The 142436-nt window shown below is 36.5% G+C and overlaps 10 protein-coding genes, 1 non-coding gene and 1 pseudogene across 24 annotated transcripts; 3 read left to right on the top strand and 9 right to left on the bottom strand.

Moving 5' to 3' along the window:
• Positions 1-9034: 9034 nt before the first annotated feature.
• LOC132174760 (protein FAR1-RELATED SEQUENCE 6) lies at positions 9035-16497 on the bottom strand. Of its 2 annotated transcripts, XM_059586832.2 has the most exons (7): positions 16255-16497; positions 14614-14675; positions 14452-14535; positions 12082-12187; positions 9832-11933; positions 9644-9709; positions 9035-9358 (listed from the first exon to the last, which is right to left on the bottom strand). In XM_059586832.2, the coding sequence occupies exons 4-6, from the start codon at positions 12185-12187 to the stop codon at positions 9659-9661; spliced, it is 2259 nt and encodes a 752-aa protein (XP_059442815.2). In that variant the 5' UTR covers positions 14452-14535; positions 14614-14675; positions 16255-16497; the 3' UTR covers positions 9035-9358; positions 9644-9658. The 2 variants fall into 2 exon arrangements, with proteins under 2 accessions (XP_059442815.2, XP_059444327.2); XM_059588344.2 differs by lacking the exon at positions 9035-9358 and having other exon boundaries at positions 9548-9709.
• A 3994-nt stretch (positions 16498-20491) lies between these two features.
• LOC132174772 (uncharacterized) lies at positions 20492-24992 on the bottom strand. 2 transcript variants are annotated; one of them, XR_015911344.1, is made up of 3 exons: positions 22734-24992; positions 22425-22652; positions 20492-21748 (listed from the first exon to the last, which is right to left on the bottom strand). It is a non-coding gene; the product is annotated as an uncharacterized LOC132174772 (transcript). The 2 variants fall into 2 exon arrangements; XR_015911343.1 differs by having other exon boundaries at positions 22425-24992.
• A 1653-nt stretch (positions 24993-26645) lies between these two features.
• On the bottom strand, positions 26646-29293 carry LOC132163888 (Pentatricopeptide repeat (PPR) superfamily protein). 2 transcript variants are annotated; one of them, XM_059574268.2, is made up of 2 exons: positions 29172-29293; positions 26646-28892 (listed from the first exon to the last, which is right to left on the bottom strand). In XM_059574268.2, exons 1-2 carry the CDS (start codon positions 29193-29195, stop codon positions 26976-26978), a joined length of 1941 nt encoding a protein of 646 aa, XP_059430251.2. In that variant the 5' UTR covers positions 29196-29293; the 3' UTR covers positions 26646-26975. The 2 variants fall into 2 exon arrangements, with proteins under 2 accessions (XP_059430251.2, XP_088369875.1); XM_088513749.1 differs by lacking the exon at positions 29172-29293 and having other exon boundaries at positions 26646-28898.
• Positions 29294-29576: 283 nt separating this feature from the next.
• Positions 29577-36981, top strand: LOC132164056 (large ribosomal subunit protein uL30z-like). Its single transcript, XM_088513187.1, has 6 exons — positions 29577-29626; positions 33110-33313; positions 34257-34354; positions 34452-34589; positions 36440-36542; positions 36632-36981. Exons 2-6 carry the CDS (start codon positions 33125-33127, stop codon positions 36845-36847), a joined length of 744 nt encoding a protein of 247 aa, XP_088369313.1. The 5' UTR covers positions 29577-29626; positions 33110-33124; the 3' UTR covers positions 36848-36981.
• LOC148587150 (uncharacterized) lies at positions 30226-31275 on the bottom strand (annotated as a pseudogene).
• Positions 36982-41245: 4264 nt separating the features above from the next.
• MED19A (mediator of RNA polymerase II transcription subunit 19a-like protein) lies at positions 41246-47335 on the bottom strand. Of its 6 annotated transcripts, none has more exons than XM_088513825.1 (8): positions 47121-47332; positions 45530-45596; positions 44141-44430; positions 43701-43946; positions 42952-43011; positions 42659-42804; positions 42047-42108; positions 41246-41385 (listed from the first exon to the last, which is right to left on the bottom strand). In XM_088513825.1, the coding sequence occupies exons 2-6, from the start codon at positions 45558-45560 to the stop codon at positions 42754-42756; spliced, it is 678 nt and encodes a 225-aa protein (XP_088369951.1). In that variant the 5' UTR covers positions 45561-45596; positions 47121-47332; the 3' UTR covers positions 41246-41385; positions 42047-42108; positions 42659-42753. The 6 variants fall into 6 exon arrangements, with proteins under 6 accessions (XP_088369951.1, XP_088369950.1, XP_088369953.1 ...); XM_088513824.1 differs by lacking the exon at positions 41246-41385 and adding an exon at positions 41581-41946; XM_088513827.1 differs by lacking the exon at positions 41246-41385 and adding an exon at positions 41581-41946 and having other exon boundaries at positions 42047-42103.
• A 5563-nt stretch (positions 47336-52898) lies between these two features.
• LOC132190112 (uncharacterized) lies at positions 52899-65005 on the top strand. The gene is made up of 6 exons (XM_059605006.2): positions 52899-53104; positions 53210-53241; positions 56074-56265; positions 62836-62886; positions 64510-64571; positions 64651-65005. Exons 1-6 carry the CDS (start codon positions 53031-53033, stop codon positions 64711-64713), a joined length of 474 nt encoding a protein of 157 aa, XP_059460989.2. The 5' UTR covers positions 52899-53030; the 3' UTR covers positions 64714-65005.
• Positions 65006-66200: 1195 nt separating this feature from the next.
• Positions 66201-67927, bottom strand: LOC132166878 (DUF2996 family protein). Of its 4 annotated transcripts, none has more exons than XM_059577724.2 (5): positions 67566-67927; positions 67285-67366; positions 66962-67164; positions 66628-66700; positions 66201-66531 (listed from the first exon to the last, which is right to left on the bottom strand). In XM_059577724.2, exons 1-5 carry the CDS (start codon positions 67722-67724, stop codon positions 66377-66379), a joined length of 672 nt encoding a protein of 223 aa, XP_059433707.2. In that variant the 5' UTR covers positions 67725-67927; the 3' UTR covers positions 66201-66376. The 4 variants fall into 4 exon arrangements, with proteins under 4 accessions (XP_059433707.2, XP_059433711.2, XP_059433710.2 ...); XM_059577728.2 differs by having other exon boundaries at positions 66962-67140; positions 67566-67926; XM_059577727.2 differs by having other exon boundaries at positions 66962-67143; positions 67566-67924.
• Positions 67928-69626: 1699 nt separating this feature from the next.
• Positions 69627-78220, bottom strand: LOC132167326 (methionine-tRNA ligase, putative / methionyl-tRNA synthetase, putative / MetRS). 2 transcript variants are annotated; one of them, XM_059578267.2, is made up of 18 exons: positions 78108-78220; positions 77842-77989; positions 77551-77695; positions 76556-76709; positions 76197-76352; positions 75320-75550; positions 75057-75200; positions 73905-73995; positions 73628-73734; positions 73410-73524; positions 72836-72966; positions 72662-72727; positions 72384-72512; positions 72131-72268; positions 71915-72035; positions 71260-71516; positions 71048-71149; positions 69627-70046 (listed from the first exon to the last, which is right to left on the bottom strand). In XM_059578267.2, the coding sequence occupies exons 2-18, from the start codon at positions 77975-77977 to the stop codon at positions 69816-69818; spliced, it is 2454 nt and encodes an 817-aa protein (XP_059434250.1). In that variant the 5' UTR covers positions 77978-77989; positions 78108-78220; the 3' UTR covers positions 69627-69815. The 2 variants fall into 2 exon arrangements, with proteins under 2 accessions (XP_059434250.1, XP_059434251.1); XM_059578268.2 differs by having other exon boundaries at positions 71260-71495; positions 78108-78219.
• A 3006-nt stretch (positions 78221-81226) lies between these two features.
• RNS2 (ribonuclease 2) lies at positions 81227-92036 on the top strand. The gene is made up of 9 exons (XM_059578269.2): positions 81227-81508; positions 82485-82513; positions 82841-82914; positions 87376-87477; positions 87594-87597; positions 88402-88493; positions 91117-91278; positions 91673-91772; positions 91895-92036. Exons 1-9 carry the CDS (start codon positions 81300-81302, stop codon positions 91948-91950), a joined length of 828 nt encoding a protein of 275 aa, XP_059434252.2. The 5' UTR covers positions 81227-81299; the 3' UTR covers positions 91951-92036.
• Positions 92037-93451: 1415 nt separating this feature from the next.
• On the bottom strand, positions 93452-111328 carry LOC132181818 (protein transport protein SEC24 C). Of its 2 annotated transcripts, none has more exons than XM_059595052.2 (25): positions 111267-111328; positions 110268-110950; positions 109245-109475; positions 108948-109022; positions 108728-108826; positions 106782-106893; positions 106330-106457; positions 105645-105764; positions 105475-105555; positions 102360-102437; positions 102112-102204; positions 101462-101516; positions 99178-99254; positions 98712-98783; positions 98491-98574; positions 98101-98220; positions 97932-98000; positions 97442-97519; positions 97126-97264; positions 96716-96880; positions 96090-96235; positions 95827-96006; positions 95054-95142; positions 94885-94916; positions 93452-93870 (listed from the first exon to the last, which is right to left on the bottom strand). In XM_059595052.2, exons 2-25 carry the CDS (start codon positions 110868-110870, stop codon positions 93758-93760), a joined length of 3039 nt encoding a protein of 1012 aa, XP_059451035.2. In that variant the 5' UTR covers positions 110871-110950; positions 111267-111328; the 3' UTR covers positions 93452-93757. The 2 variants fall into 2 exon arrangements, with proteins under 2 accessions (XP_059451035.2, XP_059451034.2); XM_059595051.2 differs by lacking the exon at positions 111267-111328 and adding an exon at positions 111039-111125.
• Positions 111329-113126: 1798 nt separating this feature from the next.
• LOC132181811 (protein transport protein SEC24 C) lies at positions 113127-141688 on the bottom strand. Its single transcript, XM_059595044.2, has 25 exons — positions 141452-141688; positions 140309-141272; positions 139025-139255; positions 138729-138803; positions 138506-138604; positions 137217-137328; positions 136795-136922; positions 131904-132023; positions 131703-131783; positions 131248-131325; positions 131027-131119; positions 124223-124277; positions 123469-123545; positions 123072-123143; positions 122851-122934; positions 122458-122577; positions 122289-122357; positions 121787-121864; positions 120160-120298; positions 119695-119859; positions 116021-116166; positions 115759-115938; positions 114746-114834; positions 114577-114608; positions 113127-113662 (listed from the first exon to the last, which is right to left on the bottom strand). The coding sequence occupies exons 2-25, from the start codon at positions 141182-141184 to the stop codon at positions 113553-113555; spliced, it is 3309 nt and encodes a 1102-aa protein (XP_059451027.2). The 5' UTR covers positions 141185-141272; positions 141452-141688; the 3' UTR covers positions 113127-113552.
• Between the last annotated feature and the right edge of the window lie 748 nt (positions 141689-142436).

Genomic DNA, 142436 nt, shown 5'->3' with positions numbered 1-142436 from the left:
TTTTTATTACCGTATATAATAATTGATGAACAATATAGAATCGAAAAGAGAGAAAAATTAAGAGAGAGAATCGAGATACAGATTTAACATGACTCGGCAATGTGCCTATGTCCACAAAGAGGCTGCTATATTTTGCTCTTAATGATTCTGGATTACATCATAACATATATATCGAAAAAACCCTAAACCCTATTTGTACAAACGTATTAAAGAAATCCTCAAAATACCCCCGCACCCCCACAATCTAATCGTTTCTCCCGTAAACTTAATTACACCCATGGGCCAATAGACTTCCGCTCCATGAATGTCACTATCGCGAAGTTCACTCCGCTCCCGTCTACTTGGCCTTTTAGTACCAGTGTTAATATGAGCCACTAATTCTAACAAGTCTCATCATGCCTCTTTCTCAATTGAGTCTTTGTTCTAGTGACTCTAGTTCATACTGGGCATATTATGGACCTAGCTATAAGAAGTACCAAGTCAAAATTAAGACGTTATTATTTATTGTATAGTCATAATTTAAAGTTAATGCATTTTACAATATACATAGTGCTAATGTTAGCACATCTATCAAAAAATTTAAATAATATGACATAATGTACACAGTCAAATCCATCAACTTAAAACTTTAATCATGAAACATATACTATATATTTCAAATGAAATAGAGATGATCCTTATCCGTAAATATGTTCATATGCTATTTAAAGTAGCAACAATGTACATTACCCCTTATCTCCCTTTAATCCCTCCAAAGCCTATATGATATAGTTCTTTATAGTCGGAGAGATTACACCACATAAACTTTGAGAGAATAAAAGGAAAATTGGAGTGATATATAACATTACTCATTTAAAAAAAAAATTAAATGATGAAACAATTAATATATATATACACTAATTATAAGATGGCTAGTCTTCACTTCAAGTGAAATGGTGACTACAAACTTTACGAAATCCATGATGAATGTGTGCGACCTACTTTTTATTTTTTATTTTTATTTTAAAAAAGGTTGGAATAGTGTTTCGTATTGTGAAGACAAAAATCAGAAAAAGATACAAAGCTTAAGCAAGATTCCTTCTTGAAAAGTAGACAAATTTTGCTCAATTATGAAAACATGATGATGTATTTTAATGTGTTTTTGATGGTATGTTTGAACAAACGGAGCTAATAATATAAATTTTGGTGAGCTCGTGGGTCGTTTAGCTCAAAGTTCAAACATAGATGATTTATCTGATTTATTATTAGAAAATCAAGTGAGGATGATTTTGGTCATTTTGACTTTAAAATCAAATTGCATTTTAGAATGGCATCACATAATAACAATCATTCCAAGCCTGTGAACCCTTTAACTTTTTCATCAAATATATAACCCCACCCATGGTTAAAAGGGTGACACTACTCATTATGAATTGGCTGATGGTCATATTGGGTGGTCTTGAACCTTCACACTTATAAAATGATCATCAACTCTTTTTATGACCGATATGGATAACTTCAATAATTTCTTCCTCACACATCAGGCCTTGGGTAGGAACAGAGACTTGTTGGTTGAACTTAAGCTCTGATACTAGTGTTGAGTGGTCTTGGGCATTTCTTAACCCCAAAAGTTAGCTAAAAATGTAAGACTTTCCTTCACACTTATAAAGTGACTACCTGCCCTTTTTATAGCCGATGTAAGATAATCTCAACAAGCCACTCCCTAACAAGAAGAAGGATCCTCTCCATTTCTTTTGAAACAAAGAGGAACCAGTCTCTTATTTTTATAAGAGTAAAATTGTCTCAAAAAAGTGAAATGGCAATTGTATCCTTATTGAAATAAGGGATTAGTTAATTTCCATGTCAAAGGAAATGGAGAGGATCTCATTCCTCCTAAAAGGGGAGTAGCTCAGCTCTCTCTTTTAGGGAGCAACCGTGAGCTATCCTCTCTGTCAATGAGCGATTGCAAGCTAACCAAAAACTTTGAGTGGCTGGGTTGTGCCTTTGACCCGGTTCGACCACTTATTTATTATTTTTATTGTCCTATATAATTATTATTTTTTTATATGAATAGCACAACTGTATTGTTTACCATCATTTAAACTCAAGTCTTAAATCTATTAGTTTAAAAACTAGGTCTTACAGTCAAAATAACCAAAAAGTATAGTGAGATCCCAAGTTGATTGCTTTTAATTATGCATATACATAGATCTGCCCCTTTTCAATTTTATTTTTTTTCAGATAAAAAAAAAAAAGGAAAGAAAAAGAATATGCCCCTCTTGCTTGTTCATCATGAAGACATGAAGTATGATGACTGATAATTATGTATTCATCCAAAAATGATTTGTATTATACAAATGAGATTAGATTATGAAGACGGCACATAATTAGGAAGAAGATTACATAATTAAGGTTGTTTTGCTGGGATGGCAGTGGCAGTACAGAGCAGAGCCGACATCAATTAAAAATTCAAACCATGTGCTTCGATGCAACAACTCCCTCGTGGTCAATTTTTACGGTTTTTTTCTTTCCTTCTTTCTTTGAGCCTGTCGATGTTTACGTTGACTCATTGCACTATCTACCAGACAACGGCTCATTTTTCAAATAAAAATGTTTCTTTTTTCTTTCGGTTAGTCTTCCAGTCATTTAATGGTGAATTTGTAAGAGTTTGACCAGGAGAATTGTGATTTATATAATATTGATGCGCATAAATAATGTGCACGCTGATATTATAATATTATAAAATATAATTAAAATAATATTTAATATATATATATATATATATATATATATATTATAACACTGGCGTGCATACTGTTTATGCACGCCGGTGTTATATAAATCACTACTCTTGTCTAGGATGCTGAATAGTATGTCTCTTTGAAAAATGGCTTGGTTGTATCGACTTCGATTAAGACTTTGTTTGTTTTAGAATAAAATAATTTTTGATTTTTTTTTTTTTTAGTGTGAACAAAAAATATTTTCGATTGTACCAAAAAAGCCTCTTTAATTTCTACAAAATGGTTTACGGTGAAAATGGTTTCCATTTTTGAAAATCGTAAATAATTTTTTCGAGTATGAGCATCTCAATTTCAAATCGACAGACCTAGTAGGGACATCGCAGAGACCTCTCTGAGACCCAGTCAGGATCACACCGGAACCTGACAGGGACCAAACGAAAAACCCGCTGGGACCCGATCAACACTTGGTTGGGACCTGCTAGGATTTGGTCAGAACCCCGCTGAGACTTGGTCAAGCCATCATCAGAACCCGATTGAAACTTGTTGAGACCCAACCAAGCCTCCATTGGAACTTTGCTGGGAGCCGGTCCGGACTCGCTAAAATATAATTATTTGGAAGAAAAAAAAAAAGGAGCAAATATGTTTTAGGGAAAAACATATATAAGGGGTGGCCGGAAGCCACCCATGGCCACCCCAACCATTATGGGGTGGCTGGAAGCCACCCTAGGGGTGGGCAAATGACCCCCAAGGGCCGTAGGGGGTGGCCTACGGGCCACCCCAAACCACCTAGCCCCATGGGTGGTTAGGCCACCCCTTCAATTTTTATTTTTTATTAATTTTTTAAATTAAATTAATAAAAAAAATTATTATACTGACATGACAAAGCGGTGCGTTTCAACCAATCTAACAGCAGTTAAAAAAATTTGATAGTAGATATTTTCTTGGCATTTCGATTGACTCAAAGAGTAAATTGTAAAAAAAAAAAAAAAAATTAGAGAAAAAAAAATTTTGACACGAAAATTTTCAATCTTCCAAAATATTGGGTCAAATTTCCAGCTTCAAACTATAATATATTAAAATATTAATTAAATAGCTTTTTGAATAAATAGTAAATTAACATTACATCATAACAAAAACTTTAAAATCAAATATTATCTTTATAATTTACCTTTTATTTTTAGTTAAATTTTTATGTGTTATGCTTCAATTATTAAAAAGTAGTTTAAAATAAAAGTACTAAAATATTAATTAAATAATTAAATAAATTATATATAAAATTTTAAAATAAATAATAATTTAACAATTTTTTAACAACTATTTCTATATAGGTAAATAAGTGGGTTATACTTTCCCGTGGCAAAAGGAACAGGTGAACTTATTAAATTCTCATGTGAAATGATTTCGATTTGACAACTCACTTTGTGTTCAATCTTTTGTCCAACATGAACATTCACCTGGGGCCATTTTTTTTTTTTTTTTTTTTTTTAAATTGAAAAAATGACATTTATCCATTGGGTTAATTTTTGCTTCTGGTTGGAGAATTTTTTTGTGCTTTTGTTTTTGGGCATGAGGACACATACCCAATCCATTAATCAATCGACTCCAGAATTGTCGTACGATATCTTATAAGATCTCTTTCTTTGGCACGTCAATAATTATTTATATCATCTAAAGAAATATAACAATAGAAGAATCACTACTAAGAATGTACCACGTGGGCGGCAGTTACGGTGAAAAAGAATTTTCATCTCTTTTTCTTTAATGTTATCTTTACTTTCTCTCTTTTTTTTTTTTTTTAACCTCAACACTTGGTGAAATTGTTGGAATATTTGTGATTACTAATTTACCCATTTGTGAAGACTTGGTCTTGTCTCTCCTAGAATAATGGCTCTAAAAATAGTTGAAAAATGGCATTTGATGTTTCTAGAAGCACCATGTGGGGGGGGGAGTAAACAATTTTCAGAAAACAAAAAATAAAAGAAAAATAAAAATTGAAACGTATTTTTCAATCTTTTTTTAAGTGTTTAATTTACAAACAGAAAACTATTATAAACGAAGCCACAGGCAAGGCAATCTAATCAATTGACGACAGAGGTTTTTAATTATTTATCTCTAGTTATGTCGTCTATAAATCCCTTTGAATAGATAAAAAAATAAATAAAATTAATACTTTAATTAATTCCTTCTATAAATAAATAAATAAATAAAAGAAAAAGAGAATATTTTATAGGGAGCAAACGTGGTGGAGTCCAAACAAATGGTAGGTGCTTTGTCATTCCAAGTAGTTTAATAGATTAATAGGGCCAAACCCAAACAAATCACAAATGGTAGCTGCCTTCAAGCTATGTTCTTGCACTTTCTTGCTTTCTAGCATCTTGGATTTTCCGATGCATAGCCTTTAGCTTTTCAAGGGACAACCTTTTTAGGATACCCACGAAAAGATAAAAAGGATATAAGAAAAAAAAAAAAGAAAAAAGAAAAAAGAGAAGTAAAGTGGGATGATCTTTCCATGCCACATAGCATAATCCCTAACATTCATTTGTGAAGGAAATATTTGAAGGAAAGTACAAAGCTCCAGAGAAAGATGGCTTTGTTTTATGTATTTAGAAGGAGTATTGTCTATATATATATATATATATATATATATATATATTTATAGTTTACGAAGGATATTGTCTCAATTTAATGTTACATACGGCATTTCAATTTTATTAGATTGATGGGACAGTATTTATCTATTAGTTTATTTTTTATTAATACTATTTATTATACTACTACATGATTCTTATAGGACTGGAATAATGTGACAATGAAAATCAATTATTAATTTTTTATTTTTCTTTAATAGGTGATATTTACTGTTACATCATGAAAATTATATAACAGTTTATAATAGCTTACTAAATGGCATTACTCTTTTTTTTTTTTTTTTTTTTTAATTTCTTTCATTTTTTTTTTACAACTGATAATCCAAGATGAACATTGCTACATCAACCCAATGAAATAAGGGTGGAATGAGAGCATAATATCTAGCATTACTCTTTAAACAATTAAACATGCTTTTTTTAAGTGTTCGTGTCTTTGAAAACACTAAAAAAATTATTAATTAATTTTCTTTTGTAAAACCCTATTAGACACAATATATATATATATTTTTTTTACATGTCCACACAAGAGGGGGAAGGAAGGAAACTAGTAACCTCCACTTCATGAGACGTGGTCTTTAGCCGATTGAGCTACGGAGACCTATTAGGCACAATACTTTTCAACGGTAAACCTCACAAAAAAAAAAAAAAAAAAAAACTTTTAATTTTAATTTTTGTTTTTTTTTGGCAAATCTATTTTCAAGACAAAACACAAAAAAACACTTACCAAAAAATTTACCAGACAAGCCCCCATTTTCACCACAATGAATACCGTTTTGATAAGGTCTTGCACATCATGATTGTTGCAACTAGATATGATCAAATGCATGGGGTAGAAGAGTCTTCAATTGTACCGTTATACCTCCATAATGATGATTTGTTTGACACATTTTCTTGCTAATCATTAATCAACATCAAATAGTAAATTAATACGAGATTTGTTTTTTAATAATAAATAAAAAAATGATAAGGTTTTTGTCGTTAAATTCTCTCCACATGAAGAACAACCCAACGACTAGGCTCTCCCAAGTGAATCCCATGCTTTGTTTGTCATGACATGCATCATTGGACTTGTATTAGGTGGTCTGCTTCCTATAAAGCAGGCACATCCAAAAGAACTTACCTTCATTCTTGAAAGATGTGGCATATTCCTATTTTTTGTCGGTAGATTTTTTTTTCTATTTTTTTTTTTTAAAAATGAATTTCATTCTTAAAATATTTTAATTTTGAGTAATATTTCCTTTCTTGTCCACTAAAGTACTTGGTGATTTCAGTACAAAAATAATTACATGAAGGGTAAAATTGTCCAAAAATGTGAAAGAACAATTTTGCCCATTGTAAATATAACCTTGCTGGGCAAAGATTGAGACAAAAGATGGAACTAGGGGTCGGGCGAGAACCAGGGTTGTAGCACCCTTGCCCAGAAGTGCTCTCCGATTAGCAGTTATTACCCTAGGCAGTTAGCAATTTTTTTCAATCGCCTACAAAAGCAGTTATTAGTTATTTAGGCTGTTAATAACCACTTGTTTCTACACCTCTGCTAAAAATTACATTTTTATCTCACAATGCTGATGTGATCGTGCTAATCAACCGTAATAGGATATCATGGCTGAAATTTTTTAAAAATGTATATGAAGTCAATATTGACATATCTTTTAAATAAAATAAAATTATGTACATCCCTAGATGTACCAATGTTATATCTTGACAATAAAATGAATACATTTGAAGTGGAGAGGATCCTTATCCCAATCCATCATTTGTTCTTGTTTTGTTTCTTTAACAGCTTGATCGAATGATTTATTGATAATTCAATACTACTACTTTAACAAAGCGGAATAGTAATTAGATAAAAATGTGATTTACATACATTTAGGTCTAAAAATTAGACTTCCCTCCTATTAATATAAAAAGTAATGGGCTAGAATGGAGACGAGCCATACCATCAATTTTATGTGATAATGTAGTCATCAATTTGGATGGAACTACACTATTTCAAATGAAGGAAATTACAGGCCCAAAATATGAAGTTTAGGATCAAATTTGAAGTTATCATGTATTTTTGGAACCAAAACTATATAATATTTCTTAAGGAAAAAAAAAAGAAATCGTTTTGTTTTTGTTATGTTTGGGGTTTTGTTTATAATTTTTTTTTTTTTTTTTTTTTCATAGAGTATATTGTGGTTGGTATTTGCGTCATGGTGTTTACTTCTTGTGTAGTACATCACAAATGAATGGATTCGGCCTTACCGTATTTGACAAAAGTTTGCAATAATTAATCAATTAGTTGATATTTTAATACTTCTCCAGCAATTTTATGGTCAAAATTTTATTTTATTGCATCTAATTTTTAAATAACACAACATATACAACATTAAATTTGTGAAATCTAATATTGGCCATGAAATGATTGAAATAAAGATCTAATTCCCCCTCATGGTACCACTCCAGAACTATGTAAATGTGTGTGTATTTGTACTACTCCGTTGTTAGTACAAAATATTTATATATGAATGTGTATTTGTACCACTCTGTTAATATGTATGTGTATAGTGATGCTCATGAGTAATGCTATACATACTCCCACTTTTCTACACCCTAAGTGGCCTTTAAGATACCATTGGATTAAAGTCTAATAAAAATTCATCACAAATTCAATAATGGTTTTAAATGCTACCTATAGATATGATGAAATAAATACAAGAAAATGAGAGTATGTGTAACATTACTTGTAGCCTAATGACATTTCTTGTCCACCCATGAATGTCATGACCAAAAATCATGGATGTCCAAGATTTCACATCAACTAAAGCCTTCTCTAAGAACCCAGATTTTCTACCGTGCCACTTCTTGCATACTTATTATCTATTATACAACTTATGTAACATCATTTTTAGCAGCTTCATTGAAAATCCTACGACCTAATTCAATATTCTCAGTTTTTGCATACATATCAATCAAAACAAAAGCCGACTTTAATGCAATGCCCATGAAGACCTCCATGTAAATTTCAAAAATCATCAATAGCAAATAAAACGAAAAATAATTGGTGTTAATAATTTACTCATATTTTTTCCACATTCTCCTATAAATTCAATAAATCAACCATTGACTTATGTGAGTGAGACATACATAAGTCCACAAATCTAATGATTGATTTGTATGATGATGAAGAAAAAAAAAATATATATATATATATTGACTTCATTTCTCCAGATAAAACACTCCAAAATGTGGTGACACTGGCTCTCAAACCACTCCTACACATTTGCCAAAACAAATCCAATATCATGGTAGGCTGAGACATATGGAGATAGCCACCCATCAAAGAGTTCCATGAAACCAAATCATGTTGAGGAAATTCATCAAACTTATGGGCATCTCCAATTCTCACACAAGCACAATATAAATCCAAGAGGGTATTGTTTACATCGCTACACATACCCCATGAATTCCTTTTTCTTAGTCTAAACGGCAAGATCACCCAACCAATTTTTTGAATGCCAAAACATCATTCTCAAAGCTGTGGAGAAGATTGCATTTGCTAATGCACCTATACACATTAATAAGGAATGCTGTGTAATAAGGAATGCTAGGTGCTCTCTTGGTCCTATGTAAATATTATTAAAAAAAAAAAAAGAAAGTAACTTTTATTTTTTTTCACTTGGGTTTTATAAAATAATTTACACTCAGGACTAAGGCACTAAAAAAACACTAGAAGAGCACCTAGCATTTCCTATATTAATATTACATTTCTCAGACATCAAATATATAGTATCATTAGCATAACACCAGGAGAGCACCTAGCACTTTATACTTTGAAACTTTTTTTTTTTTTTTTTCCTCGAAAATACTAAACACCACCATAAACAAGTCTACAAATTCAAGCCCATAAAAGTTCAAGGTTCTCAACACCTAACACAGCAGTTACGAAACTAAGGAAAAAAAAAACAAAAGATCAAATTCTCACTGCACTCATTTTCTTCCCAAGTCCTGCACATTCAAACATACAAATGAAACAATAATATGAATTATCAAATGTGATACACAAAAATGACCACAATCAAGAAAATAATGATATGAATTACCATAGCGATAGCTCACATTTTAACATTAGATGACTGCGCATAAGTCCACTTAGACCCAGGCATTCCCCCCCCCTCCCCCCCCCCCCCCCCCCCATTTCCTACATAAATTTTGATTAAGTTTCAGAAAATAGTAGAGAGTAATTACACTATCTTGAGTTCAAATTAAAAAACCATGCTAAATATCATTTACCGAAGGCAATAGAGGCTATAGAGCTTCATTTGTGTTCATTGTGTCTTCTTGCGCTCCTTGGGAAGTCTTCAAGTAAAAAATGATTCAAATGTGTTACAAAAAGCATGGAGAAAATTTAGAAATCTGCCCATGTTTTTAATAGTTTTTAATAAGCATAATTGAACCCAAGGGAAAGAAAAATAAGTAACCTGATTTTGTCTTCTCTTTTGTTTGGGATTTGTGTCACTCGGTTGATTCTTTCTTCCTTGTGACTTCGTCACCACTGCTTTTTTTGCCGGAGACACTTTCCTCTTTGACGATGGCTTCTCATTATCTTGAACCACAAGAGGACTACGCACCTTACTACTTTCCACTGCCACACCATCAATGGATTCATTACATGTAGAAGATGTGCCTGGAAGTGCATGAGAAGGTAGGCTGGGTTCAAAGCTTAAACCCTTTAATTTCTCCAATAACATATATATATGATTTTTCACTTTCGTGTAATGCTCCACGTTTGTTGCTGCGATCGCTGCTAATTTATGCATACTTTTGCACAAGTCGTCGTATCTTTGTGCAATATGGTTGTCACTCAAAGAACCATAACTACTTTTAACAAAAGTATATCTTCGATTCAAGTCTTTCCTCCAACGGTCAAGAATATATTTTTGTGGCAGCTGTGTGACATTATATACACTCAGTACAGAAATGGCATGTCTGCACAAGATTCCTATTGATTCAAAGCAGCCACAAGTGCATTTCACTTCACATTCATTTTCATTGAAGTAAACACAAAATCTTACTTGTTTCATGTAGGCATCGTTAACTCCTACCTGTTCAGTCACTTGATAAGTATAAATTGCACTTGCACTAGTCAAAAGAGAGACAGTACAATACAATTTCATCCTAATCTCCTCCTGGACTTCTTTGAACTTTGCATTGGTATAAACTTGTTGAAATTTCTTTTCAAAAGGAAACAAGCTTATACATGGAATCGTAGAATTAAAAGAACTGAAATCAGCAGCATTCTCATTCTCAACCTTCTTCCTCAAAGCATTATCATATTGGTCAACAAATTCCTTCCATGTTGTTGACGGGTACACATAACCATCAAAAAATGCTTTCATACCATCACTTTGTTGCGTAGCAGTCATTTCGGCCCAAAATACATCTTTCACATATGCTGGTACCCAAAAAGTCCGTTCACGATATAACTCACTCAACCATGCATTATCCTTGAGATTATAACTCTCAAGTAAACTTTGCCAACTTGTCTCGAACTCATCACATGTCTGAGAATCATATACACAACTTCGTAAGGCACTATTAATGGCATCGCATTGAGAATGTGCTCCAAACTTCTCTGGAAGTTTTTTCAAAATGTGCCATAAACAAAATCTATGCCGGGCTTTTGGAAAAACTTTCGCAATTGCATTTTTCATAGCCTTATCTTGATATGTTATAATTGCACTTGGCGCTCGACCGTTCATGCACATCAAAAATGTTTCAAACAACCATACAAAAGTTTCTGTATCTTCACTTGATAGTAATCCTGCCCCAAAAAGCATTGACTGACCATGATGATTCACTCCCAAAAAAAGAGCAAATGGCATTTTGTATCTATTAGTCAAGTACATTGTATCAAACGTAACGACATCCCCAAAATATTCATATGATGCCATACTTCGTGCATCAGCCCAAAACACATTTTTCAACCTAGATTCATCATCAAAATCCATCACATAGTAGAAACCATCATTAATTTCCTGCATTCTACTTAAATAGTCACCAAGTGCTTTAGCACCTCCTTCGCCAAGCCGAAGATGTCTTGCCTTGTTAATAAAATCATTTTCCACAAGCTTTCTTTTCAAGATGGGCTCCGAAATCTTATTGCATTTAAAATATCTAGCTTGGCCAGGGCTTAAATCATGATTGTGGTCAATAGATACACTAGTCACATACCACTTTGTTTCAACCAACTTTGAATTCAACTTGGCCTTACACCCCGTTTTGATTGTTGGATTTGACCTACAAAAAGTATTACTTGACTTGGTTTTTGTGTTGCCTTCACGAGAACATGCAAGAGTGATGCGATTTATACACCCACTTGGATCCTTGCTCGCTTTTTTCCGTACCACCGCAAAACCCTCTTGCTTGGCATATCGCCTATAATATAAGGAAAGTTCTTCTATGGAGCTAAATGTCATACCTCTCTTAGGTTCCTCAACATTTTCATCTCCATCTATGAGCATGTATTCACACTTGTCCTTCTTATCGTTCAACTCTACATCACATACAATTTCATTTCCATCTATGCCAAAAAGAAGAAAACAAGAAATCAACATAGTTGAACAACTATAAATAACAACATTCAACAAATGATGAATAAAATCTACTAATGAGAGAGAAACACAATGATTTGGCGCAAAATTAAAGGAAGAATGAAAGGCCTAACAAACCATTTTGAGGGTCAACTTGAAGGGGTGGAGCATCATCAATTGGAATTTGTGTAAGCAAAGATTCATCTTCGCACTCATTCCCGAAGACCGAGGATGACAAGTCCATCTAGGAGTTATTACAGGAAAAATTCAAATTAGTTATACAAGAGCTAAAAGTAGTACAAAATCTCATGGCAAATTAGTTTATAAAAGACTGTTTCTTTGGAAATATTTTATTCCACGGTATAATAAAACATTTTAACAAGTATGTTGCCCTGATTTTCATACTTATATGCCCCTCAAGACTGTCAATTGTGCTTCAAGTTACACAAACATAATCCATTGGTGAAACTTATTACAGGCATAGGGAAAACAAAAGGATAGATGAAAACACAGAATTGAGATTATTGATGAAAATGAATTTGTTCATATTCTCGCAAGATAACATTTTAACATGTATGTTATGGCCAATTGACAAAAGAGTATAGATATTTAAGCATGAAAAATTCAATGATGAGAAGCTCAGAGAGTTCAACTTCAAAAGCAAATCTTCCAGTCCTCAAGCAAAAGAACCCATGGTATAATCATTCGGCCAAGACAAACACCAAGACAAATGTGCAGAAAACCCCATACAACAACATTCAAATGGCCTCCAAAACATCCAGACAAATGCCCAACAAACAAAAAGGAATGTCAACTAAAACAGATTGATCTACCTAATGTTATGGGGGGAGTGGCGGCGATGGTTGTGAATGGCAGTGCCAGTGGGCAGCGGTTGTAGCTGGTGGGTGTCAGCCAAATGTTATGGGGGGATGGAGGAGCTCTTTGGTGGGAGGGAAAAATTTGGGGGTGAAATAAAAAGGTTTTTGAATGAAAACCTAACTAATGCAGGTTTGATTTTTTTAAAAAAAATATAAAAAGTGGGCTAACATCCAGTTGAAATCCAGATGAAACGACGATACGTGGCATTGCTCTCATTCATAAGGGATCTGTTACTGAATAATTTATGGAAGCTGATAAAGACAATTAAAGCAAACATCTGCCCCATGTACATAGCAAACTGCCTCAAGGGCACGCATGTTTAATCCAATATGTTATTGTACTTAAGCTTAAGCTAATATCCAAGTGCAACACGACTTTCCACGCATTTCTTCGGCTTAGTGTTTGTATGTATTTGAACATAGTGATTGTGTGATTGCCGTATTGTTAGGGCATGTTTAGTATATGAGTATATTTCTCTTTCCATTTAGATACTATAAAAAGAACTGATGGAAAGACTAGGGAACATATTTTTGTTTTGGTTTTTGGTTTTTAAAATCTTTTATGAGTTTGTGTTGTCTTGGTCTTGTGCAAAGTTGTTTGTTGTGTTTGGATTGGGTAAGGATTCTAAAGGTAATATGGTCATTTAGGAAATATGTTGATAGATGGGAGATATTTTGAGCCGTGTCCCCTTCAATTGTAAACTCAATTAACAAAGATCCATCATGAAAAGAGAGATAAATGAAAGAAACGAAAACTTTTGAATGAAGAGTGGAGGACATGTTGCATTACCACCAATGATAGTTACCAGCAGCTAGCTGGTATCTTAAATATGACATACTTCTACTCCTTGCTACGAGGCATAAACATTATCAAAGTAATTATTAATGCAATCAGTATCCCATAAATCAGGTCATTCATGTATTGCTCTCTTCACAAACATATGAAGAACTGGTTTATCCTAGAATGAACCATAAAGAAGGCAAATTTACAAGTTTTAAGTTTCACGCCATAGAAGCAGCCTATGTAATTTACAGAATAGAGCAGTAAACATTAGAAAGGTTAATTTGGCATCCTCAGCACAAGGAAAAACCAAATTTCTCAGTAGTCCTGAAATACTTTGGAATTTCTCAGTCATTTAATTTGGTATCCTAAAACCAAATTTCTTGCTATGGCAAGATGATATACTTTGGGAATTAAAACCATTTTTACAAATTTTGCACTCAGGGATCTCACTGAAACGATTGAGATAGAATTCTCTAGGCTTTCCACATGCTCAAAGCCAACACTATATCTGACCAACTACACTTAGTAGAAGAATATGCAGCAGAGACTGATACAAACTTTTAGGTTAATGCGTAAGACATGGAACTTGTATAAACAGGCAGCAAGCACACAAACAAGAGGCTTCCTTAAAGCACATCTTGTGCAGAAAACAGATTTAACTAAAACACAAATTCTAGTCTCTAAAACATTTGAGCTTCTATAATGGTATTTTTGATTCGTAAGAAAGTGTAGCGTAGGAACTAACTAAAATTTTTTAAGTAATCCAATTGCAGATTTTTTTTGATAAGTTGTTTTATCAAACACAATTGGATCTAATTCATCCCTTAAAACATTGTGCTTCCTTACCTGTCAGCACCAAGAATAAGCTTAGCACTCAATTTCTTGGATTCTGCAAGTACAACAATAGGAAGGCATTCCATCACGTGGGCCCTAGACATCAAACAAATGCAATTCAATCACCACTTGGAACAACGTTAAGATCACAATGATAACCATCTAATAGCTTACCTGTCATTAAGAAGCTGCTGCTCTGCTCGCCTCACTACATTCAGAACAAGAGGCTTTTCTTCCTGTAACGTCATTGACACTACAAGCTTAGTAACATGTTAAATCAGATATAAAAGCAAATGCATTTAACATTTAAACCCAATCAGATGCCTTTGAAACTGTTAATCTACAATCAATTAAGCCGCATTTGCAGTCCATTGCAAATATATAATCTGCCTCTCACCCTCCATGTATGCAAAAACAATAATGCATATCTAACTAATGAAATAAGGTGCATCTTGCTCTAAATACTATTTCAACAACAATACCTCAAATTAGTACAAGGAAGAAAATAAGGCTCACATTCTGCTTATATGGCATACATACCACCAAGCAATGTCCAAGACTGTCACTGTTCAGTCAGCATATGAGAAATACTTTTCATGCTTTTTCAGAAACAAAACTCAAGGCATTCCAGCAATTATAGCACCCCAAGCACAGACATACTTCCGAAATGCTAAACACAACACAAATTGTTTGTTAACATCTGAAAGGAATCTGCACTGAATCTGTAGTTCCCTAAAAGTGCAATACAAATGAAAAATCAAATCATTCCTTTATAATCAAGGCATGTCTTCAGCTAAGGCTAAGGTTGCCTAGGAATTTATTAGTGTTCCAAAAATTGAGGGAGGTTTGGGGTTAAAGAAGCTTGAGGAATGGAATAAGGCTGCCATTTTGAGACACATTTAGGCCCTTTTTACTAGATCCGGGTCTCTTTGGGTGGCTTGGGTAAAAGCTAATTTGATTAAGGGCCAGTGTTTTTGGCTCCTAAAAGTTCCTCATGACTCTACTTGGAGTTGGAGGAAGATTCTTAAGCTCTGGGAAGTAGCTAAGAATTTCTTAAAATTCCAAGTTGGGGATGGTACTAATATTTCGTTGTGGATGAATAATTGGCATCTGGAGGGTGTGCTTTATGATAAATATGGCTTTTCGGGTTATCTATGATGCTAGAAGTCGTATTGATGCCAAGTTATCTAGTGTTATAAGGGGATGGGATTGGCAATGGAATCCGGCAATATCGGATGATTTAGTAGCTATCCAAAGTGGTTTGTCTCTTGTTAAGATTAGTTTGGTTGATAATCCTTTGTGGTTGCCTTCTAGAAAATTTAAATATACTTCAAAGATACTTGGGAGGCCAAAACCCAAAGTTGAGTGGAGGAAGCTTTTTTCTTGTGGCTGGCTATTCGGGATAGTCTTGCTAAGGGAGACCGATTATTGAAATGGGGTTTGGTGGTGAAATGAAGTGCTTTTTTTGTATAAGTATTATTCTTTGATTGTGTCTACATGACTCTTTTCCTACTTCTTGGGAGGATGTGTTAGCTGAAGGTCTGATTGCTTGGGAAGAAAATAATTTATTGGGTGTTATTTGTAAACTTGTTTGGGGCTCCACAGTGTACAAACTTTGGAGACATAGGAATAACTTGAAGTTTGATAATCCGACATGGGTCTGAAGAGCAGATTTTGCATCACATTAGCTGGTAGCTTGGGATCCGGATTACGGGAAAATGCAAAGCAAAATTTATAGCTTCTGATATGAATGTTAGAATCTGCTCAAACTGGGGTATTTCTTCCAGTATTTTGGTGTAAGTGGAGAAAGCTTACATATTTCGGAGAGAGTGCTTTCCTTCTTCAACCGAGCGAGCGAGAGAGAGGAATCGTGGCCTTCGACGGAGCGAAGAAAAGAGGTGCGGAGAGAATTGTTGCGCTGTTCGGATCAGGAATCAAACCAAAAAATCGAAGGTCAGATCGTACTACACAATGCTCGTCGGAGATCGGAACAGTAGCGAAACCCTAGAAATTCGCAGAGCGATAACGAAATTTGGAGAGGCGCGGGTGAATTGTTAATAGGCGCCAAAACGACGGTATGACAATTATTTTGGGTTGGTTTTGCGATTTAAAAAAATGTGATTTAAAAATGTATAGTTTGAAAATGTGATTTTTGAAAATGTAGTTAAACGATCGGTAAAATCGTGGTTTGATATTTAAAATCATATTCTTACCTTTAAAATTGTGCGTTAAAAAACATGACCTTGCCTAAGATTTGGAAATATATATTTTCTACATTTACAAATTACAATTTTTTAAAAATGCAACTTCAAACAATTTATTTTTTGCGATTTAATTCAAAATTGCACTTTTTATGTGTTAGATCCCAATATCACACTCAAACGCATCCTTTGTGATGAGATTTGTTCAGTATTATTTTTCCAACACATTTTTTATTTTTAAAGGGGTAACTTTACTTTAAACTCTTGAATTACCACGCGATTGACAAGCTTCCCTTAAATTTCAAAACCTCTCAGTTTGAACTACTGAACTTTCAATTGTTGTTAATTTACCCCCTCCGTCAATTTTTGCTGTTAAAACTCCTAAAAAGACAAAATTACCCTTCAATTTTTTTTTTTTAATTAAAAAAATTGAAAAAATAAGGGTCACAAAGTGGCCCAACTGTGGGTGACCTTGTAATTTTTTTTTTTATAATATATTTTTAAAAATTTTAATTTGAAATTTTATAAAAAAGTCAGGGGTATAAACGTCATTGTCTCACTTTTAATGTTTAAAATCTGACTAGGAGTTCAAATTAACTACAATATAAAATTTATGGGTTCAAATCAATAGATTTTGAAGTTCGGGGACTTGTCAAATTGTGTGATAATTTAAGGGTTTAAAGTCAAGTTATCCCAGTTTAAAAAAAAAATTACGATTGAATAAGTAAGACCTACAAATGAGTCCAATTAACAATATTGATTATCTTACGTGGAGGTACCGAGGAAGTTAGCATTTGTCAAAATAAACTAAGCATGTCCTCTATATGATTAATTCACAAATTGTGGAGGTGCTATGTTATTTACTGACATTTTGTTATGGTGACATGTTTATGAGAATATAGTGTCAAATTTTATTTTTATTTTTTTCTAATTGATCAGAGAAAAGGCTTATAAGGGAATATTATTGCCGTTCTTCATCCGAAAGAAAGAGAGAATGCGGGATCTTAAGAAAAAACAAACATAAACCAACAAAAAAGGGTAAACTCCTCAACAATAGACCCAAAACGAACAATATAGTGTGAAAATAAGAACAAACAGTCAAAAATTGGACAAACAAGTGCAGTGTCCATTTGGTTCTCCATGACTAAATTTGGATTTGCATGATTTTTCACTCAAGCACATGAACTAATTTGGTGTTGCTGTTAGAGTAGCTTAAGGCCTCAATTTACATAGTAAGGTCTTAGGGTATGTTTGTGATTGCATGCCTAAAAGTGCTTTTAACACTCAAAAAGTATGTTTGGTAAAAAAATTAAAAACACTTTTAACAATCGAAAAAGCCTAAAAATAGTCAAAATACACTTTTGACAAAAGCTTAAAAATAAAACTTTTTAATTGTTTGAGCAAGTAGACCCCATATGAGTCCCTTTATTAATTGGCAGCCAATAGTGGAATGAAGAGAAATGTTATAAAACAAACATATATAGTTGAATGCAACAATTTGATTAATATGCCTTGTGGTTGTGGAGATCATTATTTCATTCAAAGAATATTTTCATGATATATTATAGGTGGTTAAAGGATGAGTTATTTCTCAACTGTTAGCTAAGAATAACATTCTAAAAGAAAAATTTTCTAAGTTAGATAAAATATATATATATACACATCTCTTGTATCAAGATAGACAAGAAATGTACGTGTAGCATAATAAAAATAAACATTATCTTCTGTGATGGCTTTTAAAACTTATTTCCCCATAACCTAATGTCACTTTTAAAATTATTATTGAATTTGTAATCAATTTTTTTGAATTTTAATTTAATTGTAATTTTAAGAGTCACTTATAGGTGCGAAAAAATAAAGTATGAGAAAGCATTACTCTTATTTTACTAGCGTTTTTGTTGACGGCCAAGTAAAAATTGGGGTTTTTTAAATTTTTTTTTTTTTTTTTTTTAAAGTATATATAAAATAAGTAACTGTATTTAGTAAAGTGTATTTTTCTCATCACAATATGTTCGATAATTAAATGGAATAACTTTTTTCTTCTAAAATTCAAATTGACAGAGGTTATAAAGTATCAAAACACCGAAAAAGGAGTGAGCTACCCAATATTAGACTCAAAATGAAAATAACAATGCATAAAACAACCAAATAGTAGGAAATCGGCCTACGACTAACAAGTGACCTGATCCTCTTTGTAGTACTTCATAAAGCGGTTACTAAAATAAAAGAGGACACTAAAAGAAACATGAGCCTCGAGAGGTCCCTCAACCCTATTTGAACCCTCATGTGTGAGATCCACGCACATGCGCATGAGTGACAGAGAGAGGATCATATGATAGTGCCCGGGAGTTGGAAGGCCGAATAGGAGCGGACGTCAATGGTAGAGGGAGGGAAGATATTGTGTTTTTGGGTGGAGAAGAGACCAAAATGTCGAAGAAAAAAAAAAGGGTTGGGAGATGGCGGGAGAAGGGTGGAGGAAGAATCATTGCTCCTCTCCTAACCACCGCACTCATGGCGTCACTAAGGAAGAAGGAAAGGCAACTCAATTGATAGGGTCAAGTATAGGCAACTCGATTGTGAAATGAGTGAAGCCAGAAATGATAGGGTCAAGGGACCCGAAAAGGTTCCGACCTGCAACTCAATTGGTTGAACAGTGAGAGGGAACTTCACTGAATCACTGAGGTGTATTAGAAGAAGAAAATGAGAAGGGCAAAGAGGAGATATGGTATGACAAAAATGGGTTCAATTTCCAAGTTACCATTTTGCAGCCAAAAACTTTTCTCGGAGGAGGTTTATTATTGGTGGCACAGCATACCTCAAATCTTTACGTTGTAAAAGTTTTTTTCCAAAATTAATTTGTAAGCCTAAAAATAGAACACGTGTCATGATTTTATTGGTTTTGATATAGCACATCTAATAAATTTGTCAAGTTTTTTGACGGATTTTGACAATAGAGTGATTTGTTGTTGAGGCCTGTTAAATGATATCATATTATTCTTTCAACCATCTTTCAATTTTTTTTTTTTTTTGCAAATTCAATAATGAAAATGGGTAAAAGATGAGATGGAGAATGATTTTTATCATTACTCCTTTTTATTCATACCTACCAGAATATATGAGACCCATGACGGCGGATGTAAAGAGATATTTTGAGATATTTTAGTTAAGAGAGTTAGTGGGCATTCTGTTACTAGTGTGAGTGGGCTGTTGTAACATATTGGGCTTGAGATTAAATGAAATATAAGTATTAAATACAGCTCCTAAGGGCTAGATATACATATTTATGGTCATCTCATTTGTATTTGCAAAAGGAGACTACTTAGATGAGTCACCTATCCTTTCCTACATTTGTTAGTTTATCTTTTGGCTCTGTCTAAATAATCTAACTATCTGACTGATTGAGGATCATATATAAGCCAATCCTTTGCCCAATTTGTGACATACAATTTGGAAAAGCATCTTTTCCAAATTCTACCTAGGGCTTGTTTTAGTTTATACATAAGAGAGCCACTTGCAATATCCAAACCTTACGGCAGCTTATTGAAAATAACATTCAGTAGAACTATCTACTTGTAATTTCAATTTCCTATATAAAATCTGCTCACCATACCATTTTCAGAGCTTTATTATTATTATTATTATTTAAAAATAAATATATTCGTTACAAATAGGCAACCACAATGAAACTTGAAAGCATTCCCCTTGGACCATTAAAAATAGAGTAACGATAGAAACTACATTTTTATTCTAGAATTATTCATAATGCTGACTTGTCAGTCCCAGCTGACACTTGGACTTTTTTTTTTTAATAAGTACTAATTCAAGAGTAGGTTAGAACTAACACATCAACATAGCGGGATGGTTATGGGATAAAAATGTCTTAAAAATATACACAATCTCAATTTACAATTTCAATTTTCAACCAGCAAGTTGTTTTACATTGGCTGGATCCGGCCAACTATATGCTGCTACTACATCTTGGACCAGTGAAAATACCTTCTGCATCACATAAACTCTCTTCCTGAATTAGAAGCAGTAACTCTTTCTTTTTCCTCTCAAAATGTTTTGTTCAAAGAACTACACCCAAATCTCTTCCACAGTAATTGGACAATGTTCCTAAGCTATCACTAAACATACTTCACAATTACTAAACATAAATAGCCATTACACCCAGAATATTTTACACTTGAATAGATTACCATTAAAGACAACAAATAGTATTCTACACATTTTAACTAAATACTAATTTAATGGACATTAGTATCTTGAAGGTGATTGATGTATTCAAAACAAGGAACATTGTGACTTTGAGAAACCTAGAGGGAGGTCAGTACAACTTTCTCAAGGGAAAAAATGAGACAAGAACATCTCACATACACGGATACATACATATTTAACTAGTTCTTAAACAAATGAGGGACTGCAACGACAATACTTTTGAGTCCAGGCCATATTCTAAATGGTAATTGGAGGTTATCAGCGGATAAGGGCTGGTACTAGAGCTAGCTGCAACAGCGAAGGCTAGGGAGTAAGACCAATCCAAAGTAATTTTGAGTATTGGAAAATTGGGTTTGTGTAGATGTGTTTAGGCCTTAAGGAGGGCAAATAGTTAGGTTGATTACATGGCTAATTATCATCAATGAAACATGAAGTTGAGGTGTAGTCTATACTGTCAGGAAATTAGGTATATATTTGTGACGAATGCTGCTAAATAAGAATTGATCCGAAAAAATATCAAGTACTATGGTAGGGCATTTACCTCAAGCAATTTGACACTGTTAAGCACAAGATCCCTCCAAACTCTCTAACAACAATTTGAGAAGAACTCGAGTATTGTACGCCACCTTTTCAGCCGGCTACTTTTTATCACAACCATTTCATCAATTTTGGAGCTCTTGTGCAGCAACAAATTAGCAGTAATACAGAAAGCTCAAGTATAGATGAAGAAATCATGGGAAAGCTTATGCAATTCATATGAGAAACAACGAGTTAGGATTGAACATAAAACAAAATCATTAAAATTGTTAATGCTTCTTGTTTATGTATTACCTTACTTTTTTGTGTCGGTGAATGTCATTAAGATCTTCATCTCCATCATGCTTCATTTTCTGAAAATATAACAAGTAAAAGACTCATACATGGGTCAATTACAGCTATCCATCCTAACTTTGGGGTTAATTTCACTGCTCCGCCACCCACAAATTTTTGTCATCAACCCCCTAATTCAATATAAATTTACAATGTCCACCTCATCATCCAAATTAGTATCAAAATTTAAATATTAGTAGTAGGCGGGGCACACTAATCTACCAAAAATATTATTAATGTCAACTCCATCCCACCCCATTAACTTGTCAATTTTGATATTGCTTAGATGGTACTGTCGGTGTTGCAAATTAATCTTGAATTATAAAAAATTAATAATTTTAGAGACATTGCAAAGGATCCCATAGTTTAGTAAGGATAGTTGCAATTAACATTAATATACAGAATTATATAAATATAAAATAAAGCATGACAAATTAAATTTGTTACAAGCCAAAAGGGTGTTATCCTTAAACTGGATGGACAATAGCAGTCTATACCTCACCACAGCTGATTGCTTAATTTCCAAGGTTCAAGAAGAAAATGCCATTTGAAAGTTAAAGCAAGCTCAATGACTACGTTTACCACGTAAAAAGGGCAACGAGAATGTTAATCCAGGATTTTCACAAAATTCCCATTTTTTCTCAAAGCTTTCCAAGTGCTCCAGAAGACAAAGTAGTTATAAGAGAGGTTGCCAACCTTATTCATGGTGTTTCTTTGAGTTTTCAGCACTAGAATCATGATGCCCACTTCTATCCTTCTTTTTCTCCTTGTCTTTATCTTTACTTCGCTCTTTATGACAGTGCTTGTGCCTTTTATGCTCTTTATCCTTATCCATATCTCTGTCTTTGTGCTTTTTATGCTTCCTCTCCTTGTCCTTGAACTCACTTTTGATTTCCCTACAACTGTAGGGATACCCTTCTCTGCCTAAAGAGTAAAGAGAGTAAAACAAATAAGATGACCATTAGAGAGAAAGAGAGAAGTAACCCATTACAGGACCATATTTACCTCTGGGAACCAATCCATACAACAGGGATTCTCATCCAAATATAAGGAACTATTGTAAAGCAACAAAAACATTTCAAAGCGCTGGATTTCTTACAAGAGGCAAATCAATGGGAGCAGTTTCCCTTAATTGAAAGGATTCTCTTAGAATATCCCAGTCAAACGGTTGTATTTGTACGTTAGTATCTCTGGAGTAGGATGTGTTCTGAATACGCTGATCCAATTGCATCCCTTCTCCTTTCTGATTTCTGTGTCTCCAACCACATTGTGAAGAAAATATGTGTCTGAAATTGATAAAGGAAGTAATCTCGTGCAGAAAAACTCATGATGTGGCAACAACTTGTAGTGACATATGAGATCTACAGCACCAGTCAGATCCCTTGGTCCTAAAGTACATGTTGGACAGTCATCGACCAAAATAATGGGTGGGGGGTTAAGGGGCACAACGCCAAAACTAAGAAGCACAAAGGGCCAAGGAAGGTTAGAAAGGAAAAAGCAACAGGAAACAGAATTAGATCATATGACTTCAATCAAATGTTCCCATTGATAAGGAAATTAGGATGTATTAAAATAAGAAGTCTGCTCAAAGGCAAGGTACATACAGCTTCAAAGCATGAGGAGATGGTTCAAACCATCTTATATGAAAACTTTCCAGCACTTTGTCATTCAAAACTTTTCCATCCATGTTAAACAGAAGAAAATAAATCCAACCATCCTGAACCATCCCAACTATTTACAGGATTCCCAGGCAGCACCGACTTTTTATCTATTATCTTCTGTTTCAATCCTCTTGCACTTTAAAACCAAATGCACAAAAATATTTGGATATAATTTTCAAATAATAGAACAATTCATCTAGTGTTTGCCATCCTATATACAAAAACATAATTTCCTTAACCTGTACATAAATGATATCAAGCATTGGGATACAGTATCCAATACATAGTGATGTCAGTCCACAACAGTTCACTGACATATCGATTGCCCTCAGATTGGAAAGATTTTATATAGATAATGTATAGAATCTCTATATTGCTGTGTATTGGGAATACTGATGTAGCACAACCAGACTGATATAGTCTGTTGGAGAGTATCACACAGTGTGAAGTTTGAAAAAAGAAATAACATTTAATTCTGTTAATAGCGGCAACTTATATGAGAAACCATTTAAAGCCTAAATTAAATGTATTTTTTAACACTGGGCTCAATGTCACATAAGAGGTAGTGTGTAGGAAAATAATCATAACATATCCACATTGGATGCTCCACCTCCAGAACGTTTTGCTCTATACAAGAAAACATTAACAAACTAGCAAATCCAGATTCAGCCAAACAAGTGCTACGAGGAAAAATAGACACAGAGAGACGCAGCGAAAGAAACATATTGTATAACTTTTTACCGCTTCCAAACTTCTTGCCTTCAGGATCCATGTGTCATTGTTTTAGAAACCATTGTACCATTAGAAGAAGTATGATGAGAGAAGTTACAGAGACGGAGGTGACAAGGATAAGAAGGTGAAGGGGAGAAAGATGCAAGATGCTAAGATAAGACAAAATGCCCTAATCACCATCTTTTAAAAGAACTTATGGAGGGACAAGTAACGGCCAAGTCCAAAATTTTCAAGCATCACGCTTGTGAAATTTTAAAAAGCTGCAAATGAAGAGAGAGGTGAAGATCCCCAGACCGGTGAGTTTATGTCCAATGACGTGCAACTCCACCGGTCAGCACCAATCCAAAGGCTCATTTAGAAAATCCCTTTGTCCAACTTAACACATTGGACAAGAGATTTGGGAGGTAATTGTTGGGTTTACAGGCTAGCAAGCCCACATAACCGAAATACTATGCCCATCTAGCCTAAACGTTGACCAACTAACTTGGGTTCACCAATAATTAAAGCATGAAATCCTCTCATATCACTGCCGCACCACATGGTCATTTTCATGCCACCTAGGCCATAACTTATATTCAAATCATGTGCCCCTGAACCTCAAGAATAGGGCATGTTGTAATGTTAGCAAACGTGGGACGAATCACCCTAGAAAAAAGGATCATGTAGGAACTAACGGAAAACAGTTGAGGGCAGGTCACTATAAAAGGCAACCTACAGCCATGTAAAAGGGACTTTTGGTCTCTTCTCAAAACTATCCTATTCATTCTTGAATTTATTGTCTAAACACTTTATTTACTTAAGCTTCAGAGTCATTCTTTGCCGGCCCACACCGGCAAACTCATTTTCTTACTTTCCTCCTCTTTTGCAAGTAGTTCCGATTGATATTTCAACACAAAAAAAAAAAAAAAAAAAAAAAACTGTTCTGACAGGTTAGATGACAAGGTCCTATTAAGCAAGAATATTAATTAATAGATTGTTAAATCACCAGTTATCCCAAAAACTTAAGCTGATAGGAAGAGATAAATTTAATCATTTGATCATTACTTTAACACTCTCTTTCACGCGTGGGCTTAAACTCCATTTTAATAGATGAGGCCCAACACGTATAATATTTAGTTTAAATAAGGAATGATTTGACGGAGTCAAGATTCAATCACAAGACCTTTGGCTCTGATATCATGTTAAATTACCAGTTATCCTAAAATTTTAAGCTAATAGGAAGAGATAACTTTAATCACTTAATCATTACTTTAACATACATCAAATGAACCAAAAAGAAAAGGAAAAAAATAAGGCAAGAGTATCGATAGTTATTTAGTTATTTAATTATTTTCCATCTACACAACCTTACCATTTACAATACTTCTTATTTACTAATTTTATTACCTTTTAAGAGATTTTGAGTCGACTTAAAAAAAAAAAAAAAAAAAATTGAGTCCTGAGTCGTGCCTAAAAGAGGCCTAATCATATTACATGGTATCAGAAGAGTCTTTACTTTCTCTGCTAAAATCTAGTATACTCACTTTTGATTGAACCAGCTGCAGAAGACCACAATCCATAACCAGGTTCATCCACCACCCACATGGGAACCCCTTATCTTGGGTATAATATCCTCAGTAGATCAGGGAAACGGAAATAACTTTGCAAAGAAATGAGAGATTGTAATTCTTTCTTTTTCCTCTCAAAATGTTTTGTTCATAGAATTACACACAAATCTCTTCCACACTAATTGGTGAATGTTCCTAAGCTATTTCCTTTTTATCTAGGAATCTCATCAACCTCAAAATTAATTAATTAATTAATTTTTTTTTTAAAAAAAAAAAAGACTTGCAAATGTAGTTCTTATATCCCTGCATATAATTCAAAATTAGCAAATAAAAAAATTGTCAGAACCTGTTGAGTTGTTGCAATATGAACAGGAGTATACATATTGTAGATATATACCCAACAAATTATTTGTCTCATACCTCAGATATGGGAGGTTCATGATCTTTAAGGATGATGGATTCTTGATAATGTTGCTATGCCAATTAGACATGTCTATCTTCCCATCTTGGTCCGCATCATCCTCGAAGAGAGTCTGTCCACAAACATCAATAGCTCGATAATAAACCATTGTTATGTAACTCTCGATTCTCACTACCATCTGTAGGCCCTATTTCCAAATCTTTTTCAGGTGGGGCTTTTTTTTCCTTGTTGCAAGAATGACAGGAAGAAGTAGTAGGGAGGACATAATTTCCATTAGAATGCAAGTCCGTATCATCATGTACTCAATATAGTAGGTGTCAAAAATTACAATTTTCTGAATTACAGTCAAAATTCTGCTATTATGTTCTACATGTAGTGCACTGCTAAGAATTTGAAGTATGCAGAAATTTAAAATTATGGAATTGAACCCTAACAAATTATGAAATTTGTATTTTTTGAATACACAGAATCTCAGGGGTGTTAGATTCCTGCAAATTTTTTTTTATTTTTTATTTTTTATTTTTTATTTTTTTATTTTTTTCAAAAGAAAGGGAGATGTATCAACCTGTAAGTTGCAAGCAAATTTATAGAGTTGGAGACATAAGGTCGGGCTACTCTTCCGGTGTGCAATCACCATCCTTTCATGAATTCAGGACCTTTCTTCTGATGCTGTCCAATGAATGATCCTCACTGTAATTATTATAATTCTTTACTCAACTGGATGCACCGCAAATTAGGGCAGCATATTGCTACTTTTTTTGTACACTGACTCAAAAGGGATTATTTCACTCTTCCATACAATTTTAGTATACTTTCTTTCCCACCCATCCAAGAGAAAATGAAAGAAGGCACAATGCCATGGTATACTTTCAGCACAAATCCAATGTTAGAGATCAGGCATATACCCATATTCCTGTAGACGAGCAGTCAATGAATTTAACGCAACATAAATAAGGTTGGCTTCAGGGTGGGTCCTATCACGCGTAATGAAAGTATGCACGCCATTCTTGAGCTCAATCCAGCTACATCCTGGTGTCTTCCTCACATTTTGTTGCCTCATAGCATGTCTAATGTCTAATACCTCTTCATATCGACCAATTACTCCATATATATTTGACATCAATACATAATTTCCACAATGCCCCGACTCAAGTTTAAATACCTGTCGTACAACAATGTCAGCAAGGTCAGCATTACCATGGAGCCGACATGCCGCTAACAAAGCCCTCCATACCACAGGATTGGCCTCAATAGGCATTGTTTGTGCCAATTTATAAGCCTCCTCAAGCTGCCCAGCTCGACCAAGCATGTCAATCACACAAGTATAATGCTCAATAGTTGGATCTACACCATATTTTGATTTCATCAACGTCAAAAACTCACGCCCTTGTTTCACCAAGCCTGCATGGCTGCAGGCAGACAACACCCCAATGAATGTGACCACATCAGGCTTCATTTGTGCCTCACACATACGTGAAAACACATCTAATGCCTCATTACCATAACCTTGCATGCCATAACCCATGATCATGATGTTCCATGATGCTACATCCTTATTGCCCATCTTATAGAAAACTGACTGTGCATCTCTCATGCTCCCACATTTTGCATACATGTCCATAACAGCATTGTTCACTAGCTGATCATCAGTGTTTTTATTATTGCCTTCCATTCCCCACCCATTAACTATCATATACCCATGAATCTGTCGTCCATGCATTAACGCAACTAGATTTGAGCAAGCAGGAAGTACTGCAGTGACAGTGATCAAATCAGGTCGAACTCCAGAACCTAACATCCTATCAAAAAGTCTTAGAGTACCATCATAATCACCACATTGTCCAGAAACAGCAATAATCGAGTTCCATGAAAATATATCTTTCTCATCCATTATCTCAAAAATTTCCAGAGCATGTCCAATACACCTGCATTTCCCATACATATCAATCAATGCATTGGAAACTGCAACACCAGAGACATACCCCATTTTCATAGCAAATCCATGAATTGCTCTCCCATTGTTAAGCTCCTCCATGAAAGCTAAAACCGGCAAAACACCAGTAACCGTAAATCTATTAGGGACAATCCCTTCTTTGCCCATTCTCCTAAAAATCCCTAAAGCCTCATCAAACCTCCCTGTTTGTGCATAACCATTAACCATTGCATTCCAAAGCACAACATCCCTCATCGGCAATTCCTCGAACACCTCTTGTGCCTCTTCCATTAACCCAAATTTCAAACAAGTATGAACCAAAGCACTTCCAACAAATACATCCAACTCCAACCCAAGTTTAAACAATAAACCATGAATCTTCCTAACCTCCAAAACCTCCACAACATCACAACAAGCTTTGATCACACATGGAAAAGTAAACTTGTCCGGCATAATACCCTCCCACCTCATACGCTTATAGAACTCAAACCCATCTTCGGCAAGCCCATTTAAAAGAAACCCAGAAATGATTGCATTATAGGCAAACACATTACAATCATGAGTATAGTTATTGAATACCAAAATAGCATCTTCCATTTGGTTGCACTTTGAGTACATGTTGATCAGGCTAGTGATGGATAGAGGGGAGTTGAGAAAGCCACTGGTGAGCATGTAGGAGTGGAGTTGCATGCCTTTGGCGAGATTTTTATGGTGGGCAGAGTGCTGTAGAGAGGCAATGCAGGTGGGCAAGCCACAGTGAGACTCAGAAAATGATGAGAAGTGTAAAAACAAGCAAGAGACTTTCTGGAGTAGTTTTCTGGTTGAACATGGTCCTTCTAGCTTCCTCCATGTCCATAAGTCTCTTGTGAGCTGCATAAGCCAAAGAACGATATGATTCAAGGTCTTAGATGCAACTCTCAAACACAGTTGTAATCAATTTCTCAATTAAATTAATGCAATTGACTTCAAGCAATATCTATCTGTTTACTTAATCAATATCATCAACGGTAAATATCTTCATAACAACCGATAAAAACACAACCCAATGAGGCTTTGAAATGTTTATAAATTAAAAATAAACTGTAAATTTCTGATATTATCTCCCTTGATTTAAAACTATAAATAAATAAATGAAGTAATGTTTATTACCAACATTTTCCCAAGACTGCTCATTTTGTATAATGCTGTCCAACACTGCAGATAACACAAAGAAGATAACCTTTAGCAAGAAGAAATCAACTTATGAATATTTAGAAAGAGGAAATAAATAAATAAAACCTATCAATCTGCATCAAGATATGGTGAAACATATCATCTGGTGAGGAAATAAATATGTCGGCCATTTCTTCAATTAAATTAAAACACAGTTTCTGCAATTCTGCTCATTCTTCCCGAACCCAACAATTTGAAACAAAATAATCATACCCGAGAGGGGCGGGTCGGGTTTCGGGTAGAAACAATTTTGGGCAGCGGGTACCCGCACCGATCCGCCCCGCCCCGCCCCGCTAATAAGCCCAAAAAGAAAAAAAAAACCCGCCTCCTTCTACAAAAAACCCAGCCTCCCTGTGTCTCTCGCCGCTCCGCCGCTCCGTCTCAACTCTCAGGTATCTCGCTCTTTCATTCTCTCTCTCTCTCTGGGAAGTGTTGATTATGTTGATTATGTTGGGTTGCAGTATCTCTCTCACTAACAGACTTGCATTGTTGATTATGTTGGGTTGGATTTTTGTCACTCTCTTTCTCTCTCTCTCTCTCTCTCTCTCTTTCTCTTACACACACCTAAGCCAGGCATCCCTTCACCACAAAAATTGGAGTATTATAGAAAAGAAATGGGCAATAATTACAACACAAATGATTAAAAACACCCTATAGCGAGAGAGAGAGAGAGAGGGGCTCCTTGCCTAAATTGCACTGAGTAAGATTCTTTCGTCAACAAGACAATCACCATGTCTGAGAGAATGATATGAAAGCTCATTATGAACTACCCCCAAAACTATATAGAGTCAATTAAATGTATATAAGAGTGATCTTCTCAATGTGTTTCACATAATTTAACCAATCTAATTAGGCCTTCAAGTATGATGGAATTTTCATACTTTCACATAAAAAATATGATTAAGCCTCTTGGATGCATATTCAAAATATGATGGAACTTACGCTAAAACCCATGACTACAAATAGTTAAAGAACTAACAAAGAGTGACCCTCAAGGGTGGTGAATTTGACCTTGAAGGATTGCCTTTTTGCGTCGCCGAACGTATTCTTGTGCATCTTCATCCAATAGACTTGTATCCATAAACATAAATTCTTTTCCTTTCTCTCTTCTTTCAACTGAATCATTCTTTCTTTAAGGCGCAATTCCTCTAGCTTAAGGCGCACTTCCTCTTGCTTAAGAAGAAACATCTCTTTGTCCTGCTCACGTGCTTCTTCAAATAGTTTGATTTTCTTCTTATCTTCATTCATGTCATTTAGTATCACAACAACACCTGGATTCTTTTTTTTTTTTTGGTCTTGCGTTTCTCCTTTTCGGCTTACCGACCTATTGGTCGCTCCAAGTCTACAAAAGCTCCTTGTGAGGCCTCATCTTCACCTAAATTTATCACGTGTGATTTGTTCTTCGGTTTTAAGCTTTCCATATGAGCCCACCATTTAGGATGAAACCTCAATAAAATCCAAGAATGTTCAAAGTGAAATGGTGTTTCTTGAAATTTGAGGAACATTACTTTTGCTTGGGCAATCTGAAAAAATTGCCAAATACAACATAATTAAAATCTTTTGGAATAGATATAACATGGTCTAAATAAATTAATGAAAAACCATAATTATAACATGCCTTGTCTATTTCATTCGAATCACTTGGTTGCCTCCTTTCAACTTGGTCTAAGTAACCACAAAACTTATTTACCACAAGTTGAATCACAGACCACCGATTCATTAGAGATGTATTCGTACGGTTAGATTCAAAGGTCTTGTGCTTGTGATAGTGAGCACAAATTCTTTCCCAATATGTCTTGTGTGTTTGCTCATTTCCTGTTACCGCATCCAAGGCAAACATAACTCCATGCTGACACAAGTGTATTGTCCTCGTTCACAGTGAAGTTGCCACCCGTTGTGATTTTTTACCGGTAAGTTGAACCTCAACTTGAGGTGGAGACTCTTGGTGTTCACACTCTTCATTTGTGGATTCTATAAAAAGGTCTTCGTCATTTAAAACAAGACTGGCGTAGAAGCCACCTTGATGAGTTTGAGAGTCCATACTAGCACAAGGCTCTTCTATCCATGTTAATGCCTCTTCACACAACAATCAGGGAGCTGCATATGTAGACAGTTGTTTTTGATTACCTTGAAAAGATCATTAGGTCTTATAGTAAATCGGAAGGGACTGTTGTTTTACAATAGAACACATAATAAACACTTCTTCTTTTTTGATTAAGTACATAATAGTCAATAAACTATCATGATGAATAATTAAGCGTGCGCACACACAAACACACATACATATATATATATACATAAAAGAAAAAGAAAAACACATTCCCAAGTCACACACTCACACACACATATATATATACATAAAAGGAAAAGAAAAACACATTCCCAAGCCACAAATTTGGACCGAACAAAGTGCTCCATGCACATCAGCGCGCGCGCGCGCACACGCACACACACACACACACACACACACACATATATATATATACATAAAAGGAAAAGAAAAACACATTCCCAAGTCACAAATTTGGACCGAATAAAGTGCTCCATGCACATCAGCCAAGCAAAGATAACAAATTTGACTTGTGCTTAAATTTTTTGAATGGGGATACTCTGTTTACAAAATCTAAGCCAAACCCAACCCAATTTAGACTATTATCCTTAAAGCTTTTTAATTTACTAAAAAGTAAAAGAACGGCCTCTAGACCCATCTTATCTCAAATTAACAATACCCGGACTAGCTAAGTTTTTCATTTACCCAAAGCTAAGTAAAATTCAGCACCAAGGTGAAACATTTCCACCAACCCCATATTTCTTAAGATCCAAACAACCAACCTTGCAGACTCATTCAAAAATCCAATCAAATCAACAAAAACTTACTAAAATTAAGAACACATAAAGAATTTAGCACTCACGAATTGAGAAACTCAGAGTGGCAGACGAGTGTCTTCCAGCCCAGAGACGAGTATAGCTGCACGTAGCTCTTCAAGTGCCTCTCCTGGCTCGACATCCATGCGAATACCACCACCATGCCCTCTAATTTCCCACCCATTTCACTTCTTCCCCAATAATATCTACCTCCAAATCCCCACATTTCCCTCCGCCGTTTCTTTCTTTTTCCCAAGAAGTCAGTTCCTGGAATCTATTTTCCAATTCTATGTCTTGGAAAAATGGCCTTTTGTGAATAGAACTGGATTTCAATCAAACGAAAGGTGTGAACATTCAACCAAAGGTGTCTTGGGGATCGGCAATAGCGAAGTATTGTGGCCATCACAGTTCAAGCTACATATGGTTGGTTTTCTCTCTTTCTTAGCCAAAAGAAAAACAACAAAAAAGGATACCTGGTTTTGTACCTTTAGTCCAATATTAGACAAAGAGCAAGGAGGATATAAAGCACTGCTTGCTGCGCCCAATAAGAAAGAGAGAAATTCTCAATCTTTTCAGCAACCCATACTCAAAGTAAAAGGGAAGGGGATGAAAGTCTAGAGGGAAAAAAATAAAAAAAGGAGAGGGAAAAAAAAAACGAAAAGTGGCGCCAGTACAATAAAATAATCTGATAAAATAAATAGCATTTGCTTTTGGTCTCTTTAAATTTGAAGAGAAGGTTTGACAAATATTAGATTTAGCTTTTGATATAGAGTTTGATAGATGAGGCTTTTTGTAGATTTTGTTAAAATTTTAGAGAAATGTTAGAAATATGGAACTTGATGTGGATGCTCTTATTTTGTTACTTTTCGCCATATTGCCATTGTTTTTGTTAATAATAATTGCTTGATTTGATTTTTTGGAGTTCGTTATCGGTTTTGAGCTGGAGGTATTGATTGATTTCTAGTTCTATCAACTTAGCTCTCGTTCACGTTTCTGTATTTTGTCTACAGATTATTTTTTCTGTGATGGCGGAAGAGGAATCAAAGCCGTTCGCGTACATACCGGAAATAATACTGAAGAAAAGAAAGAGCAATGAAGAATGGGCACTCAAGAGGAAAGCCCAGTATGAGGAGAGGAATGCTTTGATCAGGAAGAGAGCCAAGCATGACTTCATCAGAATGCTTGAGGACTTTATCAAAGAGTTCCGCACTAGGGTAATTATATCTATCTATTTGAAATATTTATTGATCTGTGTGTGTGTGGAGAATATTGATACAAGGTTTAGGATTTCTTGGTTTGCGGTTGAAATCGGTAAATATGATTTTAATTTTTTTTGGGTTGCTACAGAAATAGGGCATTATTGTGTATCAATGATGGGGTTTGAGAGAGTGGGGACTGGTATTTATATACAGATGATATGTTTAGGAGGTTGATATGATTGGAATTAAGTTGGGAGGTGGAATTTGGAATTTTTGTTTGAAGGAGTGAAGCTGGGGTTTTATTTGTTTGAAGTTCAAGGATTTGGGTTAGGCAACAGTTTTTCTGTAGAAAAGTGGAAAATGAGAATGTGGAGTGTATGATGATTCCTTCCATATTCAGGGTCTAAAATGTTAGGAAAACTTGGAGTACCAGAGGCTATGTAAAATGGAATTTGACTGGGTTCGTTTAGTTTTGTGGTATCAGGAAATGGTCATGTGTCTCGACTGTTGAAGTGTTCAATGCCTTGATGTTTATGCCCTCAGGAATAATGAAGTGATTTTACTATCTAGCATGTCTGGATACTGTATAGGTGCTTTTGCTGGATACTGTCTAGCATGTTTGATCTGTTAGACGTGCCTTTTGGTAATGGCCTATTAGTAGGTGTGATGGGCTCTTCTATGGTGAGAGGTGTCTATGAAAAGTATGTAGTAGTCACTGATCTATGTATGTTCATCTAGGTGGTGTGTTTATCAAGGCTGGTACCTTTGATGGGTGCTTGGATCTTGGTGTCATGCGTGAGTTGCATTTTAAATTTAATTTGTTTTGATATTAAGTGTATCATGAGGTGGTGGTTCTTTCCATATCTTCAATTTTATGGTATAGTCACTTGCCTGTTAAAAATCCGATTCGGTTCAAAGTAAAATCTGTTGAATAATCTTATCTGTCATTTTCATGTAGGAATTGGACCTTGTAAAAATGAAACAGAGGACAAAGAGGAAAAGACCAGCATTAGAAATGACAGAATCAAAGCTGCTTTTTGTCATTCGCATACACGGGTGGGGTTACCAACATTTTTTGGTGATTTTCTGCAGTACTTCTACCTCTAATGTCTTTATATTTTCATTGCTGATGTCTGCTACGTCCATTTCCCAGGAAAAGAGAAATGCATCCAAAAACTAGGAAGGTCTTATACAACCTGAGATTGAAGAAAATCTTCAGCAGTGTATTTGTGAAGGCAAATGAAGAGATAATGGAAAAGCTGCAAAAAGTGGAGCCATATGTTACATATGGGTAGGGTAAACTAAATCTTCTTTTCTTTTTTTTTTTCCTTATCAATATGCAGAAAAATATAACATACTAAATAAGCTATAGGAAAATGTATAATTTTCTTCTTCGTTTTTTATAAAGTAGAAAATTTAGATAATCTTGAGGGTACTTCCATTATAGTTCATGATTTGTTCTATGAAGTGATATGAATATATAGAAAACATAATCATTTGTTTTTTAACTTAAAGAAGTGTTAGCTACATCTATTTTTCACTATAAAAAGACTCGTAATAATTACAAATAGAGTTCCTTAAAATCATTTATAGAACCCAGATTCACATGGTACACAATCAGCATAGCACTTAGCATATGCACACATTCACAATCCACCCACTCAATTTTGGACTTAACATAACATCTTTAACAATCCAGGTATCTACACATTTGTTTTGTATTGTAATTAGAATTTACCTGATTTGCCTAAATTTCTGGCAGGGGTGTCAACCCGGTCCGGTTTCCCGGTTTTTGGCCAAAACCGGAACTGGAACCGAGGTACCCTGGTTCTCGGTTTTGAGAAACCGGAACTGGAACCGGGACCCCGGGGTCCCGGTTACCGGCCGGTTCCAATTTTACCCGGTCCGGTAACCGGTTTTTTAAAAAAATTGGTTTTTGGGCTTATTTTAGGTATTGGGCCTAAAATAAGCCATTTTTTTTCATAAGTTGGCCCATTTTTAAAAAAATCTATTAGTCTCTTTGTCTAAATTAAAGGGGCTTTGTTGTGATTATTCCAAATAATTAAAAAATAAACCTAAAAAAGTCCAAAAATCCTAAAAAATCAATGTTTTTGCCAATTTGGGCCTTAGAAATAAAAATTTAATTTTTTAAAATACCCTAAACCTAAACCTAACTGTAAAATATATATATATATATATATATATATATATATTTTAATAAAATGGAAACCCGGTTCCGGTATTCCCGGTAAAAACCGGGTACTGGAACCGGGGCACCCGGTTTTTGGATTTTCCAAACCGGAACCGGGACCCCGGTTTCCCGGTTCCGGTTCCGGTTTTCCGGTAATTTTTGACACCCCTAATTTCTGCAGTTTGATTAGTTTCCTAGTGTATATGCTATAATTCGACAATTCATCTTTATTCCAATGATCAATAATGCAACCGAAGCTTTAGCTTACATTTAGAACAAGGAGTAATTAACTTTGGGTTCTTGTCATTTACTTTCTTTTTGTAGACATATTAGTCAGTAATGCTCTTCCTAAAATAACTTATCCTTTTACCAGACAGCATCAAAGCCAAGTGATTTCTGATTATCCCTTCTAATGGCATTGAAATTGTTTTATTTATAATTTCTACTGAGACATGAACATATTATTTTTGAGGTTTCTACTTGATGTATTTCAGCTCTCTCTCTCCCTATGACCACCTTCTTGGACCAGGGATGCTAACAAACTAAGACAATCTGAGTATTATGCTCTTTTAAATTGATTTGCTCCCTTGGATTTGAACTCAAAACCATTCTCCAGTTTGATTGATGCTTGATACCTTGTCAAGTTTAATTTGTATAGATCAGATAATACTAGAGCTGTTTAATTTTTTGTTATTTTAAATATATAATGTGTGGTCAGACAATGAGGTACGGTACAGGGAGTGATAAAGCTACAGTGGAGGCTTGAGATTTTATTACTTGATGGAGAATAATCTGAACAGATCTTAGTTGCACTTTGTGTTCATAAATTGGGAGTTACTTATGTCATTAATGAGTCCATTGCTTCTTTGTTCCTTTATACCAAATTCCTAATATAATTATGATAACTTACAGTGCTTTTTGATTCTAATGAGATTTGCTTGTTTGTGAAGATACCCTAATCTAAAGAACGTGAAGGCGCTGATTTACAAGAAGGGTTATGCAAAGATAGACAATCAGCGGGTTCCTCTGACAGACAATAACATTATTGAACAGGTATAAGTTGTTGTACCTTGCTGAAGAATACTGGAATGGCTTTGAACATCTTTTTTGGCCATAGCTTTTAATGCTCGTTTTGCTTGCAGGCATTGGGGAAGTATGGCATTATATGCATAGAAGATATTGTGCATGAGATCGCTAGTGTTGGTCCACATTTCAAGGAGGTTGCTAATTTTTTATATCCCTTTAATCTCAGCAAGGCAGAAGGAGCATTGAAAGGAACAAAAACTCTATACAAGCAAGGAGGAGACACTGGGAATCGTGAGGATCAGATCAATGAACTAGTCAGTAAGATGAATTAAGAAGATGTAATGCTCCATCTACATAACCAGCCTTAAATGACCTGCAGTGGCATGCATTGCAATTTTGAAGCTAGTGTTTGTGCTATGCTGCTTTTAGTTGATAATATCTATTTTCTTTCTTCTTTCTAACTTAACGAACTTGTTTGGTAAGGAGTTCTAGAGTGTTGAGTCTTTACACAACAGCTAGCTTCTATATATTTAACAGAGCTATAGGGCCATGACTTTTTGTGAAGTTGTCCAAGGATTAGGAAGATAACTTAGAATTCAAGTTCAAGCATGTTTTTCAATAGAAATAAAAAGTGCTATTGGTTGCCATGAGGTCAAAACCTGTTTAAAAGCTCAACTCTTATAATACCCTATTAAACAACTTCTCCAAATATTGCTTGGGGTCATGCCTATTATTCTTCATATTTCTATGTGCCACGCTGGCGATCCAGTGGTTGTGAAAAATGACTAAGAGGTCCAGTGCATATATCTGAGGGCTTGGCTTTCATTGTCCTCAACGCTCGGCAAGAATCCATAATTTTGTTTGTTTTACTAAGAAACGACACAGTTTAAGTTTAAAAGAGTTAAACAAATCTGGACCCTTTTTTTGCTATCCAGCACACTGAAGCTATATCCTTTTTTTCAACCTAATTCATCAACATCCAAGAAACTAATGTTATATACTTATATATGTATCACATTTTTTATTTTACGACTACCCCACGTTGCTGATATGGCAGTTCTAACTCATCTTTGAATTTTTTTTTAACAATGAATTATCTTAGGGGTGGTTGAAACTACCACAACATTGTAGGATAAAAATGTAATTTTTAACATTATTGCCAAAAAATTATGACTCTTTTACAACCAACCTATTTACATGTATTAGCATGTGTTTGGAGGGTATTAAAATTTTTTTAGTGCCTGAATATAACATTATTCTAGAATAAATATTAAATGTATCATTTTGTAAATTAAAATATTAAAATATGTAAATAATTATCTCTTTTTTTAATTAAAAAAAAAAAAAAAAGTCAGGTTGTCTCTAAACGCTTATTCAATCTAAACATACAACATTTTTACAACTTCAGCCACTAAAAAAATAACACCCTCCAATTACATGTTGACACGTATTAACAAGTTGTGAAATAATTATACATCAGGTTTAGAATTTTTCTTTTTCTTTACCCAAAGTGTATCTCAAATAAAATATATATATATATTAAACATCATTATGTGGCCTTTAAACAAAAAATATGAAACCCAAAAAACAAAATGCAATTGCCCATAGAAAGGCAATTTGAACATTTGAAGTTAAAAAATGGCACGTGCTAGGCACATGAAATTCTTTTTGTTCATTTTAACAGCAAATTTTGAAGAAGGGTTGCAAAGTGACATGATTTTTTTTTTTTTGCTAAGCAGTGAAAATAATAGTTTTGAAACATCATTACAAAAGGTTTACATGAATTACAATTTGCTGATGAAGCTTAATTTTGAGAATTGTCCCACTATGTGTTACGGAGTTTTGGTGTTTCAATATGGCATGGATGACTGCTTTCAGAATTGTAAAAGTATTGTTGATGCACTAACAAGATTAAGGTAATGGGTTGTGGGACGAAGATCTTCTACAATTAGACTGTTCGAATTGCACGTAATTTGGACAATTTCACAGAAAAGAGTTAGCCGAGCTCACCTACTCTGGACAAATGAGCATTGCATCCCACCTAGGACAAATGGGCTCTTGTGAAATTTTTGCTATTTATAGAAAGGTTCACCAAGCTTCTTACATGCCTTATCTCATCATTTCATCCGATTGATAGAGAAATGCTACATACTAGACCCTCATCCTAATGGACTGATATGGAAGTGTCCATCAGCTCTTGAATTTTTTATTTTCAATAATGGTTGATCCAATAGCTGATAGACATTGCCGCATCAGACCAATGCAATGGAGGTAGGATGAGACTATGGCCCCGTTAGCCAACAGTGTGGAATGGCACTGTAGCTGGAACGTACTGTTCCAGCTACAGTGCCATTCTGATGATGTGCAGCAAAATTTTCAGACTTCAGCAAAAAGTCTACGTGAATTTCAAAAACAACTCAAATAATTCACTGTCACACACCCCAACATCCGAACAAATAACCAAGGGATAACTAAGCTAACCATGTACTAACTATTTTGTCTTTCAACAAAAAGGAGAAAAAATTAACAACTTTTATGCTGCAAAGAACTCTTCTCCCACATTTTTTCAACAAAATTTCTTCTTCCTCTCCTCTGTACGCCGACAGCCCATCTCAAATCATATTTTCTTCCCTAAACCCTAAATCCTAAAAAAAAAAAAAAAAAAAAAAAAAAAAAAAAAAGAAGCTCTTTTTACAAGTTAACATGGAAGTATAATTAATAGGGAATTTATATATAAACTCCTCACGTCAACGCGCTTTTATTAAAAACTCTCTAAGTGTTTTTTTTCGGAAATTGATTCTCTAGGTCAATCGAAATTATAATAAAACTCAAAAAAATTTGACAACCGTTAGTCCACTCAAAACTCCCCGTTTTATCTGATTAAAATATTATGTTTTTTATTAATTTAATTTTAAAAATTAAATCTTAAAATTATAAAATTATAAAATTAAAAATAGATATATATTTGAAGGGTGGTGCCTCTGGCCACCCTTCAATTTTTTTTTTAGATTTAAAATTTAAAATTAAATTAATAAAGAATTAATATTTTAATCAGATAAAACGGGGAGTTTTGAGTGGACTAACGGCTGTTAAAATTTTTTGACGATAGGAAGTTTTATTATAGTTTCAATTGACCCAGAAAGTCAATTTTCGAGAAAAAAAAACACCTAGGGAGTTTTTAATAAAATCGCGTTGACCTGAGGAGTTTATATATAAATTCCCTATTAATTATACTTCCGTGTTAACTTGTAAAAAGAGCTTTCTTTTGTAGAAATGATAGCATGCCAGGCAATACTAAGTACACTATTATGAATAAGGCTTAAATAGGATTGTTTCAGAATTGTTCAAATTAGCAAATTCAGGAACATAAAAATAGCCAAATACAGTATAATGAATGAACAATAACAAAGTTTGATAAGAGAAATGGGCATTGACTGACCTTGAAAACGGTGGATGAGAGAATTTGCACTGCACTGATACCCACTCGCGGAGGAGAGAGGGGTCAATAGAGAAATACTTTGTGGGTGTGTGACAAAATGGAAAATTGATGGGGTTTAGGGAAGAAAATATGATTTGAGATGGGCTGTCGGCGTACAGAGGAGAGGAAGAAGAAATTTTGTTGAAAAAATGTGGGAGAAGAGTTATTTGCAGCATAAAAGTTGTTAATTTTTTCTCTTTTTTGTTGAAAAGTAGAGTTAGTACATGGTTAGCTTAGTTATCCCTTGGTTACTTGTTGGGATGTTGGGGTGTGTGAGTGAATTATTTGAGTTGTTTTTAAAATTCGCGTAGATTTTTTGCTGAAAATATGAAAATTTTGCTGCACATCATCAGAATGGCACTGTAGCTGGAACAGTACTATTCCAGCTACAATGCCGTTCCGCACTGTTGGCAAACGGGGCCTATATGTAGCATTACTGTTGATGAGGTTGAGATATTGTTCATCTTCAATTGATGGAGAAACAATAGGACTATAACTGTCTTCAATATATTTCGAGATCCTATAATTAACATATACAAAGCCTTAAGTGATTTCTTTGACGCCTTGTGTAACACTACAACAAGTATATTTGCTTCACTTTGTTTAATTTATAAGCGGTAGAAAAGATTGATGGGCAATTTGCACAACTATGGTGCTTTGGAAGCCTCCTTTGTGAATTGTGTCATGGCAACATGGCATTTGAGAAATGATTTTTATTAGTCATGCTACTCCTAATAAGACCCCCTCTCTCTCCTCTTTTGGACAAATTTTCTTCAAAATTGGATTAAAGCAAAAAATAAATAAAATAATTCTTCAATTCAGTCTATTAAACAAACAATTCCTTTGTTTACCTACGATGCCCGGTACAACATATGTGAAAAATTAAGCAACAAAACTTTACAAACGCCATTTTTTAAATAATTTATAACTAAACCTGTAATATTACTATAGCCATGGAATATGTACAATTGAATGTCCATGACTGGATTGATAAATATTTGGATTTCTTCCATTATTTTTTAATTCTCAAAAAACATTGATTCCTTTAATTCTCAAAAAGCACGAGTATGTCTGATATTTGTAGGCTATTGGCTAATTTTATCTTCTTCGGCTGAAAGAACCCATCATAGACAGGGTTGAACCAGGCGTCTAGCTGTCAAAGGTGAGAGGTATATCATATCACTTGCCAACATAGACCATCGGTGTATTAATGATAAATTCAATTGATTATGAATCATCATCCATTGGCATAATAGAAGCCCTCATTTTGATAATTGGAATCCAGATATCCAACAATTTACTATTTGGATTGCCAACAATTCGGGCAACAAATGTGAAAAGCTTCATGAGGCCCACCTGCTCGAGCAGGAAAGAGGGCTGGCTACCTGAGACCTGTTTGGACGAGTGGGTTTCATAAAAACTCTTTCACATTTGTTACCAGAATTGTTAGCAATTCGGATAACAAAATTGCTGAAAATCTCTATATTGTAGTGATAATTGCTGCTCATAGACTCATCATTATACGCAAAAATGCTACCACAGAACTGACATGGCCCCATCACCAACAAAGAATGAAGCAAAAAGAAAGACAACAAAAATCATTCTTGACCTCAAAATATCAACCAACAGCAATAATAATTCCCTCAGTGAGCCAATCATTACTGTACTGTATGTACAGAGAATAGCCTATAAATGAATTGGGGATTCGTGTAAGAACATGGTACTAGTACCTACAATCATTTTGGATAACCAGACAAGCTAGTCATTGCTACAACAGAAGGAAAATAGAAAATAGAAAATAGAACCAATATACACAATCCCCTTTCTCAATCTGTTCTTCTTCCTAAAGTTAAAGCTAGAAAATCTAATTCAAGCTAATCATTGGCTTAATCTCTAAAACTCTAAACAGGAGAAAGATTAAAATAATGGGTACATGCTGAGAAAATCAATGTGCTGTCGAAAGTGGGAAACAAAGTATCAGAGTCTTGCACATTACTAACAACTATATTAGACCATTGTTATGATACAAAAGAGTTCACTTAGCAATTTTTACCTTGCACTAAACCTCCTACCCAGACAAATCACCTTCACAATCTTTAGTCACCAGAAGCTACACTGCATAAAATAAAAACATAATGTAACTCAAGTGCCCTGAGAAGCCATAATGACTGTAATAGACACAATGATAACTCCTAAAAGTTTGGTCTACCATCTAGAGAAGGTTACAATTGCTGCTAAAAGCAGAAGATACAAGAAATATTATGTAATTAAAACCCAAGTAGTCTGCACACCATTGAAGAAAACCAAAAGCAAGAATAACAAAATGATGCACGGCCACCAACTAAAAGAACAAAACAAAACAAAAAACAGGAAATTACAATCTAATTTTATTTAAAAGAAAAACAAAACTTTAAGATGAGGACCAATGGATTTGTGAGAAAATAAGCCAAAATAGTCGACTGGTTAGAAGCAATTTACTTATCCCAAAAAGAGAAGGAAAAAGTTCGTAAGCAAGCTCCCTTAAATATCATTTGAACCCAAAAATATGGAGTTGAGGTGTAGTCTATACTGTCGGGAAATGAGGTATATAATTGTGAAGTATGCTGAGGTGTAGTCTATAAGGAGTGATCCGAAGAAATATCAAGTACTATGGCAGGGCATTTACCTCAAGCAATTTGACAACGTTAAGCACAAGACCCCTCCAAACTCTCTAACAACAACCATTTGAGAACAAGAACTCAAGTATTGTATGCAACCTTTTCAGCCGGCTACTTTTATCGCACCCATTTCATCAATTTTTGAGCTCTTATGCTGCAACAAATTAGCAATGATACAGAAAGCTCAAGTATAGATGAAGAAAACATGGGAAAGCTTATGCAATTCATGAGAAACAATAAGTTAGGATTAAACATAAAACAAAATCATCAAAATTGCTAATGCTTCTTGTTTATGTATTACCTTACTTTTTTTGTGTCGGTGAATGTCATTAAGATCTTCATCTCCATCATGTTTCCTTTTCTGAAAATACACCAAGTAACATACTAATACTCATGTACAGGAATGCATTGAAAATTTTAATTAGACTGGTCAATTACAGATATCCATCCTAACTTTGGGGGTTAATTGCACTGCTCTGCCACCCACAAATTTTTGCTTTCAACCCCCTAATTCAAGATAAATTTACAATGTCCACCTCATCATCCAAATTAGTATCAAAATTTAAAGATTAATAGGTGTGGTACACTAATCTACCAAAAATTTTATTAATACATCCCACCCCATTAATTTCTCAATTTTGATATTGCTTAAATGGTACTGTGGGTGTTGCAAATTAATCTCAAATGATCAAAAAATAATAATTTTAGAGACATTGCTAAGGATCCCATAGTTTAGTAAGGATAGTGGTAAATATACAGAATTAAATAAATAAATATAAACATGACAAATTAAATTTGTTACAAACCAAAGGGTTATCCACAAACTGGGTGGACAATAGCATTCTATACCTCACCAATGCCGATTGCTTAATTTCCATGGTTCAAGAAGAAGATGCCATTTGAAAGTTAAAGCAAACTCATTGAATATATTTACCACGTAAATAGACCAACCAGAATGTCAATCCAGGATTTTCACAAAAATTCCCATTTTTTCTCAAAGCTTCCCAAAGTGCTCCAGAAGACAAAGTAGTTATAAGAGAGTTTGCCAACCTTGTCATGGTGTTTCTTTGAGTGATCAGCACTAGAATCATGATGCCCACTTCTATCCTTCTTTTTCTCCTTGTCTTTATCTTTACTTCGGTCTTTATGACGGTGCTTGTGCTTTTTATGCTCTTTATCCTTATCCTTATCCTTATCCTTATCCTTATCTCTGTCTTTGTGCTTTTTATGCTTCCTCTCCTTGTCCTTAGACTCACTTTTTGATTTCCCTACAACTGTAGGGGTACCCTTCTCCGCCTAAAGAGCGTAAAACAAATAAGATGAGCATTAGAGAGAAAGAGAGAAGCAACCCATTGCAGGACCATATTACCTCTGGGAACCAATCCATACAACAGGAATTCTCATATATATATATTCATGAATGATTCTCATCCAAATATAAGAAACTATTGTAAAGCAACATAAAGATTTCAAAGCACTGGATTTCTTACAAGGGGCAATTCAACTGGAGCACTTTCCCTTAATTGAAAGGATTCTCTTAGAATATCCAGGTCAAACGGTTGTATTCGTACATTAGCATCTCTGGAATAGGACATGTTCTGAATAAGCTGATCCAACTGCATCCCTTCTCCTTTTCTGATTTCTGTGTCTCCAACAACATTGTGAAGATAATGTGTGTCTGAAATTGATAAAGGAAGTGATCTCTTGCAGAAAAAATCATGGTGTGGCAACAACTTGTAGTGACTTATGAGATCTACAGCACCAGTCAGTTCCCTTGGTCCTAAAGTACAGATAGGACAGTCATTGACCAAAACAATTGGGGGGGGGGGGGGGGGGGGGGGGTAAGGGGTACAATGCCAAATATAAGAAGCACAAAGGGCCAAGAAAGTTAGAAAGGTGAAAAACAACTGGAAAAAGAATTAGATCATATGACATCAATCAAACGTTCCCATAAGATAAGGAAATTAGGATGTATTAAAATTAAGAAGTCTGCTCAAAGGCAAGGTATATACAGCTTCAAAGCATGAGTAGATGGTTCAAACCATCCTATATGAAAACTTTCCAGCACTTAAGTCATTCAAAACTTTTCCGTCCATGTTAAAGAGGAAAATAAATCCAACCCCTGAGCAATTCCAACAATTTACAGGATTCCCAGGCAGCACCAACTTTTTATCTAGTATTTTCAGTGTCAATCCTCTTGCACTTTAAAACCAAATGCACAAAAATATTTGGATTTAATTTTCAAATAATAGAACAATTCATCTAGAGTTTGCCATCCTATATAAAAAAAACATAATTTCCTTAACCTGTAAATAAATAAAGATATCAAGCATCGGGATACAGTATCCAATGCATGATGATATCAGTCCACAACACTGCCGACATATCGGTTGCCCTCAGATTGGGAAGATTTTATATAGATAAAGTATAGTATCTCTATATTGCTGTGTATCGGGAATACTGATGTAGAACAACCAGACTGATATTGTCTGTTAGAGAGTATCACACAGTGGGAAGTTTGAAATAAGAAGTTACATTAATAATTCTGCTAATAGAGGCAACTTATATGAGAAACCATATAATACCTAAATTAAATGTATAGTCCAAAACATGGCCCAATATCACATAAGAGGTCTTGCGTAGGAAAATAATCACAACATATCCACATTGGATGCTCCAACTACATTACGTTTTGCTTATTAACTTGCAGGAAAAAAATCATTCCATATCCACATTGAATGCTCCACCTATAGAACGGTTTACTCTATGCAAGACAACATTAACAAACTAGCAAATCCAGAAACAGCAAACAATTGCTACAAGGAAAAATAGACACAGGGAGACACACAACGAAAGAAACATATTGCACAACTCTTTACCTCTTCCAAACTTCTTGCCGTCAGGATCCATGTGTCATTGTTTCATAAAACAGTGTACCATTATCAACTGCAGTTTCCACCACCATAAAAATCGATAAATCTCAATTCTAGAAAGTGAAGAAAGGATATACACGGATCTCTACACTATTATAACAGAATTAAGCATATATATAAATTGGTCTAAATTGCAAGATAAAGGAACTCAAACAGTTAGCTTTATCATGTGTTTGTTAGACATGAGATTCATATATGAACATTACCTATCAAAAAAACACATGTGGGTTTCAATAATAAAAATGTATACTACAAATCATAACCCTAACTTCTTAGGCTGAAAATAAGGAGCTCGTTGACTATTTAAACCTTTTGCAGTAGTGATATTTCCACCCATGTCAGGCTTGTGAAATATCAAATCATTTGCTTCTCTACAGGCTCCCAATAGATTCAGTAATAACTGACATTTTTCTTTCTTCATTTCATAAATCTAAAGCTTGGTTTCCAAATTATTCGAAGCAAACCAAAAAGAAATAACAAAAACTAAAACCCAATTTCAACATGATGAGGTTTCAACTCACTCTGATTGGCTAGTAACAACACAAGATTTGCATTGACATACACTGTTGTTCCATCAATTAATAACTAGTTTTACTGGATTTCAAATCTTAGAGGTAATCTCAACAATTGCATGTCTTTTCATAAAGTGTAGAGTTACAAAAATGGGAAGCAAAACAAGGGTAGAGCACCAGAAATGAGAACACAAGAACTCATGTAGGGACCAATGTCCATAATCAAGGGCTAAAGCATTCCAAATGGTCAGGGAAGCCCTTATACCAGGACAGGGCAGTCCCCAAATTCCACTCGAAGCATACAAAAACTTCAATATCTGAGCTACATAACTGCATCAATAGATAAATTTCCCACTATAGCACACAAACCTAATCGAGCCTTCAAACTTTTCAAGTAGGCTCATATCAACCCTAAAATTGCAAAACCAGCCTCCATAAGCATCATTTAATACACTTCTCATGTGCGAGGGCTTTGTTTTTTTCTATCAATAAATTATTATTCATCAAAAAGTAAGTATCATTTAACTAACAAACCCCAAGTATCATTAGTTTGAACAGAAAATGCAAATTTAACCTATTCAGAAACTCGGTCATGGATACCTTTTCCAAGACTGGATATAAACTTTACTTGGACCAAAGTTCCAGCTTAATCCATCCCAATATACAATCTGATTAACGTCATTTAGAGCCTATAATTGAATTGAATTAAACCCTACAACAAGGTTTACAAGTTTCCAAATCATCACAAACTCATGAAAACCAACCTCATAATCAATGGGTCCATTATCAAACTAAACATCCTTTTTCGTAAAAAGAATCCCCAAAACAGTTCAACATACAATAACTCCAAAATCAAAAAAAACGCAAATTTCAAACTGTGACTTTCAGCCGTACCAATCTCTTCACATCCCCTGAAACTTTCAGCCATTTTCACAAACAAATCTCATGGGCTTCCCATATAAACAAAGCATAGTCATAGCCCAAGTATTCAAAATCAAGAAACTAAAGAAAGCTAAAACTTTCACCTGGGTTTCCAATGGATGCAAAGCGTACAATTTTCCGGTGAGCTGACCGGAGAATATGGCCGGAACGAGGTTTCCGGTAGCTGGAAACGACGGCCGGCACCGTGAGTGGGACTTCCGGTCAAGGGAGTAGAGAGGGACACAGTGAGATCGGGTGAGGTAGAGAAACCGAGGAAAGAGAGAGAGAGAGAAAGGGAGAAAGAGAGAAGAGAAGCAATTAATAAAAAGAAGAGGCCCCGTTTGGATCTCGCTAATTTTCAAAGCCCATAAACCAGGATTGCTTTTTCCACCAAAAATATCTCAAATTTTTTTCATTTAATTTTGTAAAAATAGCAGTAAATTAATAAGTTTTGTCCAATTATTTCAACTTATTTAATTAATGGATTTATTTGATATAATTATTCTGTTTTCTATTTTCTATTTTCTGTAATTTATTATTTATTTTGAAATTTGCGGGATATTGTTTATGAACAAAAATTTATAATTATTAATCTTTGCAATCAAATATTTTCAGATTACTTAACAAAAAGAAATTAAATAAAATAATAAATTTATTATCTTCCCAATTGATCTACTTCATCCTCTAATCTCAAGGATCAAATAAAATAATAGGAGAAAGTCCATATACTTCCCTGAGACTACTACTCAATTAACAATGTTTTTTCAAATTTTTAATTGTGATAATGTTCCCTTAAACTACTAAAACATTATCAATGTCCCTTAATGATTAAATTATCCTTAGTAAAATAAAAACAAAATTACTAAAATTTCTGAAAAGAACCTAAAAAAAAAAAAAATCCTTTTATAAGAAAAAAAATTAAAAAATTTTGATTTTCTTTTAAATTGAAAATTTTCGTTTTTATTAAAAAAAAGTTCTTTTTAATTTTTTAAATAAAATTTTCCATTTAAAAAAAATCGTTTTAAAAAAAAAAAACTAATTTTTTTGTTTTTTAAAACATATTTAAAAAAATCGAATAAAAAAAATTGTTTTTTTAAATAAAAATTTCCATTTTTTTCCAAAAAATAATTTTTTAAAAAAATAAAAAGTTTTCGTTTTAAAAAATAAAAATAAATTGTTTTTTTTTAAATTAAAATTTTAGTTTTTTAAAAAATTAAATTTTTTTTCAATTATTAAATTCTTTTAGAGGTAAACAGGAAGCTTTTTGTTGAATTATAATTCACAAAGTTTCATCATTCATTTTTTATTATGTGCATAATTACATTTCAGCAATTTGTATACATTAATCCTCCTATTCTGCCCTTGGTTTTTTTTTTTTTTTTAAAAAAAAAAAATTAATTTAAATCATTTCACAATAATTCAAATGTTCGAAGAACGGAGCCCGTTTGGCAACCCACACTTTTTCGTTTCTTTTTTCACTTTAAAAAGAAACTTCTTTTTTTTCTCATTACCACAAATAACTTTCTTCAATTTTCTCTCGCAACAAATTCAAATTGTCTTTCACGTTTATATCGCAACAATCAGTTCTTATTAATATTCCAAAAACAGTAAAAATAAAAATGATTTGTCAAACACACACCACACTTTTCTAGTAAAAGTCATATGAGATGAGAGATTCAAATGAAAAATAAATAAAGAAATGGGGTGGTCAATCTGCTTAATTTGGTTCATATTTGATCAAAACCAAAAATAAAATTAAGGTTTTCTAAAAATATAAACAAATAATTGGCATTGACTTCATTAACTTCCATTGACCAAGTCCAACAAAAGAATATATAGTCATCAGAGCAAATGATATCACAAAGAAAATCCTCTTGCCAAATCAGATGTTGTATTCAGATTCACTATAGCATTTTTTTTTTTTTTCCGTTAAAAATCATCTTAAAATCCACTTATGGACCTAAATTTAATTTAAAATGAATAAGATAGAGTAGATTATTCATTTTTAAATTACTTTTTTTTTAATGCTGTTTTTTAATTTATTTTCAGATATCAATGAGAGGTATTTACGGAAGAGTAGCCAGTTCCTTACATTAAGAAGGTCCTTAATTTAATAAGGATAAAATTGTCATTTTACTTTTTTTTTAAAAACAATTTTACCTTTTTGACCTTTTCCATTTCATTAATAGGTTTGCTTTTTTGCTTAAGATTTGAGCGCAAAAAGGCATAAGTGATATTGATTTTGTTATACATATCAAGATTTACAGCATTCAAAAAGAAGTTTGATCTTATCTCTTCTTCTCCTGCTGAAATACTGTCACTGCTGAAGATCGAGTTATATCTTGACTTCAACTATTTGCTGTGGTTTAAAGGATAAATCTTATATACTATATTTTTATTCTACTTTTAACTTATTTTGTTGATATGACACGGTTAATTAGTCATTTTAAAATATATATATATATATATATACATATATATATATATATATATATGATTGATACAAAAATGAAATAAAATTAATGTATAGTATTACTCATAATAAAATCAAGAAAAGTATACAATACTTCGTGTTTTGAGCCCTTTCGCTAAGTGTGACTTGGTTTTGAACAATGAAAACATACACAAATGATTGATCCAATGAATGATTGGCAATGAGATAAAAATTAGATAAAAGTTGGCGTATAGCATTACTCATACTAAAATCAAGAAAATGGCTAGATGGCCAAAGGGGTGGCTACGGCCACCCCGATTTAAAAAAAAAAAAAATTTATAAAAAAAATTAAAAAATAAAAATTTATGGGCAATATGAGAATTTTATGATAAAATTGGTTGAATTGCCAAAATTTGAAAGTTTTGGGAGTGCATTGCAAAAATTGAAATATTAGAGGTCAAATTGAAAATCGTTCGAAACTTTGACAGGGTAAAATGTACTTTTTTCAAGTAATTAAGCCACTAGAAAACCTCATGACATGAATTTTGATTTGTTTTGAGGGGTTACACACATAAAAATGTCAAGAAAGTTTGCTTAATAATGTTTGAAAAATCCCAAGTTTTGGGGTTTGGGGATGTCTAGTTCGGTTTCTAATACAACACATTATATTCAAACTTCAACTTTATCAAACATTTTTATTTAGAATAATGTTATACACCACTCAAACGTCTTATAAATATTTTATAAAATAAAAATTATGTGGCAGCCAGTAGGGTACAGTATCCGTTGGATGTGGCAAGGCCTAATAGCTGAATTTCACTAAAATTTAAACACTCTTTCACTTGTGTTTTACATTTTGATCTTCTCTCTTAAACTATTTGGAATTTATGTAGCCCACCAGCAGCATCATTGTGGGTTGTTTGAGCTTCCTAGCACGCTAGTGTGGAATTTGACCACCCCTTTATCATTGGACATAAATTTCTTTTAAATTGAATTGAAGAAAATTTCACTAATATAGTATATAGATGTAATTACCATTTTCCTATCAACTACAATGCATTATCACTTGTCTCCCATGAATTGACAACCTTATTGCCCGACCCCATCAAACTATCATTTTGTACCCAAAACCCCCATTTCGTCAATTAAAGCGTTAACTCAAACGGTCAAAGTGACAATGCATTGTAGTTCATGGGGACAAAGTGATGAATTGACTGTCTGAGTTAACGCCTTTGACTGACGGAAGGGGAGATTTGGGTACAAAATTGTAGTTTGATAGGGTCGGATAGTAGGGTTGTCAGTTTATAGGGGCAAAGTGATAATGCATTGTAGTTGGTGGGAAAAAAATATAATTACCCCTAGTATATAATAAAACTATCATGTGTTCCATAGCATGTAAGAAGAACGTGACTTTTTTAATTATCGTATGGTTTTTTAATGTGTAAAATATACATACCCTATTTCAAACTATCACTATATTGCCAATGTCTCTCTCAAACAACCAATTATATCCATGCATCTCTCAAACTACCAAATCAATGTCCCTCTCAGTAAATAAAACGGTCAATCCTAACTGCAAGAGGTGTCATGTGCATATCATGTGCCACCATTTGACTCGATAGGACTATTATACCCTCATTTAAACTCTAAAATGATCCAAATGCCCTCCAAATATTCTTTACTAGATTTACCTTTCATTCTCATCGTCAAAACACGACATCCATGCATCTCTCAAACTACCAAATCAATGTCCCTCTCAGTAAATAAAACGGTCAATCCTAACTGCAAGAGGTGTCATGTGCATATCATGTGCCACCATTTGACTCGATAGGACTATTATACCCTCATTTAAACTCTAAAATGATCCAAATGCCCTCCAAATATTCTTTACTAGATTTACCTTTCCTTCTCATCGTCAAAACACGACATCCAAACCCTAACTTTATTTCTTATTGCTACTCTTCGACAGCCATAGGACATTATTTGCAACGTCATTTCATATTAAAGATATAATGTACCCTAAATGACCAAAAAAAAAAAAAAACCCGTAATAAATAAAATAAAATTAAAAAATTATATTTTTTAATAAGAGGGTGGCCTTGGCCAAATGGGGGGTGGTCAAACCACCTATGTCACCCCTCTTCCACTTTTTTTTTTTTTTTTTAAAAAAAAAAAATTTATTTATAGGAGTATTTTTGTCTTATTAAAATTATTTTTGTTTTTTTACGAGACAAAAATGGTATATTACAAACTATAGGGTGTTCAATCAGGGCGGTTATATGCTAACTGCTTATAACCACTAAGCATTTTGGTAGGCGATTATAAAAAACCGCTAACTGCCTAGGGCGGTTGTTGTTAGTGGTTTTAGGGGTAGGAAAAAGCTGTTAATAACGGCCTACCCTATATATATATATATATTTAAAATAATAATAATAATTAATTATCATTATTATTATTATTATTATTATTATAATATAACATCCAAAACGGCATCGTTTTGGCCGTGTATGAATGTATGTATGTGAAATATAAGAGTAATGCTAGGGATCATCTTTTTATCCTCTTTTTATCGTTCTAAAGTTGATGTAGCTTTCAAAATCACCATTGGATCAAATCCAAATATAATTCATCTAAAATTTAATGGTGATTTTAAAAGTCACATCAACTTTAAAAAGATAAAAAGAGGATAAAAAGACGGTCCATAGTATTACTAGAAATTATAATGTGGTATGTAATGTTTTGGGTCAAGCCTTGTTCAAATATATTGCATGACCCAAAAAACAACATGTTCTTTTCATCTCTTTGGAAACACTTTGGCCCAAAACATTTAAAATAAGCCCAACAAATAGGCATAGTGATGTCCCAAAATACTTAAAAAGTCCAAAAGCCATATAAAAAAAGCAGTTAGCGGTTATAGCCAATAACTACTAACCGTAACTGCTTATGCAGCCATAACAAACAATTTATTGGTATTTTGGGAAATATTGCAAATTGAGTGTTGATTAAAGATTAGGATATCATACAATTTTAAAGAAATTGTAAATTTTCATATTATGAAATTTATGTCGCTTCTAGACATCAAAACGCTTCGAAATGTCACATATCATAAAGATGACAAGTTAGAAAGTAGCGAGAAATTTTTTTTGTAGAGACTTATTCCACTTTTGTAGAGACTTATTATTTAAAAAACCAAAAATAGTTTTTGGTTTAAAATTTTTTTACAACATAAAAAGCATAAACTGAAAATATACTCAAATTAATATATGACATTTTTAAAGCGTTTTGATGTATAAAAATGTTGGAAATTTCCTAATATTGAGTTGGCTTAAAAATAAAAGAATTGACAATACAGCCGACGGCGTGACCGGTGACCCGACCCATTTGTGGGATAAAATAGAATGGGCAATATATGCTATTACCAACTTTCCTCCTCTGTACTCGCAAAAAAAAAAAAAAAAAAACCACTTTCCTCCTCTATTGTCCTGTCTGCGTCTCTCTCTCCGTCTCTTGGGCCGTGACCTGTTGAGTCCCGACTGATCACTCATCACAGAGACAGAGAGAGAGAGACGGAGAGGGAGAGATGCTGGAAAACCCCACACCTACACTACCAGCATCGGATGCACCCGTCAAGCGCTATGCGCCTCCCAATCAAAGGTATCTGTCTCTCTATCTATGTATTATTACTACCATAATCATTGGTTTTTATTTTTTATTTTTATTTTTTAAATAATGTAACTGCGTAAAAATGTTTCATTGCAGGAATCGCAGTCTCCACCGGCGCAAGTCCTCAGGTCTCACTTTTTCTCTTCTTTTTCATATTCCCAATTTATGGCTTATTTTATTTTTTAATATAGTATTTAAGTATAATCTTATTAATTGTTTCGTTAATTTGGGTTTGGGAATCACAAATTTTACAACTTAACAACTAGATATAATACCCATGATTGATATTATTTTCGGGGATCAGGATCCTCTACAATTTCTAAGGCATTCTATCATGCAACTTGGAAATTAGTTCGTTCGTTGGGGTTTGGGAACCATAAGTTATGCAGCTTCACGACTAGATAATATAATACTACCCATGATTAAAATTATTTTCTGGGATTATGATGCTCTACAATTTTTAAGGTATTCTATCGCGTAAAATTCTTTAAATCTCAACTATTGTTTTCAATATACCATTTTTACCAATCCAGCATTTATAGCTTTAGCATTTACCATATTTTTATTGCAGTTTAACAATGATAAATGCCAATGTGACAAAATCACAACGATTTAAGTTGAAAACAAAAGCCCGGATTTGAAGAATTATGCATGGTAGACAACCCTAGGAATTGGTAGAGGCTCTTAATATATATATGTGTGTGTGTGTGCGCGCGCGTGTGTGTAATATATTTTTCTTTGTGTAATATTGTAATTTGTCATCCCTTAAGTATACTGTATGCTCCATGTGCATACACTGTTCTGGGGTTTCGAGGCTGATTGTGTGTCTAACTTCCATTTTGAATTGATCTGCTTGCTCTCAAGTACAAAGAAAATTTGAGTTACAATTCCTTTTTTTTCCCCTGAAACCGCTATGCTTCTGGTTTAGTAAGGATAATAGTATTTATTTTAGTTTTGTATTTCTCCATTGATTATTTCATGAACTGAATGACCTTGGGATATTGTCAAGGATTTTGATATAGTTAATGTATTGTCAATGTATGCATGCCGCAGGAAATCTATATTTAGTTCAATGCATTCTATCAACCTCTTTCTTCATAGATCTGTTGGCATTGGAGTGTGCAATAGTCTTTGGGCACAAGTCGGATATTGCACACTGATGGGATATTTTATTTCTTTTTTTTTTTTTTATTAAAAAAAAAAAATTATTAGCAAGTGTCACACGTACCTGGTTAGATCTGAAATTAAACAGACAGAAGACAGGAGGTCTGCCACCAAAAAATGGATCAGAATCTTTTGTTTCAGCTCTGAAACCTAAGGGATATAAGGATCTCTAAGTCAGGTGTAAGAAACAAGGTTAGAATTCCAAGATATGTGGTTAAAGTATTATATAGCCTGTATATAGAGGCTAAAATACTGGGTTAGCACTTGAATGCTGCAGGAAGAAGTAAAAAGACACAGAAAAAGAAGACTTAAGATCCTAGCATCACTAGGGTCTCTAAGCATCAATACCATAAGGAATATAAGGATGTTTGAGGCAGATGTAACGGACAAGTTTAGGATACTAGGATGTGTAGGTGAAGTATTATATAGGTTGATTTTAGAAACTGAAATACTGGTTTAGAGCTTGAATGCAGCAGGTAAACATAAAAAACACAGGAAAAAAAAAGATCCTAGCATCATATTAGTATCCCTAAGCATCATTACTAGGGCATAACACCCATAATAGAGATGCCTTACATATCGAGAAAAGCAACCGGTTTCTTATATTCTTTATTCATCCATCAGTATGTTTAGTACATTATATTCATAGAAGATGAGAGCTTGGTGACCAAGTAAACTTGTTGGCCAAGGGAACTTGATAGTCAGGCCAAGCTAAGGCTTCAACCAATCAAGACCCACTAAAATGACCAAGAGTTGTAACTAAATCCCCTAAGCAAAAGTGTAGAGTCAAGTAAGGAAAAGGAAACCTAACAAGAATATAACAATTTTGACAGCAAACCAAGTTGCAGATTACCAAAATACCTCTAAACTTAAAAATTTGAATTTCTTGCAAATCTAAGGTTTGAACTGTTTTTATTTTTATTTTTAAATCTTCTCTTCTTCCTTGTATGCACTTGAGGGGCTGACCTCCACCAATATCTTGTCGGAGAGTCACCATCTCATCATAAAGACAGTCTTGAAGAATTTTATCTTTAAGAAGAATCATGAAGTCCTCCTAATACGTGATTCTAGGCATGTAGGATCTCCTAAGATGCAGAAACATTGTTTTGAAACTCAGAGCTCTGACACCAAACTGACGCCAAGTGGTTCAGAGCTTATATGCATCCTAAGGAGAGCTATTCATAGTAATAAAAATACATAAGACAGAAGGTTTGAGACTCAAACTGGAGCAGGATCTTCTGCTTCAGCTCCAAAACTCTAGGAAAATAAGCATCTTTAAGGCAGAAAAACATGCTCTTATCTCTCTGTTATCTTTTTACTTTATTTATTCTGATTAATTTAGCTTGCTTGAATTATTATGTTGCTAAAAAAATTGTGTTGCGCCCTTTCGGGTTTTTTGATATATACATTTTTACTTATAAAAAAAAATTATTATGTTGCTAAAAGTTTCGGTAAGAAAACTAGCTTTAGATGTAGGGATTTTGTGCAATGCTCTATAGGTACAATTGCAGTTTAGATATACACTTAATTGATCTGAATCCTATATTTTGTTTTTGATTGACCTCTCTTTGCTTCAAGAAGAAGTTGGAAAATTCATGGATGCAGTAGTTAAGCTGGCATCTCAATGAACTTATGTATGTATTTTTATTAATATAAACTTATAGATATCTTTTCATGTATGTTAGAGGGAGACTTAAGAAATGGGACATTTATTGCTGCATTCGGTTAGGAAGCTCAATTTGCACATCTGCTGACACAAACTTTATATGTTGATTTGATTTCATTAAATGTTGCAGATCGGTTTGATCGAGCAAACAATCTTTACGGGAATGATGTAGAGAAGAATCAAGTTGCTGCTCCTAGAAATGTGCCCATCATGGATCATGGTGATTCAGTGAGCAGCAATCTTCTGAATGTAAACCCGCGTTCAAGATTGATTGCTTTAGAGGGGTGTTATAGCAGTGAAGCTTCTCAACTCTTGAATGATCGTAAGTTCCTGCTAGAGCCTCTTTAAAAGGATTAGTTTATGTTCTCTTTCTAGCTAGGTGATCCTATTGTATACTCCCGGTGTACTTTGGGGCGCCTTTACGCTTTCAATAAAACTGGCTTTTACTTATCAAAAAAAAAAAAAAGGATTAGTTTATGTTTATTGATTATTTATGTGCTCTCTTGTTCCATTCTTCCATCAACAATTAATATGGATCCTTCATTTTATAATCACTCCTCATAGATATTGCTTGTTGTGCTGTGCTCACTCTCTCTCTCTCTCAGTGCTGGTGTATTGGTTCATTATTTTTTTAGCTTCTCTAGGTCTTGGTTGGTTTCATGGATATATGGGAAGTTGTTTTCAACGTTGTTCCAGGAGATTGATGCAAGGTTTCTATCTCGTTGAGTTTTCTAGTGTTTTGAAGGCCCTTGGGGAGGCTTTATTTTTTTGGTAGAATCAAAATCCTTCGAATTCATTATCGAGACATGGAGTAATTCCTTGAGATTAAGTCTCTCTCTCTCTCTCTCTATAGGCGGCACATCCCACCACTACTCAGTGCTGGTGTGTTGGTTCTCTATTTCCTTAGCTTCTCTAGGTCTTGGTTGGTTTCATGGATATATGGGAAGTTGTTTTCAACGTTGTTCCAGGAGATTGACGCAAGGTTTCTATCCCGTTGAGTTTTCTAGTGCTTTGAAGGCCCTTGGGGAGGCTTTATTTTTTGGTAGAATCAAAATCCTTCAAATTCATTATCGAGCCATGGAGTAATTCCTTGAGATTAAGTATAGTGGAATGACGAAGCGCATTGAGAAGATTCAACGCGACTTCTTATGGGGTGGGATTGATGATGAGTTTAAGTTCCATCTGGTCAGTTGGGATAAGGTTTGTTATCCGATCACTGAGGGAGGGTTAGGCATACGAAATCTGCGGTTGATGAATCAAGCTTTATTGGGAAAATGGTTGTGGAGATTTGCTCATGAGAAAGAGGCTTGGTGGAGAAAGATTCTAGTGGCAAAGTATGGAGCGGTTTGGGGAGGTTGGCGCTCCAAGGTTCCCAGAGGATCGCATGGAGTAGAGTTTTGGAAGCACATTTGTAGGGGGTGGAGGTCGTTCCAAGACCACATTAGATTTGTCCCAGGTCGTGGGTCCAACATCAGGTTTTGGGAGGATATCTGGTGCGGTGACATGCCTCTTAGGGAGGTTTTTCCTGGACTTTTCAGCATTGCCACCAACAAGGATGCGTCTATTGCAGACAATAGGGAATGCTCAAATGGCTCTGCTCAGTGGAGTGTTTCCTTCACTCGCAGGGTTCATGATTGGGAAGTGGAGGTTTTGGCTTCTTTTTACTCGCTATTGTATTTGCATCCAATTGGTGGGGAAGGGGAGGATAGAATAAGGTGGATCTATTCGCGGAAAGGCAATTTCGAAGTAAGATCTTTTTATAGGATTCTTGCTTCTAAAGACCTCACTCCTTTCCCTTGGAAAAGTATTTGGCGCACCAAGGCCCCTTCGAAAGTGGCTTTTTTTGCTTGGACGGCCGCGCTTGGAAAAATTCTTACTTTGGACAATGTTCGGAAAAGGGGTATTGTGGTGATAAACCGATGTTGCATGTGTGAATCAAATGGGGAGTCCATTGACCATCTCTTTCTACACTGTGGGGTGGCGCGCACCTTATGGAATGCCATTTTCACTCGGTTTGGTTTGTGTTGGGTTATGCCGGGCAGCGTTAAGGCGATGTTCGATTCTTGGTGGATGGGTGGTAAAACTAGTAGCGCCGTTGTGTGGAAGATGGTCCCTCTTTGCCTCATGTGGTGCATTTGGAACGAGAGAAACGCAAGAAATTTTGAGGATTCGATCAGGAATTTAGAGGAGCTTATTCACTTTTTCTTGTACACCCTCTTCACTTGGACTGCTGGTTGGCTTGCGCCTATAGTGATCAGCTTCCAAGATTTTCTTATTAGATTTTCTTCCTCTCTTTCTTTTTCTTAGTCGCTCTCTTGTATACTCCCGGTGTACTAGGGTTGCGCCCCTCTGCGCCTTTGATAAATATATCTTTACTTATCAAAAAAAAAAAAGTATAGTGGAATGAGGTATAGTTACCTTCATTTTGGGAAGAGATGGAGCTCTTTGGTTGCTCTCGACGGTTGACGGGCGGCTAGGCTGGAAATCAGCCAGAGATTCATGCGGATGGTCAGAGATGCTTAGAGCACCATCCTAGGCCAGTGGTGTAGTAACCCGCATGGGAGGTATATGGAAATTGAAGAGTTCAAATATGGTGGTTGGAAGGGATTTATTCTTATCTCGGAAGGCAAGAAGAAATGGGGTTGGCAAAACTTAGTGAGAGCTCAAAATTGGTCAAGAGACGCATGTATCATGTATAAGCTAGAAAATTTTTTGGGGGTTTCATATGAAGGATTTGAATAGGAGGTTGCATATTTGTTCTCTGCTATTGAATCCAGTCACAAGGGTATTAGAGGAATGTTGGGTTTCCTCAAAAGTGTCAGGGAGTGGGGTCAAAGGTGTTAGGGAACTTCTTAATTTGACTAGCTCAGTGAACTATGAATCCAAGAGGAACCTACCCAAACCTAGCCCCTCTTCTCAGTATCGTGGCAAGGCTTCTATCCCATTATGAATATGAAAATTCTTAGCTGGAATGTTTGAGTACTTACAATGTAGGGAAGGCGTTCAACATTAGCAACTTGTTGAAAATTGGAAGCTTGACGTCTTGTGTTTTCAAGAAGCAAAAATGGAGCATATTGCAGCCGGTGTCATCTAGTGCTTGTGGGGGGTGGATCTTTCACAGGGTGGACTGCAAAGACAAACATAGATACAGACCGGGGTAGGCCATGGCCACCTCCGGTTTTGCAAGTTTTTTTACAAAATATGCTTTTAAGATTTGTATTTGAGACAATTTCAAAAAAAAAAAAAATTGTATTTGAGACAAAACAAATTTTACTTTGGCCCTGGGCCATAAGAAAGCAGTCCAAATGTCCAATAAATTTTTTGTTTGGCCCGGACCCATAAAAAAAAAAAATTTAAGTTTGCATTGGGCCTCTTCTACATCATCAACTGGATTCCTCGCAGAGTCGGACTGTATGCTCTATTGTCTATATTTTTTTTATGCTCTTTGCGAGTTGTAACATCATGCATCTATTTGCTAGTGAAAAGACAATGTCACTGTTGAATAAAAAATATTTCTCATTCATACTTTGGCCCCTTGGGGTGGTATTCTCCTAATGTGGGATTAATGTACAGTGGAATGCATTGAAGAGGTGGTGAACACTTTCACTATTTCTTGCTATTAGAAACATATAGCCTCTTCTTCTCTTTTCTTTTTATGCGAACCCTAAGCCCTACAACATTGTATCAAAGCTATAACTATTGATGACATCTGATTATTCTCTACCCACTCTGCTTCTTCCTCCCTTCATTATTTTTTTTTTCTGCTTTCCCTCTCTTTGTTTTGCTCTACTGATCGTGAAAATTTGAGAATTGGGCCTCATGCCTATGAATCGTGATTGGGGGTAGATGGTGCCGATATCACCGTCATCCGTGGTGTGATATCGTCTTCATCTCCGCTGTCAGGTGTGCAGGTTGGGTTGTACTTTGTGGTTGTTGTGTGATATCCGGCTGTCTCTGTGGTGCTCGATGGCTATTCCGGCGAAGTCTGGTGTTTACCGGTGGTTGTTTTGTGTCTCCGGCTAAGTGTGTAGTGGTTGCCGTCAATATTTCAGTCTGGTTCAATTATTTGTGGCGTGTTCTGACGGTTTCTGGCGTGTTATAATCGTAGCCGGCCTGTTCTGACCGTTTCCGGTGATTTCTAGTCGTTGCCAGCAAGTTTTTGGTGGTTTTTGGAGAAGATGAAGTTTGTTTGGTTACAGGTGCATGCTGTCCCCTATCCGGGTAAGGCTATCCCTAGCTTCGGTCGTGCTGCTCCTTAACCAGGTTAGGATATCCTCATCCAGGGTTGGAGTAGCTTCAACCCGGTTTTCTTCTAGATCCGGTTCAGGTCATTTTTTGGTATTTTTAGCGGTTCAGTCCGGTTCTTGTTGTTTAGCTTCCGGTTCACATTAATTCTCACTGTTGTTAAGCCGGTTCCGTCTGTTTCAGTCCGGTTCTACTTATTTACTAACCAGTTCAATCCCGGTTTACGGTGATTTTTGGGCAGTTCAGCAGTCTTTCGACTGGTTGGACCAGTTTGTTTGGGCTTTTTCAGGGGTTTATGGCCCCAATGCTGATTCAAAAACGCATTATTTGTGGGAGGAATTATCAATGGTTTTCAGTTAGTGGGAAGTCCCTTGTTGCTTTGGGGGAGAATTCAATTTTACTCGATTCCCAAACGAGACGCTGGGGTGACTCGGTTAAGCGCTGCCATGAAGAATTTTTTAGTTTTCATTTCAGAGTAGGGGTTGATGGATATTTTGTTGGCTAGAGGGCCTTTCACTTGGTCCAATAATCAAGACCCCCATCTATGTCTAGGGTTGAGAGACTTCTAATTTCTCCGGATTGGGAAGAGCATTTCTCAGACCTGATCCAGCCTCGACTACCTCGACCCTTATCAAATCATTTTCCTATTTTGCTTGATAGAGGAGGTCTTTGTAGAGGATCATGTTCATTTAAATTTGAGAACATGTGCTTGAAAGCAAAGGGTTTTGTAGACATGGTGAAACAATGTTGGGATTCGTATCAGTTCCTTAGATGAACATGATCTAAGGAACGTTGGAACAAGGAGGTATTTGGAAATATAGTGGAGAGGAAGAAGTCCTTATTAGAGGAGATCTAGGCTCTTGAGCATTTAGAAGTGGAAGGATCTCTTGCAGAAGAGGAGAAAGTTAGAGGGTCTAAGGCCAAAACAGATTTAGAAGATGGTTTGCTTTTGCAAGAAGCCAGTTGGAAGTAGAAATCGAGGGGGACTTGGTTAAAAGAAAAGGGATCACAGCCCAGGGTTTTTTCACTAATTAAAGAGTTAATTGGCGCCCTAAATAAGATGGTTTGGATTTTCTTTTTCTTTTTTTGATTCTGCAGAAGCAGATTGGTTGGAGAGACTGTTTCAAGCAGAGAAAGTTCTTCAGGTGTTGTTGAGTATGGATGATGACAAAGGGTTGGTCCCTAACAGCTTCACTATTGCTTTCTTTCTGTCTTGTTGGGCTATAGTGAAGGATGATCTTATGCGCGTCCTCCATAATTTTCATGAGCATGAGGTGCTACTTTCATTTCTTTTATCTCAAAAAAGATTGGGTAGTTGGAAGTAAAGGATTTCAGACCCGTCAACCTGGTGGGGATTGTGTATAAAATCTTGGCTAAAGTCCTTGCTATCAGAATGAAACAGGTGTTGGGATTGCCCATATCAACAAGTCAGAATGCCTGCATTGGGGGGAGTCAAATTATAGACCCAATTCTTATAGCAAATGAGTGTTTGTATAGCAGGTTGAAGTTGGGAATTCTTGGCGTTAATTGCAAGTTGGGCTTAGAAAAAGCCTACGACCATGTCAACTGGAAGTTCTCCTATCTCCTGGGGCATCTTGGTTTCGGTTCTAAATGGAGGAAATGAATGTCTGCATGTATTTTCATGGCCCGCTTCTCTATCTTGGTTAATGGTACACTGTGTGGTTTCTTTGGGCATAAAGACACTTTTATCCCCTATACGTATGGAATAGTGGGTGAGATTGTGGGATAAAATCCTGTTGCATGTATTAGTTGGTTACCAAGCCAAAAAACTAAGTTTTCCCAACATAATAGTAACTATTGACCTGGTCAGCAAAAACCACTGTCAATGATATGGTGTGTTATTGCAAACAAGCCGAGCCAAGTCGAGCTTTGATCTGCTTAAGCTTGGCTTATTTAAGATCATATGAGCTCAAGCTTAAATCAGTTTCTTTTGGGCTATAAAAACCTAAGCTTGAGTTGGTTTGAGATAAACTTGTCACGCTCACAAGCAGCTTGGTGAGCCTGTTAACTTTTGAAAAAATGTCAATATGTGTGTATGCATAATAAGCTTGTTTTGAGCCTTATGAATGAACCTGCTCAGGAGCTTTGTTTTGTAGCCTAAGAAGAACTTTGTCTGCGCAAAAGCTTACCAAACGAGCCTTAGAATTGGGCTTTAACTTTTTGTTTAATAAGTAAACAATGAACAAGCTTTTTTCAAGCCAAGTTTTGAGTTGCTCTTGAATGGTATACTCATTTATATTGCTGGTGGATTCACATAATGAGATTAGATACATGTACTCAACCCAATTTCTTGGGTGAAGGCTGACTTTTGGTAGGTAGGAGTAATTGTCATTCCTAATGAAATGAATTCACCCTTCCTTGTCATGAATCTGAGTTATGTTCTTTGCTTCTTTGGCAGATATATTGTTACATTTTCTTAAAAGCCCCTGCTTGATACAATAGTTGGTGTGGGAATTTTGCATAACATTTACTGTCAAAAGAGAATCTGAAACTATTTTTCTCGGTGACTTGTTTGAGATTTGTAATGATTTGATATTGTGCGACCACTTGGATGTAATTTAATATTTTGTGATCTTGTAAAAAAAATATCGTGTGATCTCCGTCATTCATGTATCTTTGAGTACAGGTTGGGCAGCTGCAATGCATTGCTACAGTAATCCATCAATAGATTTATCTGGTGAGTGGACATTTTCTTTTGCACTCTATCATAACATAACCTAGATTAAACTTGAGAAAATTTGAGTTGCTAGAAATTAGTTCATCATGTTATAGAGTTTAATGTAACAAAGAAACAGTATGATCAAGAGAACTGATTGACAGTTTCCGATCATACTTTTTTCCACAAACGATTTCTTAACTGTCATTTCCATTATTATCGTCTAACAAAAACCTGAAAAGTAAAAAAATGTAATTGGGTAATGAGGTGTCATAAGATGACATCATCGTAACTATTAATCACTTTGTGACATCATAATAACTATTTAATCGCTTTTCTCTCTTTCAAATTCATTTCCTTTTTCTATCCTCTCTCCATATTTTCTCCTCTCTTTTTCAGGAGAGCCTCTGCGCAAACAGATAGACCATATATCTATAGGGATAAGAGCGGTGCTCCATCTAGGCCTCACTTATTTTATTTATAATAGTGCGTTGGTCATAGATCCACAGAATTAAATAGATCTATATACTATTAAATAGACATATATCAATTTTTTTCTTGAATTAGCTCGAATTAGTATGCATAACTGTTATATATTTTTACTTATATTTGCATGGTTCATAGTGTTGCACCTATTAGTGAAAAAAAAAAAAAAAAAAAAAAGAATTCGTTTTTTCTGGTGAAAAGTAGTTAGTTTTCACTTTGCTATCTTTCATACAAGAGGGCCTTATTGTATCAAATAACCTAAATGCTTGCAAAATCCACTATTGCATGGGAAAATAGATGAGGGGCCATCAACCATGATGGGCTGCAGTCTTTATATATATGTCTATAACATCAACATATTGGAAAGGATGAAAGAAGAGATATATACTCAGTTTATGAATTTTGGTGTAGTCTAGCCAATTCATCAGAGTTTGAAAGCAAATTATGTTTATTCTCTTACTCATAACATTTTGGGGTGGGTGCTGTGAAACCATCCAGATGAATAAAGGTTGAGGTTGCTTGTTGGGGGATGCTAAAGATAGGGTTTGATGATTAATATATGATGTTTATGTTAAAAAGGATCAATAGGCAGGCTGTGGAAAGATTAGGGATAGGTAATTGAAGGTGGCCAAGGATGAAGAGATTTTGGTGGCTTGAAGCGAGCTATTAAGGAGGCTTGCATTTTGTTACCTCCCCTTACCAAATGTATGTTTTCAATTTCAACTGATGCAAGCCTTCCCTCACCAAATATATGGTTTGGTTTCGATTTCTACTTTTGACAACTTAACCGACATGCACCACCCATTTTCCAGCTGGTTTTGAGGCCAATTTATTGTAACTTCTAAGTGGAGTTAAAAAGAAGTTGATAAGGCCATATTATCTCTCTACTATTTGGGATGGATATCATTTTGGAGTAGCCTTGTAATTGATGGGTGTAATTAGTAGTTTCTTGCTATATTACACGTTTGCATTATTGACCTCTCTCTACTGTTTTTGGTTCTTCTGTTATTTTTGTGAGCCAAAAAGATAGGAGAGGAAAAAAAAATCAAAACATAAAAAATTAAGCGTGTATTGGTATAGCTATGATTGATTGATTACTTACCCTGTTGTGACTATAGTAGCTGGTTTGTTTACATTTTTGGAGTTCTCATATTTCAGAGAGACCAGTTATGTATGCTGCACCAGCGTGGGTTCAAGGTCAATTTACACCTCAGGGAAGAGTAAGAAAATTCTCATTACTGTGTTTATGCTTCTCCTTCAACTCTCTCTCTCTCTCTCTCATATTTGGTTGGTTCACAGGTGGATTTCTTGGGTGAACTTCGTCGGGCGGTGCGCAATGCGAATGCCAGTTTTAGCACCTGATGCTCCATCGGAACGGACGAATGTTATGGACTGGATTTGTATAATACTTTTGGAATTCAATTTCAGGGGTACCTTGTGGCCAAAAAGAAAAAAATTTGAAAGAACAGGACTGCCTGTTATTTGTGTTTATCAAAACAAAATTTGTGAAACTTTGTTGTTAGCACATGGTGATTATGGGACAAAAAGCATGGTCCATGCATCTACACAATCACAACTAAGCATGTGCTGCGTGTATCGACCATGTATGTATGGCTTATGTATGGATATAATGAGCCACATCTCTCTCTCTCTCTCCACACATAATATATATGTATAATGTGTATGCACGAAGCAATTAAGTGTTAATCCAATTTGACACAAATCTCAATTTAGGGTGCGTTTAGTATTGTGATTTCGCAAGAATAATTTCCGTTTTTAAAAGATATTACAAAACGTAAGGTATTTGTTATTATGATTTAAAAAGTACTTAATTTAAAATAGAAAAAAAATCTGCAATTTTTTTTAAGCAAGCTAGAGGGTGCTTATTTGAAAAAGAGCAAATTTAAACTAAAATTACGAAAAAAATTTTAACAAATATTTAATAAAAAAATATTTTTTAACATGTTTTACCAAATGCATTTGCGATTTTAAAAAGTAGTGATTTTAAAAACATAATTTTTAAAATTACACTTATTGAAATCGCAATTCCAAACAGGTTCTTAATCACTTTTGAAATGCCTTTTCTACTGGCCTATTGCTCAAGCCTTTAGTGCTTAGTTAATTAGATAACTTTTCACTAAAACTAAAAAAGTACTTTTTTTTAACCAATAGAAAGATGGAAGACAATTACCCTAAAAAAAACCTCATGCCGTTACTAACCAGGGTGAATATTTTAGCCTTCAAATTCATTTTGGTACACGTGTTCACCATCTAGTTTAAAATGGGTATGAATTGAAGCTATGTCAATGGAAGGTGAGCCACCCCCATTATAGTCAATGCAGTACTCTATATATATATAAAATAAAAAAGCCAAAAATTTGGGTTCTTAGCCCAAAGGCCAGAAAAGTGCCCCCAAATGGACAGATTTTGAAGGAGCCCAATAAATAAGTTGTTTGGAAAGTTGCTTTTCAAAGGCAACAAGAGAGCTTGGATGCCACAATAGAAAAGATTGCTGTAAGAATGACTGGACTGAAGGCGTTGAAGAGGATCTCCACTACAATATCCAAAGAGAGAGAGAGAGGTGCCTAGTGATTGTTGCATGGGAGACATCAGATCTTCCAATCTCCATAGCCCAAAAAGGGAGCAACTTGCTATGGAGAGGTTTTATTTATTTATTTATTTAGGGGCATATATACACTTGCTTTTTCGTTTGGTCTTGCTGTTGGGGAGCTCACCCTGTTTCATTTGTATTTGTCCATGTAACTCTTGTCCCATTATTGAATAAAAAAAAGTAAAATAAATAAATAAATAAAGTCAAGAAAACACTATGGATACAAAGGAATGCCACAAGGAACCAAAAAGGAAGCAAATCAAATTTGATGATGTGATTAGATATCTGTCAACAATGTTTACCTTAATTAACAGAATGCTGCTATATTATAGTCATTAAGCCAAGTGCAACACAAAGGCTGAATATCTATCTTTCTTTCATCATTGTGGAATGAATATGAAAATCTGTAAGAGGTTAATCTTTCCACACAGGATTGATTCCTTGAGCTGCCAAACGTTTTTCAACCCAAAAGACAATGTGTTTGGAGGTAATTTTCTTCTCATCAATGAGAAAGGGCTCAACAGTGCTTGCTTCTGAGCCATAGGAGGACAGAGAGAACCCTTTTGGACCTGTGCATTTGCCAAAACAGAGATTAAATTATAGTGGGTGTTTGTTTGTGCAATTGGGTAACAATTAGCATTGTTTCAGATTGCCATAACAAGTACCTGTGAGGACTCCATTTGGGAAGAAGGCCCAAAAGGAATGGGGAATGCCCTTCCTTATAAACGATCCGTCCAACTGTCATATTTAAGCAAACTCAATACGTTAGAATATTAATTAAACAATTAAATTCACTTTTTTCTATCGGTTTAAGCTTTTAAAATAAGTGGTACGTGTTCGAACCCCGCCTCTATAATTTATATCTTATTTCAATTAAATATTTTACGTGTTGGGTCTCATTTATTAAGGGAAAGTTTGAGTTCAAATGTGAGGGAGACATTTAGCTTAACCTTTTAGAATAAGCAGTGATTTTAAACATTGAAATCATGTGAAACTCACCCTGTTGTCTTGGAAAGAAAGTTCAATTTCAGAGATATCATCTTGGGATTCAAGTATTGCTTTCAGTGAAGGGATGACATCCTCCTCCATCATTTGAGGCAGTGGCTTTGCTGGGGCTTTTGCTGGAGGTTTGGCCTTTGCTGGAGCTTGCTTTGGGGCTGCCTTCACCTCCTTTGTTTCTGCTGTCACTAGTAAAAACATTTCTACTTTTATTCATATGGTTTGAATTGTGTAACTTTCAAGAATTTTGCTTACCATTATGAATATTCAATTAAAAAGATGTGAAAATCCAAGAACTTTGTTACAAGAATGCAGCAACTTACCTGTAGAAGTAGATGATTCTTGCAAAGCAGAGCAGCAGATGATCATGTTTCTGTGAAAGGTCACTAATTTACATACCTTCTGCTGCAAAAGTTGAACAAATTTCAAAAATAAACTCAACCTCCATCTTGCCATCACAAAAATATATCCAAATATAAGTTTTACAAAAGAAGATTAAAAATCTTAATTCCTGTTTTGTTGGAAAGACAGGATATCAAAGAACCCAAAACTACAACAAAAAAAAAAAAGAAAAAGAAAAAAGAGTGTTATGGGAGATACAAACCAAAGGGAGTGTGGATAATGAGGTAGGCTTGGAATTTTGCGGGAGATATGAAGAAGAGGAAGAAGAAGAAGAAGAAGAAGACGATGATGATGATGACGATGATGGAAAGCTTGAAGCTCCAATTGCTACTCCTCTTCCTAGCTTCATGGCCATTTCCATCTTCTTGGAGAGAAGAGAAATAAGATGCTTATTTTCAATATATCTTTTTTTTTTTTTTTGTTTTGTTTTGTTTTTGTTTTTGTTTTTCTATTTAATCACCAAAAATTTTCCCCTTCTTGTTTTTGAATTTGTTTATCTGAAAGGAGAAAGGAAAATGTTATAATACTGAAGATACAATGGAGGAGAGAGAGCAATGAAAGAGAGTCTTGTCATCCACATGGTGGTGCTTGGGACAATCTGTGCCACTGATTTTTTTTTTTTTTTTTGTCTTCCTTCTGTTTATGTAAATAAATATGAAATATCATCTTTTTGACTGTGTATATATTTTTCGGGGACTTTCAGCCATATATATATGCCAAGTTCTGTCTTTATCCGATGAAATTCATTGAATGATTCATGGCTTTTTTTTTAATCTACTATTTTGTGCGATTTTGTGAACCAAGAAGTTGGGGACAAGCCAAATAAAATTAAACAACTGTTACTTTCTCCCAGATTATTTTGAGAATTTTTTTTATTTTTTTTTTGAAAAAATTGTTAAAATTAATTATAAAAAAAATATATGAGGTAGCTCGAGCTACCTCTTAGGCCAAATGGGGGTGACTCAACCCCACTTAGGATTTTCTTTTCTTTTTTTTCAAAAAAAAAAAAAATTGAATAATTAATGAGGCGCATGAAATAGTTGTTAGATTATGATTGGACTTAACATGACAAGGTTAAATTATTGGATAGTTTATCAAATGTCTACAAGTACTATTTGTGATACTTTATGGTCTGTTTGATTTTGCGTTATCATATGTACTAAAAAAAGTAATTAATTCAAAATAAAATTAAAATTAAAAATTAAAAATTAAAAAAAAAAAAAGGAAGAAAAAAATTGTTTGGAGGTGATCAACCACCCCTTAAGGCCTATGAGGGGTGGTCGGCCAATTCACACCCCCTTCCTCCACCCTTTTTTCTGTTTTGTTCTTTTATTTTTATGTTTTATAATTTTTTTAATTGAGAGTAAATTTATAATTTTCACAAAGGATTCTGATAGAAAATTGGTCAGAATTTATATGGAGTAGAGTAATACTATAAGCCTTCCTATAATCCTCCTAGAGTCATCCAAAATGTGACGTGGCTTTTAAAATTATCAATAGATTAAAAGTCAGTAAATTACATCTCAAATTCAACGGTAATTTTAAAAGACACATCACATTTGGGATAATTTTAAGAGAACTCTAAAAAGACTTATAGCATTACTCTATGGAGTGATCATTTTGTTGAGGCATATTTCAGTATTTATAAGTTCATTTTGAGACCACAGTTATTTATACCAATTTAACAATTTTTTGCTTTTTTTCATCTTTATTGTATTTCCTCTTAATATTTTGGACATTAATCTTGATTCCTTGACATTAGTTTCAATAATTTCTCGGATCTTTTAAGTAATATTTGTTTGTAATAATGACATTTTTTATATTGTTAGATATGGTTTCAGAATAAAAACTTTAAATCCTTCAATGATTCTGCCTTTGATTATCCAAATTCGAATCTCCAGCAACTTGTTATCCAAACCACTAATGAGAGCCACCAGTCCAAGCAGATGGTCCGAAAATCTAAAACTTGCTTGAGCAAGTGAACTTCATATTAGCTTTAACATTTGCTGCATAAATTACTAACAATCTGAGTTGCTAAAAATATCTATTTTGATTATCCCAATTCCTAAATGAGTAATAATTATATCCTTGGCCATTGCACATGCCCAACTTTGATTGGCGTTTCTTGGGAGCATCATCACCACCCTAACCTTACACCTATTTTGTGATTTGTAAAATTCTATTTCATATTATCTTGAGTTACACCTCCATTTTTTGAACGATATAAACATGAGAGAGAGAGAGAGAGAGAGAGAGAGAGAGAGAGGATCAAATTGCTTAGATTCCCTTTTCCAAATTTTCTTGGGACTAGTTTTTTATAACATGATGAAGAAAAGTTACTCAATACACTTATCGAAACACAAATGGTAAAAAAAATATAGGAGAAATTACAAGCAAAATCTAGGGTATTTTTCTTTGTTTTAAATAATGCAACAAAGAGATTTCTCTAACTCTACCTGATTGACCCACTGGAAATGGATGAAACCCTGCAAATACCAGCTGATGTGGTGAATGGAACATCTTTGTAGCAGGCAACTAGTTCCGAGTTAGTGTTAAGATCAACTTGCACTGTTTCCCAGACCTTCTTTTTAGGGTTTAAGACATCATCAGGCTCACCATCGATCCCAGGAAATGTGACTCTTTCTCCAACACGGGCAGATTGAGGTGGCTCAACTAATTCAACCTAACATTTTTTTTTATCAATCACATTAGTGTTCATGTTCAATGATCGAGGCTTATGCAAGAAAAGATACATCGAAAACAATCTATATCTTAAAAACAGATCCACAAAACTGCTTAAATTTTGTAAGCAAATAGTAAATTCCAAAAATTGTGTCAACAAAGGTTCCGTTTGTTAAAATTGTCGTTATTCGTCTTTTGTTTCTCTTCTCAAAAACAAAAACATTAACAAACAACCCAAACACAAATAATTTTCACCTGTCACATCAGAACACTTTACCAACCCAAAAACAAAAAATACCCCTAAAACACATTAACAAACAAAGCCAAAATGTTGGCCAGTGCAATGAAAATTTAAGTTGAAAGGCATGAGTTCAAATAGAAATTTCTGCCGAATCAATTGTGGAAAAACATCTTACCACGACGCAGCAATCACTGTAACCCATTTTGTGCCAAAAGTGGTAACGTGTTAAAATGTGTCTTAACCAAACATCCAACACCACAACAGTCACATCCAAAATTATATCCTCACAATTATTTGGCCGCAACTTGTAAATGGAAAAAGGCCAAAGTGATGATCATCTAGCACACCTGAAGTGATTTCTTTTAAAGCCACAGATCTTGCTAAGTTCTGGCAAAAATTGCCTGAAAATAGCCCCCTGCTGGTTTAAACAGGGGAGAAACCTTTTTCCTTTTTTAGACAAGTAATTGACCCAAGAAGAGGGGATGGAAAAATTCAAACTAGTGACATCCGCTTCATGAGGCTTGGCCCTAAGCTGATTGAACTATCTCTTGGGGTTTAAAGAGGTGAAAAACCGAAAAACAAAGTAAGCAATCCACATCCTTTTCATGTTAGCAATCTGTGCTGCTCTCTATATAGGTAGCATCAGATTATCCTCGTTTGGTGAGGAAGGGTATCATTACTTTGAAATATGGCTCCAAAAAAAAAAAAACTAAGATAAGATGCGGACTCTGATGAAAAGGTATTATTATGGGTTTGCTAACCTTGGTATGATCACTGCTGGAAGCAGCAAGAACCATTGCTTGTGATTTTATACCCCGCATGGTTGCTGGCTTCAGGTTGCAAAGAACGCACACCTTCCGTTGCTGCCAAAGCATCATAAATGTGAACTACTAGACTTGCAGATGATTTATTTAAAGAAAAAACAAAGATGCACATTCCAATATTGTGATTTGTAAGAGCAGCGAACAAAAACCTGCATTTCTTCAAGAGGTATATACTTGACGAGTCCACTAACAACGGTTCGGGGCTGTCCTTCACCCACATCAATCTCTTCCACATAGAGCGAATCAGCATCAGGATGCTTCTTAGCGCTTGTAATAAGGCCAACACGGATGTCAAGTCTTGTAACAGAAATTTCTGGCTCAGCAGTGGCCTTAGATTTGGCTTCATTTGCAGATTTCGTAGGCCGTTGCCTTTTGCCACTGCTATCTGTTACAAATAATGCCCTTACTATAATATAAGCAAACAAGCGAATAGTGCCTTTCTCAGCAAACCAAACTAGTAACACCAAGAATATAATCAACATATACTAAGATTAATCAAGAAATACCCCAGAAGGAGGTATCAAAAGCTACACTCATCATAGCACTCCTGTAATATCAACAACTTGCCAACCACAACAGGGGAACCACGTTTATCGTAAAAAAAAATAGTTAGCATTTGAACAGAGAAGACCTGACAAGAACCTACATTGAAAGATATGTAAGCTAGTGCTTTTATGAAATTAATTTTTTGGAAATGTAGCATGTATATGACACCCAACCCATGCACCAAGCAGTAATTGAATCGCCAACCATTAGACATGACAGTAAATAAATAAAAAATAAAAAATGTAAATAAAGTGCAACCTGAAACTTTTGTTTTCTTCAGTTGCTCTGCAATCTTCTCTGCTTCCGCTTCTGCCCTTACAATCCTATCAGCTTGACTTCCTGCAAACTTCTCTCTGAAAAATTCTACTTCTTCATCTTTCTGAACAACAATTGATTTTGGCTAAATCAGTAACTATGGTAGGTTAAGGCCCATAACAATTCACAAAACAACTCATAGAAATAGCAGAGACACACCAATTCTTTGAACAGTGGCTCTGGTGTCCCAATTTTATGACCAGCTGGCAGGATCTCCCAAGGTCTGCTTGCCCTATCAATATCTCCTTTTTCAAGTGAAAATGGAACTTCAGGAGGCAAATTGAGCTGCTTAAGAACCTTCAGTACCAAAAAAAATGTCAGCATTGCACAGTTGCATTAGCAAATTTTATGATAAACAATACTATGTATTTCCAGGAGTGTCACAGAGAGATCTATTGGCAGGTTAAATTACCTCAAGAGAGAAAGAAGGCATAAAAGGTTCTAGCAAACATGCAAGTAGATATACGAGCCCTGCCGAAGTTCTTATAACGAGAGAACAGGAAGGTTGGTCTTCCTTGTAAAGTTTCCAGAATTGGCTTTCCTACATAGCATTAATGAACAGAGTGCGTCTCAGGCAGCGACAGAAAAAAATTTGCAGGTATTTTGCAAGTGCAGTTTCCAACCAATAGATTCATAAAAATAAACTATAAAACAAGCATCCAAATCAGATCAAATAAAATAGGAACTTACTTGCAGATATGCATTCCCCTCACCAGAAATGCTCATTGCAGTTTTCAGTCCTTGCTTTAGTTTAACCTATACATATTGCAAATAAGAACGTCATTCCAATGCAAAAGCAATTATAGAAATAGAGGCATTGAGCAGCTTCTAATTGCATGCAATATATCCAGTAATTTCAATCACCTTTTCCATGGCTTCTACATATTGCTCCACATACTCAACAATGCTACCAACCAATTTCTTTGTTGGTTCATGTTTCAACGGATCTGGGTCAGCATCTGAAGGCTCAGGAATAATGGAACCATATCCTTGACCTGTAAACAGAAACTCAGATAATCGATTGCAATTTCCCTTTCTACCAGTAAGACCCTTGAGTAACTTATCCAAAAAAAAAATAGCAAATGTAATTCAGAATTTTACAAACATCAAAGGTCTTGGTGTGATATAAAATGGGTGATTGGCACTGTTGTTAATGCTTTAAAATAGAAAATAAAACCCTTCTAGATATTTGCAATATGCATTATGTACATATTGTTCTCATTCAGTGAGACAGTTGAGTTAAACATACCCATTTTTAAAATAGTGTTCTGTAGAATACAGCAACCCAGAAGTGTTATATAAGTATATCCCACACAATCAGGGGAATCAATTTTTTTTTGTTTTAATAAAAAAATAAATAAAAATAATAATAATAAATTTAAAAAAACTAACTGAACTAACAGAACTTTGAGAAATTAAAGGTAAGCAGTTGATCAACCTGGAGGTTTAGCAATGAAACTCAAAACTCGATTTATAAAGTTGCCCAAGTTACTTAGCAACTCGCTGTTTAATTTTGCTTGCAAATCAGTCCACGTAAATAATGTGTCCGATACCTAGTTTACACAAACCCAGTCATAAATCCAGAAAGCAAATTAGTAGAGTCCAGAGTTATATTTAAAAACGAAGTCAAAATATATGTTGTATAACAAGAATTACCTCAGGCCTATTATTTAGCAAGTAATATCTCCATACTTCCACAGGAATGTTTGTATCTTTTGCATCATTGCCAAAAACTCCAATACCTTTACTCTTTGAAAACTTTCCTGTAAATACCATAAAAATGAATATTCATCGAGTTCAAGATGTTCAAATGAGAAGCATCATCATTGCTACATAAAAAGGGAAGTTTATTCATCAATCATCCATATCTAAATGCTTGATAATTTGGCCACTGTAGCATATCGTTTAAACCACTACCAGATGGTTGGCCAACCTGCTTCATAGTTCAAGTATTCAGTGACACTGATGGTCTTCATTAAAGTCCAGTTTTCACCAGTTCCAAGAAGCGTAGATGGAAACATCACCTGAACAAGAATAAAGTTGCAATAAAAAATACAAGTAAAGAGAACCCCACAGCCACGCCAAACTGTATATTTCCATGACAACCATGGGCAAGGAAGGACATACACAGGTTTACTAGGCTCAAAGTATCCACCACTACAACCATCTCCCCTCTTTCTTGTTTTAGGGGTGTAGAGGAAGGGGGGAGAGGTATAAGCTGCTACAATGCACAGTTCAAGGTTTACTTTTGAAGCCAAAAATTTCATGATAGTCTGGTATGCAGTACCTATTAGGCTAATTAGGCGAAACAATTGAACTCTCCTGGTGCTTTGTAATCCATGCTATTAAACTTGCACCAACAGTTTGAAAATGATTAAAAAAAATCGATTTTATTTTAGACTTTATAACATCAGGAAGTCTCATTTCTGTAGATTTGATTTAGATCAATGGAAGTCTCAATTCATTACAATTTAGATTCCAAGGTCATTCTATCCAAAGCAAGTCACTAGGGATCAATAATTGGCAAGTCTAAAGGATTTCATCATAGCAAAATAGTCATGTGGTTCTAATAGAAAACAACTCAACCAGGTCTAGCACGATGACACAAGATATCAATCCCTATAAGAGTAAGTACACGATCTACACCTACCTATATCCTACAACAACTTGCTACCAACTTATTGATCATTGCAAGGTTCTAAAATTATAAGCATCAATAATTCTTGCACATTATCTACAGAGTGCAATGGAATACGTGTAACCTTTTAAAGTTATAAAATGCAATAATTGTCTGTTATTTACAAGATACATCGACTATCTATATTAGGGAATTATTGGGCCTAAAATTTAAAGCAAGAAAAAAAAAACATTGTTACAAGTGGCAAGACAAAAGCTGAAAACACAGACAATAATAACACAGGTTTTCACCCATATGGTGATTTCTTTAAAGAATAATTAAACTTCAGTTTCTCAGCTGAGGAATGAACATTGACATACACAAATTCAACAAAAAAAACTAACAAATGTTAGTATTTTGCCCTCTTTCTTTAAATTATCACAAAATTTTGAAATTTATAACACTTACAGTGTGGAACGGCACATTATCCTTGCCCATAAACTGATACAGCTCCACATTTTCAGGATTCTTCCACCATTTCTCCCACTCAGGTGTGTAGCAAGAAGTGATGGAGACATATCCTATAGGGGCATCAAACCAGACATAGAAAACCTATCCACCACACACGCACACACAAAAAAAAAAATTGCTAAAATATATTTAAAAGATAAAAAAAAATTTGAAGAGTGCAGCATAAGTTCAGCATGTTTTTTCTATCAATAACTAATAACCTTGTCACTAAAATTCTCATGTGGAACTGGAACTCCCCACTTCAGGTCCCTGGTAATACATCGTGATTTCAGCCCTTCTTTAAGCCATGCATATGTTGCATGAATAGCATTCTGGCTCCAAGATCCAGCCACAGACATTTTGTTGATGTATTCCTCCAATTTGTCCTTCAGCAAAGGTAGTTCAAGAAACAAGTGATTTGTATCACGAATGCGTGGTGTTTTCTGACAGACCTGTTTGCAGATAAAGTTTATATATCGGCTAGACAAAGTGTAACATAGAATATCAAAATATCCCCGCAGTTCCATATATCTACCTAATGACAGTAACTTGCTTGAGGACGGAGATGAATTTATATACTCTGAAACATGATCTCAACAAGAGCGAGGTCCAAGTGACTCAATTGTTAGGAATAGTGCCCTAAAACCCAATTTGATTTGTGTGACATTTTCGGTTTAATATAAAGATATTTATTTTCTGATATAACATAAATATCAGAAAATAGTCGGTATAATTTTTCAACGGTGTATTACATTTGGCTTTAGATCCAATCCTCTTTTCAAATTGAATCACACATTTTTTACTTAAAAAATATATTTATCAAAAAGCATGCTTTCTAGTAACTAGCACTTCACAAAAAAGCACACTTTTCGTGCTTTAGTCGTGTGTTTCACTTTAGGGGTAAGAAGTGTTTTTTTCTCTTGTACTTTGCGCTTTGCACATTAAGCGTGCCTTTTAACAACATTGCTAGGGATAATCTTACTTTGGAGCCAAAAACAACCTGAGTGTAGATATGGATAATATTTTATCCAATTAAATTCCTAATTTAGAATTGGATAAACAAAATAGAAACCTAAATATTAGAAGTAAGCAATGTACCTTGCACCTAGGATCTTTCAATTCTGTTGGATTCAAAAGCCTACTGCACTTTTCACATTGATCACCTCGTGCAGACTTGTAATCACACCCCTCATTTGGGCAAATACCCTCCACAAGCCGGTCAGCTAAGAACCTTTTGCATGTATCACAGTAAAGCTGAATATGGTAGTAATTGGATGTTAGTAAGAAGAGGTAAAATGCATTTATCACCATTAAAGCTTATAATTTGACCACAATAAGAACTAAAAAACAAATAGAAGACACCATAGGTCCAGAACCAATAACCAGACAACTAAACTAGAATATAGAAGTCAACAAAGTACAGGATACACCAAGTATAAACAAGAAATAACACATACTTGCTGCATTGTGTTCTCAGTAAGCCAATTATTCTCCAACAGTTTCTTAAAAATTGCTTGGCAAACTTCAGTCTGCTGTGGGGTTGACGTACGTCCAAAGTTATCAAAACTTATATTGAACCAATCATAGACTTCCTTATGAATCGCATGGTATCTATAAATGCAAAACAAATTAGATGGATTAAGGTCTATCTTGTGGAATAGATTATTTTCTAAGCGTCTAAATATGCTTTGAAACAAGAAGAAAAAAAAAAAAACTTTAAAAAAGAGAGAATAGTTTACAAAATGATAGGTAATAATAATGCTCCATATATTTTGACGTAAAACATTTTCAGTATTCTTTGGTGTTTGGTTGTGCTGGGAAAACTTGATCAACTATAACACATCTCCTTGTTTTCCATTTCCATAAAATGGTTTACATTTTTTAAGATATAAAACATTTTTGTCCACACCTCCTTTCTTCAATCTCCCCTCACAGGGGACACCCACATCAAGGCACACACCACACCCGACCCCCTTCTGTCAGCATCAACCTCCACCAGAGCCACCCATCACAACACCACAGACACCACTCCCTCTTCTGTAGGCACCAACCACCACAGGAGACACCAACAGCAGAAAATTTTTTAGGTGCAAACTAAACAAAGAAAAACGTTTTCAGGAGAAAATATTTTCAGGGTAGTAGCCTAAACAATAAAAAATCATTAATTCAACCCCCCCACCCCCAAAAAAAAAAAAAAGTCAACCGAAAAGTTTTAATCCTAAGGGGTAAATCTGAACTGTGCACTAATTTGAATCTCCCATTTCCTCTCCTTGAAGCCAATTACTTATTAAAAAAAATTAAAAGTTTTACCTCATAACAAACTAACTGAGCCTAAAATAGAATCAGAATACAAATTGCAATTCAACGCCATACATAGAAATAAAAAAAAAAAAAAATACATATATAGACTGAAAAGTTGAATAAAAAAATAAACTTGGGAGGAAAATGCTACTTGTCGCAAATCTCTTTAGGCGTGCAATTCTCTTCCATGGCCTTGGTTTCTGTGGCCGTTCCGTACTCATCTGTTCCACACATGTATATCGCATTGTAGCCCCGAAGCCGGCAGTACCGAGCAAACACATCAGCACTCAGCACACCTTCCCAAAAAAAAACACACACACACACAGATATCAGAAAACAGATACGCATGAAAATCTTTGTTTCCTTATCGTTTCCCGCGGACTCTCGGGAGCCAAACAAAGGACAAGAAGATCAAAACATGCAGAGAGAGAGAGAGAGTTACAGCCGATGATGTTGCCGAGATGTGGGACGTTGTTGACGTAAGGCAAGGCGCTGGTGATGAGGATGTTCCGCTTGCCTTCGATCGGAAGCTTCTGGGCCTTCCGCTCCCCTGCGACGTCGTTCCTGGCATCTCCCATTTACTTCCCACTCTACGAGCAAATAGGGAGATAACAGAAGGAAGAAAGAACAAACCAAAAAAAAAAAAACTGAATTTTCAAACAAACAAAGAAATTTGAGAAACAATCAAAGCTCTTTGAAATTTCATACCTTCTTTTTCTCTGCTCGCCCTCAAGATATTCCAGAGGGTTTAAGACACAGAGAGAGAGAGAGGGAGGTGGTGCGGCGTGGGAAGAGAGGAAATTAGTATGAAACCCTGATGAATTTCTCTGTAAAACCTTTTTGGACCTGAACTCGGACTACTCGGTACGGGCCAAACCTTGTGTTTCGGGTTATAACCGACCCGAATAACCGATTTCGGGTTAACCTGAGTTGAATTCTTAGATTTTTTTTTTTTTTTTTTTGAAACAGCTATACTCAATTAATTTATTCAAATCCAAAATGACATTATTTAGGTATTAAACACCCAAACAACATCATTTTAGTGAATATATATATATATATATATATATATATATATGGACACGTGCGTGCGGTTTACTATCCGTATTCGTATATGCGAATAGGGAATAATTGAGGATAATTGTGCTTATATGCTTGAAAGCGGAGTTTTTTTTTTTTTTTTTTTTTGGGTCAATTACAATATCATAAATGATTTAAAGAAAGTTTTCCATCCAAATTTGTTTTAAAGATTTAATGGATAGCCACCTTTGTTAATATGTGGCCTACTTCATTGGCTTCTCTTTTTGTATGCACTACTGAAAATTGTTCATACATTTTTTTGCATCTCTTTATCAAATGTCCAATACTGATTCCAACAACTCTCTTTCTTTTCGCATAGCATTATCTAATTCGGATTTCCTATCTTATCTCCCTCAAACCAAATATTTTGAAACCCCTCTAAAATTTCACAACCTTCCAAGTGGCGAACACCTCCGCTACTACTGATAGGTCCGACAGGGGCAGAACCGGAGCTCCCAAGCCATAAGGTGATCCCAAAAAAAATAAATTATTTAAAAAATTATATATATTTTTTATAAAATATACTCTTAAAAATTAATTTGTGCCCCCCAAAATTTGTTTTTGTTTTAAAATTTTGCCACTTAAAGTAAAAATGATAGTCCGGCCCCTAAGGTCAGATATGTATGGCTTTGTAGAGTACATTGATGCCAACACTTCTCTTTACTATCTATAACTATTGCCCTCATCCCCATATTCTTTTTGATTTTGGCAATTGCAGCATCCCAATTGACTTTATGATGCGCTTAAGAATGCGATTTCGCAAGAATAATTTGTATTTTTAAAATATATCGCAAAAAGTAAAACATTTGTCATGTTTTACCAAACGTCATTGCGATTTTAAAAAACGCAATTTTTAAAATCGTATTTATTGAAACCACAATACCAAATGGACCCTTAAATCATCTTAGCAGGTGATTCATTCCATTTTGTCTTCGTAGTTTCTTGTGTTTTCTTCTTATTCTTCTATTTCGTCCCCTAATTGATGCATTGGGAGAAGATAAATGATTGGTATTAATAATTTGCTAATGTTTTTATCCTATTTTCTTTCAAAATTAATAGATAAATCATTAGATTTGTAAGGTTCGCTCTTAACTTATGTGAGATTCATATAAGTCCACAAATCTATGGCTGATTTGTAAGATGAAATGAATAAAATAATGACAAATTATTGATACCAATAATTTTTTATAATTTTTTTATTAAAAAAAAAAAAATTAGATATTGGAATTGTAAGGCTCACATGGTAGACGTGTGAATCTTATTACAAATCTAATCATTCATTTTTTTAAAAAATAGATAAATGTAAAATTGGTCTCTATGATTTGCCTAATTTACAAATTACTCTATATGGTTTAAAAAATAATTTATAGGTCCCTAGGGTAGGCCAAAATAACATTTTATTTTTTGAACTTATTTTCCGTTAAATGACTTAACGGTGACTTAACGGAAACCGTTACATTGCCACGTGACACCCAATAAAAATAAGACACGTGTTCTTTTTTATTTATGCTTTTTAAAAATGACAAATAAGCTTTTCCATGTCATTTTAAGGCTCAAACACATACTCCAGGCCAAATTAAATAAACATAATCCCTCAATATCCCATGTGCTGCCGTCGTCTTCATCTTCCCCAACGATTCTTGCATCCATCTCCAGATGAGCTATTGGGTTTCGTAGTATGACTGAAATCGCCGGAAATGTCACGACGGTAAGCCACCTTGCTTTGGAGGTTTTTTATTGGGTTAAATACCAAATACTCTCATGGGGTTTCATTTTTATCACAGGACCCCCTAGGGTTTTGACAAAGGACAAAGTTAGTCAATTCGTTAGTTGACCATTATGACTGACACGTGAACCAATCAGATGTTGACACGTGGCACCTATTTTATTTTTTTAAAAATTTTTAAAAAGGAAAAAAAATTGGCTTTTTTTTTTCCTTTTTTTTTTTTTAAAAAAAAAAACAAAAAAAATTTTAAAAAATTAAATAGGTGTCACGTGTCAACATTTGATTGGTCCCCGTGTCAGTCCTAACGGTTAACTAACGGATGGACTAACTTGGTCTTTTATCAAAACTTTAGGAGAGTCCTGTGATAAAAATGAAATCACAGGGGGTAAAAATAAAGTTACCAAACCCCAGGGGATATTTGGTATTTAACCATTTTTTATTTTCACTCGAAAGTGAGGCAGCTTACCGTCGTGATGTTTCCGGCAGTTCTCTGGCGCGCGATTTCAACTCAAGAAAGTGAATCGATGAGGAAGATTATCGACGCACTATGGGATATAAGGATGAAGACGTAAGGTGGGGATAGAGGGATTAAGTTTATTTAATTTGACATAGTGTATGTGCTGGAGTCTCAAAATGATGTAGAAAAACTTATTTGTCATTTTTTAAAAGCATAAATAAAAAATAAAACGTGTCTTATTTTTATTGGGTGTGATGTGGCAATATAACGGTTTTCATTAAGTCATTTAACAGAAAATGAGCTTAGGGAGTAAAATGTTATTTTGGCCTACCCTAGGGACCTATAAATTATTTTTTAAATCACATGGAGTGATTTGTAAATTAAGCCAATCATAAAGACAAATTTTATATTTATTCATAAAAAAAAAAAAATTTGTATGGAAGAATGAAAAGAGAATGACAAATAACATTATTTAATTTTAAAATAATAATAAAAAAATTTAAAAGTTGAGAACAGTCATTGGGCATTTAAGTGTTGTTAGTACAGAATCTAAAGATACTAAAGAATAAAAGAACTCATCATCAGGAAACCCAGAACAGGAAGTAACTGAAATCGGAGGACTGTGGGTGTGGGCATAATGGCGTTGTCTCTCTCTGCTCAAACGCTTCTCCTCCATCTCTCGATCCAGCTGGCTGTAATGATTGTTGGTGTAATGGGTTCGAACGCGATGCCTATGGTTATGAATGGGCAGAGAGAGTTCGATTACTTCGCGTTGGCGTTGCAATGGCCCGGCACATTCTGTCGCCGAACCCGCCATTGCTGTTCCTCCAATGCCTGCTGCCGCGGGTAACTTTAACTCTCTTCTCTTTTCTTTGATTGTTTTGAAAAATTAGAAGCACTAAATTATCTGGGTTGGTGTCAAATTTTATCATCACCCACTTGGTCAAATTAATCACATGTGATCTAACTTATTGTTTTCTTTGATTACCATCATTTGGTTTATACCCAATTGTTTCTGTTATTTTTTTTTAGCATTTTTTGGTACCTTTTTTTTTTTCTTTGTCTCTACTTTTCGTTTGGGGTCTAAAAGTCAGTTAAAAGTGGAAAAATTGAGAGCTCACAATATAAATTTTGGCGGGTGCCGTTCTTTGTTGGTATTTTGTTGCCTTTAGATGTTATTGTCTAGTGTTTTGATCTAATTGTAGTAAATTTTGAAGTGGATTGTCTGGCAGCTCCATTGTTTAGTTGTGAGATAACCTAAGAAATATAGGATAAAGGCATGTTTGCAAAAGGGTGGTAGGAGTTCGTAAGGCTGTTTTGTTTTTGGTTTAATGCCTACCTTATGTCGAAGGAATGAGAAGATATGATTGTTCCTCAATGAAGTTCCTCACTTTCTGTGTAGTAGATCTCTCTATATTACATGCTTTATTTTCTTTTTTATTAAAATATCCTGTATAGAAATATTTTATTCGTATGAATACGGATCCTAATATGAAACATTATATGGGTTTACAATCTAGCTCTTTGGGTTCTTGTTTACCATCACTTTTTATGGTCTTGAGACTGCAGTGGAGTCTATTTTTATCTGCCAAAACAAATGGGACGGAAACTAAAATAGGGGAAGTTATATATTGACATTTTAAGATGGTTTCATCCTAGTTTGTGCCACACTTCGCTTCCCCCAATGATTTTGGTGCTTTTGCATGTTTCCTCTGATATTTATATTGTTTCTTGTGGCATGTGAATTTTTTCCTTATTTATTGCAACTTACATGTCAAACTTGGAATGAATACTAATGTATTTAATTTGTATTTCTTTTCAGCTTGAATGCTCCAACTGAATTTACAATCCGTGAGTATGAGTTATAATCAGTAATCTCTTTATATTGAAGTTCAAAGGTTGCATAGTCTGCATAAAATACTGTTTTCAAAACCTGTTTTATGTTTTGGAAAATGCGGTCTATTATGAGTGTGTTTTTGGACCCCTTTTTTTGGGACAAATTTCATGAGTATAGGAAGTGTTACAACCTTTTCTTTGTCCTTTATTTACCAGGTGAGTTAAGCCCGTTATTTATGCCTTTTCAAACTAATTTGCAGTTGTAACTTTAGCTTGTGTACACAAATCTCTTAAGGATACTGTGAGAAATAAACTGAACTCTTTCATATACTTGTGCAACAGATGGACTGTGGCCTGACTATAATGATGGGACCTGGCCTGCCTGTTGCACCCGATCCAATTTTGATGAAAAGGAGGTATATTTTTTGTTTCTTTGATTCCCAACTCCTTTGTGTGTTATTCAACAAGAATATGCTTGGGGCTTACTGAAGACCTTTAGGTAGCTCCGCGCAGAAGAATGTTATTAGGTAGGTGTGTATGGTCAAAATGGGCAATACGTTCTTGTTGCTGATGAATTGGCTGACTAATTAGTGCAATACAACTAGTTGACAATGTCCATTTTTTCACCAATGCACGTAGTTATATCTTAAATGGATACTCCAAGGCACTAGGTGCTTGTGGTGGATATGGCTTGATTGGGGATTTACTTATCAAAAGGTTTTATCATCATTAGTTTGATAAGTAAGAACTATTAAAGAAAAAAGAAGTGGACATCAAAAGTACCTGGGTTGTGTACTGGATGACCCTTTGGAATACATAATACAAGTGTAAAAAATTCATAAATCCCAAAATAAAAGGACTAGTAATATCTATTGACATCCATCAATAGGTGATCTCAAAAATAGAAGCTTTAGGCTATTAATTACCAGTTATCCCAAAAGTTTAATTTGATAGGAAGTGATGAATTTAATATTTAATTTATATTATAACACTTTCCCACACCTGTGTGCTCAAACTTTCCCTTAATAGGTGAAACCCAACACATGTGATATTTAATTGAAATAGGAGGTGAATTGTGGAGTTAGGGTTCAAACTCATGATCTTTGGCTATGATATTAAGTAGAAAAGAAGAACAAAAGGGATTAAGAGAAAATAATCTATTCGATGATGTTATTTCATACGGTTGCATAGGTTTAAATAGGAGAGAATACAAAGCTTAAATATGAGAAGCGAATTTTAGGAGATTACACTCAGATTAAAAGAGTAAATAAAGTCATTATAAAATCAAGGAGAGAATAGTCTCCATCTTCAACACATATGGGGTGGGGTTATGGAAGAATATTAGGAGTTGGGGAAAGTTTTCAAGTCATACCAGATTTGAGGTAGGAGAGGACTTCAATGTTTGATTCTGACATGATCTGTGGTGTAGGGATATGACCTTACATGATGCCTTTGGATTGCGTGCCCAAATGATGCTGTTGTTGCAGCTCACTCGGAGCTTTATGGTGGATCAAATAAGTGTACCTGAGACGCTTTACACTTTTAATGATATTTCAATTACATATTAAAAAAAGATATGCCAAGATAAGATGCAACAAAGTTGTCCTTATCAGTAGCTAGGCTTGTAAACGAGCCGAGCTCGGGCGAGTAATGCTTGTGTGAGTTCAGCTCATTTCCACTCGTTACGAGCTCGTGATGAGTATCAAAAGCGAGCTCGGCTCGCCAAGGAAAAACCTTGTGCGAGCTCGTCCGTTACAACTTAAACTAGTTAAGTTTCACAAATTTGGTCTAAAGTATAGTGAAATCATGGTTTAAGAATTAAAGTACCAATTATACTCAGCTACCCTCGTACTGGTTCTCTTTTTCCCCTAGTAAGTGTGTACTTTTTGACATGCACTCTTAGTTCAGCAGTTAAAACTTTTTTTTTGGAATTGCTGCAGGTGTGGAAGATAGTACTGTATATAAATGTGGGAAATCCTCAAGGCATATAATGAATGGCTAAAATGCCCTTACCAAACTAAAAGCAAGTAGAAATTGATTAGGTAAGTTAAACAACTAATTTATATTTCAATAAGGAAAATGTTCACCTTTTGTTGAAGTCAATGCTTAAATGTAGTATCTTATTTGTATAAAAGATAAGAAAAATGCTAGGTTTACAAACAAATTTTACAAAAAAACTTTTACAACATGATGTGACACAGTATGATTGGGTTTCTCAAAAGTTGAATTTATCTCATTTCCAATCATGTTGTGCCACATTATATTATAAAAGTTTGTTTGTAAAATCTTGTTTGTAAGCCTAGCATTCCTTTTTTTTTTTTTGATAAGTAATGTAGTATATATCAAAAAAAGCGCAAAGCGCCTCTAAGTACACAATAATGTATACAAAGGAACCCAAACAAACACCCAGAAAAACCCAGAAAAAAACCAAACAAACCAATCAAAAACCCAGAAAAACCCAATCAAACCAAACACCCATCCAAAGGGGAATACAAGAGACCCAACCAAACCCCAAGAAAAGCCCTAGTGCAGCCCTAGTGCATCTCAGGTGGAACCCTAGTGCACCTCAGGGGGAAAAGAAAAAGCATTTTTCGATCCCAAAAAACCCTGCCGACGCCGGCCCTTCACCGGAGAGATGGAGCAATCCAGATTATTGAGCTCCCTCAACCCCTTAACCTTAGAAGCAGAAACTTCAACCTTAGGGGCAGAAACTTCAACCTCAGCAAGCAGGTCCTTGTTCTTATGCAGCTGCTTTGCGACTTTTTCCTTCACCCTCCGGGTATAAAACAGTTGGGACGAGGATATAGAGGAGTAAATGGGAGTACCACTCTCTGTCATGCGAGGAAAAGGACGGCTAAGACTCCTCCCCATCTCAGCCGCCCCATCGAGAAGGGAAGTAGTCGAGAGTGAAGTGCATCCCTGCGACGAGAACAAGGAGGTAGTAGCAGGGGGACAGCCAACTTGAACCTCCACCGGCGTAGAGGGAACCAGAACGGGGTCCTTTCCCTTAGAAGACAAAGAATCCTTCAACACCACCGGAGCGGGAGAGACGGCTCTCGGACTCAAGAACCCACGACGAAACAAACCTTTCTCCGGAGAAGAAGGACGAACAACCAGCTCCTCCTCCCCCGAAAAAGGAAACTCCCAATCCCTGCAAGAGCTCGCCGGAGAGTCCACCTCCCAAGGAACAACGAAGGCCTCCTTGAGAATAGAAAGACGAGCCGAATCAGAAATCTCCGAAGACACAGTCGCACCCCGGCAGGTTTCAGGCATCGAAGAAAGAAAACCCTCCCAGTCCCTGCGCAACGTGCTCGCCGGTAAAGCCTCCGCAGAAAGGGAAAAAGAAGCCCCCTGAGAGGACCCGTCACCGGCAGACCCAACAATCTCGCCCAAGACTCGCACCGGAGAGAGAGAGAACACTGCCGGGGAAGACCCATCGCCGGAAGACCTAGCCAACGGCTCCAAACACTCTTCAGAGGCTAAAGGAATCCCAGCCGATGCAGACTCCAAAGGTAATGAGAACGAGTTATGGACTGGATCTGAGAAATCCGGATCCAAGTACTGAACCGGATCCAAATTTTGACCCAAAACCACTTCAGAGACCGACCCGGAATCACAACCCAAAGCAGAGGTTGATAGGCCCAAAAAACGCACCCTATTACTCCTGCGATTGGGCTTCAAGACAACCCCTGCACGGACCCGGTCCAACTTACGTTGGATTTGCCCTAGAAGCCTCAACAATCCACTAATACCGATCTTGCCCTTCTTCTTCTTCCTCAGACTCACTGACCCAGCCGCCTCCGCCAGAGGAGAAGACAAGCTCTCCAACGCAGAGCAATCCACGGCAGAACGCAACCCTAAACCGTCATACTCCGAATCCCAACAAGACGACCCCGGAAGCAAATCGAGAGACCTCGGATACTCAACTGCTCTCGCCTCGACGCCCGGAGAAGATCGAAGGACATCCACGAAAGACCTCCCGGAATCGACCCCCAAAGAAGGACCATCCATTAAAAACCCCGCCGAAGATGGAACCCCCGACTCCGCCGTACCATCCGACTTGATCTGTGCCGCCATCAATTGCCGAAGCTCTCCCGCGAAACGCCTCCAGCCCCTCCCAAAACGTCCCTCCGGAAGCCAAATGACTCCCTTACGACCACCCTCAGCCAACACCGATACCTCCAAGAACCTTCCGGCCTTATTACCTCCCCCGTGGACCATCGTGGCCTTATCACCCTCACGGTAAGATTTGGCGATTTCTTCCTTCACCTGAACCTGAATCGCCGCTTCCACCGTTTCCACCAACCACGACGAACACTGAATGCTCGCGTAAATATACCCCACGAAACCTTTTCTCCTCTCCTCCAGACGAAGGTTAGGACACCCAACCTTTGCCGAAAGGCAGAAGGTTTTGGCTTCAAAAGAGAATCTGCGTTCCATACGCCGAACCCTAACGCGCAGCACCAGCCGCGCCACCGATCGCAGAAAAAAGCTTTCAAAAATTCAAATTTTGAAATTCATCCGAGTCTAGAGAGAGAGAGAGAGACATTCTAGAGAGAAGATCAAAAAATCTACAAAATGTCTGTGAAAATAAAAAGGGATTCAACCGGTAAGCCTAGCATTCCTCAAAAGATAAACTATTGATTAAAAGGGATTATGCATTTTGTACCCGATGCTAGTGTGCTTTCAAAACTCTTAGTGCTCCTACCGGTTGTCCTTTCCCCCTTTTATTTATCTGCGTCAATGTACTCACCAACCTTGGCTCGTGTATTCTAACTTTCAGGATTTGTAGTAAATTTATACTATCGTAACCAGTTGCTTCTAATTTATATTTTGTTTTTCAAACCATAAGTTGTACAAATACATTTAATTTGTAGATCTCAACATTGCTTGATGGTCTGGAGAAGTATTGGCCGTCATTAAGTTGTGGTTCATCATCAAACTGCCATGGTGGAAAAGGATCATTTTGGGCGCATGAGGTGCTCATAATATGTTTGAATTGGTTCTTTGCAAATCTTACCTTACCATGACACTGACTAACAATTCTTCTTTTTTATGTGCTATGATGACTGAACTGGGTGATGTACAATGCCAGTGGGGTAATGATCTACAACCTCTGCTCAATTACATGATTTAATTGAATTGTAAAGTTTATTGTATTTCCTCTCTTGGATTTTTATAGAAGGGGGAGTTATCTCTAAAAGGATGTAGAAGTTGTGCTCTATACAAGTTGCACATGTGCAATGGTTGTTCATGAACACTGAAGAGTGTTATGAATCCTACTTTTCTGTTAGTCCTAGGAAATTGTTGAAATTCTTAGATTCTGAAACTTTTACGTTTAAAATTCTCCTTTTTCAAGCCCTTTTGGTTTTCTTTGGCTGTTAAGACAGGCAAATAAAAGTTTTTTAAGTAAATCCCTCACTACAAGAAATGACAGCTGAGATGTTGGAAAAAAGGAAGTTGTTTTCTTGTTAATCTTTAGTAATGATGTGTTGTTTGTGTTATGTTTATTTGCTTTATAATGACAACCATTTCTTTTTCTTTGTTCCTAGGTAACTTTACCAGTCATTAACTTTTACAATTGTTTTCAAGTTGTTTTAATGATAAGATAAGCCAAAAAATGACAAAAGAAAAAATTCGATATTTCGTTCGGAATAGTGTTGGTCAAAAGAGATTGGCTTGATTAAGATCATTTGAGTATTGGCAGTGGCCTTTGCATGTGTATGAAGTTTCATATTATGTGTTCACCATTGATAATTATATCCAAATTTGGCCTATGTGCTCCTTATGTTAAGCTACCTAAATTGCAAGTGTGACGGTTTATCTCTTTGTGAAACAAATCAATTATTTTGGTTCAATATCTTGATGACGTCTTCTCATTCTCTTTTGCATTTTATTTCCAGAGAAACATGGGACGTGTTCCTTTCCAGTAATCCGAGATGAATACAGTTATTTTTTAACAGTCCTCAATGTCTATTTCAAATATAATGTCACAGTAAGTTTTCTGTTTTACATCAACCCCCCATGCTTTTTAAACTAATCCATTCTCACGAAAGAATTAAATTTTGATAGAAAATCATTTGCTGAGTATCAAAATTGCTTAATTACATTTTACGCATCTTGTGGAAACTATGCACCTGAAAGCTGTTATATGCACTGATTGATTACTCTCTATTGGAATCAAATTCAATCGGTTAACATTTATATTTATTGACACAAGAGTTATCAATAAAAGTATTTGTTAACACAAGCTACATCTGGCCTTGAGATATGTGAAACACTAGAAAGTTATGTGACTTGGAAGGTTGTGGGGGTTGAATAGGCTACTTTGCATAGTAGGTTCAAGCTGTGGTGACATAAGTAGTAGTAACATCAACTTCATTAACTGGAGATGTTCTGAACATTAGAAGTGAAGCTTCTCCTCTAAAAATGAGAGATGACTACTATCTCTAAGAAATACACAGTGGACAAGGAACTTGTGTTAGTGAGAATGAATGTTCCCTGTGTTTTAACCAAGTTACTCATATTATCATCTGAAAGGATTGCGCTATATTACTATATTGTGTGGTATGCCAATAAACCAATTTCTGGATGCCAGTCTGTAACATGGCACAGTTTTCTTCCTGTACATTGACTGCCACATGCACACAACTGGTCGTGGATCTCTGGATCTAACCAAGGAAACTGCTTTGCCCAAGACTGCCTGTTGTTTTGCAAATAGGCCAAGCTGCTCGACATTCCATGTCTGGTAGCAAGTAATGGTCTGTAACCACCCTGTCTGGGCCAAGCCACTGGCTGCTGCTTGGCCTACAAGATGCACAGCCAAGACTCCTGTCCTGACCCTTCACAGTCAGCCATATCTTTTCTGCCAATCAATCACTTGGTCTGCACCTAGTAGAGGCAACTCACTAAAGTATTGGATATCTTGTTCAGACCATGGAAACATTAAACCAAAAGTGCCATTTATATCTTCATGGAGAATTCAAGTAGGCATCTTCTATTAATGGTCACTTTGATATCTTGATCTAATCATGGAAGATTTTGATGTTCTGTAACTGGCAATTCATGTAGTCTGCTGCCTTTGAACAAAGGTTTTAAAAAAAAAAAAATTGTGGCATCCACCATCAACTACCAAATTATGCAGCAACCCATAGCCTTTAGCTTATTATTTGTTAACAACTTATTAACCAATGTAGAACTGAACAAAGTGTGCAAAGAGTGGCCAAAGCTCATGAAAGACTTGGACTGTCTATTTCATGACTCACATAGAAGTGACAAGGGTTGAAGCATGTAAACTTTACCTCATTCATGATTTCCTCTATAGTATCTGCTATCTTTTTTCCTTTCGTACTTATGTTATCCAGTAATTTTCAGATTTGATTTCTTATTTAGATGCCATTTTGGGTGCTCTGGTGTGTCAAAGTATTTACAAGGCTCCTGCTTGTTGCATTTCAGTCTTTTAGCACCTGAATTAAGACCTTTGGGGCTGTTTGCCATTGGCTTGAAAAAAGAAAGTGACCTAGAACTGTAAAAAGATTTGATTGATGTGTGAAAAAAGTAAGAATATTTGATATGGAAAAGTGAAAAATTTTTGTTTTGTTGTGATTTTTTATTTTATTTTATTTATTTGAATAGTAGTAAAATGTGATTGATGTGATGTAAAAAGTAAAAATGTTGGAGTTGAATTTGAGATGAATAGTATGGGGCTTTTTTGGGTCCATTGGCAAACAAGCCCTTTATGTGTTAGAGTAGCAAGGCAGTCTCTTGTATGGTCATAGGTGCGGGTTCCTTAATCGTCTATATAATGAGCTAATCTGTCAATAGAATTAGAAGGTTGTTCAAGATTCTCTTGGGAGTATGGCATGGATTACTTCAGCCCCATAGATCCTGGTATGGCGCTGAATTACCAGGATTTCCCCTTACCCTAAAAAAGAAGGGGCACCTTGTGGGGTAAAAAAATGGTCTTTTCATCATTGCTTAAGGCCTATGTATACTCAACTTATTGATTTCCATGTTAAATTTAGGTACAATGGCATAGATAAGGTTTCTTTTTGTCTAAATTGCGAAGTAGGTGGGCTTTGAGATGTGGTATTTTGTCTGCGTTTCTCATTTTACAATCCTCTTCCTGCTGAGCCCCCTTTTTTCTTGGTCCACATAGAATAAATAATATTAGGAAAAGCAAAAATATAGTTTAGTGTTGCCTTTTTTGTTTTTTCGCCCTTCCTAAACAGCCTGTAGAAAAGTGTGGATTGCATCAATCCTCAACTAAATCAAAGATACTTTCCTGGTTTTGTTATGAGTTAAGAGGTATAATGCAAGCACTGATTTGGTCAAATCCTTATGTTTTTTATATTTATATTTATATTTTTTTACTTATATTAGAGTTTTAATTTTCAAAGTGTCTTGATGGGCACCTGATTCTAGGTCTTGGCTCAACTGAAGACGTGATCACCATGATGTTGCCAATATGTTGTGGCTCTCTTCACTGTTAAATTACTAACCAATAATTTCTCCATTTTTTCTTTTTAATTCTATGACAATTGTATGTGGAAATTGCTCTGCTTAAGTTCTCCATTTGTATAAATTAAGTCCATTCATTAGTTGTATTTCTTACACAGCAAGTTCTGAATGAAGCTGGATACCTTCCTTCCAATACCGAAAAGTACCCTCTTGGAGGCATTGTTTCTGCCATTGAGAATGCTTTCCACGCAACTCCATTACTGGTGTGCTCAAAAGGCTCTGTACAGGAACTTCATTTATGCTTCTATAAGGATTTCAAGGTTAGCTTCTTAAATGATACTAAAGTTAGATCCTGTGTTGAACTGAATTAGATCAAGGAAGAATTAATGTGGTTCAGTTCAAATAGTCATGGCCCACCATCTTGATTTATATCACCTTTGCTATTCCTGGTTATGCATGTGATTGATTGGAATTTTGTGACCAAATCTACCTTACCTAGCTCAAATTAATTCAACTTTTGACACACTAAAAAAACCAACAGACTAGATGATCGGTATTATCTCAATGGGTGCTTCAAGAGAGTTCAGGTCTAGCATGGTTCAAATATCTGTGTGTGTTAACAGGACATCCTTGCTGTCAAAAAGAATTTTTGTTTCAAACGTTCGTATTTGTTTAGAAGATTTCATACATTCTTAAAACTTGATGTTATTACAGCTACGGGACTGTGCAGTTGGATCTGGCATTCACAATGACATGATCTCTTCAAAAAGCTCTTGTCCAACTTATGTCAGCCTGCCAACTTACGTTTCACGTGGTAAGTTCCATTTTCTCTTTTTTTCTTAAAAATCTTATAGCACTATTATGGTACTACCTGTTTGCTGATTTGGGAGTCTTAACACTCTTTAATAATCTACAATTACTTTCTTTTGGATGTAGGCCTTGACAGTGCTGAAACAACCCTTTCATGGATGCCTGATGATGAAGTTCTTTAAGATCTTGACAGTAAGTATGGGTTGTAAAATGCTTTCTGTAATTTATATCTGATAATGGAGATATCAGTGGACATGTATTCTATCCATTGGAAGAGTGCATGCAAGCAAAGAAAAATGGACATGTATTATTTCTTGGGGGATAAATTGAACTAAATCACTTTCGCCATAAAATGATTAAAATCAATAATCATGTTTTGGGTTTTGTGAGGAAAAGGGGGAGGTCCCCATGTTGACCGGGGCTGCTGCTCTAAAAGTAGGAGAGGGCGTCAGATGGGCCCTGCCCAATGACGCCATGATGATGTCACTAATGTCATCATCATGGAGCCACACCATCTTTTCAACGTCTTTTCCAACTCCGATTTATTTAACATGAAATTTTACGAGCACAAAGAGAATTTTGAGACGAAGTAGTGTTTAAAGTGAATTCAAACATTGGACTATTAAGTCTATAATTCAAATGACTCGCATGTTCCCTGTTTCAAAAGCAATATTATTAAAATAGCATCTGAATCAACATTATTTGGAAAGATGGAGCAAGAAATAATATCACTCGGTGGCACATAATCTAATTACAAAGTGAAAGTCAACCACACCGAATATTTTGTCCTTTTGAGAATCGAAATGGAAAAAAGGCTAAAGAGAGTGATGTAATCATATATTATATCATACTTATTACAATCTAGTATATTATATGCTTTTGCTATCTCGTCTCTCTCCTCCTTCTGCTATCCAATATATTCAACAATATATTTAATATGGTATTAGAGCCACTTTTTTGTGGCCTCCAATAAATGTCATTGACGTTTTTCGGCGTTCTCTCTAGCGACCTCTCTTTTCCAGTCGCTCCGCCACTGAAAATCTCTTCCACGCCTTTAACGCAGCCTCATATGGGAAATTTTATCCCAGATGATTCATGCTCGCGAGGTACAGATCTGAGGAAGATCCACCGCCATCCGCCTTCCACGCATCGCTACCAGTGCCTGCACGCACCACTACGCGTTGCCACCGTGACTCCTCTCAGCCAAATAACCACCAAAACTGGTCTCTCAGCCCTAGATTGGTGGATCTGTACAATTTTAGCTGATTCTGGCATTGCACGCGCATCCACACGCCACCAGCAAAAACTGCAGATTTGTACACGCGCCTCCACTGCCCTTGCCGAAGCTACACGCTCCTCCCCTGACAACAGATCAGACGCCGCCAAGTACAGATCCAAAGTGATCTAGAGCATCCAAGCTTCCACGTGCACACACGAGCCACTAGAAGGTTCTGTCCACGCGTTGCTGTATTTACTCCACGAGTTGCCACGTCAGGTGGATTAGCTTGGATTTCGCTCCTTTCGGTAGATCTGTCGCCGGTGGTCTCATTTCTGTTTAGATCGCCGCCATTGGGTTTAGGGTTCAGATCATCCTAAACAAAAACGTTCATACATTCTCTTTCACCTTCTCCCTCTCGAAGACGAACACAATCAAAACACATAAATAAATTAAAGCTTTGAGCGAAGAAGAAAAATTTTAAAAAATAAAATTAAATAAAATTAAAGCTTTGTATTACTAGCATCATTGTCTCCGACAAATTCCGGAGTCTAAGCTTCTAATGCTTCTTATTATCCAAAAATTTTCAATTGTTAGGCTAGCCCATTGCTTGTTCTAACGAAAGCATTGAACTTCGAGAAAAAAAATTGAAAGCTTTGTATTACTAGCACCATTGTCCACTGAATATAGCCTATACTAACAAACCTCTTGCAGCAAAGCTCAAGCTCTGTTTGCTATCAAAACTTGTATATCATACTGAAGATGCATAAAAATTATGAAGAAGACATTTTCATTTTGATTTCCTGGTGGGCACGGACTAGAAAATCAGCATAGGAAGGGCCGCTTGGATTTTTATCTTCTACCAAATAAGAGAAGAACAATGCTCCTGGGGACAAGACATGGTAAAAAGCTTTTGAGCAATAAAAATAATCAAAAAAAGATATGAAACAATTTCATAAATGAGAGATTTCTCTACTGCATTCAATCACAACAAAACAAGCTACAATAATTCGTCCATATGATCAAATTAAGATAATAATCCCCATCTGCATTTCATTCGACAGTCCAAGAACGGGAATAGTGCATGTACTACAAACGGTGATGCAATCCCATGCAACAAATATCAACATATTCAAATTAAACATTGAGCCCTAGTGCTTGAGATGGATGAATGCATGCAATGAATAGCAATCTGGAAGCGTGTAAACAAACACACTAACATAGGAACATTAGCCCTACTAGTTGATACAATTTTCCAGTCTCCACAGATTTCTGGACCCAAATATTTAAGGGGAAAATGCAATTACTTCCAAGAACACTAAAATGACAATATTGCTGTGTTAAGAGCGGAGGTCACTTGAAAAAGAAAAAACTTTTTTTTTCTTCTATTTTATAAAGATATAAGATGAAATAAACTACAATATAACACTACCTGATCTAAGGATACTATTTAACGACCTTTACATACAAGGGAAATATGTATGTTGTCTAGCAAAGTGTAAAGTTCAACTTTGTTACGTGAAAGGGTTGTTCTAATGCAATAACTGTTCCTTTCTCCTTACAATTTTACAAGGCCTTGTCTTAATCAACTATTATGATGAATTAAATTTGGCTACTGCTTTAAAAACTAACACACATGATGGTCCAATCTGAAATCATCAAACAGCTCCATCTTTCATGATGGGACATCCAAATACCAGTAAATCTCCTTTACCAATTATAAAAGAAAAAATTAACTGAATCTGCTGAATGAGACTATATATTGGTCAACGTAAGCTACACGTAGAAAATTTGATACTGTTTTGAGTTATCTTTATATATAGTAGACTTAGTAGTTGATTAGCAGGTACAATTAGTTAGATTTCCTAGTTTGCCTCAATGGTTTTCAACAAGCACTTACCTGATGGATCTCCTTTCTTACACAATCTTAAGCTGCAAAAAGCATCACAAAGATTATCAGCAATTGCATTAAATAAAGACATCATAAATTAAAGTAGCTAAATAAGCCAAAGATGCTGTAAAGATTTCTCTTAAAAACAAGAAAAAGTAACAAACAATTTCAGTCGTACCGAAGGTAGGAACATCTTTGGCGCCGTATCTCATTTACCAACTCATTTAGTTTCTGCGATAGTGGATTGTCATATTGCTGCAGCACAAACTGAATGCACAAAATCATAAGTTAAAAAAGCCAAGTTGCACGGCTGGAAATGTATGCCAGCAAAAGAATTCTGAAGATGCACATCACTGATACATCTCTTATTTTTTGCAACAAGACACCAAGATCACCCCAAACACCAAGGGAACCTCTTTTCTTTTCTTTTCTTTTCTGTTCTTTTTTTTTTTCCTCGATAGGCAAACAAAACTCACTCACCCAAGACCTCACTCTAAACTCGTTTGCTTGGGGAGCTAATGCCACTTGATCTAAGGACCATAAGCAACAAACAGCAATATCAAAAGATGTTTGAAATAAAATATATTGAATTGAGCCTCCACGCATTTTATGAGCACCCTTTCCTGTGTTGCCTTTAATGTGAAAACCAAAATTAGATGCACCCCTTTATAATTATTTTGAAGCATATAACATACTTTTAGATTTGCATTCCTTTCATGCGTCAAGGGCTGTTCACTAGGGTCCAGATTCCCACATCATTTATTGAAAAAGGAAAAACAAGGTTTCAAGATAAAGCGGCACAAAGTCATCCAGCCTTTCAAGATTTTTTTGCAGATAATTATGCCACAATAATTGAGTTTCCTTGCTTAATACCAATTCTAATTCAGACACACGCTGTTCCCATGAATAAGGCAAAAATTACATAGTCTGAAAGGATCAGACAAAAAGTACCTGAGTAGGAATTTCATTAGGCGAGGAGATGCCAAACAGTTGTTGCAAGATACTTGAATCCACCGAGTCCCCGATATAGATCAAACAGTCCTCACCATTCTCGAGAAGAAAAATTCCCTCGTCATTAACATGCTCACTAGAAAGCGGAATCATAGGAGGAACAAGTGATTCATCCTCATCCTGTCAATTAAGAGAAAGTTACTGGGTGGTTTTAAAAGCATGTTAGAAAAACTATCACATAACTTTAAGTGGAATATTCACACCTTTGGACTAAGGTTGTGGATAGCCACCATCCTCGGATACACCAGTGAAATTGCCAAAGGAGTAGAAAGGTAGGAAACATAATTGATCCAAATAGACCGATCATCTATTCTCCCATCATTTCGCAGTCCCATACCTTTCATTAATGCTGAAAAGAAACAAGAGAACAAGATTTATAAACCAATCTACAATAGTAAATCTAAAAATATCACTGACATCAAATATTATCTGCGGTTCCAAATTTTCCCAACAGAAGCAACATGTTTGATAACAACCATATTTATCAGGACTTACCATTTAGAAAATATAAATATACATGCACTTCTCAAATGTATGAGACTCAACCGGCAAAATTTAATAAGGAAGGCAAAAGAATAAAAAAGAAGGAAAAAGAATAAAAACCATGACATGAGAGAGAGAGAGAGAGAGAGAGAGAGCCTTTGGGTTCATGAATGGCATTTCTACAACCATGGACAGAAAAGTATATCTTGCGTAACAAAGAAAAGGTAATAGCGTACACTCTAAAGCACAAAAATGTTAGTTGTACACAGTTTTACTAAAATGTGGCAGCTTAAACTTAATACATTCCTATAACTTGGAATAAACATACTAGCAGAAAGGAAAATACCAAGGGTGTATAGAGGCAGCAGCTTGAGTGCCTCAGGAAGAATCAGATTTCCAGATGATGATACTGTAGCATTCAATTTACGATAAGAAAGCAGAACACTGAAACAAAGATTTGTCACTTGTTCCCGGACTTGCAATTGTGGAGAGGATGGAATTTTATGTGCCACTACAATAGCCAAATTAAAATAACTGTTAATAGTATTCTGTCATAGTGCTTCTGTTAAGATAATAATGAAACCATGAATCATAGTGCTTCTGTTAAGATGTAAAACAACGCTAGCAACAAAGGAGGCAGTGCAATGTAAGAACCCCTAGAGTAGGCGAGAACATTCTATAAATCCGTTGCTATGGATATCAAAAGGATTTTTACAAAACCAATGAAAATGCATAGCAGCAAACAGGATCTAATACCTTCTTTCAAGAAACAAGCAAATTGAGTGTCCAAGTCAGCCGAGAGGAATAGATTACTTAGCATACTGGTGCAAGGGAGAGATAAAGTCGTAAGTCGAATTCTTCTTTGGCCATACACAGTGGTGTAAAGAAGGGCACACTACACAAAATAAACAAATGCATAAATAAATACATAACACTAATATTAGTAAAACTACTAACGACAACATTTTACTTTCCCTCACTAAAAGATAAGACAAACGCCTTCATAAAGTTAAAAAAAGAAAAAAAAAAGAAAGGGATCGTTACAAACACCACTTCAGAGATTTACTTGTACCTGAAAAGCACATTCCGAGCCATCCTGCAACTTATCATCGTGTTTTAAGGTTACCATTATAGTTTTGTCACAGTCAATCTGCAAAGCAGAAAGATGTGTTAGGCTTAAAGAAAACATGGTAAAAAAAACTACAGAATCTGCCTCAAACAAGAAGCACCCACAATAAAAAAACTGAAAATATACCAACAGGCCTAACGCAAAACGAAGAGAACGATTTTGAATTTAGTCTGATGCTGGAATTCAAATTAAGAAAACCAGTTACATAATCATCTCTAGAGGATAAATCAAGCCTATACAGTTCAAAGATAAAACGCGAATGTCTTTCAATAAAATTCCTACACAATGATTAAAAACTTCAAGATTTCAGTGTTATTAATGCAGGTCAACATGATCTGTAAATTATGTAACATTAAACTTTTTGTGGAAAATAAAAATGAATGACATATAATAATAACACAATGAAAATCAAACTTTGTGTAGATATACAAACCCCAGGTAGGTCAACATCTGTTGGGTTGTGTTTGTAAATGTTTCCACGGTATTCTTGAACTTGAATACCCTATAAATGACGAAAACAATATCAACTCACTAGAGTAGGACAAATATCAAGAATATAGAAGCTTACATAAAAAGAAACGTAAGTGGATAAAAAAGACTACCTGGCTGCATCTCACACGCATCACTGCCTCAAAACCTTGGGGCCTTGTGACATTCCATCTAAGATCATTGTAAAGCTTTGCAGAATCAGAAAGAGCTGAGAATGGGTAGTAATAGTAAACCTGGAAGAAAGTGGAAGACATTCAAAGTTGAATCATGAAACAGCCAATACACAAGAAAAACTGGCTTTGTTTGATATCACTTTTTCCTTCTCCCTTTTGTTTTCTCTTTTCAAAAACAAAATATTAACAAACAACCCAAAACACAAAACACGCAAAACTATTTTCACCTTTATATCACATCAAAACACTTTGTCAAACAAAAAACAAAAAGCACCCTCTAATAAGCATGAACAAATGAAGCCTAACCAGGGACCAGAGATTCATTGATACCTGTCCTCCAGTTGTCCTTGGGACAACAGAGATAGAAGCAATGTCCACATATGTCTGGGTCGTAATAAATACATCAACACAGACCTGGAAATATCATGATAATAACAATTAGCCCAAATAAAATATGCTCACTTGCTGATATCTTCACTGACAAGTGTCAGTTGGCATAATTTATTATCAGAATCCTTATCACAGTTAATTGAGAAGAAATTAAAGTTGACCTGATACTTAGCAAATTGAATTGCCATCGTCTTTAAAGTTTTGTCTGCTGGTTGGAGCAATTTTTGGGCCTCCTGAAATCCAGTGGGGAAAAATATTCAATTCAAAAGCACAACACTAAATTATCCTCTTGTACTGATTAACACTAGCACTACACGCTACGAATAACAATAGTTTTACATCTAATGAACAAACACAAAGAGATGAAATAGAAAACAAAGTGAATGGTTCATTAGATGAAAAAGAAAATAAAAGAATAGTACATATAATGAACCAACCAACCATTGGTAAGAACGACTTTTCAAGCAGTCAATATTAATTGATTCTCTTTCATTTGGGGTCTGGGGGAACAGTGATCTGGCCTTATTTTACTGACTGACAATACCACACAGCAAAAGCAAGAACAGTAGCATTTATCGAAAGAACGCACAGATGGCAAGACAAAAGATACATATAAGATACTAATACCTTCTCCCCCGCAGATATATTAGTTCGTCCCTCAGCCTCTCTAGCAGAAAGTGATCCAATGCCAGTTGATGGCAAGACTGCAGAAAATATAATACAACCATCAGCATCCTATGATGCTATAAACTTTTTAGTACATCTTTATGGATTTCAAGGGAACCAAAGGTTCCTGTGAAAGAAAATGACCAAGCTATACAAAAATGGCTTCGAATAGCAAGTTAAAAGCTCTAAGACTTGTGAAGAACAACACAATATACGGAACAGAAGTAAGAAGTAAAACGCCAACTTTTTTTCTAATTTCCTAGAGTTACTAGATTTGTGTTCTTTTCTTCCTAGTTGGGTGTCTCTCTTGTATACTCCCTTTGTATTTGGGTTGCACCCCTCTATGCCTTCTAATAAGATTGAATTACTTATAAAAAAAAAAAAAAAAGGTATTGAAATGCTAGCCAAATCTATAAAGCCGGAGCTTCTAATAAATTAGCTGCAAGATGACATATAATTAAAAGACAAACACCACGGAAACAACTCCAGTCATTGTTAGAACTTGTAGATTATTAAAACACCTTGATGATTCTGATATCAACATACTTGACATTTTATGTTCTTGGGCTCTGTACATTTAGCAGTACAGAGAAAAAAGGTATTGACTCAAGCAGCCATGAGGCAGGTTTAATTTAATAATTTCACGATACCAGAAAAAATTTCCATTAGCCCCACAAGATTCCCCTTCTTCACATTCGCATCTCATGCTAAAATCCTGAACTGCAAAACTCTCATGAAATTAGGAAGGAATTCTGTACCACCCAGGGGGCAGTTTCCAAATTCATTTGCAACAATATATCCTACATTAGCAGACACATAACATTGAAGGTTGTATATGTAGACAGAAATTTTGAAAACAGTTAGTATGTGCTACAATCATTGTATATGAAAAGAACCAGTAATTTAAAGTTTTGACAGCTACCAGTAATTAATGATGAGGATGTTTCCTGCTTTCATAGCTATGGCAGTCCACTTGAAGATAACTACTAAATCATTGGCAGGAATTAAACTGTATAAGTGACAGTACCAATCAAAGTTCTAGTGGAGAGAACATTGAAAGTGATAGCAACAAAAATATACCAGTACTGACGTTAATGCTGACCTATCAAAATGCAAAGAAATTCTTAGTAAGTGTATCGACTTCTGTACCTCCATATTATACATCCATTATTAATCCCATTAAATGATATTTTATAACACTGCAAAACATCTAATCTTATACTTTGTTCAAACAACTGCTTAGACAAGTTATTACAACTCAACAATTGAATTAGAATACAGGCCCATTTGTATTACTCAAGAAACTCAAGTCTCACATCCAGGCTCACCATTTTCTTTAACCATAGTGTCTGAGTTCTACCAAGAACTCTCACGTAGGATCAGCTATGCATGAAATTTTGACTCTCTTCCCTCTCACAACTCCAACTACGACATGCCTAACAAAACCATGAGCATTATCTGTCATAAAGTCCCAAATTGCCCGTACCTTATATTCTAAAATCATCCCTACACAAGGACACTACCTAGGACACCACTACGAACTAAAGTACTGAGTTTGGGTTTCTTTCTAGTTGGGGATCAGGAGCCGGCGTCAAATACACTAAAAGCATAAGTAGCATTACGCAGTTCATACAATGATAAACCTAATTTGAATTATAGATCTATGACATGTATTTGTTCTATAGCAGATCTCTCCCAATATCAATTTGGATTGGCTCGGGTTAGTTTAGAAAATACAATTCTCTTGCTAGGATGATGGCCGGCCCTAAGAAACCTGGAAATTGAACTGGAGACTAGAAAAAGTTGTCAAACGATTACTTTTCAAAAAAAAAAAAAGTCATCCCTCTTCCAATTTCATATTCAATATTAAATCCCTATTGACATGTTAAATTTCCTAACATCTTCGGGATCAGATTTCCTAAGTGACTTGGCTGTAAACGCAACCAATTGCATCATAATTAGTGATGATTGTACACATATCCCCTAAATTTGCATCTGTGCTGGAGGCAACTGCAACATCAGAAGGTCACAAGCATCACAGGCACATAAATCAAACTAGAAACAACAGATGGTGTTTTTTTTTTTTTTTTGTGTGTAATCTTCTACAGACTTCTTGAAGAAGAAAACTACAGGAGGGACACCACATAAATGACTGCATTCACGAACATAAACAAGTATGTAACAAATCTTATATTGTAACAGGCCAATAAGACAAATATTATTGTATAGAAAATTATGAGCTTACCTGATTGAAATACCAAAAGCTTTCCCCCGCTACTCTTTATTGCCAAGAAAGCAGCCTGAATGGAAACAAAAACTTAAAACTGTTGTAACATGCAATAACCAAATATCTTTCTTTCTATGACTTCTAAAACGTGTAATGCACAACAGTCAAATATCTGTCAATGTAAATACATATGTGTCAGTATACCATACAATATTTAAAGATAGAATATGCCGACATATGATAACAGCAGGAAGAAGTATTTTACTTTTGCTCACCGATACCAGAATATAATAAAATAAAAGCAACAAGCTTCAGATGTAGCAAAGACGCTAATCATATGTTGTTCTTTCGAATGCCATGTTCAGCACCTGAGCTCATTATGTCCTAAGTTTGGGAACATGCAACTTTTATTTCATAAAGAACCTTATAAAATGCCAAATTGCAATGGATGTGTATGCTTCATCTTATCATCATGTATTCATGTGATGAAAAATGATTTACAAGAAGGCACGTTGACTACATTAATCATGGCCACTCAAAGCCAAAAGTGGGGTTCATAATCATGATACAATTCCTAAGCATGTTCAATATAGTTTGATACTATAAATTGAAAAGGCATAGATCATGCACCATGAATGGAAAGAATTGCCTTGTATTAAAGGACATACCTGGACTGCAGCGCCAAAGGCTGATTCAGCAGTTCTGTTATTCTGAAACATGGTTGGAATGCTTTCCAGCAATAGCTCTAAATGTTGTCGGCACTAAATATGCAAAGTAAACAACTAGATATAAAAAAAAATGGAATTTGGAAATTCATTAAATTGACAAAAAAAATTAAATGAAAGTGCTAGAGATCAACTTCTTAGCAGAACCACAAAAATATCGAAAGAGAAAAAAATTCATAGTTTAAACTAACCTCAGAAAGCTGAACAACAACATCAGTTTGAAGAGGAGTATAAACATCTTGTGCATCAGGAACAATGAGCATTAATGGCTGCAAACATATGTTGAAGAGTGAAATCAGTGTGAAACATTTCCAAACGATTGACGGTAAAACTACAAGTCAGAGCTACCTAGAGTTACAATGTTACAACAAAACAACTTATGCCCTAATTGTTTTGGCATAAAATGTTTTCAGCAAACAAACAGCGGAAAATAGCCGAAAAACATTTTCCGGTGTTTGGTTCTGTTTTTGACTAGTAAGAAAAACTTATTCAAGACAAATAAACAAGAGATACGCAAGAGAAAAATAAAAAAAAATGAACGGCTAGATCTATAATTACAAAAATCCAAAATCCAACAAAGATGGTGAAGTGAAAACCCCTATGGCCCTCATGCATTGGAAAAGAGAACTGAGAAATAAAGACTTCAATCCCATCATTGGGTGCTCACAACCTTCAAAAGTACGAGCATTCATCTCCCTCCAAATACACCATATGAGACAATGTCGAATGGCGTTCCAAATAATACAACTCCAAGGCACACTAAAACAATTTTGCCAACACCACAATAACACCACCACCAACTCTTGCATAACCCAAGAAATCCCAACCTAAGAGAACCATTGACTGGAACTCCCTAGCAACTGCACCATGAAGAAAGACGATGACCAACCATTTTGTCACTCAATTGCTATGCACAATACAACAACACTCAATTATTATCATCTTCGTCTTTCTAAAATTAACCACAGTTAAAATAGTGTGAGCCATTATCCAATCCAAGAAAACCACCTTTGCTGGAACTTTCACCCTCCAAATGGAACGCCAAAAACTAAACCAGCAAAGAGAATGTATCTTTCTAAAGGAGGTCGCTTAACCCTCATCAAGAGCTCTTTGGCTAATCTTCCGACTTACTTTTTGTCATTGTTTCCGATTCCTGTTAGTGTAGCTAAAAGGATCGAGAAAGTCCAAAGAGATTTCTTGTGGGGAGGTATGGGGGATGAGCCCAAGTTGCATCTTGTAAGTTGGAATCAAGTTTGCAGCCCTCTTAGATATGGTGGTCTTGGCATTCGGAAGATGTACCAGTTTAACCAAGCTCTGTTGGGGAAATGGCTTTGGAGATATGCAAATGAGAACGGGGCTCTTTGGTGTAATTTGATCAAAGCTAAGTATGGAGATCAAGAAGGTGGGTGGTGCACGAAGGAGGTCTTGGGCTCTCATGGTGTGGGTCTATGGAAGCATATTCGTAAAGGGTGGAATTTCTTTGCCAAAGGTATTCGTTTTGAGGTGGGGGAGGGTTCAAAAGTTAGATTCTGGCATGATATTTGGTGTGGGGACATTTCTTTGAAGCAAGCTTTTCTGTCCTTATACAGTATCGCCAGACACAAAGAAGCTTGGGTGAAGGATAATTTTATTGGGAGGAATGGGGTCGTTGAGTGGAATGTCATTTTTGTTCGATCGGTCCAAGATTGGGAGATGGATTTGATTTCTCCTTTTTTTGATCGGTTGTATTCTTGCAAGGTCTCCCTAGGCAGTGCAGATCGTATTTGCTGGTCTTCGTCTAAGAAGGGCAAGTTCGAGGTTAAGGCGTTCTATAAGGCCTTGTCCATTTCTAATCAAGAGGAGTTTCCTTGGAAGAGCATCTGGCGTACTAAGGCGCCTCAACGGGTGGCTTTTTTCGGATGGACTGCGGCCTTAGGCAAAATTTTGACTCATGATACGCTGCGTAAGAGGAACATAGTGGTTATGGAGTGGTGTTGTATGTGCAAGAAGACCGGAGAGTCCGTTGATCACCTGCTTCTCCATTGTGAGCTCGCAAGTGCTCTTTGGCACATGATTTTTCAGCGTTTTGGGTTGCATTGGGTCATGCCTTGCAGGGTGAGGGCCTTGTTTGCTAGTTGGTGGTCGGGAGGACGTTCTCGAAGCGCGGTTGTGTGGAAGATGATACCTCTGTGTCTTATGTGGTGTATTTGGAATGAAAGAAATGCTAGATGTTTTGAAAATTCCACTAGGACCATAGAGGATTTGACTCATTTTTTCCTCTTTACTCTTTACTCTTGGACGGCCGCTTGGCTAGCTCCTTTAGTGATTAGTTTCTCTGATTTTCTTTTTCATTTCTCCCCCTCCTAGGCGCTCTCTATTTATACTTCCCGTGTATATGGGTTGCGCCCCTCTGCGCTCTTTTTATATATTTTCATTACTTATCAAAAAAAAAAAAAAAAAACCCAACAAAATGAATGTACATCAAATCTCTTGCTTTTTGACAAAGCCCATCCCAAACTGTGTGTCTCCATCCTAGTAACCAGCACAACATACAACAAATCAAAGAAACTTCGAAAAATCTAGAGTACCAAGGAATGGCACTTTTGACAAGCTGCACGTAATCTGCTACTGCAGCCCCCTATTTATTGTATCTCAAAATAAATCAGGAAAAAGGTCTTCAAAGGCAACTCCCCAAATCCGTCCCTACTTACACTACAAACGCATGCAAACACATGCAGAAACACACATATTATCAATAATACTAGCACCATTAGTGATACTTTCTTCAACAATAATAACTGTTGTCGATCTATAAGCCCTAACGGGCCTTTAACCTTCAGACCAACAGCCTATCCCAACAGAGGATGAATCTTCAAAATTTTAAATCCGTCTTTAACAGTATTTATAATTTCGGCTCTGAGTCAGCCATGCCATATATGGCCCTTCCAACTCTAAGGCAAAATTCATCCACAATTTTAATTATACAAAATGACCAAACAAGATTCAACCAAAAAAAAAAAACTTCATTCATAGACCAGGATCAACAAGCATACAGAAGATGATGCATATAATGTTTCATTGCAGCTGCAGCCACAACAAGAAGCAGGATATCTATGAATTTCTCTTTGCATTTTAATAAAATTCAATACTTATTAAATTAATTATCCCACATTCATCCCAAAAAAATTAGTACAAGCATTTATTTTTATTTTTTGTTAAGTTCATGCATATTCTTATGACCCAAAAATAATTGATATCTTAAATTTTAATGTGAATAAAGTTCTTAAAATTTTTTATGAAGGCAAAATTATTGCAACTAACAGTGACCTGCTGAAGTGCACGTTTCAAATTGTAAAAATGGATAGTGGAGTCAAATGTTGCAATTCCAACCATTGTCTGAGGGCCTTCCTGCAATAATACAACCACGAATGCATCAGTCAAAACTTTCAGGAAAAAAACAATAAAGAGTATTTTTTTGTAAATAGGCATAAACTTACAGGAAGATCAGAAATAACTTGACTGATTGCACTGCAAGCTGCAGCAGTTGCACCAGTTTGTATGGCATTCATAGATACATCGATGAGGAAGAAATAAACAGCTGGCATGGGATCACGCACCTGAAATAAGGCAATTGAATCAAAATTTACTTGGTCTGGCAACACAGAGAAAACAATAACAGGAGAAACAACTGTGGATGAGACTGCGAACAAAGGAATCATTTCACAACTATATTATATTCAGTTACTTTACAACTATATTTTATTGAACTACTCTCAGGTCACAGCCTATGAGAGAACAAAACATTCATATCATTTGTGTGAGATAAGATGCTGTTTGGGTGACCAAAAAATGTGTAACTTTATTAAGAAACCTTAGGTTATATATAAAGAACAAGCAGCAAAAGAAAAAATTATTCATTCACATACTTTTCCTTTTTTGTGATAAGTTATGAAATGCATTAACAAAACTTTTTGAGTTACACACCACCAAAAATATTATCCATGGGTGTTGCAAAGCTGTTCAGCCACAAACTACACAGACATGACATGTTCTGTGATAGTGAGCACCCAACAAGCTAATTATTGCAAGGGAACTTCCTAGATCTCACATCAAACAGAACAAAACTAGTCAGAAGGGAAAACAAAATTAGTTTTACATAGCAGATCTTATGAATTAACTAACCATGTATTCCTTAGTAGCAACAAATTCAACTGTTCCTCTACACAGCTCAGGCCTTTCATCAGCATCTCTACGCCTACCATCTGGACCAAGGTTGCAGTGGTAGTCACAGGGAGTCTCATCAGTATACCCTGCAGAAGAAATTTAAAGTCCCCAACTTATATTAATAGTCAAATCAACAAGCTATTGATGCCATTGAATACCTAGATTTATTTAAAATATAGGAGCTATTTCCTATACCTATCCTACGACCAGCTTGGTGCAGCAGGATATGAAAAAACGATTCTAAAATCTTGACAACCGTGATACATGTGTAATACACATTACGTAACATTTTATCTATGCTTAAATTGGAGAGCGGGGAAGAAGGTGAGACGTCCAATATCCACAACAAACAAACAAGCTAACAATTACTAGATAAATAACACAAAAATACAGAAACGGTTTATACTGACCACATAAGTTACAGATGAACCGCCTTCCCTGATCAATGAACTTCATGAAAGGGTTTATGTAGCCTTTGCAGCGAGAACATCGAACAGGACCACTTTCCCCAAAATCTACAACCTAGAGTAACAAAAACACATCACAAACTGATATGAAAAATGGATACAGTTTCAATTGTTTTCTTGATTAAGATGTAGAAGCAATACTTTGTTTGAACTCATCCCAAAGAAAAGTTTGAGAATATAATGGCAGGGTTTCAAAGCTACCAAAGAGCCAGGGCTGACTCCCAAATTTTGCTTGATATATTAAATCTTGTATAAAAGGGGGAACTTATAGAACTAGAAAATGAGAACGTTACGTGAAAATGAGCAAGGTACAAGCATACAGTGAAAACAACCTGAAAATAAATACTAAAGGAGTTTCTCAATCAAAAAACTCAAAGAAATGAGCTCCTCTTTGAGCAAGCATCAGAGCTCACTCCCAAAAAGAAACACACCTACAAAGGGCTAGCCAGGTCATCATCTCCCCTCATAATTCAGTTATCCACAAGGACCTAATGAGACTTCAATTAATCCAAGAAATCAGAAAACACGTCATTAAGTACAAAAAGTAAAAACTTCATGAACTTTAATTCGATAATTCGATTATATCTTCTCTACTTAGCAGCTCACTAAAGATTCAAAATGTTTCAATTGTTATGCAATCCCTCACATTAAACAACTATATTATTGATCTTCTACCATTTTCTTTTGGAATTAACAATGAACTTTTTTTTCATAATAGTTATTTTGAGAAAAGAACAGGGAAATCAAACCCTGTATTCACGTAAAAATTTCAAAAGAAGAAAATACACAAAGGAGGCATGGATACTACGCGGCCAAAAAGCCCCTAGGAAACAGTTAAATAACATCATGCAAATTAACTATATGAAATTCTCTAAATTAAACCTTGACAAATTCAACAAGAAAAAAAAAATCAACTTAAGTGCAATTTTTTTTTTTTTTTTTCCTTCTCATGATGGTTAGAACACAAAAGGATTTTTCAAAAACACGAGGAGTTCTTATTGTAGTTAGTAGGGATATGCTATAGCTTTTATTTTAGGTGTTTTCATTTCGTATATCTCATACAAACTTCATTTATTTGATCATTAAAAAAATCTTTTATTTGCTAGACAAATACCTTATTCTATGATTCTATCCAAAACTTGCAAGCACAAGAACACTCTCCATTAAAACCAGTTTTTCCTCATCCGATTTCCAAACAACATAAAAAAAAGACAAATTTTAATTGTACCCATGCTCAATCCAAAATGCAATGCCAGCATCTTTTATCCTTCCAAATCTTTTTCTTTTTTTTTTTGAATAACTCATATAGCACAAGTAAGGAGCCAATTAGGGGCGTCTTACGCTTTTAATAAGATTGGATTATTAGTTATAAAAAAATTAAAAAAAAATAAAAAGGAACCAATTCCGGCCATTCATAAAAAGTCACTAAAGCCTGTCTAGTTCAAGAAATTGCAAATAAGTTTTTATTTTTATTTTTATTTTTATTTTTAAAAATGGTTGACAGAAACCTTTTTTCTTCCAGGGAATGGATGACATTATTTAGATACATAACCTATACATTTATCTGATATTAAAAGGGATAATAATTAAGCTTTATGTGGCAGCAATGATGGCATCCTTATACCACTATGTAAAACGACCTTTTCCCACAATATAGACTCACATATATTAATCCGTAAATGAAATTTCAACACCCTAACACAACCAAGAACAAAACAGCTGGGTATTTTTTTCTTTACAGGAATCAGGTTCTTTCCTCTGAATCAAGTCCAATTACTACAGTTAAAGGCTTCAGATCTGAATTCATGACAATCGACTAATTACATAAATTTATAATGACCAAAAAGTGTAGTATGCAAGGATTAGAGAAGAAAGAAATCATGCATTACTTGGATGGGTTCCTCAGATGGATGAGGAAGGGCCAAAGGTTGGACCAACAAGGCTAACTGCATCCCCGATGTTGTCAAAAGGTCAGCAGTGCACGGAATCTGTCATATCATCATAAGATATTAACAGGACACAAAGAACTGTGAAACATTGGCCAAAGAGTTAGCAAAATCATTATAAAGACTACTGTCAACCAATGCTTGTTATATTCTTGACCATGACCTGACTGATGGTGCACCTCATGTAGCGTGGACTGCAATTCCCTGTGTCTCTGACAATATAATCACTTGTAGCAGGCTTGACAAAAGTACAAGGACAGCGTTAGCAAACAACAAAAACCATACGTGTCAATGAAATTACTTTGCAGCATCTAAATAAACGATGACAATAGAAGTGAATTCTCAGAACACACAATTTAAAAGAAAAAAGGTAACAAGATAATATGGCTTAATGTACAAAATTTTAAATCAAATCAAAAACTTCTCTTCAACTTAAAAATAAAATATGAAAAAAAGATACCGGAGGGGGATTGGCCTGATTGCTCTGACGCGTTTCATACAACATTGGAGAGGAACTTGGAATGGGATGTGGAATTTGATTGGGATCAATCTTCGGTCTCCCTGACACAGGGGCTCCAGTTTGACCCAGCGCAGGTATGGCAGTCATAGATTGATTTGGCAGAGGTTGTGGTGGCATTCCAAACATCCTAGGTGGTGGCACAGAGCCAGGAATTGGTGGAGGTGGGGCCACCTATCACAATTCAAGAATTCAGAATCCAGTGTGCTGATCAGACTGAAAGGAAATTGCATACTCATGCAATATTTCTTTCTTACGAGTAACATAAATCATTAACATAGAAAATGTGTTTACTATCAATGTGTGGCATTTTTATGCAACAAAAGTACCCTGAATTTGACAAAGTGCCTGACATATGGTTCACCCGCAATATAAACACGTGCACAGTCGGCTTCAGAAATTCCCTCCTCTTATGTTCACTTATCACTCATGTCAAAGATTTTTATCAGGGGAACAGTCAATGTGGCCACTCAAGTTCACAGACACCTACTCAAGAACTATATTTGAACTGTTGCCTTGTCAGCTTTCCCAAAATGTGACATTATACATTAAGATTTCTTATAGTACATTCATGTGCCCAGTTATTTCCGTATCATTGAAAAAGAAAAAAAGGATTAAGTTGCAAAATGCAACTTTTTTCAATTGTCTGAGTGAAGCTACAGAGCATTTCTTTTCCAGGAGAGGATAAAGTGCAAAAGTGTCTATATGCATATTTAAACTGCATAGGAAATAACCTACTTAGTATTTGATTATTTTAAGGCTGCCACGTGGTGTTACAATTCTCCTATTCAAACCTTTAACAAGTGCCAGCTCATTACAAATGAATTGATTTCCCCACACACTTGAAACAAAAATTTCTGTGCATATAATATAAAATAAGAGGAAGGAGCCAAAAAACAGTCGTGCATTTACTGGTAATTAATCTTTAAAAAATGAGCAAAATATACTGTGAAAGATATTCATTACCTGGCCGGGATGCCTTGGCCATGTGGGTGGCCCATAAGAACCAGGAGTTGGCGGCACACCTTGAGGGGGTGCTGAAAATGGTGGTGTTGGTTGTAAAGGAGTACCTGGTGGAGCAACAGTCGCTGGACTACCTAGAAGTGAACGCATGCTTGGAGCCTGAAGCATAACGGGACCAGTTGGCAAACCTGAAGACGGGAAAGCACCGGGAGGAGGTGCCCCAGAAGTGGCTCTGTACCCAAAAGGCGAAGGCTGGCCAATGGGTGTCCCAGTAGGTCTTACTGGGGCCACATTGGGAGGCAATGTGGATTGTGGGGGTCCTGATGGAGGTAGTGTAGGTCTTGCGAGCGCACTGGGTGGTGGGCCAGGCCTAGAGAATGGCGGGGAACCATTGGGAACTCCAGGCAGCGGGGCTGATGAAGGGAAATTAGGTAGTTGACCGAAAGAGGAAGGCATCGAAGGTGGCCGATTGAGATTCAAATTACTCAAATTATCGGCGAGTAAATTGGGATTTGAATTAGGGTTGTAATTAAGGGGTGGAGGTTCCGATGGGTTATTGCTATTACTCTTTGACCTAGGTGCTCCAGGAGCCACAAGAGCTGCCATTGATCTCAATCAAATCAAAAATCTAGATCCCCCTTTCCCCTGTATATCACTGAACCAATTCAACAACCCACGATCCAAATCTACACCAAGAACCAATAAAAACATATATTTCAGTTAATTCAACAAATCACACAATTTTTCAGAAATCAGATTCCAATCTAAACTCACGGATTTCAAATCCCTTCTTCTTAAACATCAATCTTTTCATCAGGTTTTCGATCACAAATTCACGGTCATAAGATCGAAGATCCCCCCCCAAAAATAAAAAATAAAAAAAATTATTTTTATTATTATTTTTTTTTTGTAAGTTTTTTTTTTTGTGAATTGAATAGTGGATTTTGGTAGAATAAACTATTAAGAAAAAAATTACGATACGAAAACGAAGAGTTGGAGTACCTGTGTTAAGAACTAGGGCACGCTTTTACACTGAACTGTTATCCTTGTAAAAATGAATATCTTTTATCGAAGGATAAATATATCAGAAGTAATTATATAGAAGTTTTTATCGCATTCTTAGAATGCGGTCGCTTTTAAAATCACTACTGGCTTTACGATGGATTATTATTAAATTTTGATCAAATAGTAAATTTAGAAATTACAACATTTTTTGAGTGACACAAGAGTGACTTATAGCATTATTCGTCATTCTTGTGTTCCTTAAAAAATAAGATGACTTTTAAAATTATCATTTGATCAAAATCTAATAATTATCATTCATAAGTTCAACGGTGATTTTAAGAACCACATCATTCTTGAAATGATACAAGGACTCTTCTTGCATTACTCAAATTATAGGGGCCAATTGCCAAATATATTTTATGAAGAATGCTAGAAGTCATTATTGTGTTACTCAAAAAATGATATAGCTTCTAAAATCACCAGTGGCTTTATAATTGATTATTATTGAATTTTGATCAAATAGTAGTTTTAAAAGCCATATCATTCTTAGAGTAACACATGAGTAATTTCTATAATTATTTTAAGAGTGATACAAGATGAACTTTTATAATTACTCCTGTAATTTAGAGTTTTGACAAATAATCCTCTAAGTTTTAAAAAGTGATCAATCACTTTTTAGATAAGGAAAAAAAAAAAAAAAACTAATTAAATCATTCTCTTAGAAAATTTGATCGAAGTAGTTAATGTGTTAAATGAGGGTGGCCGAACCACTTTTTGAACTTGGGAGTCGTTGGACTACCCCCTCAAAACATATATGGGGGTGGGCAGACTACCATGATCATTGGACGTTGAAGCTTAGTCCTTTCAATAGATTGCCTCTAAGTTGAAGCTTCACTTTATGGCTTGGTCCAATTTATCCACATTCTCTCTTCGGTCTCATCCTTATGGTCATGGGTGAAAATGCGGTTACGGTTTGTGATTATTAGTTAAAACTGTTAACCGTAACCGCCTAGGCAATTTAGGGCGGTTAGATGTTAGCAATTCTAATAATTGATAACCGTTCTTTTTTTAAAAAAATTAAAATTAAAATTAAAAAAAAATCGTTGTTTCTATAGTAATACAATAATATCATACTACATACGATATCGTTTACTATATATATATCGTTGTTTTTCATTCTATAATTGGCACTCGAAAGGTTGGTCCAACATTTCTTTCTATTTTGTTAGGCCAGAAGATTTTTTTTTTCTGTGTGACTAGATGCATATATGAGTTGTGTCCTTTTTAGGAAGTAAATCCTAAGGACTCTCCCTCTCTCTCTCTCTCTTTAAATGCAAAGATACTTTCTAAATAAAGCTTTTAAGAGCATATTTGAGATTATGTTAGAAAGCTTAAAAAGTACCTTTAATACCTAATTTTTTTTTTTTTTAATCAAATACGGAAAAAGGTTATAGGGTCTTTAGTACCTAAAAGTTGTGCTAAACAAAAGCTAGCTTGTTTGATAAAAAATTTCAAAAATATTTTTGTGACTTTAAATCTAAAAATGGCAAAAACACTTTTGGCAAAACTTAAAAACAAAGCTTTTGGACTTAAAAGTTATATTTTTCAAACACAATCTCAAACATGCTATAAGGGGAAGCACAAGTTTCTATTATTTGCCGAAAATATCATTTAAATCTCATATTGCATTTTATGTTATTGTGCAGTAAAGGGCAAGATAAAAATCACCCAAGATGATTCTTAACCATTTAAATCTCATATTGCATTTAACCATTGATCTCAACACATGTCCAATAAATTCTTTCAAGCAACAATATGCGCAATTAACAAAGATAGATTGTTTGGGAGAAAGAGAGATTGTTTCATCATCAAAAGACCCCAGAATTTATGTATTGAACTAAACCTGTTATATTGCTATTACATGTTTCTTTATTCCATCATAAAGTTACAAGTTATCAATGGCGATCAACAACAAAACCGTTCATACATTCTCTTTCCCCTTCTCCCCCGGAGACTAACACAATCAAAACACATAAATAAATGAAAGCTTTGTATTTGCTAGCACCATTGTCCACTGAATATAACCCTATTCTAACAAACCTCTAGTAGCAAAGCTCAGCTTTGCTTGCTTTGAACAAATTAATACAACAGGCACAGAGGGGATGTTCCGATTACTGCATACAGATAGCAAGAATCTGAGTTCTGCTTTTCTTTGAATTTCATGTGCGCGATGGCCGGAGGTGATCAAAACTTGTATATCCGACTGAAGAAGCGTAAAAATTATCAAGACGACATTTTCATTTGGATTTCCCGGTGGACATGGACTAGAAACTCAACATAGGAAGGGCCGCTTGGACTCTTATCTTCTACCAAATAAGAGAAGAACAATGCTCCTGGGGACAAGAAATAGTAAAAAGCTTTAGAACAATTAACAATTTCTTAAATGAGAGATGTAGTCTCTACTGCGTTCAATCACAACAAAACAAGGGACACTAATTTGTAGATGAGCCCTAGAGCTTGAGAAGGAAGAATGCATACAATGAATAGCGATCTGGAAGCATGTAAACAAAAAAAAAATAGGAACATTAACCCTCCTAGTTGATACAATTTTCCAGTCTCCACAGATTTCTAAACCCAAATATTTAAGTGGCAACATGAATCCAAATAAAAAATCAGCATTATAATGCACTAATCTGTAAGGAGAAAATGCAACTACTTCCAAGAACACTAAAATGACAATATTGCTGAGTTAAGAGTGGAGGTCACTTGAAAAAAAAAAAAACATTTTTTTCCCATTTTATGGACATAAGATGAAACAAACTACAATATAACACTACCTGATCTACCGATGTTATTTAATGACCTATTCATTCAAAATAAATAATTATGTTGTCTAGCAAACTGTAAAGTTCAACTTTGTTACGTGAAAGGGTTGTTCCAATGGAATAACTGCTCCTTTCTCCTTACAACTTTACATGGCCTTGTCTTAATCAAGTGTCATGAAGAAGTAAATTTGGCTACTGCTATAAAAAATAACACCCATGATGGTCCAATCTGAAATCATCAAACAGGTCCAGCTTTCATGATGGGACACCCAAATACCAGTTAATCTCCCTTCTCAATCTCAAACAGAAAGAATTAACTGATTCTGCCGAACGAGACTATATGTTGGACAAGGTCAGCTACATGTAGAAAAATTGATGTCGTTTGAGTTCTATTTATACATATAGTAGACTTAGTAGTTGACAAGCAGGTACAATTAGTTAGGTTTCCTAGTTTGCCTAAACGGTTTTCAACAAGCACTGACCTGATGGATCTCCTTTCTTACACAATCTTAAGCTGCAAAAAGCATCACAGAGATTATCAGCAATTGCATTAAATAGATATCATAAATTAAAGTAGCTATATAAGCCAAAGATCCTGTAATGATTTCTCTTAAGAACAAGAAAAAGTAACACAAACAATTTCAGTCATACCGAAGGTAGGAACATCTTTGGCGTCGTATTTCATTTACCAAATCATTTAGTTTCTGCGATAGTGGATTGTCATATTGCTGCAGCACAAACTGAATGCACAAAATCATAAGTTACAAAAAGCCAAGTTGCACAGCTGGAAATGCATGCCAGCAATAGAATTCTGATGATGCACATCACTGATAAATCTCTCATTTTTCACAACACAACACTAAGATCACCCCAAACGCCAAGAGGACCTCTTTTTCTTTTTATTTTTTTTTACTTGACAGGCAAACACAACTCACGCACCCAAGACCTCACTCTAAACTCCTTGTTTGCTTGGGGAGGTAATTTCGGACAGAAATTTCCTCCAAACCGGTATGGAAGAAATATCCTCAAACCCATATAAAATAGTGTCAAGTGTCTATAAACATTTAAAAGGCACATTAAATTCTTAACCTCATTAATAGTAGTTTACTAATTTAGATTAAATTTAATGTGCTTTTTTAAATATTTATAGACACTTGACACTATTTTACATGGGTTTGAGGATATTTCCTCCATACCGGTTTGGAGGAAATTCTGTCCAGTAATTCCACTTGATCTAAGGACCATAAGCAACAAACACAGGAATATCCAACGAAGTTTGGAAAAAAATATATTGAATTGAGCCTCCAAGCATTTTATGAACGCCCTTGCCAGTGTTGCCTTTAACATGAAAACCAAAATTAGATGCACCCCATTATAATTATTTTAAAGCATATACCATACTTTTAGATTTGCATTCCTTTCATGCGTCAAGGGCTTGTTCACTAGGGTCCAGACTCCCACATCATTTATTGAAAAAGAAAAAGGCAAAACAAGGTTTCAAGATAAAGCAGCACAAAGTCGTCCAGGCTTCCAACATTTTTTTGCAGACAATTATGCCACAATAATTGAGTTTCCTTGCTTAATAATAATTTTGATTCAGACACAAGCTGTTCCCATGAATAAGGCAAACATTACATATTCTGAAAGGATCAGACAAAAAGTACCTGAGTAGGAATTTCATTAGGTGAGGAGATGCCAAACAGTTGTTGCAAGATGTTTGAATCCACCGAGTTCCCAATATATATCAAACCGTCCTCACCATTCTCAAGAAGATAAATTCCTTCTTCATTAACATGCTCACTAGAAAGCGGAATCACAGTAGGAACAAGTGATTCAGCATTATCCTGTCAATTAAGAGAAAGTTATCAGGTGGTTTTAACAGAGGTTAGAAAACTTATCACATAACTCTAAGAGTCATATTCACACCTTTGGACTAAGGTTGTGGATAGGCAGCATCCTTGGATACACCAGTGGAATAGCCAAAGGAGTAGAAAGGTAGGAAACATAATTGATCCAAATAGAACGATCATCTATTCTCCCATCATTTCGCAGTCCTGTACTTTTCATTAATGCTGAAAAGAAACAAGGGAACAAGATATATGTAAACCAATCTACAATAGTAAATCTAAAAAATATCAGTGACATCAAATATTATCTGTGGTTTCAATTTTTCCCAACAGAAGCAACATGTTTGATGACAACCATATTTATCAGGAATAACCACTTAGAAAATATAAATATACACATACTCTTCTCAAATGTTTGAAAGACTCGATCTGCAATAATTTAATATGGAAGGTAAAAAGAAGTAAAGAAAACAAAGGTGAAACTTCAGAGAGATTTATCATACAAATACGCATGGGTGGGTATATACAAACGGTACAACTCTTGCAGTAGCATGTCATCTTTTGAAGCAGACAACAAGAGGCTGAAGAAAGAGAAACCTTTAGAGACCAAAACGTAGGCATATTGGTGAAAATTTGCTTCGGGGCACTTGCTACCTTGCTGGGACAGTTGTTAAAGTTTAACTAGATTTTAGTAGTTAAAAGATTATTTGTTTGGTCCATGGGTCTTTATTTTGGGACTACTTGCGTCATTTAAAATTTTGGTGTCGTCTTTTCTTAAATTTTTATAGTTCCCAATTTGGACTCCATCTGTATCTTCATTACGGTTCAATGCAATCAGCTCTCAAGCTTCTTTTTGTTTTTATATATGGTTTAGTTGTTTTCTTGTCAAGTGTTATTGTTTAAAATGCCAAGGTGTGATTGCTAGGATTTTCAATCTTCTTGTTTCAATTGCAAACACATGTGCTTTGCTGCCTGCAGCAAATTGTTTTTGATAAGTAAAGAGAGAATTTATAAAAAGTGTAAGGCGCTCTTAAGTATACATGCAATATACAACAGGAAGCACCCAACTAAAGCGAGTACAAGAAAGACCCAAATAGCCCAAACCATAACAGAACCCACCCAAGAAAATCCCACCAAACACCAAAAACTCTCAAATATGAAACCCACAAACACCAACAGCCCTCAAACTCGAAACCCGCACGAAGCACTCAACTCTAAAAAAAGTGAGCCTTGCCTTTCCCAAGCCTAGAGGATGTGCCTGTAGTATCATAGTTTATGGAGCATTCTTGGTTCAGTAGCTCCCTTCTACCTCTAGGATTAGAGCAAGCACCCTTAACCACCCGAGTATGATCCTCTTTAATGGCAGTCAGGAGAGCCACAATGTGATCCTTATTCCTCTCACACGAAACTCCCACCACAGGAAGTATTCTCAACACAAAATCTCCAGAGGGGAGGGGAAATCCAAAGGAGTGACAGGGAAAAAGCCTCCAGAGGAGAGGGGAAATCCCCATCATCCCTCACAACCAACACCAACGAAGAAATAGGCCCTGTCGGACTTACGACACCTCCCTTATCCATCACTTACGGCGAGGGCTGAGAATGGATCAGCTCAGGCGAACAACCACGAGCCCCAACAGAGGAACTCAACTTGGAAACCCCCTTTGAAGAATACCCCTCATCGGAGGGGGTTTCCGAACAACAACACTCACTGTCGCCGGGTCATGGGTAATCGTAGATAGCGACAAGGGTGAGCTCAGGCCGAAACCCAAAGGAATAACATGCAGAGCACTGATCACTAACACTGCCTCAACAATAAACTAACATCCATCTTCGAAAACCGACTGCCCTTCAACTTTCAGTTGTAGAACTTCATGGGTCCTCCATCGATATCTGGGCTACTACTGATGATATAATAGACCTTGCTGTAGGAGGGAGCAAAAAGGAGACCTTGGAGGGAGCAAAAAGGAGACACTGACTTCACCTAGGCTTGCCGGAAGCAGAACCTCCTCCAACGAAGCATGTTGAACAAACGAAGAGAGCACGAAAACATTAGACCTTGCCAGAGGAGGCCTAAAGTGCAAGTCGTCAATCCTTGTGGATGCCAGAGACATCCGATCACGACGGACTATGCCAGATGCGATCTCTGTAGCCAGGACCACTCGGATTGGGATGGCTAGAAACCCTACCCAGTGAAACAAGACCCACACCCATACCCAACAAAGATGTGGGCATCACCTCACAAACCCAATTTGGGTTTAGATCTTAAAAGTGACTTGGGCCTGGGTGGCTTACACTGGGGCCCCAAACCTTCCTCCCTTTATACCATGGGATTATGGATCGACTCAAAGTCTGGAATGCAGCCCAAAACCTCCAAACCTTCCAGAATTTTCCACAGGGCCCTATCCACCTAAGATTTCACCTTCATGAGATGTCCCTTCCCCTTTCCACAGAACATGCCGTCCCCTTTTTCTGAATCATCAAATGGGCAAATCTTCTTGCCTTGAGCAAAGGGCTCCTTTCCATGCTAAAAATCCACCTCAAAATCTACATCACCCTCAGCACACTCCACGTTGCCTTGCGCAGAGAACCCCTATTGGGTGTTAGAAAGATTATCTACCAGGTCTCCAGAACACAATGCCGGTGCCTCTGCCGTCATTGGAGCGCTGGCATCCGCTGGCATCACCGGCGCATATGATGGCACACCCATACCCACCCCCTAGGCCCAACCTTCTTCCCAGGCTTCTTCCCCATCAGAGAGGGAATACCAATAGACAAAGAAACAGTCATGGCTTCAAGAAAAGCCAACGCCTTAACTCACCAGCAACACAGCTCCATCCCGGCCCTTTGCGCTCCTTAAGAAGCAAAAAAAGCCCTTTCCGGCCACCTTTGCGTAAACCACGAACTCAAGAACCAGCCAACCCTATTACCGCCTCTCTAGAATAGGAGCATATTTGAACCCTCCCGAAAGGATTTAACGAAATACTTAACGCCAGGGTTCTGCAACACCACTTCCACCATTGAGACCAGCCAGACGGCACACTAGACACCCTAAATCACTACACCAGCAAAACTCTCTTCCCTTCCTCCAATCGGACCACTAACTCACCTTCCATCATTGAGAAGACAAAAGAGTTTTCCTCCACATAGAAGCACATCTCCATCTCCACCTCATACGACAACCCTCAAAAGGGAGACACCAAACACGACTCCACGTGCTACTCACATCATTTTCTATTTAGGAGAAAATGTTGTGGTGTACTTACAGAGATTGAAGGAATGGTTTGTTGATTGCCTTCTCTTTTGGTCAGTGTAGGCAGGGAAAAGGAGGGTTTAAGAAGAACGGAGGGTGAAAACTAGTGGGACTTGCCTTCACATGTGATGTAGATCATGCCACCGCTTAGGGGGTGGGGGGAGAAGCTCAAAACCCAAATTTGTTAAATATTCCTAATTCCATACCAAAATTCCACCCCACCAACCTCTGATTTCCAGTAAGCCTTTCTGGATCAAACCACAAGGACTAATCCACAGTATGTACCAAGATCATCTTCCCCCCCCCCCCAAAAACAACACCCCAAAAAAAATGAACAAGTATAAAAACCCAAACATATGAGAAAGAGAGAGAGCTTTTTTGGGTGTATAATACTATACACTCTACACCACAAAAATGTTGTACAAAGTTCTGCAAAAATGTGGCAGCTAAACTTAATACATTCCTATAACTTGGGATAAACATATTAGAGGAAAGGAATATACCAAGGGTGTATAGAGGCAGCAGCTTAAGTGCCTCAGGAAGAATCAGCTGTCCAGACGATGTTACTGTAGCACAGAATTTACGATAAGAAAGCAGAACACTGATACAAAGATTTGTCACTTGTTCCCGGACTAGCAAGAGTGGAGAGGATGGAATTTTATGTGCCGCTACAAGAGCAAAAATAAAATAACTGTTAGTATTCTGTCATATAAAATTAGTAAATCAAAAAGCATAATGAAACCATGAATCATAGTGTTTCTGTTAAGATGTAAAACGACACTACCAACAAGGAGGCAGTGCCATGTAAGGACTCCTAGAGTAGCCAAGAATATTTTATATTCACATTTTAAATCCATTATTGTGAGTTACAAAAAATGATCACAATGAATCCGTTGTTATGGCTATCAAAAGGAATTTTACAAAACCAACGAAAATGCATAGCAGCAAGTAAAAACAGGATCAAATACCTTCTTTCAAGAAACAAGCAAATTGAGTGTCCAAGTCAGCCGAGCGGAATAGATTACTTAGCATACTAGTGCAAGGGAGAGATAAAGTCGTAAGTCGAATTCTTCGTTGGCCATACACAGTGGTGTAAAGAAGGGCACACTACACAAAATAAACAAATGCATAAATAACACAAATATTAGTAAAACTACTAATGATAACATTTTACTTTCCCGCACTAACAGATAAGACAAACACCTTCATAAAGTTAAAAAAAAAAAGGGAAAAATATAATTATGCTCCCCAAACTACCAGCTATTTTCATTTTAGCCCCCTAATGTTCAAAAAGTGATAAAGTAGCCCTCCAAACTACCAATAAGTTGCAATTTGGCTACTCCGTTAGTCATTACCGTCAAATAGGATGGAAAATTTAATACTACATCGTTTTGGAAAGGTTAAGTTACTAAAATGTCCATTTGAAAAAAAAAATCAATTTAAAAAATGCCCCCAAAAACGACGTCGTTTTGGAAAAAAAAAAAAAAAAAACAGTGGTTTAGGGGTGGCTCGCTGGCCACCCCCATGGCCTATGGGGTGGCCGGCGAGCCACCCCCAGGCCTGTGGGGTGGCCGCCCAGCTACACCCACAGGTCTGGGGGTGGCCAACAAGCCACCCCCTTGAGCCATTCTCAGCCCTCTCACCCAATCTCTCCAGCAATAAATACTCCCAACAATTCCTCCTACTCCTCTGTTTTGCAATCTTACATCCAAAACCTTCGATTCAACACCTCCACAACCAACAAGCCTTTCCTCATTCTCACTGCTCTGCATGAATCCCATATCCAAGCAGCCATGCTTTGTGCTCAAAAGCATAATCTGCAGATGAAAATTCGAAGCGGCGGCATTTCCCAAATCTGCAGATGAATCCCATATCCCAAGTCGCGTTCTTTATTCCTGACATGTTCAATCTCCGCTCCATTCACATTGATGTGGGGAGGGAGACTGCTTGGGTGCAGGCCAGAGCAACTCTCGGTGAACTTTACTACAGAATTGCAGAGAAAAGTAAAAAACATGGCTTTCCGGCAGGTGTTTGTCCGACTGTCGGTGTCGGAGGGCATTTTGGCGGCGGCGGCTACGGCAATATGATGAGAAAGTACGGCCTCTCGGTGGATAACATTGTTGATGCGAGGCTAGTTGATGTTAATGGCAGACTTCTTGACAGAAAATCCATGGGAGAAGATTTGTTTTGGGCTATTCAAGGCAGTGGAGCAGCGAGCTTTGGCGTCGTCGTTTCATATAAAATCAAATTGTTTTTTAATTAAAATTTTAATTTTTTTTTCTCAAAATGACGTCGTTTTGGGGACATTTTTTAAATTGCCTCTTTTTTTTTTCTTTTTTTTTTTCAAAATGGCATTTTAGTAACTTAACCTTGCCAAAATGACGTCGTATTGAATTTTCCATCCTATTTGATGGTGATAACTAATGGAGTGGTTAAATTGCAACTGGTTGGTAGTTTGGGAGCTACTTTATTACTTTTTGAACATTGGAGGGCTAAATCGTAAATGATTGGTAATTTGGGGGGCTAAATTATATTTTTCCCAAAAAAAAAAAAAAAATGATCATTACAAACGCCACTTCAGAAATTTACTTGTACCTGAAAAGCACATTCCGAGCCATCCTGCAACTTATCATCGTGTTTTAAGGTTACCATTATAGTTTTGTCACAGTCAATCTGCAAAGCAGAAAGATGTGTTAGGCTTAAAGAAAACATGGTAAGAAGAATTACAGAATCTGCCTTAAACAAGAAGCACCCACGATAAAATTAAAAAAAAAAAAAAAAACTGGAAATATACCAACAGGCCTAATACAAAACGAAGAGAATGATTTTGAATTTAGTCTGATGCTGGAATTCAAATTAAGAAAACCAATTACATAATCATCTCTAGAGGATAAATCAAGCCTATACAGTTCAAAGATAAAACGCGAATATCTTTCAATAAAATTCCAACACAATGATTAAAAACTTCAAGATTTCAGTGTTATTAATGGTCAACTTAATCTGTAATTCTGTAACATTAAAATTTTTGTGGAAAATAAAAATGAATTTCAAATAAAAATAACACAATTATAATCAAACATTATGTAGATATACAAACCCCAGGTAGGTCAACATCTGTCGGAGTGCGTTTGCAAAAGTTTCCATGGTATTCTTGAACTTGAATACCCTATAAATGACGAAAACAATATCAAGTCACTAGAGTAGGACAAATACCAAGTATATAGAAGCTTACATAAAAAGAAACGCAAGTGTAACAAAAAGACTACCTGGCTGCATCTCACACGCATCACTGCCTCAAAACCTTGGGGCCTTGTCACATTCCATCTTAGATCATTGTAAAGCTTCGCAGAATCAGAAAGAGCCGAGAACGGGTAGTAATAATAAACCTGGAAGAAAATGGAAGACATTCGAAGTTGAATCATGAAACAACCAATACACAAGAAAAACAAGCTTTGTTTGATAACATTTTTTTCCTTCTCCCTTTTGTTTTCTCCTTTTCAAAACAGAAACATTTACAAACAACCCAAAATGCAAAACACTCAAAAACTATTTTCCCCTTTATATCACATTATAACACCTTTTCAAAAAAGAAAAAAAATGCACCCTCTTAAAAGTATTAACAAACGACGCCTAACCAAGAACCAGACATTCATTAATACCTGTCCTCCAGTTGTTCTTGGGACAACAGATATAGAAGCAATGTCCACATACGCCTGGGTAGTAATAAATACATCAACACAGACCTGGAAACATCATGATAATAACAATTAGCCCAAATAAAATATGCTCACTCGCTGCTATAACCACTAATGAGTGTCAGTTGGCAGAATTTATTATCAGAATCCATATCACAGTCAACTGAGAAGAAATTAAAGTTAACCTGATACTCAGCAAATTCAATTGCCATCGTCTTTAAAGTTTTGTCTGCTGGTTGGAGCAATTTATGGGCCTCCTGAAATCCAGTGGGGAAAAAGTTCAATTCAAAAGCACAACATTAATGAACAAACACAAAGAGATGAAATAGAAAACAAATTGAATGGTTCATTAGATGAAATAGAAAACAAAATGAACGTTACATATAATGAACCAACAGTAAGAACGTCTTTACAAGAAGTCAATATTAATTGATTCTTTCATTTGGGGTCTGGGGGAACAATGATCTGGCCTTATTTTACTGATTGACAATACCACACAGCAAAAGCAAGAACAACAGCCATCATATTTATACAAAGAATGCACAGATGGTTAGACAAAAGATACATATAAGATACTAATACCTTCTCCCCTGCAGATATATTAGTTCGTCCCTCAGCCTCTCTAGCAGAAAGTGATCCAATGCCAGTTGATGGCAAGACTGCAGAAAACATAATACAATCATCAGCATCCTATGATGCTATAAACTTCTAGTAAGTTATCAAATGCATTAATATTTTTCATGATTATATATTTGAATTACTTTACCTGATGCTTACATACCTCTCTATGAATATTCTAATTCATCGAGCTTAATTTTTGTTAACCATTTGCTTTTATTGTGCGTGAATTTTTATCCATTGCTTTGTTACATACAAAATAGTAAAATTTGAGACCTTCGATCAAGTTGCAAGAGGATCTTAAATTAGTGATCCTATCATACTTGACAAACTTTTGAATTTTGTGAATAGAAATGATAGTTTACTATGATATATTACAATCATAGTAATATACAAAAGGATTTTTTAAAATTAAATTATAGTGAAAAATGCAGCTAGCAATTAGTAAAATTTACACATATCCCCTAAATTTGCATCTGTGCAGCAGGTAACTGCAACATCAGAATGTCACAGTATCACAGGCACCAAAATCAAACTAGAAACAATGATGGTTTTCGTTTTGTTTTTGTAATCTTCTACAGACTTCTTTAAGAAGAAAACTACAGGAGGGACACCACATAAATGACTGCATACACGGAACATAAACAAGCATGTAGCAAACCTTATATTGTAACAGGCCAATAAGAAAATATTATTGTATAGAAAATTATGAGCTTACCTGATTGAAATACCAAAAGCTTTCCCCCGCTACTCTTTATTGCCAAGAAAGCGGCCTGAATGGGAACAAAAACTTAAAACTGTTTTTTTTTTTTTTTTTTTTTTTATAAGTAATAACCAGTTGTAATGTGCAAACATCAAATATCTTTCTTTCTATGAATTCTAAAACGTGTAATGCACAATAGTCAAATATTTGTCAATGAAAATACATGTGTCAGTAAATTATACAATATTTGAAGTTCTCAGAATCTGCCGACATATGATAACAGCAGGAAGAAGTAATTTACTTTCACTCACTGATACCAGAATATAATAAAATAAAGGCAACAGGCTTCAAATGTAGCAAAGACATTAATCATATCTTGTTCTTTAGAATACCATGTTCAGCACCAGGGCTCATTATGTTCAAGTGTGGGAACACATAACTTTTATTTCATAAAGAGCCTTAAGAAATGCCAAATTGCAATGGATATGTATGGTTCATCGTATCATTATGTTTTTTTTTTTTTGATAAGTAAATATGATATAAAAGAGCGCAGAGGGGCGCAACCCACACACACGGGAAGTATAAAAGAGAGCGCCTAAGACGGAAAAAAATGAAAAAGGAAATCAGAGAAGCTAATCCCTATAGGAGCTAGCCAAGCGGCCGTCCAGGAATACAAAGTAAAGAAGAAAAAATGAGTTAATTCCTCTATACTCCTAGTGGAGTCCTCAAAGCATCTAGCATTCCTTTCATTCTAAATACACCACATAAGACACAAAGGAATCATCTTCCACACTACCGCGCTTCGGGAACGACCTCCCGACCACCAGCAATCGAACAAGCCCCTCACCTTGCAAGGCATGACCCAAAGCAGCCCAAACCGATCAAAAATAGTATGCCAAAGGACACTTGCGATCTCGCAATGGAGAAGAAGATGATCGACCGACTCTCCATTCTTCTTGCACATACAACACTATTCAACTACCACTAGGTTCCTCTTCCGCAGGGTGTCGTAAGTCAAAATTTTGCCTAAGGCCACAGTCCACCCAAAGAAAGCCACTCGCAAAGGGACCTTAGTACGCCAAATGCTCTTCCAAGGGAACACCTCATGGTCACATTTGGACAAGGCCTTGAAGAGAGACTTAACCTCGAAATTGCCTTTCTTAGATGAAGACCATCTAATACAATCCATAGAGCCTATGGATATCTTGTGCGAGTACAACCGGTCAAAGAAAGAAGAAATCAAATCCATCTCCCAATCCTGTATTGACCGCACAAAAATGACATTCCATTCGACAACCCCATTCCTCCAAATAAAGTTATCCTTCACCCAAGCTTCTTTGTGTCTGGCTATGCTGAACAAAGACGGGAAAGCATGCTTCAAAGAGGAGTCCCCACACCAAATATCCTGCCAAAAACGAACTTTTGAACCCTCCCCCACCTCATAACGAATACCTTTGGCAAAAAAATTCCAACCTTGACGAATGTGTTTCCATAAGCCCACACCATGGGAACCCGAAACCTCCTTAGTGCACCAACCACCCTCCTGATCTTCATATTTAGCTTTGATAACCTTATACCATAAAGCCTCACTCTCATTAGCATATCTCTAAAGCCATTTACCCAGTAAAGCTTGATTAAACTGATGCAACTTACGAATGCCAAGCCCGCCGTACCGAAGGGGACGACAGACTTGATTCCAATTTACAAGATGCAGCTTAGGCTCGTCTCCCATCCCTCCCCATAAGAAGTCTCTTTGAACTTTCTCAAGTCTTTTAGCTACACTCATAGGAATCCGAAACAAAGACAAAAAGTAAGTCGGAAGATTAGAGAGCGTACTCTTAATGAGAGTTATACGACCTCCTTTAGAGAGATACATTCTCTTCCAACCTGCCATCTGACGCTCCATTTTTTCGATCACATCATTCCACACAGCCTTATCCTTATGCCCCGCCCCAAGAGGGAGACCCAAATACTTCATCGGCAAATTGGAAACACTACACCCAAGGATATTAGCTAAAACCCCTATGTTCTCCACCTCACCAATAGCCACAATTTTAGATTTACCAAGATTCACTCTCAAACCCGAAACAGCTTCAAAACATAAAAGAATGAGACGCACATACCGGATTTGCTCGATAGAATCTTCACAAAAAATCAAAGTGTCATCAACAAATAAAGAGTGAGAAACCACTAACTCCGATAACACCCTATTTCCCACCGAGAAACCAGTCAAAAAGCCTTGGTCAACCGACACATTCACCATCTTACTCAAAGCCTCCATAACAAGCACAAAAAGTAACGGAGAAAGAGGGTCCCCTTGCCGAATTCCCCTCGAGCTATTGAAGAAGCCTTCTGGAGAATCATTCACAAGAATGGAAAATCTTACCGATGTAATATACCACTCTATCCACGCTCTCCACCTCTCACCAAAACCACACCTATGCAGCAAATACAACACAAAGTCCCAATTCACATGGTCGTAGGCCTTCTCCAAATCTAATTTGCAAAGAACACCTGGCACCCCTGACTTCATGCAACTATCCACACTTTCATTTGCAATAAGAACAGAATCTAGGATTTGGCGACCCCCAATAAAAGCATTTTGAGAGTATGATATGATCTTACCCAACACAGTTCTCATCCTTGTTGCAAGAACCTTAGAAACAATTTTGTACATCCCTCCCACCAAGCTAATGGGCCGAAAGTCCTTCATCTCCACCGCATCTGCCTTTTTTGGGATCAAGGAAATAAAAGTTGCATTCAAGCTCTTCACCAACTGTCGTCTACGATGGAACTCGGCAAAAACTGCCATAACATCATGTTTGACAACCCCCCAACAGGCTTGAAAAAAAGCCATGGAGAACCCATCCGGACCCGGAGCCGGAGCCTTATCACCATCCATGCCTTTAACCACCTCCCAAACTTCCTTTTCCTCAAAATCTCTTTCTAACCACCTATTATCCTCCTCATCTATGGACAAAAAAGGCTGGTTGTCCATTTTAGGGCGCCACGAGCTTTGTTCCGAGTATAAGCTTTGATAATAACTCACAATGTGAGCTTTTACCTCAGCTGGATCATCAGAAAGTACACCATTACTACGCAGCTCTTCCACACGATTGAACCTACGGTGAGAGTTAGCCATCTTGTGAAAAAAACGAGTATTGCGGTCCCCCTCCTTGAGCCACAAAGTTCTCGATTTTTGACGCCAATGAATTTCTTCACATAGCAAGGTGTTCTCCAATTCTTTCACCATATCCGCCTTTCGGACCTTCTCTTCCTGGGCTAACCCTCTTACCTCTGCCAACTCATCCAACTCCTGAATACCTCCCAACAACTCTTTTTTCTTTCTCCCAATGTCCCCAAACACCTCCTCATTCCACTTTTTCAAATCCAATTTGAGAGATTTCAATTTCTTAGCAAGCACAAAGCTAGGTAAACCCTCAAACGAATAAGATCCCCACCAAGAACTAACCTTATCAACAAAATCTTCAGCTTTAAGCCACATATTTTGAAATTTAAAACTTTTATTACCTCCACAAGGGGCCCCACAGTCCAATAATAAAGGGAAGTGATCGGAAATCAAGCGCTGAAGTCTTCTTTGTGACACTGCAGGGTAGTGACCTTCCCAATCCGAGGAAATCAAGAAGCGGTCAATTCTAGACCAGCTCTCATTTTCTTGATTATTAGACCACGTAAATTGACCCCCCATCAAGGGCATGTCCACCAAATTGTTCTCTGAGATGAAATCCGAGAAATCCATCATGCCAGTGGAATAGTAAGAAGCACTGGCGCGCTCACTAGGGAACCAAACGATATTAAAATCCCCTCCAAGGCACCAAGGAACCTCCCACACATTCATCAAACCAGCCAACTCTTCCCAAAGGGCCCTTCTCTCCCCATCCTCATTCGGACCATACACCCCCCCAAAAGCCCACTCCCAATTGTCCTCCACATTTTGAAAAGAGCAAGCCAATGAAAAATACCCCACACACTCCTCCTTACACTTCACCACCCTCCTATCCCACATCAATAACATCCCCCCCGACAAGCCATTTGACCCTTTGAACTTCCACCCCACATGTTGGCCTCCCCAAAGATTATGAACCACCTCTCTGGAAATAACCTCCATCTTTGTCTCAATCAAACACACTACATCTACTTTCCACTCTTTCAATAGACCCCTAATACGCAACCTTTTTTTGAGGGCATTCAACCCTCTCACATTCCATGCAACTATGTTAAACTTCATGATCCACCAACGTGCCCCTCTCACCATCCATGAACTCCTTTAATCCTGTTGGGGCTGGAATATAGGCAGAGATGCCTCCCAAATCAGCAACATCCTGATTCCTAGAAGCTTCAATAGAGTTGAACAAAAACTCCAACTCCCCTTTCTTCCCTTCATCAATAATACCAATTTTAGGGCAGAATTTGAGGCAATTATTAACTACCCAATTGGACGACATCAACCCTGGCCCTAAATCCTCCAACCCATCAGAATCTGAGATACTTTCCTCTTCCAAACTAGAGCCAGGCCCGAAAGGCTCCACTGCCAGCATACACTCCACTCATTTTTCTCCCTCCAGACACTGCGGACTCATACTGCTAGCCTCCCCCCGACAGAATTCCTACAAACAGCTCCCCCCCTACCATCCTTTTATTCTGACGAGAGTGTATCTCCACCAGGAACTGATCAGTACCCACACCCATACCTGTCCCCCCATCTCTGGTCTCCACAGTACACATCGGCGGGCTCTGGGTGTTTTCTGGCTGTGATTGCGTCTCCGGCACCCTCTGGACTGATTCCGGCCTTGACCCCAGTATCCCCTTTCCCTGCCCATAAGTCGCAATACTTTCCCCAGCTTCTCCGGCACCCTCTGGACTGATTCCGGTCTCCATAGAACAATCGACGAGCTCTGTGCATTTTCCGGCGAGACTTGCATCTCCGGCACCCTCTGGGTTGATTCCGGCCTCGACCCCATAACCCCTTTCCCCTGCCCACAAGCCGCAAACGTGTCTACCGACGCATCGTCCCATTTTTTCTGCCCAAAATACCTTCTCGTATAAGTCAACAAAACCTTTCCCTTTCCGGTAGGCTGAGCCTTCGCCGGAAAAGTGGAGACTGTGTTGCTTGGCTTTTCACCGACCATAAACCCATCGCCACCCGTGCAGACGTGCCGAATACCTCTGTCAGTATACCCCTTTCCGCTGATCCAGCCCTCCCACCCACCTTCTCGGCCAGCAACGACGAGTTCTCCGGTTGTACCACGTGGGGTTTGAGCTCCAACGATTTTTTCTCAGCCTCCTCCCTGAGTGCCACCTCAGCTGAGAGACAAATATTCGGTCCACCTCTACTGAAGCAACCCACGCCTAAGCCCAGCTGTCCTCTGGGCTTAAAAACTGCTCTTTTTTTCACCTTCATCTTACTGTTGGGCTTTGAGCTCAGCCCACTCTTTTCCTTTTCTTTCTAAACTGCTCTTTGCTGGCCTACATTCTTCTCATCTCCCTGCCCAAGCCCATTGCCCTCCAACTGCTTGAATACTCTGTCAAGTTTTCTCAATCCCACGTCACATTCTCGTTTCAGACTACTCAAAGTCTCCTTAACGTTGAGGAGCTCGAGATGTACAGCAGAGTAGGTCTGCCCAGCATGGTTCACCACTCCCTCCCGTCCCTTCAAGTGCCCAGAAGCTGACGTCGACGCCTTCTGCCCTGCCAGCAATGAGTTGCGCCTCGCCTGAGCTCCTATCGGCGCCCCCATGCATCCTCCATTCTTCACGTTGTGCCTACCATCCTCTACCGGACCTGAATCAGACCTCGCCGGCAAGGGCAGCTTCGTCGGACCCACACCAGAAGCACCAAAAGCTGACGTCGAAACATGGGTCTCTGACAGAAACACCCCTTTGCTGCCATAATCTTGAGCTTGCTGTTGCCTGTGCTCAGAGTTATCTTTCGGCCCCCTAGTCACCCTGTTCTTCGGTTCTTGGAAAGAATTGCAGCGATCCTTGGTTGACTTCGATGGCATTCTCAGTGTTTCCGCATAGCTCCTTCTTTCCTTCACCTCCTTATCTCTCGTCTTCCCTGAACACTCAGTGTTCACTTACCCCTCGAGAGTCACAGAGAGCCGAGTTTGCCACTCGCATTTCTTCGACAAAACGATCCCACCCAAACCCACGACGTCCTTCAGGAATGATGATTGAGCCGCACCTCCTTCTTCCATCAAATTCCTCCACTGTCAGAAAACATCCATGCTTGTTTGAACATTTCTGAGCTATTATTCTAGGATACCCAGCTCTAGACTGATCCCAAAAAACTTCTGAATTGTCCACAGCCACCAGTGCCTCACCTATTCTCACCATCCACGCTAATTCGTCCTTTTTCATGAAAATGGACCTTTTGAATCTATTACTCCTCTAAAAAATCCTTACCCCAGCTGCCCCCACCTTAATCAAAACCTCAAACTCCTTTGACTCCACTGACCACCTCCTCGAACCAGCCATGATACAGCCTAACTCTAGCACAAAACAGCTCTCACGCGCCCCTCACGCTCCGACACAGGCGAGAGAGAGAAGAGAGAGAAGAGAGCAATAATAAAATGTGTGGTAGACCCTCAAAATCGAACACATTATGTATTAATGTGATGAAAAATGATTTACAAGAAGACTTGTTGAATACATTTATCATGGCCACTCAAAGCCAAAACTGGGGTTCTTAATCATGATACAATTCCTAAGCATGTTCAAAAAGTTTGATACTATCAATTGGAAAGGCATAAAACATGCACCATGAACGGACATAATTGCCTGGAATAGAAGGGCATACCTGGACTGCAGCGCCAAAGGCTGATTCAGGAGTTCGGTTATTCTGAAACATGGTTGGAATGCTTTCCAGCAATAGCTCTAAATGTTGTCGGCACTAAATATGAAAAATGGTATTTCAAAATTCGTTAAATTGACAAAAAATTAAATGAAAGTGCTAGAGATCAACTTTTAATCAGAACCACAAAAACCATTAAAAGAGAAGATTTCACAGTTTAAACTCACCTCAGAAAGCTGAACAACAACATCACTTTGTAGAGGAGTATAAACATCTTGTACATCAGGAACAATGAGCATTAATGGCTGCAAACATATGTTGAAGAGTGAAATCAGAGTGCCTCGTGTGAACTTAGTAGTGCCTCTTTACATTTTAATGAAATTCGATTACTTATTAAATTAATTAGCCCACTTTCATCCCCCCCCCCCCCCCCCCAAAAAAAAAAAAAACAAAACAAAACAAAATAGTTCATGCATATTCTTATGACAGTGCCTCTTTACGTTTTAATGAAATTCGATTACTTATTAAATTAATTAGCCCACTTTCATCCCAAAAAAAAAAACAAAACAAAATAGTTCATGCATATTCTTATGACCCAAAAATAACTGATATCTTAAATTTTAATGTGAATGAAGTTCTTAGAATTTTTGAGAAAGGCAAAATTATTGCAACTAACAGTAACCTGCTGCAGCGCACGTTTCAAATTGTAAAAATGGATAGTGGAGTCAAATGTTGCAACTCCAACCATTGTCTGAGGGCCTTCCTGCAATAATACAACCATCAATACATCAGTAAAAACTTTCAGGAAAAAAACAATAAAGAGTATCTTTTTGTAAACAGGCACAATCAAATAAGATACCCATATGCAAATAGACAAACTTACAGGAAGATCAGAAATAACTTGACTGATTGCACTGCAAGCTGCAGCAGTTGCACCAGTTTGTATGGCATTCATGGATACATCGATGAGGAAGAAATAAACAGCTGGCATGGGATCACGCACCTGAAATAAGGCAATTGAAGGTAAATTTACTTGGTCCATCAACCCAGAGAAAACAATAACAGGAGAAACAACTGTGGATAAGACTAAGAAAAAAAGAATCATTTCACAACTATATTATATTGAACTACTCTCAGGTCACAGCCTATGACACAACAAAACATTCATATCATTTGTGTGATGATAAGATGCTGTTTGGGTGACCAAAAAATGTGTAACTTTATTAAGAAACATTAGGTTATATATAAGGAAAAGCAGCAAAAGAAAATGATTCATTCACATAACTTTTCCTTTTTTTGTGATAAGTTATGAAATGCATTAACATAACTTTTTAAGTTACACACCGCCAAAAATATTATCCATAGGCGTTGCAAAGCTGTTCAGCTACAAACTGCACACAACAATATTTTGCAACTTTGTTTTTTTATTTTATTTTTTATTTTTTATGATAAATAATTAACATACAGTGAGATACCAAATGCTTCTAGCAAATATTAAGTTCCTCTCATGTCTCACCCTAAAAAAACACAATAGGAAGACGCCCATCATAAGACAGACCGCAGTCAACACATACATGGCTACTTGTAGGAGAATCCACATAGCAATAGAAGGACTTGACCTTGAACAATCCTGTTTTGGAAGAAGCCCACCACAGCTCATCCTCACGTCCTCTCCTAACTTTAACTTGATGTAACACTTGGTACAAAGAAGCAAAGACGCCCACCACTCAGTCTTGCACTGCTCTTGCAAAGCTCACATTCCACTGGTTGGAGCCGCCCATAAGCTCCAAATTATCCACTATAGAGGCGTCCTTCAAACAAGCGAGACCAAATAAAACTGGAAAAGCTACCTTTAGAGCCGCTTCCCCACACCACTGGTCATGTCAAACGCTGGTCCTTGTACTATCTCCCACCTGAAATGTAGTACAACTGGAAAATTGTTCCTACCCTTTCTTGATATTCTTCCACAACTCCACCCCAAAGGCTCCTAAAGGCTTTAGAGAGCACAAACCTCCCCAAAGATTGCCATATTTCTTTTCCACCGCCTCTCTCTCACGCCCATAGTGCAACAACCATTTGCCTAAGAGAGCACGATTAAACACCATCAAATCCATGATACCCAATCCTCTCTCAGAGATCGGAGAACAAACCGCGCCTTATCCCTAACCATTGTTGTCACAACCTTTCACACCTGATCATAATTCATGTCAAGTAACTCCATCATGGCAAAACATAACTGAGCCACATTCATCCTTTCACTGGGGAAGCGAGTGACATTAAAATCACCCTTAATACACCAAGGCAAATTCCACCAACTGAGCACTCCGGCTAGATCATCCCATAGAAGCCTTATATCCCTATCAAAATTAAGGCCATAAACACCCACAAAAGACCAAGCAGAATGATCATTGACATTCCAGAAGGAAACAGCCAAGTAAATTCCCCCACACACTCAGCTACCTTCTCCACCACCCTTTTATCCCACATTATGAGGATACACCCTGAAGCACCACTCTAATCCAAACAATGCCAATCCACATGACTACAGCTCCATTACCTGCACACAATTCTGTGCAACATAGCATCAAGCTTGGTTTCTTGAAAACAATAAATATCCACCTTCCAATCTCCAAGCAAGTTTCTAACTCTCAGACATTTTCTCCCCATGTTCAACCCTCTCACATTCCAAAAAAGAATCCTTGGCTTCATAAAAACACTAGAGGAACCCTCACCTTGCCTTTACCACAACTAGAGCACTCACCTCTAGCATCATAGTTGACTGAGCACGCCAGATTTTTTAACTTTCTTCTAGTTCTTGAACCATGTCCTGAAAGGGCAATTGTTGCCTCGATCTAGCGTTCCTCTTCAAGAAAAGTCAATAGGGCCAACAGCTGAAGCTTATGACCCTCACAAGAGATCCCCACAATGGGATAAATTGCCTTCACACTGCACAACCCAATTAGTGTGACCCGGTTCACCCACCGAGACGGGTAAATAGGCACCCAATGGAGATATAATATTGTCTTCTCCATCGCTACCAATCTCATCCACAAGGCACAACGCAACATCTCTACATTCCCCATCGCGAAGAATAGCACCCTCTTGAGACAAAACCAAATCTGAATGCAACCCAGTAGGCACGATGATGGGATCAAGATTACCCTTCCCCACATAATCTTGCATACCCAGCTCCTCCCCGTTGTCGAGCACCATAGAGGACAAAAAGGGATCCCCAAACTCAAACAACGACCAGATCACCTCAAAAGATCCAGCACACAAAGGAGACCCCCTGAACGAAGAAGACTGAGTTGTGGTCCTTGTCAAAGGAGACCCAACTTGTCGGACATCAGCACTGACAGCCAACGGGAGGACACCCTCCAACGAGTTCTAGGTTGTGAACTTGGCATTCGGCAAGAGCAAAGATAGACCACTAGCGTCATTTGTCCTCACTGAAGCACACCCAGGCTGTCGTACATCAAGATTCGCGGTCGCCGGGATGAATACAACCTCCTGCATGGGCTAATCTACGGGCTCATCAGTTCCCTTTGGCATAGCCGGTGGCGGCCCAACAAGCCAAACGTCACCAGAAATAGCCGCCGAGACCAAATCCACCTCAGGCAATGTCTCCAGCACAACAGAGCTAGTGAAAGGCGAGCTAGGATCCAAGCCCGACAATAACCCAAGCTCCTCCTCAAAACCCAAAAGAGAAGTGGGTTTAGATTCCCATTTGGGCCTTGGTTTACACTTGAAAGCCTATGTCTTCCCCCCCTTCTTACGCCTAACCTTCTTGGGCTTCTGGCCCAGCCAAGCTTCTCCAACCCATCATTAATATTCAACAAAACCCTGTCCATCTCAATTGTAATACTCACCATATGACTCTTCCACACCCAAAGAAGAGAAATCAGCTTCCCTTAAAAGCTACCTTACCTCAAGTAGTTAGGGCTAGCAAAACAGGTAAAAGGGTAAACACGATTACAACCCATTAGGACCCGCAACACAATTACCCTATACACGAACACAACCCGTTTAGCTAAACGGGTTAGCGGGTTTGACACGATTATAACACGGAAAATATCCGGGTAACCTGACACGGCCCGATTAACCTGTTTAAAATAATCGGGTCATATCGGGTAGACACGATCCGACATGACCCGACACGACCTGTGTTCTAAGCAGGTAACACGACCCGACATACCAAAGAAATTTTATCATAGTTTTTATTGGTCATTTGGTTTCTATTTATGAGGGGAAAAACCAAAGAAACATACCAAATTTATGAAAATATTAGGTGTTTTGAGGAGTATTTTGTGTTTATAGTTGTTTGGTAGTCTTTGACTTGAGAACAAAAAAAGCATAAAAGACAGAAAACATGTCTGGGAATTGTTTTTATTGGTCATTTGGTTTCATAGTGAGCAACAAAATCTGTGCTTTAATTTGACTTGAGAGAGTCAAAAGACATACCGCCATACCAGAGAGTACAGAGAGAGAGAGAGGTGCGGCTAACGGTAAGGAGGCCAAGCGTGACTGCCAGAGGGAGAAAGAGGCGCAGACTCCGTCCACCAGAGGGAGAAGAGGCGCAGCGCAGCAATGAGAGAGAGCCGAGAGGGAGAGAGAGGCGCGGGCCGTGCGGTTGGGGGGGCTGCTGCAATAGTGATTCAGTGAAGACATTGAAGAGGTGAACTAAGGTTTGGGTTAACTTAGTCTTAGGGCACTTTAGTCTTTACTTGAGTCTACCCGACGAGTCGACCCGCCAGACACGAATTTAACCGGGTCTTAATCGGAATTCGATAAGCCCAAAACCAATACCTGTTAAATTATTGTCGTGTTTGTGTCAGATTCGCAGGTCGTGTCAAAATTGTCAGCCCTAAGTGGAACCCTATAGAGCGTCAAGAAGAGGCTTGTCCAGCAAGTACTCAACAGCAAAGTGGTCCTTACCCAGCGGTTCATCAAGCCGCACAGTTGGTTGGACTGATTTCAACACCTCTGCGAATGACAACGAAGCCACTACTCCGAAATTTCCATCCCCACTAGCATAAATAGAACCCAATCCCCACCCTGACCCAACTTCCTTCCCAAGCTTCTTGTCCATTGGAGAGGACATACCAAGCCTAACCCCAACCAAAGCATCGACAAATGTCGACACCTTTCCCAACTTGGCGGCAAAACTACACCAACCCCACCCTTCCCAACCCTCAGGGATCAAGATGAGCCCTCTCTGAGCCCCCACAACATAGACCGCCACCTGCAAGAACCAACCGAAACTGTTCCCCCCTCTCCAAACGATGATTGCCTTCGAGCCCTCCCTAAAACCTTTTACGAAATCCTAGGCTTTTGGGGACTCCATCAGCTCCTCCACTGTCAAAGCCAGCCATGCGGTGCAACAAGAACTCAAAAACACCACATCGGAGAAATCCCTCATTTCTTCCAACCGCAACACTGATGCACCTTCCACCACCGAGAGCACAAAGGTTTTAGCCCCTCCATGAAGAACCACCTCTCCATCTTTAGCCACACGCAACAAACAGCACGAGGAATCCAACCAGCGCGCCCACACATGCCTCCCTAGCTCACTCTACGTGATATCAGAGATATGATATAGAGTGGACTTCTAAATATGTATCTTAAATAGTTAGTAAAGACATGTTCCGTGGTAGTGAGCACCCAAGAAGCTAATTATTGCAAGGGAACTTCAGAGATCACATCAAACTGAACAAAACCAGTCAAAAGGGACAAAAAAATTAGTTTCACATAGCAGATCCTATGAATTAACTAACCATGTATTCCTTGGTAGCAACAAATTCAACTGTTCCTCTACACAGCTCAGGCCTTTCATCAGCATCCCTACGCCTACCATCTGGACCAAGATTGCAGTGGTACTCACGAGGAGTCTCATCAGTATAGCCTGCAGAAGAAATTTAAAGTCCCCAGCTTATATTAATAGAGTCAAATCAACAAGCTATTGATGCCAATGAATACCGAGATTTATTTAAAATATAGGCGTTATTTCCTATACCTATAACTATTCTAAAATCTTGACAACCGTGATACATATGTGCAATACACATTACATAGCATTTTATCTATGCTTAAATTTGAGAGTGGGGAAGATGGTGAGACGTCCAATCTCCACAACAAACAACCAAGGTAACAATCACTAGATAAATAACACAAAAATAACGAGACAGTTTATACTAACCACATAAGTTACAGATGAACCGCCTTCCCTGATCAATGAACTTCATGAAAGGGTTTATGTAGCCTTTGCAGCGAGAACATCGAACAGGACCACTTTCCCCAAAATCTACAACCTATAGCAACAAAACACATCACTAAAGATTCAAAATGTTTCAACTGTATACAATCCCTCACATTAAACAACTATATTATTGATCTTCTACCATTTTCTGTAGGAATTAAAAATGAACTTTTTTTTCATAATAGTTATTCTGAAAAAAGAACAGGGAAATCAAATCCTATGTTCTCATCAAAATTTGAAATGAAGAAAATACACACAAAGGAGGCAGGTATAGTAAGGGCCAAAATCCCTTAGGAAATAGTTAAATAACATCATGCCAATTAAGTACATGAAATTCTCTAACTTTAACCTTGACAAATCCTACAAGAAAAAAATAAATAAATAAAAATAAACCAACTTGAACACAATTTTTTTTCCTTCTCACGATTATTAGAACATTAAGAATTTTTCTAAAACACGAGGAGTTCTTATTGTAGTCAGTAGGAATATGCTATAGCTTTTATTTTAGGTGTTTTCACGTCGTATATCTTGTACAAACTTTATTTATTTTATCATTAGAAAAAATATTTTATTTGCTAGATAAAAACCTTAATTCTATGATTCTATCCAAAAATTGCAAGAACAAGAACACTCTCCATTAAAACCAGTTTATCCTCATCCGATTCCCAAACAACATAAAAAGGACAAAATTCGAATCATATTGTCCCCATGCCCAAGGCAAAATGCAATGCCAGCATCTTTTATCCTTCCAAGTCTTTTTTTTTTTTTGGGTAGAGGTTTAAAAAAAGTGACAGAAACCCTTTTTCTTCAAGAAATGACATTATTTAGATACATAACCTATACATTTATCTGACATAAAAATGGCTAATACTTAAGTTGTCTGTGGCAGCAATGATGGAACTCCTTAATACCGCCATGTAAGCCAAAACGACCTTTTCCCACAGTATAGACTGACATAAATTAACCAGTAAATGAAATTTCAACACCCTAACACAACCAAGAACCAAACAGCTTGGTAAGTTTTGTCTTTACACAAATCAGGATCTTTCCACTGAATCAAATCCAATTACTACAGTTAAAGGCTTCCGATCTGAATTCATGACAATAGACTAATTAACTCATAAAAAAGTAAAAGATTACAAGAAAGAAACAATGTGAGACTACATAAATTTCTAATGACCAAAAAGTGAAGTATGCAAGGATTAAAGAAGAAAGAAATCATGCATTACTTGGATGGGTTCCTCAGATGGATGAGGAAGGGCCAAAGGTTGGACCAACAAGGCTAACTGCATCCCCGATGTTGTCAAAAGGTCAGCAGTGCACGGAATCTGTCATATCATAAACAGATATTAACAGGATACAAAGAATTGTGAAACATTAACATCAATGAGTTTTGCAAAATCATTATAAAGACTACTGTCAACCAATGCTTGTTATATTCTTAACCACAACCTGACTGATGGTGCACCTCATGTAACGTGGACTGCAATTCCCCGTGTCTCTGACAATATAATCACTTGTAGCAGGCTTGACAAAAGTACAAGGACAAAGTTAGCAAACAACAAAAAGTATACCTGTCAATTAAATTACTTTGCAGCATCCAAATAAACAATGACAATAAAAGTGAATTCGCAGAACACACAATTTAAAGGAAAAAAGTAACAAGATAATATAGCTTAATGTCGAAAGTTTTAAATAAAATCAAATACTTCTCTTCAACTAAAAATAAAAGATGAAAAAAGAGATACCGGAGGGGGATTAGCCTGATTGCCCTGAAGAGTTTCATACACCATTGGAGAGGAACTTGGAATGGGACGTGGAATTTGATTGGGATCAATCTTCGATGTCCCTGCCACAGGGGCTCCAGTTTGACCCATCGCAGGTATGGCAGTCATAGATTGATTTGGCAGAAGTTGTGGTGGCATTCCAAACATCCTAGGTGGTTGCACAGAACCAGGAATTGGTGGAGGTGGAGCCATCTACCACAATTCAAAAATTCAGAATCAAGTGTGCTGATCAGACGATTCAGACCGAAAGGAAATAGTATATATGGACTCGTGCAATATTTATTTCTTATGAGTAACATAAATCATTAACATAGAAAATGTGTTTACTACCGATGTGTGGCATTTTTATGCAACATAAGTACCCTGAATTTGACAAAGTGCCTAAGATATGGATCACCCGCAATATAAACATGTGCACAGTCTGCTTCAGAAATTCCCTCCTCTTATGTTCACTTATCACTCATATCAATATCAAAGATTTTTATCAGGGGAAGGAAAGAAGGTAAGACTGATGCATTAAAAACGGGAACAGTCAATGTGGCCACTCAAGTTCACAGACACTACTCAAGAACTATATTTGAACTGTTGCCTTATCAGCATCCCCAAAATGTGACATTATACATTAAACGTTAAGATTTCTTATAGTACATTCATGTACACAGTTATTTCTGTATTATTGAAAAAGAAAAAAACGAATTAAGTTGCAAAATGCAACTTTTTTCAATTGTCTTAGTCAAACTACAGAGCATTTCGTTTCCAGGAGATGATAAAGTTCCACCTAGAGTTGGCTACCTTAGAATCCACCCAAACTACAGAGCATATTATTTCTTTATTTTCCAAGACATAGTGTTCTCTTTCTTTGACCTCTTATTCTTATGATTCACCTATTTTACTTGTTTTACTCTTGATCATTTTATAGGTTTTACTTACCTCCTAAACAAACAGCAACATTTTGTCTATATGCATATTTAAACTCCATAGAAATAACCTACTTTCTATTTGATGATTTTAAGGCTACCGCATAGTGTTACAACTCTCCTACTTAAAATTCTAATAAGTGCTTCCACACACACTCGAAACAAAAATTTCATTGCATATAAAATAAGAGGAAGGGACCCAAAAAACAGTTCAGTGCATATTGCTTATATCAATCTCAATCAGTTAACCAACAATATGATCCTCATGCATTACTAGTAATTAAGCTTTAAAAAATAAGCAAAATGTACTGTGAAAGATATTCATTACCTGGCCGGGATGCCTTGGCCATGTGGGTGGCCCATAAGAGCCTGGAGGTGGGAGTGCTCCTTGAGCAGATGCTGAAAATGGTGATGTTGGTTGTAAAGGAGTACCTGGTGGAGCAACAATCGCTGGACTACCTAGAAGAGAACGCATGCTTGGAGCTTGAGGGGTAGCGCCAGCCAAACCCATCGTTGGTGGAGGCCCAACAGGTGGTTGTGATGCACTGCTAGCTGGAGGAAACCGGGGGCCACCCAGCGAGGACCCTGAATTGAATGCTGGTGGCCCATTACTCACGAAACCACTCGGTGCACTTGAATGAGGGAAAACTGGACCAGTGGTCAAAGGCGGAGAGGGTGTGCTAGGGCGAGTACCTGGTGGTGGTGCTGAAACAACTGGACCACTCGGAAAACCTGAAGATGGGGGGAAAGCACCAGGAAGACGTGCCCCAGAAGTGGGTGGTGCATTACTGCCCATTGACAATGGCATGGACCCAGGAGGGGCTCTGTACCCATAAGGTGAAGGCTGGCCAATGGGTGTCCCAGTGGGTCTTACTGGGGCCACATTGGGAGGCAATGTGGAGTGTGGGAGTCCTGATTGAGGCACTGCAGGTCTTGCGAGCGCACCGGGTGGTGGGCCAGGCCTAGAGAATGGCGGGGAACCACTGGGAACCCCGGGCAGCGGGGCTGATGAAGGGAAATTAGGTGGTTGACCAAAAGGGGAAGGCCTAGGACCCGAATTTGGCATCGAAGGTGGCCGATTGAGATTCAAATTATTCATATTATCCGCGAGTGAATTGGGATTGTAATTAGGGGGTGGATGTTGCGATGGGTTATTGCTATTACTGTTGGGCCTAGGTGCCCCAGGAGGCACAAACGCTGCCATTGATCTCAATCAAATCAAAAACACAAAACCCAGATCACCCTTTCCCCCTATATATCACCGAACCAATTCAACAACCCACGATCCAAATCTACAACAAGAACCAACAAAAACATATATTTCAGGTAATTCAACAAATCACACACAAATTTTCAGAAATCAGATTCCCATCTTGGGAGGTTTCGCTGTGCAGTGTCGTGTCACGGTGGAGGATTGCGGTGCCTTGTGTGGTGCTGATTGTGCGGCAGTGGGCTATTGATCAGAAGTTACCTGGAGTGCTGTGTGTGGTGGTTAGGTGGCTCCGACCGTGCGTGGATCTCCGTCGACGTGTGCCGTTTGAGATCGGCGCTTCTCCGGTGGTTCTAGTGACGATCTGAGCGACGTGCAGAGTGCTCCGGTGGAAATGAAGGATGGAGAGATTGGTCGAATGGAATGAAGGGAATTTTGGTTGGACGATACGAGGTATTCGAGGTGGTCAGCTTCCTTCACGAAGAAATGAAACTAAACTCCATTGTTAATCCTTCATGTCTTTACAGGCATCTCAAAAGAGTCTATAGAGTCGGCCATTAATTACTTGGGCCTAGGCCCATCTCTCAACTTATGTAATAATAAAAATGGGCTACTCAGCCCAATGATCTACTTTAAACCCATTAATCTCAAATTTTTTAACAAACTATTCAAAACGAAAAAAAAACTTTCCAAACATGGGCTTCACACTTTTTCGTTTCACAATTCAAACCAATTTTTTTTTTTTTAAAGAACGGGATCCTCTTTGGTTCATTTGAATTGAAGAGCATATAGTTCCTTTTATAAGAACAAATACAAGTGAGCAAACATAATAATTATGAGAGTATGTTAGGTAAGGACTTCTTCTTCGACTCACATTTTTCAAACCAATTGCAGCTTGCACCTTCATCTGGTCCAACCTCCAGCAAATGGCACCGTTTGGCAAGAGATGGTTATTATTTATCTAAAAAAATTAACTCTCAATATTATTACTTTTTACATCATATTAATCACTTTTTACTATTATCTAAATAAAAAATTCCTACAAAATAAAAATTTTTCACTTTTCCTTACCAAACATTCTTATTTTTTTCTCACATCAATCAATTTTTGCTACAATTTCCGTTCACTAAACAGTAACTGTTCAATCCCAAACAGATGAACTCAAAGCCCCAAGAGTACACTAGGGATTGAGGTAGTCTTCAATTAGGGTATTTATTGCTGTGTAAAATAACTCTAGTTTGGACAA

This window comes from Corylus avellana, chromosome 2, assembly GCF_965113065.1.
Source record: "Corylus avellana chromosome 2, dhCorAvel1.hap1.2, whole genome shotgun sequence".
NCBI classification, from domain to species: domain Eukaryota; kingdom Viridiplantae; phylum Streptophyta; class Magnoliopsida; order Fagales; family Betulaceae; genus Corylus; species Corylus avellana.
Note: the sequence above shows the minus strand (reverse complement) of the source record. Positions and strands in the feature narration are given on the sequence as shown.

Bases quoted from the DNA above. Each gene is read 5' to 3' on its own strand.
- LOC132174760 (XM_059586832.2), bottom strand. From the start codon at position 12,187: ATGGACTTGTCATCCTCGGTCTTCGGGAATGAGTGCGAAGATGAATCT. The intron at 11,934-12,081 runs GTTTGTTAGGCC...TTTTTGGCATAG, and splicing joins TCAAGTTGACCCTCAAAATG to ATGGAAATGAAATTGTATGT. The intron at 9,710-9,831 runs GTTACTTATTTT...TTTTACTTGAAG, and splicing joins AAAAGAGAAGACAAAATCAG to ACTTCCCAAGGAGCGCAAGA.
- LOC132163888 (XM_059574268.2), bottom strand. From the start codon at position 29,195: ATGAGCAGTCTTGGGAAAATGTTG. The intron at 28,893-29,171 runs GTAATAAACATT...TGGCTTATGCAG, and splicing joins GCAGTCTTGGGAAAATGTTG to CTCACAAGAGACTTATGGAC.
- LOC132164056 (XM_088513187.1), top strand. From the start codon at position 33,125: ATGGCGGAAGAGGAATCAAAGCCGTTCGCGTACATACCGGAAATAATA. The intron at 34,355-34,451 runs GTGGGGTTACCA...TCCATTTCCCAG, and splicing joins TTTGTCATTCGCATACACGG to GAAAAGAGAAATGCATCCAA. The intron at 34,590-36,439 runs GTAGGGTAAACT...TTGTTTGTGAAG, and splicing joins GAGCCATATGTTACATATGG to ATACCCTAATCTAAAGAACG.
- MED19A (XM_088513825.1), bottom strand. From the start codon at position 45,560: ATGGATCCTGACGGCAAGAAGTTTGGAAGAG. The intron at 43,012-43,700 runs GTTGGCAAACTC...GTGTATTTTCAG, and splicing joins CAAAGAAACACCATGACAAG to AAAAGGAAACATGATGGAGA. The intron at 42,805-42,951 runs GTAATACATAAA...AATTTGTTGCAG, and splicing joins ACCGACACAAAAAAAGTAAG to CATAAGAGCTCAAAAATTGA.
- LOC132190112 (XM_059605006.2), top strand. From the start codon at position 53,031: ATGCTGGAAAACCCCACACCTACACTACCAGCATCGGATGCACCCGTC. The intron at 53,242-56,073 runs GTCTCACTTTTT...TAAATGTTGCAG, and splicing joins CCACCGGCGCAAGTCCTCAG to ATCGGTTTGATCGAGCAAAC. The intron at 62,887-64,509 runs GTGAGTGGACAT...CTCATATTTCAG, and splicing joins TCCATCAATAGATTTATCTG to AGAGACCAGTTATGTATGCT.
- LOC132166878 (XM_059577724.2), bottom strand. From the start codon at position 67,724: ATGGAAATGGCCATGAAGCTAGGAAGAGGAGTAGCAATTGGAGCTTCA. The intron at 67,165-67,284 runs GTAAGTTGCTGC...GAATAAAAGTAG, and splicing joins AGAATCATCTACTTCTACAG to AAATGTTTTTACTAGTGACA. The intron at 66,532-66,627 runs GTACTTGTTATG...GCAAATGCACAG, and splicing joins CCCAAATGGAGTCCTCACAG to GTCCAAAAGGGTTCTCTCTG.
- LOC132167326 (XM_059578267.2), bottom strand. From the start codon at position 77,977: ATGGGAGATGCCAGGAACGACGTCGCAGGGGAGCGGAAGGCCCAGAAG. The intron at 72,728-72,835 runs GTGATTGAAATT...CAATATGTATAG, and splicing joins ATGTAGAAGCCATGGAAAAG to GTTAAACTAAAGCAAGGACT. The intron at 71,150-71,259 runs GTTTTTGTTCGC...ATGCTTTGGCAG, and splicing joins TACCTCTTGAAGAAATGCAG to CAACGGAAGGTGTGCGTTCT.
- RNS2 (XM_059578269.2), top strand. From the start codon at position 81,300: ATGGCGTTGTCTCTCTCTGCTCAAACGCTTCTCCTCCATCTCTCGATC. The intron at 81,509-82,484 runs GTAACTTTAACT...ATTTCTTTTCAG, and splicing joins TCCAATGCCTGCTGCCGCGG to CTTGAATGCTCCAACTGAAT. The intron at 91,773-91,894 runs GTAAGTTCCATT...TTTTGGATGTAG, and splicing joins GCCAACTTACGTTTCACGTG to GCCTTGACAGTGCTGAAACA.
- LOC132181818 (XM_059595052.2), bottom strand. From the start codon at position 110,870: ATGGCAGCTCTTGTGGCTCCTGGAGCACCTAGGTCAAAGAGTAATAGC. The intron at 98,001-98,100 runs GTAGTCTTTTTT...CGTCATTTATAG, and splicing joins TGCGTGTGAGATGCAGCCAG to GGTATTCAAGTTCAAGAATA. The intron at 96,881-97,125 runs GTATTAGATCCT...TGGCTATTGTAG, and splicing joins TGCTTGTTTCTTGAAAGAAG to TGGCACATAAAATTCCATCC.
- LOC132181811 (XM_059595044.2), bottom strand. From the start codon at position 141,184: ATGGCAGCGTTTGTGCCTCCTGGGGCACCTAGGCCCAACAGTAATAGC. The intron at 136,923-137,216 runs GTTAGTATAAAC...TTTCTTCTGCAG, and splicing joins GTTCATCTGTAACTTATGTG to GCTATACTGATGAGACTCCT. The intron at 131,784-131,903 runs GTAAGTTTGTCT...GTATTATTGCAG, and splicing joins AAGTTATTTCTGATCTTCCT to GAAGGCCCTCAGACAATGGT.